Source organism: Bos grunniens, chromosome 3 (genome assembly GCF_055505025.1).
Source record: "Bos grunniens cultivar Pamir isolate PY7600 chromosome 3, Bosgru_T2T1.0, whole genome shotgun sequence".
NCBI classification, from domain to species: domain Eukaryota; kingdom Metazoa; phylum Chordata; class Mammalia; order Artiodactyla; family Bovidae; genus Bos; species Bos grunniens.
This window is the reverse complement of record NC_141167.1, coordinates 64,688,429-64,802,500: the sequence shown is the minus strand read 5'-3', so window position 1 is coordinate 64,802,500 and position 114,072 is coordinate 64,688,429. Positions and strand designations below refer to the sequence as shown.

Genomic DNA, 114,072 nt, shown 5'->3' with positions numbered 1-114,072 from the left:
CTTTGGGTCCTCAGTCCAAGAAGGTCGTTAATATTTCAGCATTTGGGCAATGCAATCAATCACAAACATCAAGAGGTTCCTTATATGGGGAAAAGGGAGAAACTCCACCAAACCTCCACTTTAAAGGTGCTTTGCTCCTAGGAAAAACACCTTGAAGTGCCAGTACTGTTTGCCAGCTCCAGCTCTCCTTGCTGACAGAAAAGAGATGGAGAGCAAGTTGTATTTTTAGTTCAGTAATAATACTTAGCATCTTTCCCTAACTTCAATGACCAATAGGTGGGCCTATTTTCCACTGCATTATTACTTCAAGCAAAATACATGCAATACTAGCGTTACCTGGCTGTTTTCTGAACTGCTTTCAGGCAAGGAGAGGTGCGTTTCTAAGAGTGTGGCTGAAAGGTATACATTTGTACCTGCAAGTAAATATCAGTAACCTATCTAGGAGAAAAATGCACATCCACAGCTACTGATCCAGATGCAATTGGTTTTCCAGCAGGTTCCTATATTTAATCTAAATTCTGCACCAGCTATATTAAATGTAACAAAGAAATGCAACCCAGAAATTATGCCTGGAGCCAAGTCCATTAAAGATACTTCAGAATAACTAGAGACCAAGCACCTTAAAAGCACCAGAAGCTATTGATACTTAAGAGGGGGGCTGTGAATAATCGCAACTGCTGCGTTAGAGAGGGGAGGGAAGGAAAAAAAAAAAATCAGCCAAATTACGCTTGGTTAATTCAGAGTAACAGATCTGCCCCCAAGTGAATTGGAGGCCTTGAATTAATTCTGTTATGACAAATCAAGATAAACGTTCCCCCTAAATTGCATGCGATTTAATTAATTTTTGAGATCCTCGGATTTTTTTTTTCCTAGCTAATAGTTCACATGCTCCTGTGCTGTCATTGTGCTTGAGTGGGCAGACTTCAAAGTGATATTAAATAACCAACTATTAGATTTACCTAGCACGTCCTATTGGAAAAGTGCCATTTAATTACCTAGCCTGTTCAATTAAAGGGACAGCATTCTCTGAATATAGCAGCTTGCTGTTGATTACCAGGGAAATGAACTCGCTGTCTGGCGGCGCCTCCGTTCCTAACGCTACCCCCTCCCCAAACACACCCTCCACCACCCACCAGCACCAGTCCCCCCGCCCCGGGCCCCCACCCACGGCCGCGCGGCGCTCACTGCGGCTGCGGGCGCCACGTGAACCTCCTGAGCAGAGCCCAGAGAGAGAAAGCGCGACCCACTCGTCCAGCTCCCGCCCTGCGCTCGCCCCCTCGCGGACCCGAGGCACCGGCCAAGCGCTTCCACTGCGGCCTTGGGCGCCACCGGCCCCTAGCCTGGCCCCCGCCCGGTCAAGAGAGCGAGAAGACGAGACCCGGCACGCCGAGAACCGCCAACCGGGCTTCCGGCGCGTTTCCTCGCCTCACAGGACCTGAAGCCCCACCCGTCGATCTCCCCGAACTTCCTCCTCTCGCTGCACTTTCCGCGCCAGTCTTCGGGCCGGAGGTGGGGGTAGAGAAGGAGGACTCGAAGAAAGAGAATCAGAGTTTTTGAAGCTACTTGGTGGCGCTGGGATTGAGCTGGGGGTTCCAGAACTGGGGGGTAGTTGGGGGAGGGCGCTGCTAAGGTTCGCCTACTTTTGTAATTTTGTAAGGTGGCCGGACCCGGCCGGCGTTGGCCCCTTTAAGACCCACCCTCCCCTTCCTCTCCCTTCACCCCCTCCTCGACGTTCCCTCTCTCTCTTAGAGGCCAATTTTGTTAATTAAATGTTTTGTTTGCGACGCAGCTCTCATTCATTGCGGACACGTCATTTGGAGCAGATCTAAGCCAGAGACCAGATCTCATTAGATAAAGCCCATCAGAACTAAGAAAATGGAGGAGCCACTAATTAAAGCTTTTAATTGTGCGGATTCGCTGCAGCAAGGTTTTATCTGAAATCTTGGGAGGGAGAAGAGGCAGAAGTTCAGTTCTGCCCAATCGACACTTGGTCGCGCAGGGGTAAGGGACTAGGGAAAAGCGGCACCCTCCTCCCCCAGCCCCCTCCCCTCCCGGGGCCTCTCCCAGCTCTCCCGAAGCTTTTTAGCCAGATCTTGGTTGTTTTCAAAAAAAAAAAACCCACAACCTCAAAGTCAGACAGTTTAAAAGCCCCTTAATAAATCGCTCTGTGGTCCCAGCTAGAGCCATAGAGCCGAAGAGTCGCCTTCACCTGGTGGCCGGCGAGCGGATTAGTCCTGCTCCTCAGCGGCCGTCACTGCAGAATTGAAAGCGCCTTCAACAAGTGGACAGAGGGGAGGCTGGGGAGGGAGTAGCTGAGAGGGAAAGGAACACGCGCCTCCCCACCTTCCCACCCTTTTGACATCTTGGTGGGCAGAAGGAAGGAACACTGAAGGAAGTCTTAGGAGATCCCTTAAAAATGGGGAGTTGGGGAGGGGGCGGGGGGAAGATGCTGCTGCTAAGCTCTAAGCAGTGTGAGGAAAGGATCAATTTGGTACTGAGCTAGAACACATCTCTCCAGGACAAATCTAAGGTTCTCAGGGTATCCTCTGGTTCACCAGCAATGGTTCCAGTTTTCAGTAAGGAAAAAAGAAAGGAGAATATGGACTCAATTAATTGATGTTTGGGGTTGGGCACACATCCTTCCTTTCTCCATTAAGCCACGAGAAAAACACCAAATGGGCATTGATATTTGTTCCCAAGAATAAGGAAAGAAATGGAAGTGATTCCCAGGAAGCCACTTGCCTAAACTTGTCCCGAGGGAATGCAAGTGGACCCATCTTCTTTTTAATTAGTGGTAATCAGAATGTTTTCTGAAGGCACATGGTAAGGAGATGAATCTGTACCATTCAGTGCTTCTGAACAGCACTGTCAATTTTTCCCCTTTAAGCCACCCTCCTTACCACAGTTTTGCTCTCTATTTAATTACAATACTGTCAAAGCTCATGGCATTGCTTGGAATGAGAATAAGAAAGCATTACACCCATGCTCCTGCTGGTTTTCCAACACTTCTAAAAAAACACTTTATGAAATTAATGCTGCCCTCTTAATTTAAAAATAAAAGCCCTCTCCCTTCCTATATACATGTATTTTTAACTTTGCTGATTGAGGAGCCCAGTACTGCATTACTGGAAAACCAAATGTCACCTTATTCCATCATTTTACACTACTGATATCGCTGCGATAAACATAGCCATACTACTCAGCTCCGAATTGCACTGGGGTCTTTTGCAGTTTTAGACCCAGAGTGAGGGAATCACAATAGAGCTAAACTTCAAAAAAAAAACCTCATCTATTGATTAACCCACATAGAAGAAAGAGCAAAAATGTTCTAATCTCTATAAAGAAAACGGTTTAGAGCAGAAATTCAAATAGAACGCAGTTCTTTAAAGTAAGCGGTATTCTAATATCAACCGTGTGGGCGTGGGTTTTTTTTTTTAATTACTGGATGTTGAAACAGAACACCTCCTAGAAGCATTCATGTGCATCAGTCTATCAAACCATTTACTCAAATTAAATGTGTAATCCTTCAAATGCCTCCTTTCAAATTAATGAGTTTAAGTAGCTTGAGTTCACCTGAAAAGATCCTATAGGCACCTGACCTCCTGAATTCTTTCCATTAATTGCACTGAAACTTGTTGGAAAAGGCTGCTTACATGGGCATATGAATGTTCGTATACATTGCTTTAAAATGCAAGATTAGTATAATTCTATAGCCTCTTTTCCTAAATCTCTTGGGGATCAAGGGCAGTGATACAAATAACAAAAAACCCAAAATCTGAACATTCCTCAATTGAAAGCACTGCAAAATTTTACATCACAAACCACAGGCTAACACTGGAGTATTTTGAGCCTCCAAGTAACAGTACAAAAAGAGAAACATTACCATTAAGTTTTTTTTGTTTTTTTTTTTCTTGTTTGGGTTCCTTTGCTACAAGAAAAATGACAAGTCTTTAAACTGATAGGTAACTAGCAGTTTTCACAAGGGGCACAAAGAATGAGTCAATTTTCTACTCAAGAAAGTTTAAGGTGCTTATGTAAATATCATAATCAGCCATCACCATTCGCAAATCATTTCTCACTAACCACACAAAATTTTAAGTCAATCTTTTGTCTCCGAGTTCCTGTGTGGGCCCCTACCTTCCTTTAAGAAAGCAGCTTAACTCCCACTAGAAATGTTTATTCTTAGTGGAGGGTCCAACTGGGGCTGACCACTTGAAACTCTGGTCCTGAGAGTGCGCAACCTTGGCACACCTAGCGGCCCAGTCCCACCAGATGTGCAGTTTTCAGTTAGTATGGCCTTCGCGATTAATCTGCCATTAAAAATTGGAGGACTAACACATGCTTCTTTAACCCTTAAATTTCAGCCAGCCAGGTTTTTGAGGTGTATTCTCAGAGGTGCCCTGTTCCTTTCCTTAAAATCCTTGGTAATCTTTGGCCTTGCTACTGCTCTGCCCGCCAATGTTGGGGAAAAGGCAGCCAAGTCTTACCTAATGTAGTCGTTTCTGCAAAGGATCATGCCGCTCTTGGTGTAACAGGACGTGCCGATGTCGCCCAGCTGCGCCTGGCAGCAGGAGCACTTGAGGCACCGGCTATGCCAGTAGCTGTCCATGGCATACAGCAGAAAGCGGTCCGCAATCTTGCCCCCGCAGCCTGCGCAACGCTTCCAGGAGAGGGAGCCGGCCGTCACTGGGGGCGGCTGGGAGCTGCTGCCCGGATTCACCATGGTCTGCAGAGGGCGGGAAGCAGACAGGGAGAGAGAGACAAAACAGGGGCGATGCAAAAGTTAGTAATCTCCGCGCTAGAGAGCGAACCCGTTCCCCCCCAGAGCTGCTGGAAGGAAGCAGCAGAGCAAGGGCGGGAAGGAGGAAGACGGGGAGAGGGAAGGAGGGAGTCTTGCCGGCAGCGGCCGCCTGTTTACTTTTCTCAAGCTTTGTTCTGGGGCCACGAGCTCCTCTCAACTTTCCAGCGCTCGCCGCCGCTGACAATTTCAGCTCGGGTACTGTCAAAACTCCGAGAGCCAGGCTCCGCCGCGCGCTCCACCCCTCGCGGCGCCTCCTCCCGGCCCCCGCCTCCGCCCACCGCCCCCTCCGCCCACCGCCCCCTCCTCCCCTCCCTCGCAGCCCGCCTCCAGCAAATGAGGGTCAAACCCACCCACCGCCGCGCCCGGCCCCTCCCCGGGCCCCGCCGAGCCTAGAGCGCTAGCCGAGGGGAGTGGGGAGGCGGCGGCCCCCGCCGGAGCCACGTTCCCTCCCGAGCTCTGCCCCGGGAAGTGCAGCTGCAGTTCACAAGTTGGAAATAGTTCGGCTTTCTGAAAGGGAAGGAGGGGAGGAACCAGCAGAGGGGAGATGGAGACCATGATGGTGGGAGGGAAGGCGAGGAGACGGTGTGTGTGTTTGGGGGGGGGCGGGGGTGTAAAGTTGCGAAACTGGTTTTTCGTATTTTAAACAGCACCTTTCACATGCCATTGTGGTGACCGCCATCTCCCATTATTGTTCCAAATCTCATTTCATTTTGAAGATCAATCAGTGTTTTCTCTGGGTTTTCAGGACACAGGCAAGAATAATAGATCATTGAACTTTAGGATGCCTGTTAACTTCCTATACAAACACTCTCCACTTTGGTCTCACTAATCTGCCCTTGATCAGCAATTTAAATGCTAAAGCTTTGTTCCTCCAAAGGGGCGGGGGGAGCCAGGGGTACGTTACAGATAATAAGCGAGAAGGAACTGTTTAAGGATGCACAAGTTATCTCCGAGCCAGTCCTGCCGTCACCAAAAACTGCTTTTAAAAATCCCCCACTCTTTCTAATGAATGTCACGAGAGAAGCAACTGGGGTATAATATAGGAATCAATTTATAAAGCTTAGCCTAAACCGATTAATTTGTTGCCTCCAATCCTGGGTCCAATAAAGTCCTCGTGTTCCTCCAGTCACTTATTCTATAAAAAGATCAAGTTATTTACTGCCAATTAAGCAGCCTGTTTTGTCTTTGTCCTCTGTAAGCCGAGAGTGTGGGCTCCCCTCGAGGCTCCCGGCTATCTGCTCAAGACATTCAGCTGATACCTCAGAAGGGAGAGGGCGAACTTTGCCTGTCCCCAGCCCAACTCGGCTACTGCAGGAGAAAAAAAAAAAAAAAATATGAGGGGAAGGGAACGAAACAAGGACTCGGGTTCCTTAAATAGGCCGATTTTAAACACATTTCCTCCGAAAGAGTCCCGGAACGTGTGTCCAGTGACCGCACAATAAACCAGAATAAGAACTGCACCAATTAAGCTGTAACAAAACCCTGAGACTTTGGAAACAGGACCACTCTAAAACCCATTAGCATTGCATTTATCCGAATGCATCATACCTTTATGTAAATTGATTTATCTGATGCATTTACTCGAGGAATTGCTTTTTGTTACAATTTGCCCTAACCCAAATGAATCTGCATTTCCTGCCCTAGGTCTTTAAACAACCCCCCCCCCACCCCGTTTTAATCGCTCCAAATTCCTTTTTAAAAGAGGAGAGGGAGGGAGGAGATTCCAAGCTCTTCCCCGCCCCCATCTTTGGTGAGAGGTAAATATATATGTATTTTTTTTTTAAAGGAAACACTACACTGAGAAAAGCATCCAGTAACCCCATTAGCTAAAGCTCTTAAGGACAAGCAATACCTTAATGCTGATTAAATCTAAAAGAGATGAATCAAGAGGACTGACCAGAAACTGACTCCCCTGATAACTAAGGACGGGCCCTCATCAAGTTTCATTTAGAGTTGGGGAAAAAAAAAAGAAAGAAAGCTTTTAAGTTAAATAGGCTTATACTCTAGTAATTACATAGCCAAGCAATTTAGGTCCTGGGATAGTCAGTGAAATAGAAAGCAGAACTGGCAGCTAGAGGCAAAATCTGCCCCCCTTTAACAACGTCTCTGGTGTTTTTTAATGGAGACCAAGGGAGGGACAAACGTAGCGCTGGCAATTTGTAGTACAAAAATGGATGCTTAATTCATGTCTTGATTTTAATTAGGTGATTCACCGGATTTCTTCTGGATTGGAACAAAAGACTTATAAGCCAAGAGGAATTTTTTAAAAGAACCAGCAATACCCTATCTTGCTCACTTAGATCCTTTCTGCCACTGTTTCAAAAATAGTGTGTGGGGGGGGGGTGGAGTGGAGGGTCGTGACTATTTCCCCCACACTACTTCTCAGACTTAAACCCTTATAGCACCTCCAGCCTTTCCCTTCGGAACTGAAAATATACCCACCCCTCCTCCAAGGTCTCCAACAGCCCCATCTCCAAGAAGAACCCTTTTGTAAGCAGGAACCGCTACAAAGCTGGCGGCCCGGGGCTGTCCTCCGTGCTAGCTCGCAGGCCGGCCTCGGTAGTTTCAGACTCACGCATTATCTAAGCCGACGTATTGTTTACTTGCAATTTGGGACGGTCAAGGGAAGGAAGCCAAAGAAAACAGCCCCGGCCCAAATCGGCCCTCTCCTCTTTCTCCCCCCTCCCTGCCCGCGGCTCCCCAGCCGTCCCCTTACCTGCTTTTCCCCTATATTGCAATATTGCGAGAGGCGACGGCGGCGAAATGCGAGCGAAGCCGCTCGGCTTCCAAGGAAGGGGCGCCTCGGCTGGCGGAGCTGGAGGGAGGGGGGATGTTCTCGCAGAAGCAGGAAAGGGGAGGAGGGGGCTAAGGGCCGCTTTTTTTTTTTTTTTTTTAACGCGCAGCTCTGAGGTTAGGTTGGGGGGCCCCGCGTAAGTGGCGGGCGGCGGGGAGCAGAAGTGTCAGTCTCGGTCCTCGCCGTTCTCCTCCGCCTCCGGCTCCGCGCGAGCAGCTGCAGGAGCCCTCGGCCCGCGCAGCGCGGCGCAGCGGCAGCAACTGCTGCAATCGCTGCTGCAAGTTTGGCAATGTGGCTTCACTTTGTATATTCCCCCGCCCGGCGGCCCCCGCCCCGCCCGCGCTCCTCCTCCTCCACCTCCGCCTGCCTCCCTCCCGCGCGCCCGCCCGCTCGCTCGGGGCTGCTGGCGGCGGCAGCGGCTCGGCCGAGCTTCCTGCACCTCCAGCCGGGGAGCGGCCGCAGACACAACAGCCCCGGGAGCGGTGGCGGCGGCGGCCGCGGGGCGAGTGCTCCCGGGAGGCGGGGAGCTGTGGCCGGAGGGGCCCGGCGCGCCGGAGCCTGCGCCGCTGCCGGGGCTGCTGCTGCCCGGCTCGGAGGCGGCGGCGGTGGCGGCGGCGCTGGCCTCTAGCCGGCTCGCTCGCTCCCTCCGCGGCTCTTACACATGTGTTACTGACAGAGCAAAATCCCAACTACTCCCCGGCTCTGCCGCCGACGTCAGCGACCCTCAGCCACTGGGCGGCCGGATTGTTCAGGCGGAATAATAAAACCTGCCAATCCGGGCAAGGACAAAGGGATGACTGAAACGAGACTCCGGGGGCGGGGGAGAGAGCCAGGCGGAGGAGCGGGCCGAGGCTGGAGCGGGGAAGGGCCGGAATCAGGTGGGGAGAAGTCACCCGGGCGCGGCAAACCCTGCCGGGGCGGTCCCACGCGGCCCGGGAGGACGAGTCGAGGCACCGGGGACCCACTTGCCCTCCGTGCGCGCGAGGTATCCCCGGGACCCGCCCCAGTAGTCCCTCGGGGACAGCCAGTCCCTCGCGGAGACGAGCCCTTTAGGAAACTTACTTCACATCTGCCTTGGAAATGGGTCTCTGTTGGGGTAGGAAGGCTTTCCCGAGATCTCCGAGCTGTGGAGATCTGTGCTGTGTTTTTTGAGGTGTTTTTGTTTTTTAAATTCACCATGTTAGAGATTTATGAACCTTAGTGGAAGTTTAATTCACAAGGTAGAAACAGTCAGGAACTCAGTAGTTCTAAAACACTGCCTGTTTCCCATCAATCCATGTATAAACTAAGGGCCCATTAGGCATTTCATAGGTATTTATCAACGTTGGTAAAAAGATCACAGTCTACTTTCAAAGTTCAGGAAAACTTTAGGGAAAAAACCCTTGCCCCTTGTATCCACCCCACTGTAGAGGATGAGACGCCAAATTTCTCTTAGCCCTCAGAGTGATGGAAGTTATCGCAGTATTAGAAATCCCACAGCCTCTGGAGAGAAGAAAAGTTATTTCTAGTGTAAATCAAGTTTTGAGGAACGCTTTGAGGGTGGTAGTCTGAGTGTCTCATTCAGTTCAGCCTAGATGCTTAAATACCTAGTCCTTCAACTTTTATCTGCTCTGCCAAATAGGTTTAATAAATCTCCGATCTGAGGCTAATATTAGGTCTGATTATTATTAGTAAGTTCCAGAGAGATTTTTCTGGTGGAAATTATCATGAAAGTGCAAAGCCCTTCTGCTAAGTATCATTAAGTAAAACCAGTCTTGTGGGACAAGTTTTCATATTGTATTACACACAGCACTGCTAGATTGAGAAAAGGGACCTGCAGAAGAATCTAGCTACAGATAATGCAGATGTTCAACATCTATGGTTTTAGCGTCTGTTTGGGGGGATTTCTGTCTTTCAAACCATCAAAACTAAGTCTGCAAAAGAAACTATAGTCGTTGCCTACAACATCGAGCAGAGGACATTTTTAAATACCAGTTAGAACGCGCCTCTCTTTATATGTCTAGCACCTTGAAATGAAATGGCTTACTTGTATTGATTGGAACTTAAAATTTCATTTTTATGGTCAAATCACTTTGTGCATGTATGAAAAATATTTTTTAATCTTTAAAACTATAATAATAATTAAAATGTTCTGGATAGAAAACAGCTGCAGATGGGTGTGATTAAAGAAGGCCAACTTAAAAAAATGTAATGTTCCTTGAAGGTTGGTAAAGAAAACTCAATTAAACCAAACGATGAAAGGAACCCAGTAAACAATAATACATTTTAATCCCCTGGTTCAGCTTCAATTTGTTAATAATTTATAATAAAATGAGATGACACAAGATCTTAGTGGGCTGCAATTAAGTTCTGATTTGACCTGTGGAAGTAAATTTCCTGCTCTGGCCCTTCATTTTCTCATCCCCAAATGAAGGAATCAAGCCAGATCGTCTTTATCTTTCCTCTTTTTAAAAAAACATTATTTTCTACAGAACATTTAATACATAGGTCTGGAAGGAATTGTGGTGCTTTATTTCCCAAAGTACGTACACTAAAATGAAATCTTTATTTTAAAACGAAATGTTAGAAAACTAATCAAACATTAGATATCACGAAGTTATTATCCAAAGGGTCATAGTTTCTATGGAAGGAAAGGAAGAGAAAAGGATGGATAAAACTTTGAATACAGATCTCTAGGCTTGGAGGGGCCTAGGAGATGGTGTTTTCACTCTGACTGTGAGTGGAGTGAAGACTTTACACATGTCCCTGCAGATTGGAGTTAGAGGATGTTACCAAAGACCTTTATTTCCTGATATTGTGGTTATAGAAATACAAAAGCGATGATGGCTAACAGTCTCTATTTAGAGGGGTAGGAAGTAAATACATTCCCTGTAATCAAAAACCAGGTGTACTTTAACCAGAGCGCCACCTCTGGGTAGTCTTTATTTCTGCATTCCTTGCACTTAGCAGTCCTTTCTCATCCGAGTAGTATCAGTAGTAGGATTTTGGTCTGCAAGAGCCTGCTATTAATAGAATGGGGTAGCAATGTTAATCTTTTATTTTCACTGATGCTAAATTTACAAAAACTGTGTAAATACATGTTCATTACAGGTAAGGCAGTTCTTTATTCAAGTATTCTTCAAACTGATATAGAACAGTGCTCAAAATAATCCTGCTACTGCTGCTGCTAAGTTGCTTCTGTCGTGTCCGACTGTGTGCGACCCCATAAACGGCAGCCCACCAGGCCCCTCCGTCCATGGAATTTTCCAAGCAAGAGTACTGTAGTATATAGTAAAATTGCCTGAATTCAAAATAATAATGTTATAATATACCCAGCAGTTCAATAAACCTCTTTTGATGTCATAGACTCATTTAGCTACTCACCTTAAATGACAAATAAGAATACAGTGCTTTGGAAAAGAAAGAGAAACTCAAATTATTTCTTTTCTTACATTCTAATTAAATGTATTGATCTTAGATCAAGCCCACATTCTCCCCACTCACCCCAAAATGCTTTGTCCATACCTTCCCTTCTTGTCCTCTAAGTCTTCCAATCATAATCATTCTTTCGTTCTCCAGGTGACGGTTCTCTGAGAATATCCTGTAGACACCCAGAGGTTCTACACAGACCCACGTCACCTTCTGTGCCCCAAGAAAGGCCAGATTATTTGATGCTGATATGGCAACTTCCACATCAAAGTGCCCCAGCTCTTGCTCAAGAATAAACAAACATTTAAACCTTTTAAAGGCAATGTAAAATTGTTTTTGAAGGCAGTCTTTTTAGAAAGCCCCGCCTTTTTTTTAATCTGCCTACCTTTATTGCTCTCATCATAAAGATCCCTTGAAATCAAAAGATTCAGTCAAAGGGAATCTGAAAAGCTTGAGTCTGGGACGATTTCAAAGTATAAAAGGTGTGGCGAGAAGAAGAGGCAATGATAGTTACCGACAGATGTCATGAGGAAGAAAGAAGACAAATGGCATGTAGGTGGCTGCCAGTTTTCATGGTGGTGGTGTTGGCTAGGGAGTGGGAAGGTATTGCACAGTAGTAGAGACAGAGAGACTGCAGCATTTCAGTATAGGGATTCCTCTACATTGTGACACAAATGAATTTATCTATGAAACAGAAACAGGCTCACAGACATAGAGAACAGTGCTGTGGTTGCCAAGAGAGAGAGGATGGGGGGTTTGAAATTAGCAGATGCAAACTATTCCAGTTGAGCTACTTCAAATCCTGAAAGAGGATGCTGTGAAAGTGCTGCACTCAATATGCCAGCAAATTTGGGAAACTCAACAGTGGCCACAGGATTGGAAAAGGTCAGTTTTCATTCCAATCCCAAAGAAAGGCAATGCCAAAGAATACTCAAAGTACCACACAATTGCACTCATCTCACATGCTAGCAAAGTAATGCTCAAAATTCACCAAGCCAGGCTTCAACAGTACATGAACTGTGAACTTCCAGATGTTCAAGCTGGATTTTAGGAAAGGCAGAAGAACCAGAGATCAGATTGCCAACATCTGTTGGATCATCAAAAAAGCAAGAGAGTTCCAGAAAAACATCTGTTTCTGCTTTATTGACTGTGCCAAAGCCTTTGACTGTGTGGATCACAATAAACTGTGGAAAATTCTTCTAGAGATGGGAATACCAGACCACCTGACCTACTTCATGAAAAATCTGTATGCAGGTCAAGAAGAAACAGTTAGAACTGGACATGGAACAACAGACTGGTTCCAAATCAGGAAAGGAGTACATCAAGGCTGTATATTGTCACCCTGCTTATTTAACTTATATGCAGAGTACATCATGCAAAATGCCGGGCTGGATGAAGCACAAGCTGGAACCAAGATTGCTGGGAGAAATATCAATAACCTCAGATACGCAGATGACACCACCTTTATGGCAGAAAGCAAAGAAGAACTAAAGAGCCTCTTAATGCAAGTGAAAGAGGAGATTGAAAAAGTTGGGTTAAAACTCAACATTCAGAAAACGAAGATCATAGCATCTGGTCCCATCACTTCGTGGCAAATAGATGGGGAAACAATGGAAATAGTGAGAGACTTTATTTTAGGGGCTCCAAAATCACTGGAGATGGTGATTACAGCCAAGAAATTAAAAGACACTTGCTCCTTGGAAGAAACACTATGACCAACCTCAGTTCAGTTCAGTTGCTCAGTTGTGTCCGACTCTTTGCGACCCCATGGACTGCAGCACGCCAGGCTTCCCTGTCCCATCACCAACTCCCGGAGCTTACTCAAACTCATGTCCATCAAGTCAGTGATGCCATCTAAACATCTCATCCTCTGTTGTCCCCTTCTTCTCCTGCCTTCAACCAACCTAGACAGCATATTAAAAAGCAGAGACATTACTTTGCCAACAAAGGTCCACCTAGTCAAAGCTATGATTTTTCCAGTAGTCATGTATGGATGTGAGATTTGGACTACAAAGAAAGCTGAGCACCAAAGAATTGATGCTTTTTAACTGTGGTGCTGGAGAAGACTTGAGAGTCCCTTGGACTGCAAGGAGATCCAGCCCGTCAATCCTAAAGGGAATCAGTCCTGTATTAATTGGAAGGACTGATGCTGAAGCTGAAGTTCCAATACGTAGGCCACTTGATGCAAAGAACTGACTCATTGGAAAAGACCCTGATGCTCGGAAAGATTGAAGGCAGGAGGAGAAGGGGACGACAGAGGATGAGATGGCTGGATGGCATCACCGACTTGATGGGCCTGAGTTTGAGTGAACCCCGGGAGTTGGTGATGGACAGGGAAGCCTGGCGTACAGCAGTCCATGGGGTCACAAAGAGTCGGACACGACTGAGCGACTGAACTGAACTGAAACTATATTATGTATGGAATGGACAAACAAGAAGCTCCTATTGTATAGCATGGGGAACTAATATTCAATAGTGTGTGACAAACCATTATGGAAATGACTATGAGAATGTGTATGTATATGTATGATTGAATCACTTTGCTATACTACAAAAGTTAACACAACATTGTGAATCAACTAAATGTCAATAAAATAACCTTTTTAAAGAGAATAGGGATTCATAATGAATTCATCTAAAAGACTATACTTCAAAGAATTATATCTTGGTTTTAAATACTTTAAATTTACTGTTTTTTGTATTTCTCAAAATCACTTAAAAATATCTCACTAAATGTTTCATGTGGTAAAGTTGTTGCTGTTTTAAAGTCTTTTCTTTTTTAAGCAATCCATATGTCTCTATTTGGTAAATGTGCCACCAAATTTATGTTAATCAGTATTTAGGAAGTTGTCATAACCTCTCTTTTATAGGGTAACTTAAAAGCATAGTGAAAAAGTTAATTTTATTGAAATAAAACAATTGGAAGATCACTTAGGAAAAGGAAACAACATTAATACTGTTGTGACTAGAAATATAATTTATGATATAGATTTTGCTTTTAATTATTCTACTTGATTAGAACATTTAAAACTCCTTGAAACCATGGGAAAGATGGGGAAGGTGATGGGAAAAAAGAAGATACGACTGTGACACATTCTTTTGCCTGACATAACAAGGCCACTTTTATTACAGTGGCAAGAAATGACTCATTTTCTTCATACATGCTTATCAGGGTAGGAACAGGACTTACAAATCTCCCAATTCTGCCCTAGAACCACCATCAGCAAATCTTGAAGTATATTATATTTCATAGTGGTGATATTACAAGAAAATTATCTGGCCTATTCCTGCTAGCTTTCAGGACTGAATTCTGTCAATAATATTCAACTACCAGTGATATTCTGCATATATCACTGCAAATTAATTATCAGACTGTGTATGTGAGTATGTTATATGTTCATTAGGGTCTTCAAAATGGTCTATTGCACCCACAGGCAGTGCTTATTAAAGTTGAGTTCGATCTTACTGCAGATAAATTTAATTTTGTAATAGTTACAAAAGAGGATATGTAGATGGCTGGGCGATTTGTATATATATGTGAGGTAATTATTACTAACAATATATATTAAAATTATAAATCCAGTAGAAAATAGCAATTCTATTTAACATTACTGTTCCTCTCTAAGACGATGGAAATAAGCATTTATTGATAGAGAAACTAAAGCGTTAAAACATAATTCATTCCCCCTATGTCCCCATTAACTGTTCTTGGTACAAGAAAGGCTAGTAGTTCAGAAATTTCATATATACCAATCCACAACTTCCTTAGTTACTGTCACTTTTAATTATAGTATTGAAATAATTAAGCTTTCTCTCTATGTGGATTTGTAATAAAATGTAATATTTTAAAGTGTTATACTGGTCTCTATTTGCTCACTAAAAAAATTGATGAAAATATGATATTTATTCATCTAATTATAATGAATGACTCTGGTGGAATTAGGGGAGTTCAATCCATACCTGTCCATAGACTTGAAAAACACATATTTCTACTCTATACAGTGCCATAAATTTTTTAGAATAAAAAGAACAACCAGGTATGGATTTTTTTTAAATAATAAAATTGGATAACTCAATTGACTAAAATGTGTTCCCTCCATGCAGAGGTACACATTATAACGTCATCATTTATATTTCTCAACATAAATCAAATTTCATAATAAAATTGTTTTTGATGAATCACCACTTCTAGCTTCAAAACATTCTGACAGAGAAAGCAAATTTGTCGATTTCTCTGTATGATAAGAAATCACTGAAAATATATTTAAGACTTTTAGTCTAAGATGATCTTTTGCGGGGGCGGGGAGAGTTTCTTTTAAAAGGAAAATATTCAAGCCTTTTAAAATTTGGGAAAACAACTCAAGAATAAAATAGTCTTTCTTTCTAGCATTTTTTCAGAGCCATCTGTTGTGCTCTCTGACAGTAAGACCAGGAGAAGTCATTACAGAACAATACTCTGGAAACAGTTGGCTTCAAAGAAAGAATGAAAACTTAAACAACACTACCTTTGTACATGTTTGTTCTAATTAGTGGGGTAAAACATCCAAGCATTGTACCCAGATGTCGCTCTCTGTCCTTTTTTATCGCTTTTCTCCACTGAGATAACATTTAGCACTGCACTGAAATTTCTACTTACTGTTTGTGTCCAGTAGTAAATCCTGGCACATTATTAGAATATCTGCCTGTTATCAGCTCAGTCAGGGAATGAATTATTGACTATAACTCATTGCTAGGAAGACTACGTATGACACTCCAGTGAAGTTTTGATAATTTCTAGAAGTCATGGTAATTTATGGAAGGGGGTTTTGATTGATCTCCCACTACCTATTTCGCACCTATCAGTAAATAGGACATATATTGATGGTCTACTTGAACTACATTAACAATATGAGGAATTCACAACTTAAGCATTTTTTTTTACTACAATTTCTACTAAAACAGTAACTCAGTTTCTATGAATTTTCTTTTGTGTGGTTTACCCATGGAGTAGGGAAGCACAGATCTAGACTGTTGAATACGTAATATCACTTTTGTAATAATTATTTAGAAATATCCCTCATTAGCAGTTGTATCAGCCTCTGCCTTTTGGAAAGAAAACCTTGAGACTGTTGGAACAGATGAGAATGAAACAGAATATATACTGAAGGATTTTAAAGAATATCTTCAAGTGTTACAATACAGCTCATAGAATAAAGGATAACTTTTTAATTAACAGTAGGCAACTTATTATTTGAAAAAATATTTGTAATATGTTTTATATAAAATTACAGATACCAATTAATATGATATGACTGTCCCCATAAAGTCTATTTGTCAGAACACTAATAATCACTAACAATCACAACTTTTTTTTTAAATATTTATTTACTTGGCTGCACTGGGGCATGTGGGATCTTAGTTCCAGAATCAGAGCTCAAATCTGTGTCCCCTGCATTGCAAGGTGACCACCAGGGAAGTCCCACAACTTTCTTTTAATATAGGTTTATTTTCATCCTGTTTTATTTTTCCTACGTTCTCCAAATTCAGTTATTTCTCAGAGTCTCAGAGTAAACTCTACTAGACAAATGTTTCCTTTATTTCTTTCCTGAGTTTCCATCATTGCAATTTCATTATTGCTTTATTTACTACAGTTGCTTCCTATAAAAATGACCAGTATTTTCAACTTCTACAATATACCATATAATAGAGCAAACAATATAAATAATAATTAATGGTTATTTCCTAAGTGACATTGAAAGCATATCTAGATTTCTAGAAATTTCAACTTACACCCAAATTGTATTTAGTAATCTGATACAAAAATAATGGTGTCTCTTTTGCCAGCACAGACACGATTGGGGGTGGGTAACTTGACTGAATACTTGGCTTAAAGAAAATAATTCTTTCTTCATTTTATCTTAATTTAGTAGCTTCTAGCAGTCATCTAAACAATCTTAAAATTAAAAGATAATGTTAATGGGAGAGACTGTTGTCACAGGATAATGGTTTCCTGCTGCTAGATTAATGCAGTGGCAATAATACTAGAGCATTTATTGAAAATAAAGGGAAAGACAAAGCCAGGAGATTTATTTTTAAAGCAGGTGTCATGGATCCTATGACACTGTTGCATTATAATTACTTTGTTTCAATGTTGCCAAATGGTTGAGGGAAAAGGATCCCTTTTCCTGAAGGATATGGGGGTGACAGAATGATACTGGCTGGTACCCCCATGACTGGAGAGTGCATTCTTTCTAACTAGAGCAGCAGATTTGTTGTGATTCTTCTAATCAGATGGTCCCTTCTAAAGGCTGTGCCATTTAAAGAAACAAACACCAAAAATGCACAAATTAAGTGTCATTAACAACAACAACGAAAAAAGTAGGCATCAACTTAACACTGTTATCAAACATTCTGGAAGTATTAATAGGCCTTCCCACATTGGTACCCCAAATACTTTGCTCTCCCATAAGCCATAGGGATGGCCTATACGACAAAATCTCTGTCCATGGATTTATCTTCTTTGAATACATATGATAACGTTGGACTAAGTAACAGACTTCTCCAGGTGGCATCTTCACAGGTATGCTGTGCTAGTCAGAATTGAAAGATGGTCCCCAAGATTCCCAGCCCCTGGTATACACAGCCTGTATAATCCCATCTGCTTGAGTGAGGGTGGGCCTGACTTAATAAGGTGAGCCCTTTCAAAAGAAGTCTAAAGGTCAGAGATGGAAGAAGTCAAAAAGATTCAAAGCTGAAAAAGATGTTCTCCCACTAGTCTGGAAGGACAAATTGCCATATGAGAGACATGATAGAGGGGCACATGGCAGGGACCTAAGGGTCACCTCTAGGACCTGAGAAGGGTCCCTAGTCAACTAGCAGAGAGTCAGGGACCTCAGTCCTTGAGCTGTAAGCACCTGAATGCTGCAACACCAGTGAACTTGAAAGAGTTCCTTGGGCCTCAGAGGAGATAGCAATCCTGGCTGACACCTTGATTTCAGCCTGGTAAGACTGAGCAGAGAGCCTGGATATGGCATGCCCATACTTCATACCTACAGAAACTCCAAGGTAATAAATGGATTCTGTTTTAAACAATTAGATTTATAGTAATTTGCTATGCAGCAATGGAAAACAAGTTCAAAAGATGTGTTGATGTTGTTCAGCCACTAAGTCACGTCCCACTCTTTACAACCCCATGGACTGCAGCACACCAGGCTTCTCTGTCCTCCACTGCCTCCTGGAATTTGCTCAAATTCATGTCCAATGAGTTGGTGATGCCATCCAACCATCTCATCCTCTGTTGTCCCCTTCTCCTCCTGCCCTCCAACTTTCCCAGCACCACGGTCTTTTCCAATGAGTCAGCTCTTTGCATCAGGTGGCCAAACTATTGGAGCTTCAGCTTCAGCATCAGTCCTTCCAATGAATATTCAGGGTTGATTTCCTTTAGGATTGACTGGTTTGATATTCTTGCAGTCCAAAGGACTCTCAAGAGTCTTCTCCAGCACCACAGTTCAAAAGCATCAATTCTTGGGCACTTAGCCTTCTTTATGGTCCAGCTCTCACATCCATACGTGACTACTGGAAAAACCATAGCTTTGACTGTACAAACCTTTGTAGGCAAAGTGATGTCTCTGATTTTAAATCTATTTTTAAAGTGCTTTTAAACTGCTTTTAGAGTGATGTCTAGGTTTGTCATAGCTTTTCTTCCAAGAAACAAGAATCCTTTAATTTCATGGCTACAGTTACCTTCTGCAGTGATTTTGGAGCCCAAGAAAATAAAATGTCACTGTTTCCACTTTTTCCCCGTCTATTTGTTGTGAAGTGATGGGACTGGACACCATGATCTTCGTTTTTTGAATGTTGAGTTTTAAGCCAGATTTTTCACTCTCCTCTTTTTCCTTCATCACGAGGCTCTTTAGTTCCTCTTCTCTTTCTGCCTTTAGGATGGTGTCATCTGCATATGTGAGGTTGTTGATATTTCTCCCTACAATCTTGATTTCAGCTTGTGCTTCATCCAGGCCAGCATTTCACATAATGAACTCTGTTTAGTCAAGGCTATGTTAGAATCCCTAAGGGAAGCTTCCTATTTACTGAGCTCTCGAAGGTCATATGCCTGCTTCCTTGAGGGGAGGAAGGAATGGTCTCAAACTTCCATAGTAAGGGTAAGCCCAGGAGGTTCCTTCCCGCCAAGAATCTTTAGAGTGGCAGAGAAGTAATACTCCAGGAGAAGAGACACTATACAGTAAAAAAAAAAAAAAAAGTGACAAATGTCAGTCAAATTTTGGTGATCATAGGGTGAATACTAGAATCATGTACAAGGGAAAAGAGAGAACCTATCAGACAAGTACATCCAAACATGGCATTAAAAAGAAAGTGTGTCAGGCCACCAGGTATGTCATACTGAGCCTGAGGAAGGGAATTCAGCAGCACTTGGAAGGTCATCTGAGCAAATTCTAGACACAATAATCCAACTGACTTTCTACATGCCCCACACTTGGGGAGTCACTCTATGTAGAGCAACCAGAATAAGATGGATATTTACCTCTTTGTCCCTAAAATTCACAGGCTTCCCAGGTGACTCAGTGGGAAAGAATCTACGGACCAATGCAGGAGACGCAGTTTCAACCCCTGGGTCAGGAAGATCTCCTGGAGGAGAAAATGGCAACCCACTCCAGTATTCTTGCCTAGGAAATCCAATGGACAGAGGACCCTGGTGGGCTACAGTCCATGAGGTCGCAAACATACCCTCATATCAATTTCTTACCTGTCATTGTATCAGAAGCACCATGCTTCTCACCTCTTAGGAAGACAGGTGTCCATGATAATTTTGGAAGGAGGGATAAGGCGGTATTAGCTGCAAGTGTCACAGTCATGGTGAACAAATGTTCAGGAGGACACTAGGAGAGTCAGCCTGGTAGAGACAGGACACTGTTGACTTTGTTTTTAATTTTGTCTGTATGAAAATTGTTCTGTCTTCTATTCATTTGTTCATTCAAAATACACTGACCAAGCACCTACTATGTGCCAAGAAGTATTCAGTGTTGTAGACACAGAGAGCATCAAAGAAAGCAAAGTAAATGCTGTCGTGGTATCTACAGATAATTGTACATTAGATGGTAGTATTAATACCTGCTCTGAGGAAGAATCACTTAAGATGGTGACTGCAGCCAAGAAATTAAAAGATACTTGCTCCTTGGAAGAAAAGCTATGACCAACCTAGACAGCATATTAAAAAGCAGAGACATTACTTTGCCAACAAAGGTCCATCTAGTCAAGGCTGTGGTTTTTCCAGTAGTCATGTATGGATGTGAGAGTTGGACTATAAAGAAAGCTGAGCACTGAAGGATTGATGCTTTTGAACTGTGGTGTTGGAGAAGACTCTTGAGAGTCCCTTGGACTGCAAGGAGATCCAACAAGTCCATCCTAAAGGAGATCAGTCCTGAGTGTTCACTGGAAGGACTGATGCTGAAACTGAAGTTCCAATACTTTGGCCACCAGATGTGAAGAATTAACTCATTGGAAAAGACCCTGAAGCTGGGAAAGATTGAAGGTGGGAGGAGAAGGGGACAACAGAGGATAAGATGGTTGGATAGCATCACCAACTCGATGGACATGATTTTGAGTAGGCTCCGGGAGTTGGTGATGGACAGGGAAGCCTGGCGTGCTGCAGTTCATGGGGTCGCAAAGAGTCGGACACAACTGAGCGACTGAACTGAACTGAAGAATGACAGGCAGCCGTCAGGCCCGGGTGGAATGGGTCTGGTGATGAATCACAGTTTCAAGCAGGTGAGTCACAGGAGGTCTCAATGATAATATTTGCACAGAAACCTATAGGAAGCAAAGGAGTCAGGACCCTGAGGGAACGGGAGTCCCAGGGAGAAGCAACTGCAGTGTAAATGCCCCGAGGAGATGTGTGCTGGGTCTGGTTTGGAAGAGGCAGGATGAGGCCAGGTGGCCTGGCTGTAGTAGGAGATGAGATCAGAGTTTAGATTGGGGCAGACTGGAGCTGATTGGGACAGCTCTCAGACTTGGGCTCCTACCTGGACTGGGAAGGGATTAGAGAGTTTTGAGCAGAAAAGAGATATGAGCTCATTTACATTTTAGAAAGTATAAACTACAAAGGTTTTAGGTAATAACAAAGAGGTCACCAGGTTCTTGCAGTAATCACGCAAGGGCTGATGGTGGCTTGAACCACAGTGATAGGAGAGGTGAGCTTAGAAGGAACAGATTTAAGATATATTTTGAGTATCTGAGGCAGATAAGACCATAGTTTCTATTTCAAAATTTACATCGATGAGTTCATGTGCCTTTGACAGCTCTTTTGTGCTTTTATGATTCATGATAGCTATAAATTCCCTTCTGCTTCTGAAAAGTTGGGCAGGACAACCCTCCCCCACCATCTCCCACCCAAAATGATTGCCCTTCCCTCCTGCTGAGTTTATGTCAGAAAAAGCCATAATCTTGTTTTCACTCAAATTTCTATTTTAAATCAGAGGGAGAAATAATAAACACTGAACCTCTCAACCTGTGCCAGACCCTGAGCTAGGTTCTTTCCAGGTAACAGACCATTTAATCCTGTTAACAACCGGATACAAGGTATCATTGCCTCCATTTTAAAACTGAAGAAATGCAAATCATGAAAGTTAAGCGATTGCTCCAGATCATTGTCAAAGTTGAGGTTCAAAACCTGGAATTACGCAGAGCTTAACAAGTTGAAGGAAGCTTCCGCAGTCCACTTGCATCTGCTAATAAATTAATATTTAGTTTTTAAACTGGTGGTTCTCAGCCAGAAATGATTTTGCCCCCTTGTAGACATTTGGCAATATCTGGAGACACTTTGAGTTGTCACAACTGGGAAGTGGGATTGCTATTGGCATGAGTTGGTGGCGGCCAGGGATACTGCTAAACATCCTACAAACCACAAGAAAAGACCCCTATAACAAAGGCTCATTCTGCCCAAAATGTCAATTGTGCCAATGAGGTTGAGAAACCCAGTGCTAAACCACTGCTAAATAATTAGATTGTCAGAGTACAAGTAACATCAGTTGTAAAACTGTTATTAATAATTTTTTCATTAAGATACTTAAAAATGAGGTTTCTGTAGTCAGAACAATTTCAGTGTTCATTGGGGTAAACTTTACAGTTATCCAGGGAAGTTTTACCCAGTATGTTCTACTGGCACAATGTTCAGTGCATGTAAGTTTTTGCGCTTATAAGAAAAAAATGTTAGATACCTGAAGTAAAAAGTTTAGGGGCTCCAAAGTGCAAAAGCAAAACTGCAAAAATAAAATTAAAAAATGTCCAAGTAAATGTCTACAAAGGAAACTGATTAACTTGAAACTTGTAGTAAAAACTTCTTGGGGGTCTGGACGGTTAACATCTGCCTAAGAAGGTGCGCCGGTTTTGCGCCCAGATAACCGAGTGGCGGGGAGGCGATAAGTCGCAGCATTGGCGCTCGCCAAACACCTCATCACTTGAGCTGCTCGGACCTGGGAAGAGCACAATACTCAGGCCCAACTGAGTCTGCGCCTCTGAGGACTATCCGAGTGCCTGAACCTGAGCGGCTTGGACCTGGGAGGTACATGCAACCCAGGGCCAGCCTTGGATTGTTCCCGGCGGAACAACCTAGAGCCCGAGCAGTGTGGGCAGGGAGGCTACACGCGCAATGAGCGGGGGCAGACCCAGTGTGGCTGAGGCAGTGCGAGCGCACGCCAGTGTTATTTGCTTGCAGCATCCCTCCCTCCCTCCCCACAGCGCGACTGAACAAAGAGAAGAAATACAGTTCCACCCATCAGAACACTGACACAAGCTTCCCTAACCAGGAAACCTTGACAAGCCACCTGTACAAACCCACACACAGTGAGGAATAGCCACAATAAAGAGAACTCCACAAACTGCCAGAATACAGAAAGGACACCCCATACTCAGCAATTTAAACAAGATGAAGAGACAGAGGAATAGCCAGCAGATAAAGGAACAGGATAAATGCCCACCAAACCAAACAAAAGAGGAAGAGATAGGGAATCTACCTGATAAAGAATTCCGAATAATGATAGTGAAATTGATCCAAAATCTAGAAATTAAAATGGAATCACAGATAAATAGCTTGGAGACAAGGATTGAGAAGATGCAAGAAAGGTTTAACAAGGACCTAGAAGAAATAAAAAAGAGTCAATATACAATGAATAATGCAATAAATGAAATTAAAAACACTCTGGAGGCAACAAATAGTAGAATAACAGAGGCAGAAGATAGGATTAGTGAATTAGAAGATAGAATGGTAGAAATAAATGAATCAGAGAGAATAAAAGAAAAACGAATTAAAAGAAATGAGGACAATCTCAGAGACCTCCAGGATAATATTAAACGCTACAACATTCGAATCATAGGGGTACCAGAAGAAGAAGACAAAAAGAAAGACCATGAGAAAATACTTGAGGAGATAATAGTTGAAAACTTCCCTAAACTGGGGAAGGAAATAATCACCCAAGTCCAAGAAACCCAGAGAATCCCAAACAGGATAAACCCAAGGCGAAACACCCCAAGACACATATTACTCAAATTAACAAAGATCAAACACAAAGAACAAATATTAAAAGCAGCAAGGGAAAAACAACAAATAACACACAAGGGAATTCCCATAAGGATAACAGCTGATCTTTCAATAGAAACTCTTCAAGCCAGGAGGGAATGGCAAGACATACTTAAAATGATGAAAGAAAATAACCTACAGCCCAGATTATTGTACCCAGCAAGGATCTCATTCAAGTATGAAGGAGAAATCAAAAGCTTCTCAGATAAGCAAAAGCTGAGAGAATTCTGCACCACCAAACCAGCTCTACAACAAATACTAAAGGATATTCTCTAGACAGGAAACACAAAAATGGTGTATAAATTCGAACCCCAAACAATAAAGTAAATGGCAACGGGATCATACTTATCATTAATTACCTTAAACGTAAATGGGTTGAATGCCCCAACCAAAAGACAAAGACTGGCTGAATGGATACAAAAACAAGACCCCTACATATGTTGTCTACAGGAGACCCACCTCAAAACAGGGGACACATACAGACTGAAAGTGAAGGGCTGGAAAAAGATTTTTCATGCAAATAGGGACCAAAAGAAAGCAGGAGTAGCAATACTCATATCAGATAAAATAGACTTTAAAACAAAGGCTGTGAAAAGAGACAAAGAAGGTCACTACATAATGATCAAAGGATCAATCCAAGAAGAAGATATAACAATTATAAATATATATGCACCCAACACGGGAGCACCGCAGTATGTAAGACAAATGCTAACAAGTATGAAAGGAGAAATTAACAATAACACAATAATAGTGGGAGACTTTAATACCCCACTCACACCTATGGATAGATCAACTAAACAGAAAATTAACAAGGAAACACAAACTTTAAACGATACAATAGACCAGTTAGACCTAATTGATATCTATAGGACATTTCATCCCAAAACAATGAATTTCACCTTTTTCTCAAGCGCACATGGAACCTTCTCCAGGATAGATCACATCCTGGGCCATAAAGCTAGCCTTGGTAAATTCAAAAAAATAGAAATCATTCCAAGCATCTTTTCTGACCACAATGCAGTAAGATTAGATCTCAATTACAGGAGAAAAACTATTAAAAATTCCAACATATGGAGGCTGAACAACACCCTGCTGAATAACCAACAAATCACAGAAGAAATCAAAAAAGAAATCAAAATTTGCATAGAAACGAATGAAAATGAAAACACAACAACCCAAAACCTGTGGGACACAGTAAAAGCAGTCCTAAGGGGAAAGTTCATAGCAATACAGGCACACCTCAAGAAACAAGAAAAAAGTCAAATAAATAACCTAACTCTACACCTCAAACAACTAGAAAAGGAAGAAATGAAGAACCCCAGGGTTAGTAGAAGGAAAGAAATCTTAAAAATTAGAGCAGAAATAAATGCAAAAGAAACAAAAGAGACCATAGCAAAAATCAACAAAGCCAAAAGCTGGTTCTTTGAAAGGATAAATAAAATTGACAAACCATTAGCCAGACTCATCAAGAAACAAAGGGAGAAAAATCAAATCAATAAAATTAGAAATGACAGTGGAGAGATCACAACAGACAATATAGAAATACAAAGGATCATAAGAGACTATTATCAACAATTATATGCCAATAAAATGGACAACGAGGAAGAAATGGACAAATTCTTAGAAAAGTACAACTTTCCAAAACTCGACCAGGAAGAAATAGAAAACCTTAACAGACCCATCACAAGCATGGAAATTGAAACTGTAATCAAAAATCTTCCAGCAAACAAAAGCCCAGGTCCAGACGGCTTCACAGCTGAATTCTACCAAAAATTTAGAGAAGAGCTAACACCTATCCTGCTCAAACTCTTCCAGAAAATTGCAGAGGAAGATAAACTTCCAAACTCATTCTATGAGGCCACCATCACCCTAATACCAAAACCTGACAAAGATGCCACAAAAAAAGAAAACTATAGGCCAATATCACTGATGAACATAGATGCAAAAATCCTAAACAAAATTCTAGCAATCAGAATCCAACAACACATTAAAAAGATCATACACCATGACCAAGTGGGCTTTATCCCAGGGATGCAAGGATTCTTCAATATCCGCAAATCAATCAACGTAATACACCACATTAACAAATTGAAAAACAAAAACCATATGATTATCTCAATAGATGCAGAGAAAGCCTTTGACAAAATTCAACACCCATTTATGATAAAAACTCTCCAGAAAGCAGGAATAGAAGGAACATACCTCAACATAATAAAAGCTATATATGACAAACCCACAGCAAACATTATCCTTAATGGTGAAAAATTGAAAGCATTTCCTCTAAAGTCAGGAACAAAACAAGGGTGCCCACTTTCACCATTACTATTCAACATAGTTTTGGAAGTTTTGGCTACAGCAATCAGAGCAGAAAAAGAAATAAAAGGAATCCAAATTGGAAAAGAAGAAGTAAAACTCTCACTATTTGCAGATGACATGATCCTCTACATAGAAAACCCTAAAGACTCCACCAGAAAATTACTAGAACTAATCAATGATTATAGTAAAGTTGCAGGATATAAAATCAACACACAGAAATCCCTTGCATTCCTATACACTAATAATGAGAAAACAGAAAGAGAAATTAAGGAAACAATTCCATTCACCATTGCAACGAAGAGAATAAAATACTTAGGAATATATTTACCTAAAGAAACTAAAGACCTATATATAGAAAACTATAAAACACTGGTGAAAGAAATCAAAGAGGACACTAATAGATGGAGAAATATACCATGTTCATGGATTGGAAGAATCAATATAGTGAAAATGAGTATACTACCCAAAGCAATTTATAGATTCAATGCAATCCCTATCAAGCTACCAACAGTATTCTTCACAGAGCTAGAACAAATAATTTCACAATTTGTATGGAAATACAAAAAACCTCGAATAGCCAAAGCGATCTTGAGAAAGAAGAATGGAACTGGAGGAATCAACCTACCTGACTTCAGGCTCTACTACAAAGCCACAGTTATCAAGACAGTATGGTACTGGCACAAAGACAGAAATATAGATCAATGGAACAAAATAGAAAGCCCAGAGATAAATCCACGCACATATGGACACCTTATCTTTGACAAAGGAGGCAAGAATATACAGTGGATTAAAGACAATCTCTTTAACAAGTGGTGCTGGGAAATCTGGTCAACCACTTGTAAAAGAATGAAACTAGAACACTTTCTAACACCATATACAAAAATAAACTCAAAATGGATTAAAGATCTCAATATAAGACCAGAAACTATAAAACTCCTAGAGGAGAACATAGGCAAAACACTCTCTGACATACATCACAGCAGGATCCTCTATGACCCACCTCCCAGAATATTGGAAATAAAAGCAAAAATAAACAAATGGGACCTAATTAAACTTAAAAGCTTCTGCACATCAAAGGAAACTATTAGCAAGGTGAAAAGACAGCCTTCAGAATGGGAGAAAATAATAGCAAATGAAGCAACCGACAAACAACTAATCTCAAAAATATACAAGCAACTCCTACAGCTCAACTCCAGAAAAATAAATGACCCAATCAAAAAATGGGCCAAAGATCTAAATAGACATTTCTCCAAAGAAGACATACAGATGGCTAACAAACACTTGAAAAGATGTTCAACATCACTCTTTATCAGAGAAATGCAAATCAAAACCACTATGAGGTACCATTTCACACCAGTCAGAATGGCTGCGATCCAAAAGTCTACAAATAATAAATGCTGGAGAGGGTGTGGAGAAAAGGGAACCCTCTTGCACTGTTGGTGGGAATGCAAATTAGTACAGCCACTATGGAGAACAGTGTGGAGATTCCTTAAAAAACTGGAAATAGAACTGCCTTATGATCCAGCAATCCCACTGCTGGGCATACACACTGAGGAAACCAGAAGGGAAAGAGACACGTGTACCCCAATGTTCATCGCAGCACTGTTTATAATAGCTAGGACATGGAAGCAACCTAGATGTCCATCAGCAGATGAATGGATAGGAAAGCTGTGGTACATATACACAATGGAGTATTACTCAGCCATTAAAAAGAATACATTTGAATCAGTTCTAATGAGGTGGATGAAACTGGAGACTATTATACAGAGTGAAGTAAGCCAGAAGGAAAAACATAAATACAGTATACTAACGCATGTATATGGAATTTAGAAAGATGGTAACGTTAACCCTGTGTACGAGACAGCAAAGGAGACACTGATGTATAGAACAGTCTTATGGACTCTGTGGGAGAGGGTGGGAAGATTTGGGAGAATGTCATTGAAACATGTGAAATGTCATGTATGAAACGAGATGCCAGTCCAGGTTCAGTGCACGATGCTGGATGCTTGGGGCTGGTGCGCTGGGAAGGCCCAGGGGGATGGTATGGGGAGGTTGGGAGGGAGGAGGGTTCAGGATGGGGAGCATGTGATATTTTTTTTTAAAATAAAATTAAAAAAAAACAAAAAAAGAAAGGAAAAAAAAAATAAAATAAAAATAAAAATAAAAATAAAAAAAAAAAAAGAAACTTGTAATTTAATTCACTTCTTATATGTTGTTCAGTTGCTAAGTTGTGTCTGACTCTTTGCAAGTCAGACTACAGCACACCAGGCTTCCCTGTCCTTCACTAGGCACAATCAAACTGTATTTATTGTGAGATGTATTTTATGTTTTTCAGGTAGATATTCTAAAAGTAAGGTTTTGTAGGCTCTGCAGTAGTACAATAATACCTCTGAAGCCACCCTTCTAGGGATTACTATCAGGAAAAGAGGCAAGACTGCACCTGAATGAAGTGAAGTGCTGAGTCATGCCAAGATTCAAAGAAACACATTTCAGGCAGCAGAAACACCATGGGAATGGGAATAAGCTTTTTTGTTGTGCAGTTGCTCAGTCACATCCGACTCTTTGTGACCCCACGGAATGCAGCACGCCAGGCTGCCCTGTCCTTCACTATCTCCCGGAGTTTGCTCAAACTCGTGTCCTTTGAGTTGGTGATGCCATCCAACCATCTCATCCTCTGTCATCCCCTTCTCCTCCTGCCTTCAATTTTTCCCAGCATCAGGGTCTTTTCTAGTGAATCAGTTCTTCACATCAGGTAGCCAAAATATTGGAGCTTCAGCTACAGCATCAGTCCTTCCAGTGAAAATTCAGGATTGATTTACTTTAGGATTGACTAGTTTGATCTCCTTGCTGTTCAAGAGACTCTCAAGAGTCTTCTCTAGCAGCACAGTTTAAAGGCATCAATTCTTCAGTGCTCAGCCTTGTTTATGGTCCAGTTCTCACATCCATACATGACTACTAGAAAAACCATAGCTTTGACTATACGGACCTTTGTCGGCAAAGTGACGTCTCTGCTTTTTAATGTGCCATCAAGGTTTGTCATAGCTGTTCTTCCAAGGAGCAAGCATCTTCTAATTTCATGGCTGAATGCTCCATGTAAACAGATGTTGCTAAAATGGAGTAATCGGGACAGACTGTTTAACAGTTAATGTTGGAGGGAAAGACAGAGCCATTCATTTTTTTTTCATTTTTTTTAAAAAGCTTACTATTGTTTTAAACAGTTTTGAAAAGTTACATTGCATATACAGACATTACAAAATAGTGCAGAGCCATTAAATTTTAATCTGAGCACAAAGGGCAGCCATTGGAGAGTGTCAAGCAAGGTAATGTCATAATCAGATTTTTTTACCTTTAATTTTTAAAATTTTATTTATTTATTTATTTTACTTTTTGGCTGCACCAAAAGGCATCTGGGATCCTTATTCCCTGATGAGGGATCAAACCAGTCTGCCCCCTGCAGTGGAAATACAGAGTCTTAACCACTGGACTGCCAGGGAAGTCCCAGATGTTTTTGTGTTTTTTTTTTTTTAACTGGGGAAGAATTGATGAAAGAGATGTGTGGCAGAATTAGCTTCAAGCTTATCCCTTCAATTCTCTCCTTCTTAGAACTAGAACCCCAATTCAAGCTGCCTGTGTTGTTGCCTGGAATAAAAGACTGTATTTTCCAAACTTCCCTTGTAGCTCCTGTGTCTAAGTTGTAGCCAATAAAGAATATGTAAGGGAAAGTTAGGAAATGGTAACCCACTCCAGCATTCTTGCCTGAAAAACCCCATGGACGAGGGAGCCTGGAGGGCTACAATTCATGGGTCACAGTGAGTTGGACACGACTAAGTGTCTGAGCACAAGGGGAAACAGAGATAGGACTTCTAGCAAAGTGCTTAAAGAGCTGATTCATCTGAGAAGGACCCATTTTTTACCCTCCATATTTCTCCTTCCTTAGACCTAAAGTGTGGACCTAATGGCTTAAGCTTCACCATGAGATGACCTTGAGGATGAAATGGTATACCAGGATGAAGCCTCATACTGAGATGATGGAGCAGAGACATAAAAGCCCTGGTAAAAGATGGGTCTCTGGTGACACTGTGAAGTTGCCAAAACAACATTGGAATAGTTACTTCCAAACTTACATTAGAGAGAAATAGAGTTGGAACCAATTCTAACTGACATAGGAGGCAAAAGTGGAAGTCAAAGAATAGTGAAGAGATGACTGCAGAGAAAGAAGAAGTTGATGTGGTGAATGGGGGGAGTGATGAAAAATATAAGATTTCAGATATACTTTGGAGGTAGTGTTGAGAACATACATCATATGCTCAGCCTAGACCAATCATGATTAAATCTCTGAGCTGGAAGAAAGAAACACTTTCCCTGGAGTCAGCATATCTCAGTTCTGAAAAAAATCAGGAATTGATTAGCAGAGGAGTGGGTGAAGGGAAATAGCTGTTAGTTGAGTAATAAACAGTGTCTGCCATAATATTTCTTATTTTTACATAAAAATTCCAAAGCTGATCACAGTTACAGCTGATACTACATTTGGTACATGCAGTAACATGAACTGGTGCTCTTCTTGCTGCTGCCATTGATCTGCAAGGAATTGATTGTTAAGCATTTATGTATTTTTAATTGCAAAATAATCACTCCCATCTTCAAGAAGTTCAACATGACAAAGACTTCTAAAACTAAAGATGCTGCCAAGTGAAAAAACAATCAACTGCATGGGTTTATTTCCCTCTATAATACTAAAGCCACCTGCTTGTCAACCTCAGAAGAGTAAACACAGTTTACACATGTGTAAAAGCTAAAAAGTTATTACTGACCAACTTTTGAGGAAATGTGATGCTGGGGATTTAAAAACATACACAAGGGAATTCTTTATGTGAACCTTAAAATTCTGGGACCCTCAGCTTCTGCTTCTCCATCCTCATGTTTAAGGTCTCTCACTTGCATTTATAAAGTTCCTTAAACATTCTATTGTCATTTGGCTCCAAGAAGAAAGTGTAGTAGTGTTAGTCTCTCAGTCGTGTCCAACCCTTTGCAATCCCATGGACTATAGCCTGCCAGGTTCCTCTGCCCATGGGATTTTCCAGGCAGGAATACTGTAGTGGGTTTCCATTTCCTTCTAAAAGAAGAAAGTGAATTATAGAAATAAGCTTCTCTTACTTCTTCTCATTTTGCTGCCATATATGGCAATCAGTTCAGTTCAGTCGCTCAGTCGTGTCCGACTCTTTTCGACCCCATGAATCACAGCACACCAGGCCTCCTTGTCCACCACCAACTCCCAGAGTTTACCCAAACTCATGTGCATCAAGTCGGTGATGCCATCCAGCCATCTCATTCTCTGCCGTCCCCTTTTCCTCCTGCCCCTAACCCCTCCCAGCATTAGGGTCTTTTCCAATGAGTCAACTCTTCACATGAGGTGGCCAAAGTATTGGAGTTTCAGCCTCAGCATCAGTCCTGCCAATGAACACCCAGGACTGATCTCCTTTAGGATGGACTGGTTGGATCTCCTTGCAGTCCAAGGGACTCTCAAGAGTCTTCTCCAACACCACAGTTCAAAAGCATCAATTCTTCCGTGCTCAGTTTTCTTCACAGTCCAACTTACATCCATACATGACCACTGGAAAAACCATAGCCTTGACTAGACAGACCTTTGTTGGCAAAGTAATGTCTATGCTTTTGAATATGCTATCTAGGTTGGTCATAACATTCCTTCCAAGGAGTAAGCATCTTTTAATTTCATGGCTGCAATCACCATCTGCAGTGATTTTGGAGCCCCAAAACATAAAGTCTGACACTGTTTCCACTGTTTCCCCATCTATTTCCCATGAAGTGATGGGACCAGATGCCATGATCTTAGTTTTCTGAATGTTGAGCTTTAAGCCAACTTTTTGACTCTCCTCTTTCACTTTCCTCAAGAGGCTTTTTAGTTCCTATTCACTTTCTGCCATAAGGGTTGTGTCATCTGCATATCTGAAGTTATTGATATTTCTCCCGGCAATCTTGATTTCAGCTTGTGCTTCTTCCAGTCACTGCTTATTAAATGAGTGGGTGGTTGTTGGCAAGCAGGTTGTTGTTTACTTGCTAAATCGTGTCCAATTCTTTGAGATCCCATGAACTATAGCCCGTCAGGCTCCTCTGTCCATGGGATTTCCCAGGCAAGAACACTGGAGTGAGTTGTTATTTCCTTCCCAGGGGATCTTCCCGATTCAGGGATCAAACCTGTGTCTCCTGTGTTGGCAGACTGATTCTTTACCACTGAGCCACCAGGGACACCCAGTGGGAAGCAGGAGTTCTGCCTTATTCACAAAAATTGTGACCTTGTGGGAGTAGACTGGGCCATATCCTCATAATAACAAATTATACACATAATATATCTATTTTAGAGATGCTACTTAGCATCTCTTAAGAAAGTCTGAAGACACTAAAAGCTGCTGGAGCAAAATCAATAAGGAAATAATGACGGAGCGCCCACTATGTGAGATCCAAGCATGTCCTACTGTGCACAGCACTGAATAGGTTCTTCATAAGCAATAACTCAATGAATACAAAAGACTACAAAACATAGAGGTGTCTTGCCCTTGGGGTCTTTATAATCTACTCTGAGGAGAATGAATTAAGGGATAAGAAATATCTGAAAGTAGACAGAGAATTTCAGTACGCCATTTGTATAAGCTGAAAAATAAAGAAACAAGGAGACCCACCAGATGGCAGTGAATAAAGTGAAAATCCATCAAATTCCAACGTGAGAAGAGATTTTAGGGAACTGCTGGTACCATCCCCACATTTCAGAGTGAAGTCAGTGAGATGCACAGAAATACAGGATGCAATAGACCCCAAATTACTGGCAGAGACTACTCTGGTCCCCAGGTAGCATGCCCCCGTCCATCTACATCCCTTTCGGAGGCCAGAACATGCTGTTCTTTATTGACTTTTGGAAGTCACTGAGAGTGGTGACCTTGGAATAATTATCTCTTTAACTGGGAGACAGATGCTGCTATTTACCTTACCAACAAATCATTCACCATCATCCCCTTTCTCCTCTTTAGTGAAATTTTCAGTTTTGTTCAAACATCCAAGAACCAGGTGCTTTACAGGAGCCTGGGATCCTCCACAACCTCGGAGATAAATCATGGCTGGTCTAAGCCTAAGGCAGTCCATACTAGTGATTGGTTAGGAGTGGGCATGTGTTCCTGTTCTGGCCAATCAGATGGGAGAGGAGGTTAGCTATGGGTATTTCTAGGAAAACTTTTCTAGCTCTCTATTTAACAAGTGGTGGAAGAAATAAAGGCCTTTAGATTTTGTTAGGTAAGAATAAGATTCATGGACTTCAGTCACTTGTGACCATGAAAGGAGACACCAACACAGTGAGGCAGAGTGAATGGAAAGATAGTAAGAACCTGTGCTGAATGATAGTGGTGGTTGCCTGAGTTAAACCAGAAACGCCTATCTCAATTTTTTTTGTTGTGTGAGGAAAAAAGTACCCCTGTTGTTCTAACCACGTTGGTTTTCTGATCACTGCAGCCAAAAGCACCCTAATTATTACAAGAGTGGGACCAATCTTCAGAATTTCCATTAATCCTGAAGAAGTTTATTTTGTTTTCCGAAAACAACAACAAAGAGGGCTGTCTTTAGGATGGTGGTTCTGCAATTAGGCTTTTGCTGTCACAAAGCCTTTCTGGCATTCCACCACATACTATCTCTTAACACTCTTGTTTCCACACTATTATTTTTCATGTGGGATTTTGGACTGAGCCAAACCTTGCTTATACCATTAGGATTTAACATGCCTCAGGACTATTGGGTTTCTCCTATTTCTTACTGCCTGTTTCAGAAGGCTGGGGATACTGTGAAAAGAATTTAGACATTGAAAGAGGAAACAAATTCTCAATATCAGTCTTAAGAGTACTAATATCTATTTCCCACCAGATGGATGGAATTTCAGGGTCTGGTAACTTTGTGATGTATACATTTGAAATTTATAAAATGTTCCCTTTGTTTCATCTGTTTGAATGAGGGCAGTAATGATATTCCTTCACTGTATATAGTTATTAAGAGTCCTTTGCTTATGTTAAGGGGGCTTATGGAAGGTTTCAGCCAAACACAAAACCACTTATTAGGACAAATAGAGCTTTTAAAAGAATACTATACTCTCATGAATAAACTAGTTTCTGATTGGCTAGAGTTGCAGTTTAGCTTTTATCAGTAATTAACGGCAAGCCATGGAGCAAACTCGTTAGTTGACACCAATTACAATTGGTAATGAGTCCAAGAAAAAAGTTATTTATTTCTAAACTTTTGAAGCATAATTGTTGTGTAAATCAGATAGCGAGCAAATCTTTTCCATACGTGTAGGTTGGTAATTGAGAAATAAAATGGTTACCAAATGTACTCTTTGTCCAGTTTTGTTCTGCAGTCGATCTCTCTCGGGACTCTTTAAAGTGTAAGGAAAAGGTGATGTCAACAGCAACGTACTCTGGGCAAACGGAGCCAGGATTAATTAATAGAGATGAAAGGGAAACACTAGGCCTTTCTTAACCATTGCCTTGCAGTCCTTGCAGTTAGATACTTGCTGCTCCACAGATGACCAAACACTGCACTGAGGATGAGGCCAGGGGCTGGAGACTGCCTCTGTTCCAAAGCAAAATAAAATAGGAGAATGGAGAATGAGATTTGTCTCCATCTCATTTCCAGCATGTAGTCTTTAAACTGAGAAACTCTCAAGAGCTTTTCCCTTTGAAGTTTAATATGTAGAGTTTTACATCAATATAACATTTTAAATGTGTTAAACAAATTAGTCTCTGGTTACAAAAGTTTTGAGACATTTGCAAGTTGCTGTTTAACTAAATTTAATATGTGCCGGCAAAGTTGATGGTGCAGTTGTTCATTTAGAAGAATGCACATTTGGAATGATTAATAAATAAACCAGCCTCCCATTGCTTCAACCTCTGTGTTTATTTGAAGGCAATCTACTTTAAAAAGACATTAATATTCTTCAAATTATTATTAGAATAATTGCTTTTACTCCTCTCAGAACACACATTTTTTCTCATTTCCCTTCAGCATAGACAGCTTTTCACTCAGATATAAACTTCCCATTATTATTCCCCACCCCCCAAAAATGAAGAATAGGAATTATACACTTTTCACTAAGGAATAATTAATTTGTCTCAAGTATTAGAACAGAGAATTGTAGAGTGACTTTGAATGGTAGTCTCTGAGGAGTAGCATTGTTTGTTCTCTCCAGTCTTTAATGAGCTTTAGTAAATGGCCAGGAAAAATTACCTTCTTTCTGTAATATGAGAGAGGCAAAGAATGAAGGAAGCTATAGAATCCCTAAGAGAAAAGGGAACACACACACACACACACACACACACCTCCTTCACAATAGTATTCAAGTTGGTGTGGAGGACACAGTTCTCTCCTTTAGACTTATTTGAGGACAAGAGATCTGGTTACTAAGTGCATTAAAACAGAAGCATGTCCCTAATTTGTATTGATTATTTTTATCGCTACCACTGTTGAATCTGCTGAGGAAACCGTCATCCTGTAATTCCATGGGGTTGGATATTTGTTACACCTACCATGTTAAATTTCTTTTCCCTTTAATGACTGGAAGAGAATTAGAACTGGAGCCTTAACAGAAATTAGTGGTAAAGGACCTGCCCCTCCCGCATAGATCACTCAACCCCTTGAAAAGAGCCCTCAGATTGTAATGTTCCTACCCTGAAGGAGACTCCCCCAACCGAATGACTTTTGCAAAGAGCCGAATCGTTTTCCCCGTGTTGCCAGAGAGTCCTGGGCTTGTGCATGGAGCTGCTTGGCCTTGTCTTTGAAAAATGGATCTTTTCAGTCCTAAAGTTTCTCACATCAACGGGAGATATTGCGCATTTAGAGGAGGCCTAGAAAGTGGATTACCCAAAGCCAAAGAGAGTTAAGTTCTTTCTTCCATCCCCTCAGTCTTGCACTAGGGCTTCTAGGGACCATGAGGTAGCATCCTCCGCTTTCTTTGCCTGAGTTCTGAACCGACTGAGAAATAACACACAGGGACAAGGCAGAAAAAGGTCCGAATATCACTCTCAGATTGATGAAGCCAGTATGTGCACATGTGGCTTTTATCTGTGGGCAAGTAAGCGGGTAAATAGCATGACTAACCTCACTTTCCAGTGTGTGTCCAGCAATGCCAGGCTCTGCAACCCCACTGAATGCAGGGCAGGGAGCGGGACAAAGACTGACGTGGGGGGCTTGCTCCCAAGAGCATGTGGCAGGCATGTCAGAGCTCTCCTTCCTCTTTCTTCCTCTTAACATCTCACATTCCCCTTGTCCAGCACTGAAAGGTAGAGGTGGGGCTCCTTCCAGCCCTGTCCTTCCCTGAGCTCCCTGGATCATGTTTGTTTTCCATTCTTCATCAATAGTTCCAGAGCCTAAGCTTTTTCTAGCAGGACCCTAACTCTCATGTTGACGAGATGGTTCCCACTAAAGCTGAAATGCCTGATAGAAGCTTAATATATTACATGCTGTCAACGAGGGAGAGAAAAATGACCATGGGTTTTGGAGCCAAAGAAACCTGTGTGAATTTCAGTTGTACTTTTTGCTAATTTTGCATCCTTGAGCAATTCCCTTAACCTCTTAGCCCCTCAAGGTCCTCCTCTATAAAATGAGGGCATGCCAAAAGACTCTGCAGGTCACAGTGTGGACACAAGTTTGTCCAGTTTGGTACTGGCACATTTAAAGTGTTGTAGGAGAAGGCAGTGGCACCCCGCTCCAGTATTCTTGCCTGGGAAATCCCATGGACGGAGGAGCCTGGTGGGCTGCAGTCCATGGGGTTGCAAAGAGTTGGACACGACTGAGCGACTTCACTTTCACTTTTCACTTTCATGCACTGGAGAAGGAAATGGCAACCCACTCCAGCGTTCTTGCCTGGAGAATCCCAGAGACGGGAGCCTGGTGGGCTGCCATCTATGGGGTCGCACAGAGTTGGACACGACTGAAGTGACTTAGCAGCAGCAGCAGCAGCAGTACTCCAGTACTATACACTTTAGCAGTGGTGGGAACAAACACTGCTCCTCCTCAGAGACTACCATACTTAACCTTCAGTAAATGTGCCCATCCTTCTGCTTATATTCAGATGTAAGGAGGTAGTACCATAGTAACAATAGTTTCTGATTATATAATGCTTAGAGTTTACAGTTGTTTTATTTAAAATATTGCAAGAGGCCTATAAAGCTTGCATAATTCTCATAAAACGTCTCCTAAGACAGCAATTATCTGTTTTGCAGGTGAGGAAACTGAAACTCATAGAATACCAGTGACTTGCACAAGGTCATTTAGCTGGAAATGGATAGAATTCCAGTGTGAATGAGAGTTCTGTCTCCAAATCCTATGTTCTCTCTATTTATCTGCTTAGTTACTAAGAGTCGGTTTTCTGACTGTGAAAAACTAGAGACAGGATCACTTAAATCAGAGGAGGCACACTGGCAGGAACTGAATCCCACTACCAGATGTCTTTTGTTTAGCTGACAGTTTCTTAAAAATTTGAATTTTTTGCTAACATTTAAAAACCAAGTTATTACTTGTAAATATCTGGCTTTACATTTTCTCTTACAAACCGCAAGGACTATAGCCTACAGACCAGCAAGGCGCCCCACCTACTGATTCCGGGTGACCTTGAGAAAGAGACTTCTTTGCCCACCGGTGTGTAAAATGAGTATAGTGACAATACCTACCTCAGAGGGTGGTAGAGAATTAAATAGAACATTTAAAATGTTTAGAACAGTCCCTGGCAGGCAGGTAGATCCCAATCAACTTTAGAGTTGATTTTTCTTCTATTTCCTACTGTCTGTCAGCAAAATGGAGGCTGGGGATTTTCTTGGAAACCTGCAAACTGCTCTTCTATTTGAAGAAGTACAAGATGGAAGTGTTGTTTTAGTCTGACATACAAAGCCAAAGTTGGTTCTTACGCAGAAAGTACAGCTTAACCCGGCATTAATGCCTGAGCCATTCCAGCTGAGGTTCTGAAGAAAAGATTCGTCATGTCTCACATTTATGATATTTAAAGCAAACAAGGGGAAAAGCTAACTCTTGAGCTGGCATTTTATGTAGCTTTACTAGAAGCAAGGAACAAAGAAAGAAATGAAGGGAAGGTGGAAGAACTGTGCACGATTTTGTTTAACCTGAAGAAAGAAGGAAGGGAGGAAGGAAAGAAGAGACAGGAGAGAAGGGGAGGGGATGGGGGGGAGGGGAGGAGAAGAGAAGAGAAAAGGCAAGGGACAGGCAGAGAAGGTTGCCCTGAATATCAGGGAAGGTGACTTCGCATGCTGCCAGAACACTGTAAATGTGCCAGTGTCCTCTGGTAGCAACTTCTATTTTGCTTTGTTTTGTTTTCAGAAACTTCAAAGTTTCTCCAGGCTTCATCCTCAATTAAAACAAATGTCAGTAACATGCTTGAAGAAAATTTGTTTAGAGATGTGTATACGGTTGAAAATTGCACATTACACATGCCCCATGCATGATTTTCCACTAAATTTTTAACGATGAGCGGAGGTACATGGTTCCAGATAGACGAGTGAATCTGAATGTATATATCTGGTGCTTTGCACGCTGACATAAACACAGCTGCTTTTATACATTTGAGAACATTTGTGTTTATTTGAATGTGTGATGGGGAGGTCATCAAAATGAACGCACTCATTGTGTTTATTTGAATCTCACATCGCTCATAAGAATACATGCCGTGTTTGAACATGCAGTCAAACACCAGCTTCTCTAAAAGGCAAATCAAACCCCAAAAGGCAATTCAGTGCAAAACCCCATTAATGCCGCATTAGAGTTGAAATTCCATTCACATGAAAGCAGGAGAATTTGCAGTTAAAGGTTTTCAACAGCAAACTGAGTTCTACTTGCTGGCGAGGAAGATAAAAAGTATTTTCATTACTTTATCACAGTACATATAATTTGTATTTAGTAATACCAAAAAAGGAAGTAAGGAAGGGAAGAAGGGAGGAAGGGAGGAAGAAAGAAAAGAGACCAAACCCTAGCACTGAAGAATCAGAAATGTTGCAGATCACTAAGTACCAATATGCTATTATAACATCATTACATAGAACACAGAAGCCTTGTTGCTTTGTATTTGGGGACTGGCTGGGTGAGTGAACTTAGGCTCCTCTCTCAGCAGGACTTGAGGTTGAGGATTTGGGTGATAGTGATGGTGATGCTTTGAATGCACACTTCAGTCTCTCCTTGTAGACACAAGGATGTTCTACTGCCCTTAAAAAAAAATAAAAGGCAGATAGCTACAGATGTGGTCCATGAACACAGGCACACTTGCTTCAGACCTTAAACAGAGGAGATTGTCAAACACCACCATTCACGACACAGTGTTGGCACACTTCCAGAGGAAGAACAGCAGTCAAATTCAGCCCTGATACTTTGAAGCAATGCAGCCTGTAACCTGTGCCCTACACTCAACTGTTAACTCTAGTTACAGGTAAAGCCCCCTCTGTCATGGCACGCTAGCTTTTTAAATCCTTCATCCTCCATATGCCACAATTTAGAGTATTCAGCTTGTCATAAACCGAGGCATCTGCCGTCAGAACCTTCAGTTTTAACTTCACATGGCTCGTTACCTGTGGTCTTCTTTGGAAAAAAAAAATATGAAAAGCAAATAAATAAACAGAAGGGAGGAAAGGAGCGCGCAAAGCAGCAAGATGAGGTTCCTCTGGAAATTAAATAGCAGATGCAGGCAATTGAACAACAACAAGAAAAAGTGTGTGTTTCTGTTTGGCTTATGAGAGCTGACAAGATTACAGCCGATGGTGGTTTGGCTGGGGAGTAGGAATTTTATTGTACGGTATTAATTAAAGCTGGAGAGAGTGGGGTACCCAGAGGAGGAGGTGAGCTCGTGTTTCCATAGAGCCACAGAACACTAGGGTTTGGCCACCAGGCAAGACTTCAAATATGGGAAAAACTTTCAAAATAAAAGACATTTTTAAAAAATCCTTAAAGGCCCATGTTGTTGTCACAACAGAACATGCTTAGACTAACATAATGTCTCTGCTGATTCTCCTTAGAACAATTACGAAATTCCAAACGGATTAACTCTTTAAATTAGATAAGATCAGATTGATTGAGACCAGAAGCAACATCTCTTTCTCTTTTCCATGGTCACTGACTATAGCTGTGTCTTTATTTTTCTAGCAGGATGCATTTTTGTCTACCTAAAATATTATTACTACCTCACAGTTTGTTACACCATTACTTTTAACACTTTCTGAGAAATGTTTCAGAAATGACAGATGGAAGAGAGGAGAGGAGTTGTTTTAAATCAAGCAATTTTCTGAGTTTTATGTGGAAAACAAGAGAGACCATCTCAAACCTCCCCTTTGATGAGGCCCCAAATATGCAAAGGGCTCAAACCCCATATAGACAAAAGGATTTTTTTCCTGACTTTGGAATGATATCTTGTTACACTAATGACTCTTGACAGCTATCATAAGACCCTTCATTTACAATCTTCAGAACTAAAGAACTAGACTCTGCCATTTTAAACCTCAGTATCTCCCAATCAGAAACACCTAAAAGTTTGCTTCTCAGGAAGAGACATGGACCAAGACAAGAGAAAACAGAACCTGCTTACGTGAAAAGGGAAGTTTAAAAACTGTATATTTGGTATGATCTCATTTTCATTTTGAAAAATTTAGCATCACTGTGTGTGGTTATCAGAAAGGACATACACCAAAGTGTTAATGGGGGATTCTTCTTTTCATTAGCTATATTTAGTACTTTATAACATGAAGAATATTTTAAAAATACTTTTAAATTGTGGAGATTTTCAAAGTCAGCGACACAATACTATTCAGTTCTACTTCTGAAAATAATTCAACCAAGGATACAGTTCACTGATCCTAAAGGTTCTTTAACAGCATATAGAATAAATCTCTTTGAGATCCATACCGTTTTAATTCCTATTTCACAGACAGGACAAATGAGACTCTCAGTGGGAACCCCCTCAGGGCCTCATGATAGGAAATGAAGGAGGCTGTGTTTGAGCCGGGTCCTCTGTCTGCAGACATCACGCCCTCTCCTCTATTTAGAGCAGGACAGACCTGACATTCTATCATTTGTTTAAGCTGCATTCGTCTTTCCAACAGCCCAGCAAGGAAGATGTTACTACTAGCCTTCATGTTAAGCACAAGGAAACAGAAGCTCAGAGAGAGGGATTGACCAAGGTCTTGTGGCTGGAATTTGGCCAACTGGACTTGTCCAGAGCTCTGATTTGGGGGATAGAGTTCATCCTTATGCCCAAATGAGGTGACACATGCAACTTACCCAGAATGTGTCCCATTTGGCCACTGACTGGAGGATCAAGACAATATGGGACTAGCCTCTACCCTACACCTATACTCTTGAATGGGAATGCCTAGATGAGAATTCTGCTTTCACCAGTTATGAACAGGGTGAACTTGGGCAAGCAATTTATACATTCTTTGCCTCAGTTTCTGCATTTATAAAATGGGAATAATAATAGGTCTGTGATCCAGGATTCTTTTGAGGATTAAATGGGTTCAGTTCAGTTCAGTTCAGTGACTCAGTCGTGTCCAACTCTTTGTGACCCCATGAATCACAGCACGCCAGGCCTCCCTGTCCATCACCATCTCCGGGAGTTCACTCAGACTCACATCCATCGAGTCAGTGATGCCATCCAGCCATCTCATCCTCTGTTTACCCCTTCTCCTCCTGCCCCCAACCCCTCCCAGCGTCAGAGTCTTTTCCAATGAGTCAACTCTTCACATGAGGTGGCCAAAGTACTGGAGTTTCAGCTTTAGCATCATTCCCTCCAAAGAAATCCCAGGGCTGATCTCCTTTAGAATGGACTGGTTGGATCTCCTTGCAGTCCAAGGGACTCTCAAGAGTCTTCTCCAACACCACAGTTCAAAAGCATCAATTCTTCAGCACTCAGCCTTCTTCACAGTCCAACTCTCACATCCATACATGACCACAGGAAAAACCATAGCCTTGACTAGATGGACCTTTGTTGGCAAAGTAATGTCTCTGCTTTTAAATATGCTATGTAGTTGGACATAACTTTCCTTCCAAGGAGTAAGCGTCTTTTAATTTCATGGCTGCAGTCACCATCTGCAGTGATTTTGGAGCCCAAGAAAATAAAGTCTGACACTGTTTCCACTGTTTCCCCATCTATTTCCCATGAAGTGATGGGACCAAATGCCATGATCTTCGTTTTCTGAATGTTGAGCTTTAAGCCAACTTTTTCACTCTCCACTTTCACTTTCATCAAGAGGCTTTTGAGTTCCTCTTCACTTTCTGCTATAAGGGTGGTGTCATCTGCATATCTGAGGTTATTGATATTTCTCCCGGGAATCTTGATTCCAGCTTGTGCTTCTTCCAGCCCAGCGTTTCTCATGATGTACTCTGCATATAAGTTAAACAAGCAGGGTGATAATATACAGCCTTGATGTACTCCTTTTCCTATTTGGAACCAGTCTGTTGTTCCATGTCCAGTTCTAACTGTTGCTTCCTGACCTGCATACAGATTTCTCAAGAAGCAGATCAGATGTTCTGGTATTCCCATCTCTTTCAGAATTTCCCACAGTTTATTGTGATCCACACAGTCAAAGGCTTTGGCATAGTCAATAAAGCAGAAATAGATGTTTTTCTGGAACTGTCTTGCTTTTTCAATGATCCAGCGGATGTTGGCAATTTGATCTCTGGTTCCTCTGCCTTTTATAAAACCAGCTTGAACATCTGGAAGTTCACAGTTCACGTACTGCTGAAGCCTGGCTTGGAGAATTTTGAGCATTACTTTACTAGCATGTGAGATGAGTACAATTGTGTGGCAGTTTTTGAGCATTCTTTGGCATTGCCTTTCTTTGGGATTGGAATGAAAACTGACCTTTTCCAGTGCTGTGGCCACTGCTGAGTTTTCCAAATTTGCTGGCATATTGAGTGTAGCACTTTCACAGCATCATCTTTCAGGATTTGAAAGAGCTCAACTGGAATTCCATCACCTCCACTAGCTTTGTTTGTAGTGATGCTTTCTAAGGCCCACTTGACTTCACATTTGAGGATGTCTAGCTCTAGATGAGTGGGTTAATATACATTAAACACTTAAAATAGTTCCTGACCCCTGGTAAATATTGCATGATGTGACTATTATAAGAAGGCAACCTGTGTCACTCACCTTACATAAAAAGAGTTTGTTAATAAATAAAAATACAAACGTTATTAAATTATTGCTTTTTACTGTGGTCAATCAAAGGTTCTGAAGTTGAGGTTCACTCTCTGTTAGAGAGACTACGTTATTAAACAGGTGTTAAAAACAGAGTCATTGGAGACAGTCCGCTGAGTTAATTAGAAGGATTCAAAGAGAATTTTAAAGGGAATAATTTTCTCACTAAATGAAGCAATCTACCTTGATTCCTGTCTCCAAGAACTGCCCCAACTCTCCCTAAATATACCCTCCCAACCTTAAGACACACTGATAAACTGTACTGGGTAATATGAAAGCTGGACTAACAGAACAATGTGTGGCCTGTCCAAGAATGGGGATACAAAGTCCGCTAGCCAAATATAGGATACTGGGTCTCATCCTTCTGGTTTCAAAAGGTTAAAAAATTCAGGAGTTTGGCTAAAATCATGTGCTCCCCAGCAGTGTGGCAACCCTCTCTCTCTCCCTCACTTTCTCCTTCTCCTTAAATGCTCTCTCTGCTTCCCACAGGGCTTCCAGGCCCAGGGCTAATGCCCAAGACAAGGTGAGCTGGCTCCCTGCCCCACGCTGGGAACAAGCTCACTTTGTCTCTCTGGTCCCCCTGGTTTTGCCCCCTGTGCAATGGATCGACCTGGTAGCATTCAAATAGTAGTTTCCCAAGCAGGACCCCGGGTGCTGAGGGGGGAAGGGGAAGACCCCTGGCCCTCTATAGTTGGAGGGCAGACTCCTAGCCCTCTATAGTCTGGGGGCAGGTAGGAGGGCCCAGTCTTCCATGTGGTCCAGGCCAGCATTCCAGATTCCTCAGACTGCTTTAGAGGCCGTAATGCTGGCTCCTAATAAAGTATAAGTTCCCATTCCATTTGCTCTTTTCCCTCAGTCTCCCTCTCTCCTTGGAGTGAGACTGAATGGCAGACCAGGAAGAATTCCTGGGTCCTTGAATTTAACATCATATTATACCATCCCACTTTCATCCCAACTTTAGACTATGACCTACTGGCACTTTCTGGAGGCCATGGCTAGCCCAAAGACTTGTTTCTGACCATGGGCACACCAGGCTGGCCACAGGGTGCTGGAGGAGACCCTGGTGGCGGCCATGATCTGGGGGTGGCTGTGTTACAGAGTATGAGGTTGGTGGAAGGCTTCCTGAGGAAGCACTTCTGGTAGATTTTCTGTGTCTGTCACCCACCCTGTGACACAACTGGGAGGTTAATGAAAGCTGGGACAGGGCACAGTCTGGAAGATGAATCCTGGGCCCAGGCATGGGCCCCGCTGGTATCTGTCAGCATTAGAGTTGCCTCTTTGAATGTCTGTGTCAGCGATGGGAAACCCAGTTCCTTTTTTTTTTTTTAAGTTTACAGAATTATCTTTTCTATTCAAAATGAATACAGCTTTATTGAGTTCCACGGAAACGACAGCTTTACAATCCAGATTATGTGCTAAGAATGTCAATAAAAGTATTGGCAGTGCGTTTAGTGCACACATCTGCATGTGTTTGAGGACAATGTGTCTCTGTTGATATAAAACATGTTCATACCTTCCCATTGTCCTTGGGCTGAGCCCTGAGCCCGTGTCCTGTCTTCCTCTCCAGCCTCTTCTCCACTCTGCTCCTCTCCCCTAGATCAGCATCAGGGCTGAATCCAAGATCAGTTCATTCCCTTTGGAGCAGCAGCCAGGGGCCCCCTCTCCATTTCCTGGTGTGCACAGGGCCAGGTTCTCCAACTTAGGCCTCCTGTCCCAAGGTGGACACTCCCCCTTTGCTTGATTGGGCAGGCGAGGGAGTCCTACAGCCGAAAGAGGCCCAGCTGTGGCTGGTTTTCTAGAAGAATGTGCAGCCAGGGGGACATACCTTCTGAGGGCCTTTCTACCACCCCTGTCAGTGGTGATTCAGCAAAGGGCCCTGCTCTGTGTGTTCCCTCAAGTCTCTTTGATCCCTCAAGGCAGCAGTGAGCCCCAGGCTCTGGAAAGACAGGATGGCTGAGCTGCTTGAGAGAAGCCTTTGCACCCGGGGGATCTGCTGGCTGCTCACACCTGGCGCTGTGCCCTGGGCTGTCCTCTTTCACTCCCAGGCCGGCAGGAAGGCAAGAGCTGTCACCTGACAGACTGCCCGAGTTTACAATCCCAGAGACCTCTCTCCAAGATAAGACACCCCAAACCCTCCCTCCCAGGAAGTACAGCCCAGTCAGCGACCCCAGGTTGCCATCTAGGTTCTATTAAAAAAAACAGGCAGGTCCTGGCCCAAAGTCTGTCCCCCACCCCCACCCCCACAACCTTTTCTTTATCCAAACTGGACTTGGGTACCATGAGAAACTCATCTCTGAAAGTCTGAAAATCTAATTTGTGTTCCTCTTGTTAAATGATGGTAACTTAGAACCACTGAATTGGAACTCATTAATGGGGCAGCATTAAGGAGTCACTGCCGCATTCGAAATCCATTTCTAGGGGGAGTCTAAGGACTCTCTCATGGGGTCATTGAAGTCACTACCTTTAGAAAACAAAGTCTTCTATACAATACCTCCAGGTTCCTGCCTGCTTTCTTTCAGGTGTTTAACAGAGGATTATATAAGCTCCAATAACTCAATTAATTAAGAGTAAAATGAAGATGGTAATTCATATTTCTTTGGTCAGTAAAAATTTTAACATTCTCCTAACCCTTTTCAATCTCTTTGTGAATGCTAATAGAAAAATCCTTTGAAAATGGTATTTTGTTAGCAGGGGATATGCCGACCACTCTACAGTGTCTTCCCACAGATCACTGCTCACATCATTCAGATGTTGAAAATTTTAAATGAAATCAATATCAGCCTATTCACGTCAACAGCACTATCCCCCTCCATGTAAAACTATATAGAGAAATTGCAACCCAAGCGACTTACCCAGCTCTCTTTTCATTACAAGTCGCCAATTAAATTATTTCTACAATATTATGTCTGTCCACAGAATGTTATGCAATAATCGGGCACATTACTTCAGTACGAAGAATCCTGGGAAATAAATGAGGGTGGGCAGGAGAGCTTAAGAGATCTAGTAAATTGGGAAGGCATTTACAATAAGTCCAGTCATAATTACACCCAACGTGATGCTTTTATTATCTCTTAAGAAACAGCAACATCTTCATCCTTGTGTTTCCGAATTATTCCCTACTCTAGGAGGGAACATTCCCAGAGAGGTTTCTTGTGAAAGTAGACAATGAAGATTTGGAGGAACTTTGGAGCTAGAGCTTGAGGATCAAGACTGTCTCTTTATTTATTTATTTTACTTACTTCCTTTTAGTTGCACTGGGTCTTCATTGCTGCACACAGCCTTTCTCTAGCTGCAGCGACCAGAGGTGTGGGCATCTCATTGTAGTGGCTTCTCTCGTGGAGCATGGCCTCTATGTGCACAGGCTTCAGGTGTTGCAGCATGTGGGCTCAGTAGTTGCAAGTCACAAGCTCTAGAACACAATAAAATGTGGAAAACTCAGCAGTGGCCACAGCACTGGAAAAGGTCAGTTTTCATTCCAATCCCAAAGAAAGGCAATGCCAAAGAATGCTCAAGCTACTGCACAAGTGCACTCATCTCACACGCTAGTAAACTAATGCTCAAAATTCTCCAAGCCAGGCTTCAGCAATATGTGAACTGTGAACTTCCAGATGTTCAAGCTGGTTTTAGAAAAGGCAGAGGAACCAGAGATCAAATTGCCAACATCCGCTGGATCATCGAAAAAGCAAGAGAATTCCAGAAAAACATCTATTTCTGCTTTATTGACTATGCCAAAGCCTTTGACTGTGTGGATCACAATAAACTGTGGAAAATTCTGAAAGAGATTGGAATACCAGACCACCTGACCTGCCTTTTGAGAAATCTGTATGCAGGTCAGGAAGCAACAGTTAGAACTGGACATGGAACAACAGACTGGTTCCAAATAGGAAAAGGAGTACATCAAGGCTGTATATTGTCACCCTGCTTATTTAACTTATATGCAGAGTACATCATGAGAAATGCTGGGCTGGAAGAAGCACAAGCTGGAATCAAGATTGCTGGGAGAAATATCAATAACCTCAGATATGCAGATGACACCACCCTTATAGCAGAAAGTGAAGAACTAAAGGGCCTCTTGATGAAAGTGAAAGAGGAGAGTGAGAAAGTTGGCTTAAAGCTCAACATTCAGAAAACTAAGATCATGGCATCTGGTCCCATCACTTCATGGCAAATAGATGTCAACCTAGACAGCATATTAAAAAGCAGAGACATTACTTTGCCAACAAAAGTCCATCTTGTCAAAGCTATGGTTTTTCCAGTAGTCATGTATGGATGTGAGAGCTGAACTATAAAGAAAGCTGAGTGCCGAAGAATTGATGCTTTTGAACTGTGGTGTTGGAGAAGACTCTTGAGAGTCCCTTGGACTGCAAGGAGATCCATCCGGTCCATCCTAAAGGAGATTAGTCCTGGGTGTTCATTGGAAGGACTGATGCTGGAGCTGAAACTCCAATACTTTGGCCTCCTGATGTGAACAGCTGACTCATTTGAGAAAACCCTGATGCTGGGAAAGATTGAAGGCAGGAGGAGAAGGGGATGACTGAGGATGAGATGGTTGGATGGTATCACCGACTCGATGGACATGGGTTTGGGTGAACTCCAGGAGTTGGTGATGGACAGGGAGGCCTGGCATGCTGCAGTCCATGGGATAGCAAAGAGTCAGACACGACTGAGCAACTGAACTGAACTGAAATGAGAGCACAGATTCAGTAGCTCAGGCCTAGCCACTCCAAGGAATGTGGAATCCTCCCAGACTAGGGATCGAACTCTGCATTGGCAGGCAGATTCTCTTCCACTGAGCCACCAGGGAAGTCCCAAGACTATCTCTTTTATTGTGAACCAAGTGGATGGGCCTGCCTTTAGAGAAACTGGCCATGTTTCACTGTTTCTCTGGATTCAGGAACAGCAGCAGGATTGGGAAGCCGAGTTCACTCCCAACCAAGTGCTCTGTCTTCCCTGATGACATTCCCAGGAGACCCTGTGGTTCCTAAGCAGAGAAAACCAGCATGCTGTGATGAACCTCGGCCCTGAGGTTGGGATCCAGTCAGGATGCAGCGCAGTAGGAAGATGAACGAATGCAATCGATAATTTCAGTCACTGCTTGTCCCTGACAGGAACCAGGGAGGGCAGAGGAGCAGGGTGGGCAGAAAAATCTGCAAGTCCAGCGCAGCGGGGCAGGAGCTCCACCCAACATGGGAAGAAAACAAGGCAGACGCAGGTCAGAAAGAGGCATCTAAATACCTAGAGACTGTCCTCACTTGAGAGAGTCAACTGCAAACTGCAAACAATCTACCATCCTAGGATCTTCTCCTTCTGCAGGGTGTGGAATTGTCAGCCTTTGGTCTGAGGATGGTGATGGGTATGGGTTGGAAGATGCCCCACACTTCCTCACAGAACCTGTGACTCTTGGGAGCCTGTGCTCCCAAGCCTCTGACTTAAAGGCACAATGCACTTGTTGGAAGCCCAATTCAGGTACATCCTCTCCTGTGTGGACACAGCTATATGGGGGCTAAGTTATACGATCTCTTTAGGTATTTTTCTTCCCCTTTTAGAGGCAGGGCTGAATAAGATAACCACTTTGGATGGGATCCTCCCAGAACTGACATTGGAGGGTTCTTTGGGCCACAGTCAGAGCCTGCCTGGTCTTGACCTCTGCTCTTCTGACTGGTCTGGCACTTTGATGGTGAAACTCAGGCACAGATGTTGAGAGTGGCAAAGGCTGCCTCCTTCCACAGGACTGGCTGTCTTTACTGAGTGCGTACCCTGCTGCATCTCCTTTAATCCTTCTGGGAACCTCAGGGAGTGTTACTGTTTATGTCCCCATTTTATAGACAAGGGAAGGGCAGTACAGAGGAGTTAAAGACCTGTCCAGGTCACCAAGCTAGTCCCCAGCAAAGCCAGATCGAAATCTGTGTCTCCATGGCCCTAGAGTCAGAGATTTTAGCAGCCGGAGTACACTGCCTCTCTCCCCCTCTGTCCTTTAAGTTACACGAGGATTGAATTTCTTCTTTTGCAGGGTAACCATCAACAACTAGCTGGAAATCCAGCAGGGCCTTCCCCACATTTTCTCCAAGCTCAATCAGGAAGCAGAGGGTTTTTGGGGTCCCCCTCATCACTACCCATCTTCTTCTTATGCTTCATCTAGGACTCTCAGCTTCACCCAAATCATTCGCATCCCAGCCTTCCTGGCTAACACAATCCTCTCCCTACACCCCACTCACATCTGCACCCCGGTCAAAGATGCTACTTCCAGGTTCCAGTCCTTCTTGGTCTGTTCTCTGCTATAAAGCTGCCAAACAAGGCATGCCAAGGGGTGCGGGGAATAATGCATAGCACTGTGGACGGTGTGTCTTATGCCATTGTCAGCTTAGAACATTCTGCAAGACAGTGGTTTTGATCTACAATTATAGGTCAGAATTTCCGGGCCTGGGAAGGACATTTGAGGGAGACTTGGGAGAGAAGCAGGTGTGGTACACCTGCCACCATTCCAGTCAATAACGGAGGGCTACTCCATCACCCATGGGACTCACAGGGCCCAGCCTGGAGACGCCAGGGCCTCCTGATCAATGCAAGAATATGGAGGAAGGAGGGCTTCCTTCAGGAAAGCTGCTGGTGGTTTGAGAAGTGGAGGGTAGAGCATAGGAACAGATGAAGCGGGAGGTGGCCTGATTTCTTTCTAGTGCCCATGGTGGGAGTGACCCCAGCCTTCCTGAAAGAGACACTTGGCACATGTAGCATGTAGTGATTGTAGCCCATGTTTCTGCCACATTGTTTTTCAATGAATTCACCAAAAATTTTGAAAGTATTTGTATGCACAAGGTCCCAGTGTTGCATTTGGAGACATGGAGATGAATAAGACACAGTCGCTGACCCTGAGAACCTCGAAGTCTAGTGGGAAAGCCAGACACACACAGAAGTTGCCACAATACTAAGCAAGCAGTGATTACTGCTAAATAGAGACAGAGGGCTGTGGGGTTCGGAGGCCAGCTGATTACACTGCGCGCGCAGAGTTTGCAGAGGAGAGGACCTGAGCTGAGCTCAGGGAATAAGAAATGCAAAAGCCTTGTCTCTCTTTGAACACTTAATGCATATCAATTTTGACAGGCATCACCCAGAAATTCACCACACGGCTGTGGAGGGGGACTGACCTCCATCACCCAGGAGGAAGCTAGGCCTCACGGGATGAGAGCAGCTCAGCTGAGGAGCAGCACAGGCAGGAGGCAAACCCAAGCCTGTGAGTCTCGGAGCAGAGAGAGCCTCACAGGTCAAGAGAAAGGGGTGGCCAAGGGCCGGGGCTGGAAAGCGTGGAATGGATTTGGAGAGGGGAAGGGGAGCAGGTTGGCTAAGGTTGAGGTCCTGTGGGAGGGGCTTGGGGTGGGATTGGGAGGTGGGAGACATGGAGAGGGCAAGACGGTGTCACCTGGGGGCCACAGCAGGTTCTCCGCAGTCCCCTGCCTGGGCTTATGCTCTGTTTCTGCCACCTACAAGCTATGGAACTGCAAGTAAGTTGCTTAGCTTTTCTGTGCCTCAGTTTCACCGTTTATTAAAGGGGGATAAGGGCACCCCCTCATAGACTTGCTGTGAGAATAAATGAGCTAACACATGTATTATCACAGAACAGTGCTGGGGGCTTATGGATGCTCTATGCCCTTCTCCTCCTCTTCCCCAGGTCCTCCTTCTTATTGAAAGAGGCAGTGCATAGACTTAGTTTAGAGCATGCATTTTGGAGCCAGGTGGCCTAGTTCAAGCCATGGCTCTGCCACTCAGTCGCTGTGTGACCTTGGTCAATTTACATCACATTCCTGTGCCTCAGTTTACTCATCTATAAAACAGGGCAAACAGGGCCTGTCTTACAGGGTTGTCACCAATGCTCAAGGAGACTCTGTTTCCCAAAACAGGAAGTCTGGCTCCACATACAAAGCTATTTCCTAAGTCATATTCTCACTCTACTGTTGCTGGTTATGGGCTAAAAAGTTTCTTTACAATCAGTTGTACAAGTGTCCTCCTGGGAAATTCAATAAAAAAAGTTCAGCAAAAGAACTGTAAATTCTTAATTGTAGGGGGTTAATAGGGCTTTATTATGGTAAATTTACCTCACACATGATTTAATAGGTCAAAACTACAGTTTGTAATTAAAAACCTAAGAAATCATGCATGCTGAGGCTTATAACACACAAATTTTAGCCTGAGACGACTAACTCAGGAAACCATAAAAGACAAAGCAGTGTATATAAATCACGGAAGGGGGTGAGGTTTCAGGAGACAGGTAGATCTATTTGGGGACTTTTTTCAGGCCCCTCAGTATAGGTTCTCAAATCCTTGACACTTGAACTGTTAATCAACTCCAAACAGAAAATCAGCACACAGACCAGAGGCCCTGCTGCCGTTGACGCCCAGCCTCAGCTTTCGTATCGTCTCCCGCTGTCCCGCTGAGAGTCACTCAAGCAAAGTTTTCAGAACGGAAGCCAACCCTCTATGCTTTCGTTTGAACCTGCAGACCTGCCATGAATGTGATGGATCCTTTCCAGTTAAGTGGGAAGGAAAAACCGTGGTGAAGTTCTGGAAGTTTCTCAAGGTTAACAGCATAGTTCTATCAGAGGACAGCATTGTTTAGTGGTTAGGTGGACAGATAGACTCCACTGGAGGCTGACCCACCACTCAGTGGGACCTGGAGCAGATGCTATCAGCTGGCATGCACAAGTTTCCTCTTTTATAAAATGAAAGCAATGATAGTCTCGACCTCTTAGAGTTGTTTTGAGGACTACGTAACACCGTAAGGGGCTTTCCTGGTGACTCAGATGGCAAGGAATCTGTCTGCAATGCAGGGGACCTGGGTTCGATCCCCAGGTTGGGAAGATCCCCTGGAGAAAGGAATGGCTACCTACTCCAGTATTCTTGCCTGGAGAATCCCAGGGATGGCGGAGCCTGGTGGGCTGCCATCTATGGGGTCGCACAAAGTCAGACACGACTGATGTGACTTAGCAGCAGCAGCAGTACCGTGCCTGGCACACAGTAGGCACTTAGTATTTATTATTATTATCACTTTACTTAAGCCAAAGGGTTAGGAAGAAGGAGGGATGGAGAAAGGGAAACATTAAAACCTGTATCATTTTGCCTTATCCTGAATCAAGAGGTGTTTCCTTTTCTGAAAAGAGATGCCTTCCTGAGTTAGAAAGCAATAATTACAAAATTCAACACGTTTTCTAATAGGTTTTGCTCTTTGGCAGGAAGGTTTAAATTTCACTTAATATCATGCCTGACATTTCCCTTCAAAGGGAAGGAAAATTGGAAAAAGTTGGTGCCGAAGTTATTTTTGGAAAGAAAAACCAAACAAAGAGTTAATTTATTTGAAAGCTTTGGTTGTAAAACACCTACAAGTTGAAGTTCTGTTTGTTTTAATTTTAAGTCACATTTAGAAGCAGATATTTATATGTGTATGTGTATTTACATTTTACGTATGTATACATATCTGGTTTGATGTCATAGAGTTTACAGTTCTTTATTCTTATGTGAACAAGAGAACACCCCTCACAATATAACTGCCTTGGGGTCTAGGACATGAAAGGGCCCCCCAGGTGGCGCAAGTGGTAAAGAACCAGCCTGCCAATGGAGACATAAGAAACACAGGTTCGATCTCTGGGTTGGGAAGATCTCCTGGAGGAGGGCATGGCAAGCCACTCCAGTATTCCTGCCTGGAGAAGCCCATGGACAGACAGAGCCTGGCAGGCTATAGTCCATGAGGTTGCAAAGAGCTGGACACAACTGAAGCTACTTGGCATGTGCTAGGATGTGAAGCCCCCGTGCAGCCCTGGGAAAGCCTTCTCTACTGTGGCGGGGGGCGGGGAACGCTGAGGGTAAATAGGTCTCCATTTGTTTGACAAGGCTTCCAGCTTGGGTGTCGCTTACTGGAGCATTGCTATCCCTCCTTCCCAAACCCTACCCCTGCTCCCCACTTCCTTCTGGCCCCCAGAAGAAGAGGCTGAAGCCAGGCCCCTCACAGTGACCTTTCATCCACGGCTCTCATCTCCTGAGCTGGGCTCCTGCCTGCCCTCAGGAGGGTAGCTGTTCTGCTGCCTCTGTTTCCTGTGGGAAGGTATCTAGGGGTGTCCTCCTTTCTCTTCCGCTTCCTGGTTGGTGAGGAGCAGAATGTCCAGGTCTTGGTTGGGAAGATAGCTCTTCTCTGTGTTGCCAGCAGCACACGTTGTAACAGTTAGTATCTTCCACTTCAAATTCAAACAGATGGGGTGTGTGTGTGTGTGTGTGTGTGTGTGTGTGTGTATTTTAACCTCCTGGCCAATCTGTAAGTAGTTATGTGAGACTGGCCAAATGGGCTCTAATCATGGCCCGGGTTTTGGGGTCTCCCACTCAGGACTTAAGAAAATCAGATTCACTAATAAGTCAGGAGACTCAGAAGGCTAAAACTTAGAAGAAGAAAAAAAAGAATTTGAAGCTGAATGGGCTTCCTGCAGCAAGCAGTGTCCTTGCTGAATAAATGCGAGCACTCCTTTTTCCTCATGAAGGGTGGGAAAACGTTTACAAGAAAAGAGTGAGAGGAGAGTCATTGTCCTTAGATCCTTCCATGAGGAATTCTGTGCGCAGTGAAAGCTTCTATTTAAAATTCAGGCCCGAGCCCCATACAGGTGTTTCTCTCAGAACTGAGTCTCTCGTGGCTCCACTTCCCCAACCCCCACCCCCATCCCCACCCCTGCCCGAAACATGCTCCCCTCCCGGCCTTGAACATTCTCTGGGGCTTGGATTGGAATCTGGCTACTCTTTGGCATTGCCTAATTACATTGGTCAAGGCCTGTGTTCTTGACAAAGAAAACATTCCTCTAACTCAACCTGAGTAATCCTTAATGAGTCCTTGTATCTTGTGATAAATTTCATAATTATTCAGCCCCTACCACTAACACCGAAATTCATCAGTCAAAGCAAATTAGCCGAGATTCATTAGAATAAGACATCTAGTAGGCACATGTACTTTATTAGCCTCTTACACCAATAGTTTTAATTAGGTACATATTTCACAGCTCTCGAGCTACTCCAGTGAAGGGCTGCCTTTATCTCTTTTATTTACAGTAACAAGCTATCAAACAAACACCACCATAATTAAACTTGGATATAAAAAAACTTGGTTTATTAATGGCAGCCTATTCGAGCCTTGGATTTCTGAAACCTGTACAAAACAGATATTTTTATTAATTAAATAAATACTACTCAAACTGAAAAGATGAAGCGGTGCAAGAGAGGCCTTGAGCTCGAGTCAAGAGTGAAATTCTCTTCTTCCTTCCCCGCTGATGGTTTCCTCTAGCTCACCTTCAGCAGGGGGAAAAAAATCTCTTCATCAGATATTTTAGTGATGAGAAAAGTGATTAAAATCCAGAACATTTTTAAATTATTAATAAGGAATTTAAATGATGTTATAAAAAAGGGAAATACAGGAGAAAATGTTACACATTCATAGAATTTTGGCTCATGCATAATAAACAGTTGAAAACATTTTACTTATAATACCACTCAAATTAAAGAGGCAAGAAGCCATGCCACACGCTTTTATACGCGGTGTCAATAAATGACAAATGGCGCCATCTGCTGGTCTTCCAGTTAAACACTTTATATTCAGAGCCCGGTTGTCAGAGCCATCAGTTTTGAAAGTGAAAAGTCTCTAAGTCCTGCCCGACTCTTTGCGACTCCATGGACTATACAGCCCATGGAATTCTCCAGGCCAGAATACTGGAGTGGGGTAGCCGTTCCCTTCTCCGAGGGATCTTCCCAACCCAGGGATCGAACCCGGGTCTCCCTTATCAGTTCTGAGGTTATCAAAAATAAAGGAAGGCTAAAACTCCCTGCCTACAGATACTTCCCATACGGGTAGACAAGGTATAACCCTACGAGAGAGGCAAAGTTTGAGCTTAATTCTGAAAGTTTCATACAGAGGCTACAGGCAAGACAACAGGAGAGACTGCTAACCTTTCTGGTCTCTTAAGAGTCAACGTGAGTTGAGCTCTAACTGAGGTGAACACAAAAGAATCACAGCGAGATCCTCAAAAGGCACAGAGGGCGAAGAAAAACGGCAAAGTGCTCTCTCAGTTAGGGACTAATTACGCCTACTGCCTGGGAACCCTGTGTTCCTGGATCACGATACGGGGGAGAAGCACAGAATTCTGGAAAGGGACAACTGAGCTCTCTGGCTGACTCTGACTCCATCTCCATCCATCCTCAAGTCCTGCTCTGGAATATTTGTTTCTTTGTTTCCATTTCCACCTCGCTCTTAGTTGTTTCTGGCTCTGTGCATGAATATGAAATTTCCTCACTCTTCCGACTTCCCAGGGGCTGGTGTGAAACCAATAGAATAACATCATTTTAATATAAATAAGCTGGATCGATTAACTAAACTAGTTTATACAAACCATTGAACAAAAATATATGTGGGACAACCTTTGAATAACTTCTTTTAAAATTCAAACTCTCCAAAAGAGAAGACCTACCCATAATCCCAATTTCTGCAACAAGTCTCCCTCTCTTTAAGCTTGACCAACTAAATCAGTCCTTCGGAGGCCATCAATATTTGCAAATTGAAAATCTACATTTCCAGACACCACAGTCACGAGGACCTTTCTCCCTGGCTACATTTTGGAGTAAAATGTGAAATCAGATCATTTTTAAGGCTCTTTTATTGTTGTTATAATATTGCTCATAATAACAGCAGAGAAAATAATTTACATTTTTATAGGAAATCATTTAAAAGGTTATTGTGAATAAAAGTGTTATTAACAAAATTTGAGTAACTTTGTATTGCTGCTGTCCTTTCTGTGAGGTAGAACTCAGAAAGTTTCTTCCAATGGGACTGCTTAAGAAGAGATTACCCCTGGTTCAGACTCTTGAGAGTCCCTTGGACTGCAAGGAGATCCAACCAGTCCATTCTGAAGGAGATCAGCCCTGGGATTTCTTTGGAAGGAATGATGCTAAAGCTGAAACTCCAGTACTTTGGCCACCTCATGCGAAGAGTTGACTCATTGGAAAAGACTCTGATGCTGGGAGGGATTGGGGGCAGGAGGAGAAGGGGTCAACAGAGGATGAGATGGCTGGATGGCATCACTGACTCGATGGACGTGAGTCTGAGTGAACTCCGGGAGTTGGTGATGGACAGGGAGGCCTGGCGTGCTGCGATTCATGGGATCGCAAAGAGTCGGACACGACTGAGCGACTGATCTGATCTGATCTGATCTGACCCCTGGTTCAGGCTGCCAGTTTATAAGGCAGGTTACTCACAGTGTAGGGCTGATTGTGTGGGTGTAGGTGTGAATGAATTTCTCCAAGTCCATCTTCTTTGGGGCTTAAACGCCTGGGAAAATAGGAAGCAGCATGGGAAAACTTCCTGCTTGGGAGAATCAGCTACCCTGGAAATGTTCCTTACTGTGAGTAAACAGTTCATTTTAATTCCATGAGCTCCTTGCCAGGGTTCTGTCTTCCTTAGTGGCCCTATACCTTAGATAGGAGTCTGTATCAATAGCCTCTGTTTTGTGGCCCTGGCCCTCTCTTCTTTTCTCAGCTCACCCTTTGGAGTCACAGATCTTTCACAGCCCTGGGGACTCCAAAGAACTAGTGTCTTTTCTCTTCAATAAACAAGATCCCTGCATCCCTTGCTGGTACAGAATTTTAGCTTGGGGTCATGAAAAAGTTCTGAAGATGGCTATGGTGATGGTTATACAACAATGTGCTGTCCTTAATGCCACTGAATTGCATGCTTATAAAGGATTAAAATGGTGAATTTTATATAAATTTTATCTCAGTTAAGAAACAAATACTCTTTCAGTAGCTGCCCATTGCTTTCTGGATCAAGTCTGAGTTTTTAAGTGTGCTATAAAAGATTCTTTGGACCTTTCAACCCCAACCTATTTCTTCAACTTGTGCTGCCCTCTCTATGTCACCCTGGAAGGACACTGTCCCACAGAAATTCCTATAGTGAAGGAAATGTTCTATACCTGTCCATATGGTAGCCATCAGCTACTATCTGTGGCTACTAGGCACTTGAAATGCGGTTAGCATATCTAATGGGCTGTATTTTACATTTAATTTAGTTTTAAATAGCCATGTATTAGTGGCTACTCTATTGGATGGCACAGTTCAAAAACACAGAGTTCCATCAGGTTGTTTCATAGCTCTGTGCCTTTGCTCATTCTCTTCCTTCATCTCAATGGCCTTTCTTCCCTTTCATTCTCAAACCCTGAGCTAAACATAAATGCCTCCAGGAAGGTGGGGTTGGAAGAACTCCCAGGCACTTGGTATCATGATACCGCTTCTCACGCAAGGATTCTTTTATGCATTCATCCAGTCTTTTTCACAACTCCTTGTTTGACACTAGAGATGCAAAGAAAAATCCAGTTCTTGATATAAAGCTCACAATCAGTATCTCTTCCAACAACCCTTCCTACCCTATTCTGCCCATTAACCACGTCATTCAATCACCTCCACTGATCTCAGCCTTGCAATCCCTAAGTGCCTGACTTCACTCTTCCTCCCACCAGCTCTTCTTTCTTCAATTCTTGATCTACAGAGAAAAAAAAGAATCAACTTTATCTCCTACACCTGGCACATGGACAAATCTAAGAGGCTGTAAAAGTCAGTCACTACAGAGAAGGGGACTGCATATAGAGGAGAGGCCCCTGAACCAGGGATGTCCTATATCTGCCCTCAACACCTTTAGGCTACCTCTCTATTAAAAATTGGTCATACACATCCCCAGAAGTCTCCCCTAAATGAGGGGTTTCAGTCTCTTTGAGAATAAAGAGCAGAGGAACGTTGGCCATCCCATCTCAGGGCACAGCCAGTCAGGCCTTTTAAGACAGAAGATGAGAGCACTGGCTCTCAATTCTGGGGGCCTCAGAATCACCTAGGACAATTTTCTAAAAATAAGGATTGTTGGGCCCTGCTGAGACCTACTAAACTGCCATCTTTGGGAGTGAGATCTAGGTATTTGTATTTGAGGACTCTCCACAGGTGATTGTGTCATGACAAAAGCCTGAGAAACCTCAGCCTAGAGTGTAAGGAAATACAAACCTGGGCCAGGGAACAAAGAAAGCATGAGGGTGCTGGGAAGGTATCACCACGAGTGCCTGGCAGCAGCATCCCTTGTAGAAAACTCTGAAACCAATGGTTATCAGCAGGTTAAGTCTGGATAACCACCTGTATTAGTCTGCTAGGGCTACCCTAACAAGATACCACAGGCTGGGTAACTTAAACATCAAAAATCCACTTTGTTGGCAGTTCTGGAAGCTTGAAGTCAGAGATCAAGTTGTCAGCAAGGTTGGTTTCTTCTAAGGTATTTCTTCTTGGCTTATAAATGGCCATCTTCTCCTATGTCTTCACATGGTCTTCTCTCTGTACATATCTGTGACCTAATTTCCTCTTCATATAAGCATACCAGATATATTGAATTAGGGCCTACCCTGATGATCTCATTTTAATTTAACTACCTCTTTTTATTTAATTAAAGTATAGTTGATTTACAATATTATATTAGTTTCAGGTGTACCACATAGTGATTCAATATTTTTATAGATTATATTCAATTTAAGTTATTATAAAATAATGGCTCTATTCTCTGTGCTATGCAATATATCCTTGCTGCTTATTTATTTTATACATAGTAGTTTGTATCTCTTAATCCCATATCCCTATCTTGCCCCTCTCCACTTTCCTCTTCCCATTGGTAACCACTAATTTAACTACCTCTTTAAAGATCCAATCTGCAAAAACACATTCTGCATATTGGGGGTTAGGACTTCAACATATGAATTTTGGAAAGGACACAATGCAGCCCATAGCAATCCTAGAAATTCAGTCCATAGAAATCCTACAAGCAAAAGCTTTTCCTGAGTTGGAAAAATCTGACTCTTTATCTTGTCAACATTTGTTGTGAGCGTCCCACATTAGGCAGAAGAAAATGACCCATGATAGCATATGTGTGTCTGTTAAATTGCTTCTGGCTTCTCTGATAGTTCAGTTGGTAAAGAATCCGCCTGCAATGCAGGAGATCCCGGTTCGATTCTTGGGTTGGGAAGATCCACTGGAGAATGGATAGGCTACCTGCTCCAGTATTCTAGGGCTTCCCTTGTGGCCCAGCTGGTAAAGAATCCACCTGCAATGTGGGAGACCTAGGTTCAATCCCTGGCTTGGGAAGATCCCCTGGGGAAGGGAAAGGCTACTGACCCCAATATTCTGGCCTGGAGAATTCCATGGACTATATATTCATGGGGTCACAAAGAGCTGAACACAACTGAGTGACATCATTTCAGTTGTGTCTGACTCTTTGCTACCCTATGGACTGTAGCCCGCCAGGGCCCTCTGTCCATGGGATTTTCCAGGCAAGAATACTGGAGTAGGTTGCCATGCCCTCCTCCAGGGGATCTTTCTGACCCAGGGATCGAACCCATGTCTCTTACGTCTCCTGCATTAGCAAGTGGGTTCTTTACCACTAGCATCACCACCTGGGAAGCCCATAATAGCCTATATATGATTTGAAACAGAAATTGTCATTATGAGAATATTTATAGTTTTTCTGCTTCTTCCCTTAGTTATGATCAAGTCAGACTGCAAGTTACAGAAAACCTGACTAACAGTAGCTTCAATTAAAAAAAAGGCTCATTTTCTCATGTAACAAGAGGTCTAGAGATAGGCTGCTTCTGGTGTTGGCTCTGTAATTTGTAGATATTAACATCAGTGGCTTTGTGCTTCTAATGGATTTTCTCTTGTGCCTGTGATTTCCTGGTCAGAGGTGGCTGCTGTAGATCCAGACATCACACTCTCATTCAAGACAGGAAGAAAAATGAAGGAGCCATGCCAGCTATATTAGAAGATTAACCAGGGAAATAAAAATATCCTTAGCAACTCATATCAGACTTCCTCTTATGTCATTGGCCAGAACTGGCGCATGGCCACTCCTAGCTACAAGGAAATCTGGAAAAGCATAGTCTGGGTACATTTATTCAAAAAATATTGACTGTGTGCCTTGTTTATGTCAGATATTATTCTAGGCACTTGGGATAGAACAGTGAATAGAAGACAAAAATCCTTGCCGTCATGGAGCTTTTAATTTGAAAAGAGTTTACACCCTAGTGTTCACATTGTCTCTTCCCCTAATAAAATCGGGTGGATAGACAGCAATCTGCCACATCATACAGCTTCAACAACAGAGCCCTGTGACTTCCACCCTAATTTTTCATCTGCATCACCTTCTTGAAAAGAGTCTCGCTCTACATAGGTTAGGTCAACTTAATATAGTATAGGAAGAGATGAGGGGAGGGAGAAAGGAAGAGAAAATTGAATGTGGGTCTGAGATGTAGAGAGCTTTCCAGGACCTATGGAGAAGGGCTTCTGGAACAGCCATGGGCTATAATGGAAATAAGCAAGAGAGGAAGGGATGTTACATTCTTCTCTGAGTCTTATTCATGGTTTTTGTTGTTGTTGTTGCTGTTGTTCAGTTGCTCAGTCATGTCCAGCTCTTTGGGACCCCATGGACCTGCTTCCCTATCCTTCTCTATCTCCCGGAGTTTGCGCAAACTCATGTCTGTTGAGTCGGTGATGCCATCCAACCATCTCATCCTTCTCCTCTTGCCCTCAATCCTTCCCAGTATTGGGGTCTTTTCCAATGAGCTGGCTGTTCCCATCAGGTGGCCAAAGGATTGGAGCTTCAGTTCCAGCACCAGTCCTTCCAATGAATATTCAGGGTTGATTTCCTTTAGGATTGACTGGTTTGACCTCCTTGCTGTCCAAGGGACTCTCAAGATTCTTCTCCAGCACCACACTTCAAATGCATCAATTCTTGGGCACTCAGCCTTTTTTATGATCCACCTCTAACATCCGTACAAGACTACTAGAAAAACCATAGCTTTGACTATAAGGACCTTTGTCGGCAAAGTGATGTCTCTGCTTTTTAATATGCTGTCTATGGTTGTCATGGCTTTTCTTCCAAGGAGCAAGCATAATTTCAGTGGCTGCAGTCACTGCCCTCGGTGATTTTGTAGCCCACGAAAGTAAAGATTTGACATTTAAAATCAAACCTTTTGATTTTTGAGCTTTGAGTAAAGAAGTTGGGCTAATCAGATAATCCTCCTTTTCTTGATGGGTTGAATTTCTTTTTGACACTGTTCTAACTGAACCCCATGGACCCAAGTTCATAAGGGGAACATTTTATTTGCAGCTGATGTTTGTCATCATCATTTCTTGACTTTGTGTTGCACGACCACATAGATTTTCTAAACTTGATGTTAAGCTATGGCAGCCTCACTCTCCCTGCCCTAAAACCAATGGCCCTCAGTCTCAAGTTACTCTCACACAACTTCTTCCCCAGCTTCCAAGCTATGTACTCCACATAGCCTCCTGCACAGCCCATTCAACCTCCTCCAGCAGTGCCACCCAAGCAGGGGCACTGTCTGTCCCCTCAACCTGCCAACATACAGCAAGGAGAAAACTCATGGCCAGGCAGGACAAAAGGAAAAATCCACAGTCAATTTCTCAGAGTCTTAACTTTTCAATCTCAACCCCATGTCAGGAAACACCTGACATTTCTCTAAATAAATTTTTTTGGAAAATCTTTCCTTTTTTTTAAAGCTAGCAAAAGACTCATCCAATTTAAATTACTAAACAGAACCCTCTGCATCCTCTGCAGACATTCCACACATCCTCATAGTTTACTCCAAAAAGAATGGGTGGAACTGGCCTTTATTTGTGACTCAAGAGTCAATCTTAGTGAATTTCCTAAAACAAAGAAAGTCAGAGAATCAAACAGCTAGCAGACACACCCTACTAGCCATGGTAGTAGGTACCTATCCTTACTAAAATTAAGAATGATAATAATATAATAAAAGTCCTCCTCTTTAGTAAACTAAATAGAGGATTCTGGCATTTTTTAAATTCAATTTTATATCCTTGAGCCACCCCTTACATATATATATATATATATATACACACACACACACACACACACACACATTTATAAAGTACACATGTTCATGTATTCTGTGTAAGTCAGGGTTATGTTCTTCTGGGAGCAGCAGAAAACCTAAAACTGTGAGGCTTAAAGAAGATAGAAATGCTTTTCTACCCCAGGTAACATTCAAGAAGTCACATCAGACTGTGAGAAATTCACTGTGGATTTTTCTATGGAGCTCCACAGTGTCAGGGACCAAGGCCCCTATCTTATTGCACCACCATGTATGGTCTCCATTGCCAAAGTCACCTTCTTGGCCAGAATGGCTACTCCAGCTTTAGCCTTAATGTCACATTCCAGCAAACACAGAAAAAAAAAAAGAAAAAGTTGTACTTATCACTCCTGCTTACATCTCATTAGTTAAAATTTAATTGGTTTGGTTTTAGTCACTAAGTCATGTATGTTTCTTGTGACCCCAATGGACTATAGTTCACCAAGTTCCTTTGTCCTTGGAATTTCTCAAACAAGAATACTAGTGTGGGTTGCCATTTCCTTCTCCTAGAATTTAATTATATAATCATAACTAGCTGCAAGGGACTTTGGGAAATACAGTCTTATTTATTTATTTATTTACAGTAGCTCCTTGTTGGTTATCTATTTTAAAGATAGATACATGTGTCTATCTAGCAGCATGTACCTGTCAATCCCTAACTCCCAATCTATCCCTCCCATGAATAAGAAATGTAGTCTTCTTCATGATGGCCTTTTACCAGCAAAAAACTGGGGGTGGGGTAGGGGTTATTACAATAAAACAAAGAAGAAAAAAAAAATAATGAAGTAGTGTTAAATGGTAACACAAAATATAAAACAAATATCCATGAATCCATAATGATATAAGTAGATAGTTGAATAAATAAATAGGGGAGAGTAGACAAAACATACAAATATTTCCAAACAATTCACTTAGATACTCTGTTATTGAGAGGTAGAATATAATTCTCTACTCCTGGAGTGTGGGTTACTCTTGCACAGTATGCTATGAAAAAGGAGAAAAGAAAGAGTAACTCTGCAGTGGAGAAACCTGACAAATCCTACCTTAAGCCAGGTAATCAAGGTTAACATCAACAGTGATAAATCATGTTGATAGTATGTACCCTTGATGTGATGTGATAAGAACAGCACTTTACCTCTGTGGTCTTCCCCAAAACATATTACTTCAATCTAATCATGAGAAAACATCAGGCAAATCCCAATTGAGAGACATTCTACAAAATACCTGACCAGTACGCCTAAAAACTGTCAAGGTCATCAAAATAAGGAAAGTCTGAGAAACCATTACAGACAAGAAGAGTTTAAGGAGACATAAGGACTAAATGTAATGTGGTATCCTGGATGGGATTCTATTGAATAAAATCAAAAGGAAAGGGTGGGGGGATTGGGATTTGGGAAAAACTGAGAAGATCTGAATGAATTATGGACTTCAGTTAATAATAATGTATCAGTATTGGTTTATTAACTGCTACAAATGCACTATACTAAAGTGGAGTGTTAATAATAGAAGAAACTGGCCGTGAGACATATGGGAACTATCTGTACTATCTTGGCAAAATTCTGTAAAACTACTGCAAAATTAAAAGTTTATTGGAAAAAAAATGAAGGAGAGCAAGACATTGGAGAATACCAGAGGTCTTCCCCTCAACCCCACACAGGGGCTGGCTCTTCTCTTTGTACCCCAAATCCAAGAGATGGTCACACTAGAAGGGCCTTTGAGGCAACTGTCTCATCCTCCCAAATAAGGGGAGAAAAGCCCAGAGAAACCCTTAAGGAGGTTTGCCCAGTGGTACCCAGCTCCCTGGTGGAGGAGCTGGAACCTGAAGCCAGGTCTCTTGACAAGGACCAGCTCTGGCTCCACTCCTCCACCTACACATGGTGAAGGAGATGTATGGAGAGGAGAGGGAAGAACGCAGCCAAGAACCGTCCTTTTAACAATGGTGAGTCACTCCATCTCTCTGAGCAGTAGTTTCCTTATCTTTACAGCAGAGATAGTGCTCACAGTCCTGTTCATCCTCACAGGACTGTCATGAGGAGTAAAACTCACATAAACATGTAGTAACCCAGCGGGGACCTTCTGACACATTGAAATTTTGTAATACAGCCCAAGAGAGTTGACCCAAATATCATGTGTGTTTATTCAGCATGTAGGCAGTATCGTCTGCCTTTCAAAACTGGGACATAATATCTGGTGAGGGTACTGTTATGTTTTCTGATTAATTGTTGGAGGTTCTCAATCAGCTGGCCTTTCCAGATTTTCTCTCTCCACTCCGCTCCCTGACACGCTCTCCAGCAATCCTAGATTTCCACATAGCCTAACCTGAAGGATGCAGAAGCCTGCTCAGGCCACCACTCCTCGGCTTCTCCCAGCAATACAGAGTCAGTCCTGTTTAGTCTGGCAGATGGTTCTGGTCCCCAGGGAACGCTGCCTCGCAGATCCAGATTTCTGCAGGCTTCTCTGAGGGAGGACGGTGCATTCCTCAGTGCTGACCACAGCATCTCCCACGTCCATGTGCCCACTTGCATCGACCCCCACCCAGCCCTTCCCACGTGTCCCTTAGCACTCATTAGCCTAAGAGGCCTGGAGCTGGTCTTGTTTCCAGTGTCTATAACCTCAGAGACCAAGTCACCTTCCTCCTTCCCTCTAGGGCTCTACCTTTGGAGTTCAGTTGCTTTGTCTTTTCTCTTAAACCCTCAACAGCCAAAATATTCTACCCCCTTACCTAGATGTTGGAGCTATTCACTCTTCCTTATAATCTGAGTTGGGTACCTTCCACTTACCCTTTGGAGAGAAACAACTTTCTCAAAGATATTTCAAAGGCTTTTCAGGGGTCTAAGGGAGACTCCCAAGGGATCCCCTCACCCCTTGGGAAAGGCAATTCTACTCTCAGTGACTGTAAGGAGATATTCTAGCCTCAGTGATCAAAAGTACAAACCCCTCAAAGAAGAAAAGCGAGAGGAAAAAGTAAAATCTGACTATACTATTGACAAGGCATATATATTGCTGTAAACAAATGAAAAGTGAAATTGAGTGCCCCCAGGTGTTGTTCTCGGCATTGGGAATGGAGAAAATGACTGGACCCTGTGCCTGCCCTCAAGGAGGTTAGATCCTAAGAGAATGACAGATGATGACTGACCATACAGTTTCCTAAGAACCACCAGCAGCTACTAGAGCACAGCATGCTGATCCAAAGGAAAGGCGTCAACCAGTCCCGCAGGAAACAGCTACCCATAACCAGCCCAGTCCACGAGGACCTCCTCTAGAGATGGCAGCCTGGGCACGGAGGATGATCAGGCTGAGCTCTGGGTTTCAAGCAGAGGCACAGAGGGAGAGGATGTGGGATCTCCTTAACATATAACATCTTGAAAAACAAACTTAATATGAAAGGAAAGGTGCTGGTATTAGGATTTTCTTGGTTGAAAGTAACAGAGTTGAACAAAGATATTGGACCATAATCAAATACAAGGGCAGAGATGCAGAAACAACTTGAAGTTGGGATTGAATGCCACGTGGCTTTGTGATTCCCTGACAAGGGAGGCTCATTCTCTTTCACAGACTGACCACCTTCACATGATGCAGAGCACAGCTCAAAAAGCTCCTGAGTCCAGCACCCAAAGGTTGCCTCCATCAGATGGAGGTACACTATCTTCCCTTGAATCCAACTTAGAAAACCCCAGATGAAGATTCTGATTGTCCTGGGTTGGGTCAGTGTCCACCCCCAGGCCAATAAACCATAGTGAGAACTGGGGAAGGAGATAAGATCATACTGCCCAAGAAAAGCCACAGGAACCCTTGTTGGTGCAGTCCTGGAGAAGAGAAAGCTGGGAGCCAAGAACCATCCCAACAGACATCTCTGACCCATTTAAATGCTCCAAATACCCAGGATTGAAAGGTGGAGTGTGATTAAGAAATTGCACCACTGTTTTTATCATTTCCTAGTTAGGACCCTAGACCAGCTCTGAGATACTATGAGCACACAGCAATACCTTTCTAACTATGTTCTAGTATGGAATGAATAAATACAAACTGGAGTAAATAAACACAAACTGCTTACATATGTCTAGCATCTTACTGAGCATTAAGGGGAAGATGTGAGAGTAGAAATTTGAAGAAATAAGACTCACTGCCTGCCCTCAGGAGCTTACCACTATTGGAGTGACTTGGGATCGGAGGTGGATCTGAGAGACCATCTACCCACAGACTTTCTAGTAAGTTCCTAGAAGACCACAACCAGGCTGGGGGAGGGAGATGGAGAATAGGGCAGGAGGAGGCATGAGAGACTGAGCAGGCAGGCATGGACCTCCTGGTCTCCACAAAGCTTCTATAGCATCTCCTGCTTTATCTGTTCTGCATACTGCCATTCCACATAAAATCATATTTGTAAAAAGTTTCTTACTCCTTTAGGAATGTTTGAATACTCCAGCTCCCTTGAGCAGCCCCTGGAGGTTCCAATGCCCAGAAAATCTGCTTATGATATGTGTGTAATCCTCACAGCCATGCGGAGATCCAGCCGGTGAAGACAAACATGGATCTGGAACCCCCTCCTCCTGCTCCCCAGGTTGCCCCCAGCCCTCATTTCCCTTGTATGAAAAGCCAAACAAAACCATAGTCAAGAGGCCTCCTGTGGAAACTCAGAGAGTGCAGCTCAACCTCTGGAATGTTCAGTAACAGGATGGAGGAGCACCCCTTGTGGACGGAAGAAGGTAGAAAAGGAAGGGAGCAGAGATCTAGCTCGGGGAGGACCACACACCAAAAATGGTGCCAGATGTTTGACGTGTGCAGATGGGCACAAGCATGAGATGCGAAAGGAGAAGCAGAAGAAAGATGCAAAGAGGAATGGAGGAAAGAAGACAGGGGAGATGCTGAGGCCAGACCAGCCAAGGAGTCCCAAGAGTCACTTCCAACAGCTCAACCTCTTCCCTTGTCTTGCATCACAGTCTAAAGTCCTGAAGGCACTGACTCAACATTTTCTCAGGAATTCATAATCAGATACTTTTAAAAAAGCCATGGCAAATGTTATGTGAGGGTTTCTGTGTTCTGGGCACTGTGCTCAGGACAGACGGAACACGGGAAGCCTGCGTAGACTCAATTTGGTGACCCTACAAGCCAGTGTCCTATTGACCAGGAGTCATTTGCTGAGGATGAGAAAAAGTGATTTTCCACTAATATAATTCATACACGTCTCTCTTGCTGTTAAAAACAAGAGAATTATCTCATGCAGTGAAACATTTTAACTTAATTAGAATTGCCTTCCATTTCAGTTATTTTACTTTCATAACTGAATAGTGCTCCTTTCAAAGCATAGAGATAACTTATATTGATAGAGTTGTAAAATCTTATTCAAATTTTGCTTTAAAATCTAATTTCTCTGACTTGCGTGTTGATAGAACGTGTTCCATATTTTTGTTCTTGTTTTCTCTTATAATTCTCTAAGTCAAACAACTGCTTGAGAAACCTGGTATCAGGATTCTAATTTAGATAATAGCCTAGTTTTCCAGTATACAACCACAGGCCTGCAATATTTGATTTCAGATTTTCAGGCGGCTACCATTGCTGGTCCCAGGGTGATTGGTGGCAGCGTGAAACCCACATCCAGCCAAAGGAAACTGGCCAAAAGGAATATATTTTTTTTTTCCTTTGAAGGGGACTGTCTATTCTGGAAGGACAGAACCAGTTCCATCTTGTGGGTATGTCAGGAACATGGGTAGAAAGCGGAGTTCCTGGCATCATGTTCATCATTTATTCTGCAGGTGTTTGGCATTCCCTTAAACACTGATTCCCCACCCAGCCTAGGAAGCTGCCTTCAAGCCCCAGCTCTTAATCTGGCTTTGTCTGTGCCAACTGTTCATGTGCATTTAATCCTCACAACAATGCTAAGAAATATTATCATTCCCATTTTACAGATGAAGAAATTGAGATCTAGAGGCTTCTATGGTGGTCCAGTGGTTAAGACTTCATCTTCTAATGCAGGGGGTGTGCGTTTGATCGCTGGTCAGGAAGCTAAGATTCCCACATGCTTTGAGGCCAAATGACCAAACAAACAAACAAACAAAAAGAAGCTATTATAACAAATTATATACAAACTATTATAACAAATTCAATAAAGACTTCAAAAAATGATCTACATCCAAAAAAAAAAAAAAAAGACAGAAAGAAAGAAAACTTAAAAAAAAAGAAAATGAGATTTTGAGAAATTAAGTAGCTTGCCTTTGGGCAAACTAACTGGAAAGGAATGGAATGGGGCCATGGTTATGCCAGAACTCCAAAGCCCCTGTTCCTACAGTAGACACGACTCCATAGCAATGCCTCTAGAAAAAATAAGCACGTTTTTCGTTTATATTTATATCTTAGAGTTTCTGCTAAAATGACTGTTTTTGATTTGAGACCTGCAAAATCAGGAGTTCCTGACTTCAGGTCACCAACTCTTTCAGTCACACCAAGGAAGCAGTATGTGCTGGAGTAAGAAGAACACTGCCCTAGGAGAGCCCTAGGTAGTCTGTGAGTCACCACACCTGACACACAGTAGGTGCTCAGTAAACACATGTGGAGCTGAGAACCATAGGTCATGTATGTACGTTTGGTTATGCCTTTCTTTCTGGGTGTTCAAGAGGGCGCTTTAAATAAAGATCCTACAGTTCATGCCAGCATCACAGGGACTGTAGTGTGGCATCAAAAACCAGCATTTACTGAATACCCATTAAACTGCCTTTGTGGTGTAAAATTTGGGGGTTAAAGAAAATGTAGGAGACTTTTGCTCAAAGTAACCTCTGCCTCTAACTGCTTTGTTCAGCTTCTCTTCCTTTCTAACTTTGTCCCATAAAAATCTCAAGGGAATTGAAATTAAGCTGTTTCCCAGATTTGCTTTTCAAAATTAGTCCTGGCCTGGCCTTCAGCACGGCAAACACATTCTGTGTGGTCACAAGGGAGGACTGCCTTGAATTCTTGGAGCAACTACGGAGTTTTGGGGGCCAGACAAGCTAAACAAGCACCAGAAAAAAAGACACAGGTGGGTGTTTTATATTAATTACTGCCTGCCATGCTGATCTGTCCAGGGGCATAGACCTCTTTGGCTTACCCTTTGATCCTCATCCTTTCCTCTTACTGGAAATAACATCTACTTGCTGGACCAGGGACTGGGGAAAGTTATCCACAAGAGTGAAATCAGGTCAAAGTTTTGCACAATGCCCGGGGACCATCAGCAGAGTCATAGCAGTCCCCAATCCAAATGGTCCTCCTCCGCGGTGTGGGAGGTGATGAGGTCGTACTTGACACACTGGCCATTAACTGTGCAATGACTCATCCCATCAGAGGGCCCATCTGTAAACGCTAGACATTGTCAAGAACTTGGCTCCATCGTTCTCTTGGGAACAAAGAAATTCAATTTTAAATCTGCATATTCATCATTCCAGAGAAATAAATACAGTATGAAATGAAAATATTTAACAGTCAACATTTGATAATTCCCCAGTCTTGTTCAGGACAAGATTCTGTCCTAAGGAACTGTAACACCCTTAGATATGGGATTTTACAGGCAACATTCAAGAAAGCTATCTTTCTTTCCCATAATAGATTTTCTTTCATTCTATGTGGGTTTTCAACAGATTGCTCCCAAGGGGAAAATCCTGCCCCACTCTGTCTTTTCCTTACAGTGCTGTGGTTGTGGTGTTTTAAGCGTTTCTGGGAATTTCCTTTGTATCTGAGTCGTTTGTATCTTTTCAACCTTAAAGTCATCTTTTCACTGACATTCCCTCTTTAAAGAAAAAAAAAAGTTGTTTTTGTTTTGTTTTGTTTTTTACTGTAAAATATAAGAGCTACACCAGATGTAAATCATCCTCTCCAGCCAGTCCTGTTTTGCTGTTTTGTTTTGTCTTTCCTTGGCCACACATAGGTTGTTTGTGCCCTGGGAAAAAATGTAATCTACAGGTTCTAATAGGGAAACTGAGGATGCAATTTTAAGGGTGAAATATCAATGAAACTTCTTGCCCATAAAAATGTAGATTTCAGCAAGCCTTCTTTTAAAAAATGTTAAAAATTAGGAGAGGGACTGTTTGTGGTCAACTTATGGAGATTCTATTTACAAATGCCCTTTATTTTCTATCACACAAGAAATTAACAGAATCTAAACCAATTTCTCTTGCATAGACATTATTCAGTGGTAACAACTCCCAGTATGAAGAATCCAGGTTTCCTTCTGTCTAATCATATGGCCATTTTCCCAACTGTTTCACACATGCTAATGGACTGTGACAAGTAAAACATATTTGGCTCAGGGTACGGTCCGACGTGAAATGGATTCACAACCACGAAGCTTCTAATCATTTTTCTCCTAATCTACCACTGCTTTGGGGGTTTGGTGTCTTCCCTGTCATGAGCGATTTCAGTGCACTGATCAGGGTAGACTTGACAGATTCTTTATCAATGTCAAGTGTCTTTTGTGGTTAAGTCCAGTAACGCTAAAACAAAACGCTTCATAGATACTAGATATATGGTGGCATTACAGAATTCTCTTGCAGGCAATATTTTTTGGTCAACCTATGAAAAGAAAAAAGAAGTGAAGGTGAAAACCAAAGAAGATGCAGCAGAAGTCTTGGCAGTTATTTCTGTGGAAGTCAGACAATGTGACTGACATGGGGCCTATGACTCTCCCCTCCTCCATTCAGGTTAGAATAGAGCAAAGAGAAATTGCCAACAAAGAAAATCATGATCTAGGGGGAGGGGATAGAATTTCAATAGGTTTTTAATTTCAAGAAACAGAGCAGTATTTTAGGAAAACACAGGACCCCTGCCTAGGCACACATTTACATCTACAAGTGTATGCACCCACCTGTACCAATTAAAATCATACATTTTTCCCTGTGAGTTTTTCTCATGCCTTGGGAAATTAATCTCTTAGACTTCGTTGACATTATCAGCTCTCACAATATCTAACATTAGTGTGAACTGGCTTAGAAAAAATACAATCCAAGCATCTCTGAATAAAATAGAGACTCTGTTAAGTTTGCTTTTAGTAAAAAGAGTCTGTAGTGCCATCAATATTAGGCCTTTCCCAGCAGTTCTAGCCGTGACAGCTTCATTATGGAGGATGTTCGCTTTCGTGGTTCATAACAATGGCTATTTTAAAAGACTCACCAATGTGTACCACATGAGGCCTGCCAATCCCCTCTACCCACAAATAAAGAAGATGCCCCAACCACTTGATAAATCCATGGTGCTTAGTTGGCTCATCAGAGGTTTCAGAATATCACTTTTCAGAGTAACAGTGGATGTAAGAAGCCTCATTGTCTTTTTATTAACCCAAAAGCCAAGGCTAACAAAATTCTCATCAAAGCTGTGAACAGACAGTGGAAAGAAGTGCTCTAAGTGCTGGGAGCTAACCTGGAATTATTTGTTATACTACCAAACCGGTAAATTAGTAGGAACAAATAAGTCCTCAGCTATCAGATATTTTTCTGTATTACACAGTTAATGACTAAATCTATTTCAATATTTTATCTGATTTTTTTCTTTTTTGTACTAATTTAGAAAGTTGGTACTTCAGTGTAATTGAACTCATTGAAGGTAAAAATGTCCAGAGCTTTTTAATAAGGTACCTTTCAATATTAAACTTTGGGGTCTGTTTTCCTCCCAATAGGCACTTAGCACTAATGGCAATTGTGTCCAAACACTGGGTAGGAAATACATGTCTCTGTACTGAGCTCCATGGAGGGGAAAAAAAGGAAGAAAGGGGAAAACAACGTTGAGACTGAATAAAAGAGGTAGAGTTGATTCATTAACAAGATGAAATTAATATCTGGCACCCCCAAATTTCAGAGCACACACACCTTTAATAAGTAAGATGAGGAAAAAATTTCTAAATCATTTTGAATAATACCCAAACCATGCTTTTCCTGAGCAATCTGTTTTCCCTCCATCCCCAGCATATACATTAGACTCATTTTATACTTGTTATGTACATAATGATTCTAGACAACATAAGATGATTTCATGATTTTTTTTCCTTATTATTTTTACTTATCTACCAGTGAGCCAATTTATGCAGCTTAAACCATTGCTAAAGATGCATCAAAAATTGTCTGTAATCATTACAAATAATAGCACTGAATGTTCACAAGAAGCTGTTTTCTTATCATATTTTCATTAAAACATCTTTTCAACCTGCTTTGCTTTTCCCACATCTGAAACCTGTGTTGTAATCAGTCTTATTAACTGAGAACATAAATATGATTTATTATGGTCTGATAATGGAAGCTACGTGGACCCAGAGAAGGGCTATATTGTCCTTTGATAAAATGGCTCTTTTCTCTCAAATGGAGAGCTCTATCATGAGAACATGCAGAATGTAGTGAGTGATTATTTCCTCGGGGTGAGTGATGGCAAAGCCCGACAGAAAATCTTCTTGTTGACCATGACAGCCTCAGAGGGTCCCCAAACCTCCCTGAGTTTGACAACCTGCAGACACTTTTGATGAAGTGTATTCTTCTGCCAGAGACAGCCTGTCTGGGAGGAGAAAAGAGACCTTTATCGTCTGATCGGCTATTATTGTCTTGATCTTTTATAAGCAATCTCTAATGCACATGAATATAATATCCTTTCACACAAGTGCCAAGCATAATAGAAATGTGGTTATAGGACCCTCCCCCTGGTTATGTAAATATCCTTACACTATAATTAAGAGAGATGGTTTGTGACTGATAGGGTAAGGAAAGAGTAATCAAACTGTTTTAGGATTATCTCCCTATTTTAAAGACAAACCCACGGTAAACAGCATTTATGGTAGATATAGGGAACTAGGTTATCTTGAAGTCTTAGTCTAAAAGGAAAAATAGTTTTGAATATGGTATTGGTGTTATATTTTTATTAAACATGCAAATGGCAGCTGGTTTTCAGCCAAGTGATTACTATGCTGATATGACTTAGAAGAAAATGAGAATGCCTCTCAAAATACCTGGCTGAGGGTTACAGCAAGAACAAAGACCTATTAATAAGGAATGCACTTGCACAAATGGGTCCTCCAGTCCAAATAAAGTTCTCCAATAAATTTCCCTCTTATTCATTTCCAGGATCCTAAATATGGAAAAAAAAATTTAATTAACAAATATATTTGCAGACAAAACTCTTGCAATTATTGGGCAATTAAATTTACTTTTTATGTGACCCATGGGAGCCATCTCCATTTCTAAACAGTGAAGGATAGTTCTAGATGGTGTTTGTTTGTATTTGGTGACAAAAATTTTCTGATCTTCCAGATAACCCAATCAGACTTACCGCCAGCTCCTGGAGGCCAATAGCTTAATGTTCAATCTTAGTTGCTGGCAAAAAGGAGAAAAAGATACCACCCACCTGAAAAACTTTAATCCCCCCAGCAAAATACAGTGCAGTCATTCCTTTACATCTACATATTTCGTATCAGCAAACTCAACCAACCTCAGATCAAAAAAATTCTGAAAAAAGAATTTCAGAAAGTTCCAAAAAGCAAAACTTGAATTTGCCTCCTGCAGGCAACAATTCACATAGCATTTACATTGCATTAGATGTTACAAATAATCTAGAGATGATTTAATGTATACTCGAGTATGTATAGGTTATAAGCAAATATTATAACATTTTATATAAGGAACTTGAGCATCGTGGGTTTTCATATCCTCTGGATTAATCCCGGGAGGGTACTGGGCCATTACTGTACTCAATTTTTCATTAACCTTCTGACATCTGGACTCCGAGGTGTCCCTACACTAATCACTAATGGGTTTTGCATTACCAATTAGTGGAGAAAACTCGCAAGCGCTGATGCCGAAGAGTTAATATCATTAGTTCCACACCACTGGGTGGTCAGTTGGAAGAGCAGCCCCTGAACTCAAGAGGGGAGAGTCAGGGACCCTGACTTGGAGACAGCTCTCGCTCTGAAGGAGAAAGCTGCAGCTCACAGACATTGACCTCCATGTCTCTGTCCTGGCATCCAGCCTCGAGGTAGATTCAAATATTACACAAGAGTGCAAGCATATGCGCACACATTATGCACAGGTTTAGGCCAGGACCAATCACCAGCCTAGTCAGGCTTTATTGCATCTGTCTCATCAGAGGGTGGATGAGACCAGAGGAATGCTCTCTCTCTCAGCACCTCTGTCCATTTGCTTCTCTAGGCAATGACTTTCCAATGAGAATGAAAAAACTTGCCATTTCAGAGGGAGTTGGATTTTGAGAAGTGTTTGATCTCCTTCAAGAGATACTTCTCTGAAGTTCTGCCAGCCCTCGATTATCTGTACAAATGAGGCCTAAAGAAAGAATGGAAAGATTCAATGCACAGATAATCTTCAAACTCCAGTTCAGTCTGTGTTTTAGTTTCTTTCCGAACAAATTGTACCAGAGCAATTAACAAACAAAACTGACTGGATGTTTCCCTTCTCCTTTTATGGTCAATTTTGTGGATATCAGCAGAGTGAGGAAATTGTCAAAACAGAGGCAATAGGAGAGAGGAAAGGGAAGAAACAAAACTCCCAGATAGTCTGCAAATGGGATAATGTAATCTTGAATAACTAAGAAGAATCTAATTTTAAAGATAATAAAAGAAGGCCCAGAATGCAAATCCATCTACAAAATGCACAGCCTCTTCCCCCAATCCTAAAACAGCTCGTAGGAAAACCAATAAGTAAACAAAAAACCACAAGAAAAACTCCAATCTACTGTCCCCATCCACATTTTCCCTGATCTAATCTACACATGTTCTAAGTTAAATTATATTCTAAAGAGGATCTGGGCAGAGAGGAGAAGAACGCACAGAAGACATTTCTTATTTATGTTCCATCTGGCTTTGCTGTCAGGTATTGATAAAAACAGCCTTGCTTTCAAAACTGTACTAGCCTAAAACTTCAGAAATTGATCAACTTTAATTTGTTTTTCTTAGAAAAACCAACATCCAAGGAAAGGACAATGACTCAGCACTTCATTTTTTTTTTCCCCAGTCTCAGACTTTTCAGATCATTATACCAAAAATGTTTGAATACTTCTGAGACTGAAACTAGAACTTTCATTCAAGGCCAGTGTTTGGAACCCCTCAGTTAAGGGAAGTGACACTCTTTAGTGACCTAATCATGCACATTTTTTTGGCCAGAGTCATTGACTGACTGCACATACTTTGTTCTGCTTTAGAAATGAAAATCTAATAAAGTAATTGGCAGTTTCATTGTCGCAGAAATTTTCTCCAATATCCCAACTGGAATTGTGAAAACAGGTTCAAATTCCTATAAGCTCTCTCCCCTTTCACCCTCAAATGCCACGCTTCAAAACCAAACGATTTCCTAAGAAATTGCAGGACTTGGTTGGGTTCAGAGGTCGAGGCATAGGGTAGGGAGGAGGAAGACTCTTTCTTCAAGTTGGAGGGGATTTGCTTTTTTCCGGAATCTTGAGGCTGGGAATGTTCTGCCTCTTGCAAAGGAATTCAAAGGAGCCATTGTGTTTGAAACTTCGCTTCCCAATTGGCCTAAGACAGCAACATCAGAAGCAACAGATACTTCAGCCCTGCCTCTGGAAAGAGACATTTTCTAAAAGAAAAAAAAAAAAACAAAAAACACTCCTGAAGACACTGAAGCCTAATTACTCTACAGCCCATAGTCTTAAAGATTGAGACCTCTGATACTCTGTGATAACCCCTTGAGGAAGGGGAGCAGCTCCATCAGGACTTGAACAGATAGCATGTCTATGTTTTACCCAGAGTAAAACTGATATTCAAAACAAGTAGACTGACAATTGCTTTCATTCCCCCAGCTTTTGAATTGTGGTGATCATTATTCAGGATACAACAATACCATTTATTAAGCTACCAAATGGAAAATAAACTTTTCACTAAAATGTAAAAGGGATTTAGGATATCTAAGAGTAAATGATTAAGGAATCAGTTTATCACTGCCCCCCTTGCTTTTCTAAAAGACGTATGTATCAAATCCTCATATTTATGATGGTATCTTTAAAGTTCTGAATGGTTTGGATCTTAGCCTTATAAATCCATGCTAAGAAAACAAATTTTTTTAAGCAGCATGGCCATACACTTACAGAGGCTGAAACTGGTACACAATACCCTTGGGAGAAATTCCCCCAGTTTCTAGTGCTACTGTGACCCAAACAGAGATGAACTAAGGGCAGGAAAGAAAAAATGAAGGAAGTAGTCATCTGGGAAACACTGGAGGTGGAGGATGGGGAGAGATGGCATTGGTTGACAAAGGGGGCTGATGAAACCATTATCAAGCAGGCTAAGGGAGTGGAAAGCCATGGAGACAGTACCATTTCCCAAATTTTAGACACAAATGAGGAGTCCTGAGTAATTTGAATTGTTCTGCCAGCCAAGTCAAATCCTGGGCCTCTCAGAAACCACTGGAAATGTCTCAGGTTTTCTCATTCTGCTATTTTGATGGAAATTAAACTTGTAAATCAATAAGAACAGAATCAACTCTGTTGAACAGCTCTGTTCCTTTATCCTCTATTCTCCAACGTACTACGTATCTGATTTCCTGCCCAAATGATTTAAGATTCCCAAATGCAAGTGAAAAAAATTTGTTTGAGATTTGCTTGTAAAATCACCTAAATCTCAGCTCAAGTCCCCTATTCAGAGAACATTTTAAAGTAGACGTGAAGCACAAAATTGTACAGCCCTCTTTTGAAAAAAAAGGCATATGGATGCATACCCATGAAAGGATTATGGAATAGTCCTCAAAAATGCTTGAAGTGATTGACATGTACATACCAGGGGAATCAGATGAGTCATTTATTTTTTTTTCTAATTTTATTTTATTTTTAAACTTTACATAATTGTATTAGTTTTGCCAAATATCAAAATGAATCCGCCACAGGTATACATGTGTTCCCCATCCTGAACCCTCCTCCCTCCTCCCTCCCCATACCATCCCTCTGGGTTGTCCCAGTACACTAGCCCCAAGCATCCAGTATCGTGCATCGAACCTGGGCTGGCAACTTGTTTCTTACATGATATTTTACATGTTTCAATGCCATTCTCCCAAATCTTCCCACCCTCTCCCTCTCCCACAGAGTCCATAAGACTGTTCTATACATCAGTGTCTCTTTTGCTGTTTCGTACACTGGGTTATTGTTACCATCTTTCTAAATTCCATATATATGCGTTAGTATACTGTATTTATGTTTTTCCTTCTGGCTTACTTCACTCTGTATAATAGGCTCCAGTTTCATCCACCTCATTAGAAATGATTCAAATGTATTCTTTTTAATGGCTGAGTAATACTCCATTGTGTATATGTACCACTGCTTTCTTATCCATTCATCTGCTGATGGACATCTAGGTTGCTTCCATGTCCTGGCTATTATAAACAGTGCTGCGATGAACATTGGGGTACACGTGTCTCTTTCCCCTCTGGTTTCCTCAGTGTGTATGCCCAGCAGTGGGATTGCTGGATCATAAGGCAGTTCTATTTCCAGTTTTTTAAGGAATCTCCACACTGTTCTCCATAGTGGCTGTACTAATTTGCATTCCCACCAACAGTGTAAGAGGGTTCCCTTTTCTCCACACCCTCTCCAGCATTTATTATTTGTAGACTTTTGGATCGCAGCCATTCTGACTGGTGTGAAATGGTACCTCATAGTGGTTTTGATTTGCATTTCTCTGATAATGAGTGATGTTGAGCATCTTTTCATGTGTTTGTTAGCCATTTGTATGTCTTCTCTGGAGAAATGTCTATTTAGTTCTTTGGCCCATTTTTTGATTGGGTCATTTATTTTTCTGGAATTGAGCTGTAGGAGTTGCTTGTATATTTTTGAGATTAGTTGTTTATCAGTTGCTTCATTTGCTATTATTTTCTCCCATTCTGAAGGCTGTCTTTTCACCTTGCTAATAGTTTCCTTTGATGTGCAGAAGCTTTTAAGGTTAATTAGGTCCCATTTGTTTATTTTTGCTTTTATTTCCAATATTCTGGGAGGTGGGTCATAGAGGATCCTGCTGTGATGTATGTCGGAAAGTGTTTTGCCTATGTTCTCCTCTAGGAGTTTTATAGTTTCTGGTCTTACGTTTAGATCTTTAATCCATTTTGAGTTTATTTTTGTGTATGGTGTTAGAAAGTGGTCTAGTTTCATTCTTTTACAAGTGGTTGACAAGATTTCCCAGCACCACTTGTTAAAGAGATTGTCTTTAATCCACTGTATATTCTTGCCTCCTTTGTCAAAGATAAGGTGTCCATATGTGCGTGGATTTATCTCTGGGCTTTCTATTTTGTTCCATTGATCAATATTTCTGTCTTTGTAGATGAGTCATTTAGACATGAACAACGTCTTCAAGCTTCTTCAACTTGCCCTTGTGTACCCTTTGCTGGTTCCCCTCCCGCTCTGCCCCTCCTCTGGGCATCTTTTCTTTTTCTTTTTTTAACCTGTGTCATCTATTCTTTCCTCTAGATTTATCATCCATTATTCAACTTTATTTTTTCTATTGTATATTTCTGTCACAACTCCTTTATTATCCGATGATAACTATCTCATTCCTTTAGACCACAGACACATTCAAGAAGTCCTACAACTAAAGATATCGATTCTCATTATAGAAACAGGCACTCTCCCCTACTCTCAGCTGCCTTTCTCACTCCACCAATTAAGGTTTTCCAAATCTGGAGCAAGATTAAGAGATATGTGCCCATTGCTAGCCGTTGCTGGTGGTTGCTGAGAAACTCCAAAACAGAGATCATGCAAAACGAAAGTATGACAATCCAAGAGAAGCCTAGAACCAATACTTGGGACAAGTGTCATTCAATTCCTGATTCTTGAACCCTGACCCCAAGGTTCCCCTGGGCAGCCAGTGCAACCACATTTCCAAAAAGCTCCACCCTGGTTCTTGAATTCTTAACTCTCTGCATCTGGCTACTGAATCATCAGGTTGTGGCCTCACTGGGGCACTCTCAACTCCTAGTGACTTTGTGATCCCTAACTTACCCTGCTGAACACCTTTCAGGGGCTTTGCCAAAGTCTCGCATTTTCATTCACTCTGTTATAAAGCCTCCTTTTCAACTATAAATATTTAGACAATTAAAACTACATTTTGTCATCCTCTTGGAGGCTTCATGGAGAGGACAGACTATGCGGTGAGTGGTCTCTCTCAGCCATAACCAGGGCTGTGGGAGTACAGCTCCCCAGAACTGCTGTATTTTTCTTACAAGTGTGAAAATACTAAATATTTAAGCAAAATGTTTTGTAACAGAACATCTCCTTGAGCTAATCATCTGGTTTAAAGTTAAAAAGGGAGAAACTTCAACCACTTGACAAAGATTGACAGAAAGAATGAAAGGAAAAATACGGGAAGGGGTATCATGTCCTAGGATTGTCAACCAAGGGCAGACTCCAACTCTTGCTCATTTCTGCTAATGGAGGAGTCATTGCCCAAATAAAGTCAGATCTTCAGTTTCAACTTCTTCCATAATTGGTGCTGGGACTGTTGATAGCAGAAGTCTACCAGTGGGCTCATGTGTCCCAGTATGCAAATGTACATCTTCTGATACACACACAAGGAATTTTAAATCACAAATAGGGTACTTCATACCAGGTAGCGCAACAGTGATGGCGATATGAAACCCGACTCAAACCACATAAGCATGAAACAAGAAATCCACCCCTCATGTAACTGGTAAGTTCAAGGTATGGTCTAGCTTCAGACCCAGCTCACCGGAGACCAGGTGTTGAAACAAGATGGTCAGAAATCGATGTCTTTTTCACCATCTCTTACTTCAACCTTATTCTGTGTTGGCTTTACTTTCCTTTCGACCAGATTTTAATATCTGTAAGAAAGACACCAGTTGCTCTAAGTTTATACTTGTCTTTACCAAGACATCCTGAAAAAACATGTCTATTTCTCAGAAATCATGTCAAATCCCCAAAGGACTCTTTAGAGTGCTGCTTCAATCGCTTGGTGGTGGGGAAATCCTGGCCACTTGATTGACAGCCCTACCAGAGTCACACAGAATGTGGGAGGGGAAGATTCCGAGGGGATGAGCCTTTTATCAGAAGAAAGGAGGGTGGAGACTAGGTAGTGGAAGCAGATGTCCTCCAGGCAGTGCCAGTCCAAGCACTTTGAACCTAAATCACTTGCAGGGGCCTTTGGAACTCATTAGTGTCCCCTGGCTTGATAGAAAGATATCACCTTCCCTTCCCTCCAAGTTGCTGCGATGCTTTTCATGTCTGAGTAGAAAACAGACCTCAGCACTTTATGAGTTCCAACTCAGATCTGAATAAGTTCTGCTCAGCAGCTTGTGATGGTTCTTTTATTGCCATTACCGATCATCATGTAAATAAGTAGTTACTGACTTAAGAACTCACTATTTACACAATAACCCTTGATGGGAACCATGATCCCTTTACACACTATTATAGAAGTGTATAATTATAGACTTTCCAAATGGGTATTTCTTTTAGACATTCGCTTGTAATAGCTCCTTCAAAGTTGTTAAGCTTTTATCATGTGAAGACCCAAGTAGAATAAAACACTTAGTTCACTCCTCATTGACCTAATAGAGAGCAAACTTATCTTTAAGATGGCAGGAGCTTCCTGCCAAGAACTCATGGACAGCTTCATTAAAAAAAAAAAAAAAAAAGTCTGGCTGGGGCTATTTGGGCAGGATATCAAGTTGCTATTAGACCATGTTCATCTCATTTAGGAATTAAATATTGACACTAACTGATCATCGGTTATTGTTTCTTTAGTCCCTCCTGAAGGAAATCTTGTCGCACGCACTTGTCCTGTCTTTATTACTATCTAGCAAGAGTTCTATAAAAGTAAAATGTTGGGTGGGTCTTTAACTGTCTTTAACATTTCTCATTACTTAAGCACAGAACATAACTTTAACAGAGAATAAGTTTTTGTTGTGTATTGAATACATTGGTCCCATCGAGGAAGCCACAGCCAGGATCAAGAGGTTGAGAGATACCTGCTGAGGTCATAAGCTTAAGAAAATGGGGTGATGTGGCTGATTGATGTCAATGTATGGCAAAAACCACCACAATATTGTAAAGCAATTATACTCCAATTAAAATAAATTACTCAATTTAAATAAAAAAGAAAATGGGTTGATGTATGATGCAGTGTAATGTATATTTGACACAATCAGGACATGTGATGTGTATTGCACTACAAAAATTACTGGCATACCACATTCAAATGAGTCTCAGGATATATAGTGAAATTTAACTTGCTTAGTTCAAATTAAGGAAACAGAGAAGGCGATGGCACCCCCTCCAGTACTCTTGCCTGGAAACTCCCATGGACGGAGGAGCCTGGTAGGCTGCAGTCTATAGGGTCGCGAAGAGTCGGACACGACTGAGAGACTTCACTTTCACTTTTCAGTTTCCTGCATTGGTGAAGGAAATGGCAACCCACTCCAGTGTTCTTGCCTGGAGAATCCCAGGGACGGCAGAGCCTGGTGGGCTGCCGTCTATGGGGTCGCGCAGAGTCAGACACGACTGAAGCGACTTAGCACCAAGTGTTCACAGCTCTATCAAAGGCACCAGACTTAGTGAGGGAGATACAAAGATAAAAATAATGTTTATTTTCATGCTTGCCCACCTCCATTAGGACTTTATGAGCCCTACATCCTTCCTACCACTCCCATTGACTCTCACTCTCTCCTGGCTTCACCACTTAGAACTTCTCCTCAAGCCTTCACTAAGCACAGCTCCTTTTCAGTTTCAGCACAAGTTCCTCCTGAACAGCATTCCCCTTCCTTTCTTCTGCTTGTTGCTGCTGCTGCTGAGTCACTTCAGTCATGTCCAACTCTTTGCAACCCTATGGATCATAGCCCCCCAGCCTCCTCTGTCCATGGGATTCTCCAGGCAAGAATACTGGAGTGGGTTGTCATGCCCTCCTCCAGGGGATCTTCCCATCCCAGGGATTGAACCAACGTCTCTTACATCTCTTCCATTGGCAGGCAGTTTCTTTACCACTAGTACCACCTGGGAAGCCCCTTCTTCTGCCTAGACCTTCCTAAAATGTCACCTCCTCAAGGAAGCTTCCCTGATTCCTCCAGGCAGAGCCAGTCACACTCTCTCTGCTTCTGGAGAACTTTCTTCAAACATCTATCTTGTACCATACACATTTGTATCTGTATTTTTCTCCCCCATTACCCTATAAGCCAAGTTTATATCTGATTCACAACCATATTATCCAGGTGCTTGCAGAGTACCAAGTACAAACAAGTTACTGGTAAGTCACTTATGCAAAGAAAAACTATGTTATTCCCACTGCACTTCTGCTTTCTGGGCCTCCAAGGCTGTTGGAATAGAGACAGATGCATAAACCAAGATGAGACGAGCACCCTCAGCTCGGTCATGAGATTCAAACAGCAAACAGTGAGTGGGAGGGAGATACTTAGATGTATGGGGAAAGAAGGAGGAAGAGGGGGAGAGAAGTGGAGAGAGAGAGAGCAAGAAAAGTGGAGGTGAGGCATTGCCAGAGGACAGCGTGAGCCAGAGGATGGTAAGTGAGGTGAGGGAAGGGGCAATGTAGGACCCTGGTGTGACGGCCACGTGAGGATAGTGTGAGAGGGGACCTGCAGTGGGGAGACACTATGAAAGCATGTCAGAAAGGTAGACTGGAGTAAGGATTGACCTCTGAGGGTTTGGGGGCTTCCCTGGTGGCTCAGACGGTTAAGTGTCTTCCTGCAATGTGGGAGACCCGGGTTCGATTCCTGGGTCTGGAAGATCCCCTGGAGAAGGAAATGGCAATCCACTCCAGCACTCTTGCCTGGAAAATCCCATGGACGGAGGAGCCTGATAGGCTACAGTCCATGGGGTCGCAAAGAATCAGACACGACTGAGCGACTTCACAGCGACTTCACTTTCTGAGGGTTTGGATTGCCTGGCTGAGGCATTTGCATGTGGACTCTGCAATGGTAGAAATTCAAGGAAAAGAGAGTAACATGGAATCATTTGATCCCATCTGGCTTTGGGAGACTCATAAGGAAGCTATGATGACTTGGAGTCCAGTGTTTCAGAATCATAATGCTTTTCAAGAAGCTAATCTCTTAACCAGTTTCAGTGAGACACAAACCATCCTGGATGTGCCAGAGGAGAGAAAAATTTGCAGGTGATCAGCCCTGGTATTCCTCAGTCTCTAGATCCTCAAGAATGCCAGGCACTCGCTATGCCTTCTGCCTGGGACACTCTTCCCCAGAGTATCCCCTTGGCTGTCCCTTCCTTCCCTAAGATCCCTGCTCAGATGTCATCCCTACAGAGAGACCTTCCCTAAAATCCCTGCTCAGATGTCATCCCTACAGAGAGACCATCCCTCATCATCAGGTCAAAAATAGCACATATATCACTCCACCCCTTTGTCCTGCTTGATTCTGCTTCAAATCATTCATTGACTACCTGACATCACATTTGATGTCTATTTCCTTGTAATCTATACCCTACAGTACAGGGATTGTCCAACTTTCTATAGAAAGCTAGGCAGTAAATATGTTAGAACCTGTAGCCCATATGGTCTCTGTCTTAACTGTCTTAACTTCTTAACTCTGCCACTGTAGCCATAAACAAGCATAAATAAGTGAACATGGTTGTGTTCCAGTAAATCTTCACTTACAAACAGGCTGTGGGCCAGATTTGGCCGTGGGTCATAATTTGCTAATCCCTGCTTCACTAAAAATCTCCATGAGGTCAGCAACTGGTCTATCTTGCTCACATTGGGATTTCCAGGGCCTGGCACATTGTGAGCACTCAGTAATTTTCAAAGAATGCATAGGGCTTCTCTGGTGGCTCAGATGGTAAAGAGTCTGCCTGAAAGGCAGGAGACCTGAGTTTGATCCCTGGGTCGGGAAGATCCCCTGGAGAAGGAAATGGCAACCCACTCCAGTATTCTTGCCTGGGAAATCCCATGGACAGAGGAGCCTGTTGGGCTACAGTCCATGGGATTGCAAAGAGTCGGACACAACTGAGTGACTAAGCACACACAGAGAAAGCATACATGAATGGAGGTCTATGAAAAATAGATAAGGGTATAGGAATATTATACCCATGTGAATACACACACTCCCTTTGTGATGTGTGTCAAATTGGTTGATCCATGGTGGTCAGAAATATGGTCAAACATTATTCTGCATGTTTTCATAAGAATGTTTTGGAATGACATTAATATTAAAATCAGTGGACTTTGAGCAAAGTAGCTTGCCCTCTATAATGTGCGCAGGCCTTATCCAATCAGTTGAAGGCCTGAAGAAAACAAAAGACTGACTTCTGACCAAGAGGGAATTCTATGAACAGATGGCCCTTAAGTTGCTGAATTGACTCTTCCCTGGTTTCCAGCCTGCTGGCTGACCCTGCAGATTTTGAACTTTCCAGCCTCCATAATAACAAATCATATAAGCCAGTTCCTTAAAATACACACACACACACACACACACACACACACCACACACACGCACACACTATTGGTTCTGTTCTTCTGACCCATAAACACATAAATATACACAGATTTACTCCATCAGTAAAGTAGGAAACCAATTGTATAACCAATTGGCATAAAGCAGCTTTCTGAGTCTGGCTTCCACCCTTCTCCACCTGCATAGCCAGTAGACAACTTGGGTGAGGGTGAGCAGCCTATATGAGAGCCACATTTTACTGCTCGCTCCACACTGTGCCCTGCAGGCCAAGCTCTCTCAATCCCCACACCTTTGCACACCCTAGCTGCCTTCTGTGTGAAATAGCATCTCACTGCCTTTTCTCCTGGCTAATTTACATCCATTCTTCAAAACTCCTCCTAAGATCCCCCACAGGACAACATTAGATGTCCATTCTATCTGTCAGTGCCTCATGACAGTATATCCCCTGTGTGACAGTTGGTTTGCTTCTGTCTACCATCCCCCACCCACCATGAGCCCCCATCTTCTGGAGGGGAGAGTCCACCAGTCTTTTCTCTGCTCACCCTTTGTCACCTCTTCTGTCTGTGCCTGACAGGCAATGAAGGCATTAACAGGCAATTCGATTAATAAACAAAATATTTTCAGAAACTAAACCAAATGGAAGATATGTCACTTATTTGCAGTCTGTGAGAATACAGCTTGGGGTCACCCCAGGGAGATGCAAAGCCAGATTCCAAGGGTATTAAGAATCCACACTAGGGACCCCTGGCTGGGCAGAGCTCCCAGTGACCTGAAGAAAGATTGCTCAGAGTGAGCACCAGAGGTGGGAAGGACTACAGATGTCCTCTCAGCTCTGTACTATTTTTCTTCTCAACTTCTCAAAACACTAATAAGATGGGAACAAGGTGGAAATAGTAAAGATTAAAAACAGCCAGAGCCTGGGCAACCACTTTCAGCTCTCCCATGTCAAAAATGTTCAGCTCTACTTAAGGGAGCAATTTGGGGGCCCATTGGTCCAATTTTTCAACAAACATTGATAGGAAAATGAAATTTACTTTATAGCCATAAACAGACACCTTAGCTGAAACACATCCAAGCCATCAAGGTAGGCTCACCTGGCTGACAAGAGCTCTCATTAACATCTGTGTCCTCAGTACGTGTGTTCGTGATAAGTTGACTCTTTGCAACCCCATGGACTGTAGTCCACTGGGTTCCTCTATCCATGGGATTCTTCAGGCAAGAATACTGGAGTGGGTGGCCGTGCCCTCATCCAAGGGATCTTGCTGACCCAGGGATCAAACCCACGTCTCCTGAGTCTTTTGTATTGCAGGCAGATTCTTTACCACTGAGTCATCAGGGAAGCAGATGGCTCCTAACTCGATTGAATTCAGTCCAGTCAGATTTTAAGACTGTAGGCTTCCCGGTTCTATCAGTGACTTGCTCTAGAATGTTTATGCTCCTGCTTTCAGGTCTCAGTGCCTCAGTTTCAGCATCTGTAAAATAGGGAGAGTCATTCCTACCACCCACAACAGAGAAAGGTCATGGAAATACACAAGCTGGCATCTCCAAAGCACTTTGCCTTCCTATTACTTCCTCTCTATGGACCTGAGGTAGGATTATTATTACTGAAAATGTCAGCTATCCTCTGAAAGGATTATTCCATCAGAAAGCTTTGTTCAGGAACATTTCATAAAGGAAAAGTGAAAGCGTGCACAGTCTCTTTGGAACTAATCATAATTAGTCCCAGTAACAGTTGGGCCATTTTTTTTTTTTAGTTCATTTATAGTCAGATTCTACAAAATTGAAAACATCCAACATCTGGGCTGAAAACCTTGTACAAAGCCAGAAAGCCCCCCAAATGGGCATGTGTGGGCTTTGGTGACAGAAGAGCCAGATGTAATTTTTGCCTCAACTACTCTTTTCAACCTTTAGGAAAAAAAAAATTATAATTGAATTTTCATGATTACAAAACCCCTTGATTTTCTTCTCTAATTTTTTAAAACCATCTTTTCTGATTAGTTGTAAATTTCAGACTCTCCCAAAACAATCAGAAATTTCTAGAAAAGGAATCTCTTAACAAATGTATAAAAGCATTTGGGGGTCCAGTTGTAACCATGTAAATACTTTTACAGGGACAAATAATAGTTAACATTTATTGTCCCTACATTATGGACAGGCCCTGTTTTAAGCACTTAAGGGGCATTATCTCATTTAATCTTTGCATGCACTCTGTGAAGTAGGTACTATTATCTTCTCCATTTTACAGCTAAGGAATCCAAGGAACAGATAGGTTAAGTAATTTGCCCAAAGCACTATTAGTACAGAAAGAAAGCAAAGTGTTTTGGTTACATCTTTATGCTTGAAGGAAATTTTCACTTAATTCAACCTTATTACAGAAAGACTCTAAGACTATCTTTGATATCGTAAACTTATTCCAACCAGATTAAATGCTCTCTGTTCTGGGAAGAATTGCACAGAGCCTTTAATACAGCTCCCAGAGATAAATTTGGGCCCAAGGAAACAATCCTGACTTTAGAATTTGCCCCAGTTTCTACCATCTTTTTTGGTATTCTGGGGGAAGAAAACACAAATACACACACACAGACACACATACACACACACACACACATCCATAGGAATTTATTTCAGCTATTTGCTAAAGAAAAGCTGTCTTCAGTTGCTGTTGTTTTCAGCATGCCACCTGACAGCATCTAGAAGCTTCCTTGGGGAAGCAGGGGAATTTGCTGGATTGCTAAACAGCCTTAGAAAATCTGCTGGGGACTCCATGGAAGGGCTTTATGAAGAAGGATAAAGAGAGTGCATTAGCGTTGCCTTGTTTCATGAAAAAGGGAACACACACAACAAAACTTGATTACAAAATCTCATTTTACAAACTCAAGGTGAGATGTACCACCTTGAGGCAATGGCCCACCCAGGGGACCTCCACCAGGTTCTAGAGCCTTCTGCTTCCTGTGTAAAAGCCTGATTCAACTCCAAGGGCCAGGTTAGATAAAACCAGAAGGGTTTATATGCACAGCATTTAACTTTAAACATTTCTTTATGGAAATTTACAATGCACATCATTTACATATTCAATACCAGTGACAATTTACTTCTCCCATCTGAACAGGGCTTTCAACTATGCCACTTGAACTAAATTAATAAACAGTAATTACAGAATGTTGTGTGAGCTAGCTGTTGATGTTGAGCAGATTCTAATCAACACCTTCTTTTAAGGGCCAATTAAAGCTGAATGTATGCAATATAAACATCTTCGAGTATTTAGACATGAACCGCAGAACAAGGTAAAAAAAAAAAAGAAAAATTAAAATCTGAACAATTAGACTGGGGATGAGCCAGTCAAACCTGGAGAGATGGACCCTTTTCAGCTGGTCTCTAAGGTCATGTTAATTTCTTGAAATGATGAGGTTTTTGTGAAAAGAGGAGGGGCTCCAAGGACTAGTTAGGCCAAACCCCATCCGTTTTGAGATTTCTCCAACATCTTGTATTATTTTCCATATGCTTTAAGTTTTGTGGCATTTCTTTTTCAATTGCCTCAAACAGTTTTCTCCTTAATTCATGTGCATCTCAGCGAAAATTTAATCTCCATATTTCTGACTCATTTGTGTATAAATCCTCCAAGTGTTGCTTGGTATTTAAGAAACCTTTCCCTCAGCCCCATCTTTGGCCATCCAGGAGCTACACAAGGCACAGAGTAGGCCCCAGGCCCCTCTATGGGACTTTACATCCCCAGTAAACAGAACATACACAAAGCACTAGTGAGAGGAATCAGAAGCTGTGGGGAGAAAAAGTCAGCCTCTCAACATCAATTGTCCTCAGAACCACTTGCCTCTGCTTCCTAACAAGGCAGCACCCTGAGCAGGCTTCATGCCTTTAGGAAAGGGAGTGAAAGGGAGACATTCCAATAATGGTAAAAAGTACATTTCTGGATAATATACAAAACTGCAAAGACCCGTGTATGTGGCAGTAAATGGGTTTCTTCAGTAGTTGGGAGAAACTGGTAACTATGTTTCTTCCAAAATAGGCATCTCTAAAGGTTGGAATGAGAACAAGGTGCCATAAATAATACTTTCTACAGAGGAGAAGATGGCACCCATATGAAAGGATGAACCTAGTCCAAGTGGGCAGCTGAGGACACATTTGCCCCCAAGGCTGCACCTCTACAGTGCCCTGCTTCCCTAGGGCCACCTCGCTCTTGCTTTCATAGGCACACACTTCAACTGTCTTTCCTTCCTCTTTTCTACCAAGATCTCCCTTTTCTCCCTCCTGGACTTGCCTCGACTCTGACTAGCCAAATCCTAACCAATCTCAAGGCCAGCTTCATGCTTGTTTCTGCAGTGTCTGTCTCTCTGCCTCTGTCTCTGTCTCTCTTTCTCTCTCTCTCTTTCCCCTCCCTCCTTCTGTAATTTGTATTGTCTACAATTTAACCATAAATAGCTTTGCTGACTTTGGTTAGTTACCCACTCCATTTGCAGGTATGTTCATCCTTTCCCTTACCCAGATTACAAACTGCCCAAGGACAGAGATTTTGTATTTACAGGGCTTTACCATAGCACTTATCATAGGATTGTTTATATGAGCAAGTGCTAAACGAATATTTGTTGGGTGAATATGAATGAAGCTTTCTTTAAAGTCAACAAAATGAAAGTCTCTGTTTGGATTCAAATATTTCCTCAATAAAATTTGGAAGTATAATGATAGCTTCTGTGCCAGGCATCAAATTTCAAGATAGTTCTTATTCACTAGTCAATAGTAGAGAGAATTATGGAGCCCTGGACTCAGGAGGGACAGGAAATTATTTTATCCCATAGTCCTGCCTCTGAAGAGGACTGTATGAAGTACACTCTTGAAAAATAGTTGCTGAGTTTTGCTCTGTGTATAATCGTAACCAAAGTAATAACAACAACAGTAATAATAATGCTCATTTATTGAGTGCTCATTGCAGGAAAGAAAGGGCCCCTCACTGCTGTCTTTCAAGCCTCTCTGAGGCCTGGAAGCCACATTTCTGTGGGTACAAGCCAGGTGTGCCCAAGGACTCATGCCACCAAGGAACATGCCCAGGCTCCGTCATCTCTCATCTTTGATACGCTAGACCATTTCCTCCCTTGTCTTTCTTCTCTTCACACTCCTACTGGTTCCTTGGACAATCTCAGCTGCTTCCCATAGCATCACCCAAAATTTCAGAAGTAGGAAGTGAGTCCTAGGATGGGCTCTTAAGCCCGGTGCCTCTCCTGAGCTTTGGTTTCATATGTCTAATCACATGTAGGTCATCTTTGCCTGTGCCACCCTGGTGTCACACAGCAACCTCAAACATCATGTGTCCCCAAATGAATCTCTGCTCTTTGCTATTAAAGCCATCTCTTTTCTCTCTTTTTATTTATAGATGGTCTCAGTACTCATCCTCCCACCTCTTCCAAAAATCTGAACTTTTATCCTTGACAGTGTGGTGAGGAGGAAAGACGGGATTCGGGAGTCAAAAAGGACTGAATTTGAAACCCATCTCAGCCACTGACCAGCAGATCTGGGACTGAACAATTTTTAAAATTTCTCTGAATATATTTTCTCACCTGAAAATGGAAATAGATTAACAAGGCTTAGACCTTCAAAAATCTTTGCTTCTTTTCTTTCTTTTTCTCTTCTCTTCCCTCTCCTCTCATTTCTATCTCTTCTTTTCCTTTCCCTTCTTCCCTCACTCCTCTCCCCCACTCCAAATCAATCACTGGTCCTGTCAATCAAGCATCCTAGATAACTTCCCTCTTCTCTCCATCCCTGCTCTTATCATCGTCTCACTCACAAGAACTCTAAATCTGGTTTTTCTGCCTCTATTTCCTCCTACTCTAATCCATCCTGCTCTGAGCTGCCAGTTACATAAATACCTAACTCCCCTATATAAAACCTACCATTATTTCCCAGTTGCTTCCAAGAGAAAACCCAAACTCCTTGGCAATGCAGCCAAGACCCTTCATGATCTACCCTCAACTTACTTTTCCAGTCTATTTTGTTGTTGTTGTTGTTATTTAGTTGCTAAGTCGTGTCCAACTCTTTTGTGACGCCATGTGCTATAGCCTATCCCTTTTCCAAGGGATCGTCTCAGTAAAGAAACTGCCTGCAATGCAGGAGACATGGGTTCGATCCCTAGTTTGGGAAGGTCCCCTGCAGGAGGGCACGACAAATCACTCCAGTATTCTTGACTGGAGAATCCCATGGACAGAGGAGCCTGGAGGGATGCAGTCCACGGGTCTCAAAGAGTCAGACACAACTGAGCAACTAGTATGCACACACGTACTATAGCCTGCCAGGCTCCTCTGTCCATGGGAGTTTCCAGGCAAGAATACTCTAGTGGGTTGCCATTTTCTCCTCCAGGGGATCTTCCCAACCCAGGGATCGAACCCTGCATTGGCAGGTGGTTTCTTTACCACTGAGCCACCAGGGAAAGCCAGTCTTTGATTTGCGGCATATTAATTACAAAATATTGAAGAAAGCAAAGTGCTCAGAGTCTGAGGCTTTAGTACTACCTTTCTCATATAGCTGTTATAAAGATTAAATGACTGACATAAGACATATAGGTCAATGGAATTGAACTGCGAGTCCAGAAATAAATCCTTACATTTTTTATGGTCAATTGATTTTCTACAAGGATGCCAAGACTATTCAACAGCAAAAAATAGCCTTTCAACAAATGGTCCTGAAACAACTGAATATCTACTTGCAAAAAAATGAAGTTGAACCCTTACCTCACATCGTATATAAAAATTAACTCAAAATGGAATTTAGACCTCAGTATAAGAGGTAAACTATAAAACTCTTAGAAGAAAACATAGGACGAAATCTTCATGGACTTGCATTAGGAAATGATTTCTCAATGACATCAAAAGCATGAGATAAAAGAAGAAGTATATAAATTGGATGACATCAAAATTAAAGAATTTTCAGCTAGCTTCAAAGGACACTGTCAAAGGGAGAACACAACCACAGAATAGGAGAAAATACTTGCAGATCATATACCTCATAAGGAATTTGTAAAGAATATATAAAGAACTCATAAAACTGAACAGTAAAAGGATAATAAAAAATAACCCAATTTAAAGATAGAGGATTTAAATATGTTTCTTTCTCCAAAGAAACACACAGATGGCCATTAAGCATATGATGCTTAACATCATTAATTATGAAGGAAATACAAGTAAAAACCACAATGAGATGCACCTTCACATCCACCAGGATGGCTAAAATAAAAGACAGGCAGTTATAGTTGGGCAGTTCTTTAAAAAATTAAGCATAGTTACCACATGACTCAACAATTTAACTTTTATATAAATATCCATTAGAATAAAAAATATATTTCCATACAATAACCTGTGCCAATGGTCATAGCAGCATTATTCATAATAGTCAACAAGTGAGAGCAGCATACATGTCCATCAGCTGATGAAGAAGCCAAATATGGCATATCCGTACAATGGAGTATCATTTGGCAATAGAAAGAAATGCTACAACATGGATGAATCTTGAAAAGATGTTAAATGAAATAATACAGACACAAAAGGCCACATACTGAATTATTTGTTTGACATGTTCCAGACGGGCAAATCCACAAAGTTCAGTAAAGTAGTGGTTACTAGGGTGAGAGGGGTAAGAGGAATAGGGAGTCATTGCTGATAGGTAGGTGCTTCTATTTGGGGTGATCAAAATATTCTGGAATTAGATAGTGATGATGAGTATATAATTATATAAGTATATTAAAAGCACTGAATTATGCACTTTAAAGGAATTGATATGTGATATATGAATTAATCTTAAAGCTGTTATAAAAAATTAAAATTAATTTAAAAAATTTTAGAAGATTATATGAGATACAGTGGTACACAGTGCTTACTCTTCTAACAGGAGCCTCTATTGTGGTTATATTGTTCTTATTCTGTTGTAATGTCCAGATTGCTTTAACATGAGCTCCTTGAAGATAGGGGCCACGACTTAAAACTTATATCTTGTTTACTTCTTTGCAGTCCCTGCAAAGATATTTGGCATAGAGAAAAAGATACATACCATAAAACTGTAGACAAATTAAAATGAATTAGTGAGTGAGCAAGTGAGGTTTGTACATTTTCAGCACCTCCGTATTACACTGGACTTTGGCCAGTACAATCTGCAAGAATGCTAACCGTTCCAAGGACCCTCCATCCTATTTACATCCCTGACCTTAGAGGGAGAGATAATAGGTAGCAAAGAGAGAAGAGTGAATCCTGGTGATAATCCTTCAGGCCTTACAAGGCATGACCCTTTCACTGAGTTTCTGTCTGTTGTCCTGCTTTAAAGTTCTTCAGAAATTAGCAAAGCCAAATTTCAGAATACAGAAAATCTCAGAGCTAATGAAAAGCCAAGTTTTTATTTATTTTTATTCTAAGTCACAACTTTCTCACAAAAAGTTGCCAAGTGTTCCTTCTGAGCTCTACGGAGATAATATAAGTTGCAATTTTATAATTCCAGTCTCTTTTTTTACACAGGATTCCACACTCTCTTCCTGCTGCAATGAGAAATTGGCAATCAGTCATGGAATCTCTCCAACCAAGTCTGGATATGACCTAAAAATACATCTTAACACAGTATTCTGAGAATAGCAACCTGTCTGACTTACCTTAACTGTATAATGCATGTGTGCGTGTGTGTTAAGTCGCTTCAGTTGTGTCCAGCTCTTTGTGACCCATGAACCATAGCCCACCAGGCTCCTCTGTCCGTGGGATTCTCCAGGCAAGAATACAGGAGTGGGTTGCCATGCCCTCTTCCAAGGGATCTTCCCAACCCAGGCATCGAATCTGCATTTCTTACATCTCCTGAATTGGCAGGCAGCCACCCGGGAAGCCCAGCTGAATAACAAATCACCTAAAAGCTAAGTGACTTAAAATAACAACTATTTCTTTTGTTTCTTACTGTTCTGGGGGCTGACTAGGCCCAGCTAGATGTTTCTTCTACCCTATGTAACGATGCTTGGGTTGCGTTATCTGAAAGCTTAACTAGCTAGAGTGTTTATGATGACTCATGCTGACAGCTGGTGCTGGCTTTCTGGGGGCAGTTCAGCTGGGCCATCAGCTGGAAAACCTCAGTTCTTCTCTTCCTGGTTCCTCTGTATCTGGTTAAAGCATATCAGAGGAGCAGCCTTGATTCAAGGGAAGATTTCACAATGGTATGACTATTCAGAGGAGTGATTCACTGAGGGACTCCATGTAACCAGCTCACACATAGTCTATAGGAACTGGAAAGGAAGATGAATTCTGTTTGCCATTCCTGAGCCTTTGCTATACTTACCTGTTCTAGTCTGAAGCACATCACAGCTCGAAACCAGATGTGTGACAGGACACAGTAGCAGTGCTCTGTGCATGTCCTCCTTCCCGCCCCTTCACCACTAATCTCCACATATCCCTTGACAGACTCCTGTAACCCAATAGTGTTTGGAGTGCTTCTTCCACTCGTCGCCCACAGAGCTTTGAGAGAAAACCATTTCAGGTTGCCTCAGCCAAACCTTTGTTATTAATAGCAGTTCCTATTTCTGGAAGGCCAGGTGTTCTGCACCAAAAATACAGAGCAGAGACGCCAGATAACCCCCTACTCAGAGACCGGGACCACTTGGGTCTCATTTGCTCTGGGGTAAATGGCAACTGAAAGCTGGAACCTTGAATAAGATGTAAGGGACACTGAGACTATATTGGCCAGAAGGCACCTTGCCACAGAGTTAGTGAATGGACTGCAGGAGTCTGTGAACCTCCAAAATTGCAGGTAAAATTGTGGATGTCTGTGTTTTTTTCTGGAAAAAAGATCTATATTTCATCAGATGTTTTTTAATTGAGCTATAATGGACATAGCATTATATTAGTTCCAAGTGTATAACAAAATGATTGATATTTGTATATATTGAAAATGGTCACCACAATAAGTCCTGTTAACATCCATCACCATACACACTTTTTTTCTTTTACAACTTTTTTCTTTTAATGAGAACTTTCAAGATCCAGATTATTAAAGGGGACTCTATATTTTGAAAAAGGCTAAGAACTTGATCTCGCATAGAATTATGTGATTACACTTTCCCCATCACTCAAAAGACCAACTTGCAACTTACCTGAAACCACATCTTCCCACCTTAGATGCAGAAGTGTAGGGTTAATCTGTCACATACATCACAGTTAGGAGCAATGCAGCTCAATTATTCTCCACTGCCTGGTCTTTTTCATGCCTCTGTTTCTGTCCTCTTGTCCTGCTTTTCTTTCCTTCTCCATATCCTTCCACTCATCTCCTAGTGATTCTGTTTTTAAAATATTTTAACCATATCCCTGGGCGTGACATTACCTGTTTCTAACATTAAATGGGCTATAATAGACAGGACTTTACAACTAGAAGACATTGGATTACCTTCTATCCATAGGGTAACTCAGTCTGAGATAAGAACTAGTAGATTATGGACAAAAACTAGTGCACACTCCTGAGTGCCCTTTGTCTCACTCAGAGGTATGTTTTCCCTTTAACAACCATAAGAGCAGAGGCGACATGCTATAGTATCTTGTTTTGATTAAATTACTCCAGTGGTGTCTTTCATCACTGTGGAAGTGCAAAAATTTCCCCCTTTAGTTTATAGTTTTCCTTTCCTTATATCCCAAATGCAACCAGGGGAGGGGAAAGGGTTGACTGACCCATTATACTGAATAATGGAGTTTCCTTATATGGATGCACCCACTCACAGCTATCATCAACTATTCTTGCCAACTCAATTCATCAAGCAATAAATGAGCCAGGCACTCCCCAGGTGAGCACAGAGAGGAAGAAAAACATTTTCTGCCTTCAAGTTGCTTGTAGTCTAGTGAGAGAGACAAAGGGGAACATAGATAAATAGGAAGAGGAGGAGGCAGTGGAGAATTAGACTCAAGTGTTAATATCATCAGAGTGAAAGTAGAACAGGGAATTTATTTTTATCTCCCACTTCCGCCTTCAACTCCTTCTAGGATCTTCTGCTCTTGATAGTTCTCCCTTGTTGCTTTTCTTAAATAAAGAAACCAAAAGAGTAAGAAGTAAAAGGAGAATAGCCTCTCACTCCAACGTCTTGTCTTTTTTTCTTCCAAGCATCTGTCTTCCTCCTTCTGTTCCTTGGCCCAGGCAGTAGACACTGGCCCATTGTGGTCTCTCCTGCTCTAGCTTTAAGTCTAATCCTCCATCACTTCACCCCTCAGACCCCCTTTGGCTCAAGAATCTGTGCTGATCAGCTCACATGTCTACTCTCTGTGCCAGGCCTTAATGATACAAGGATGAATCCAATCATCATTCAGAGAGAGCTTGTTTACAAAACTCTCCTTCTCCTGGGGATCTATCTCGCCTCCATCTTATGTTCCTTTTTTATTTCTCCCACTCTCTCTCCTTGGACTATTTTTATTTCTATCTCAAGTGCTGTTAGAGGCCTCCTATGAGAAGGAAATTATCTATAATGGAACAGGAACATTAAAAGCCTCAGTTTCCTTGGAAATTATTGAACTCATGAGGGGTTCACATTAGGTTTTGAATTTTGAGAACTAAGTTATAGGAAATTTTGTTTTTCTAACAAAATTATTTTAACATTTGTTCTCTCTAGCTCTTCTTTGGATTTTGTTCTTAAACCTCAAGCTGTTATAATTTTCTGTAAGCTCCAGTCAACGCCAGATTCTGAAGGAAAGGCTCTTCAGATTTCTGAATGTGAACTAAATCTGTCCCAGGTAGGAAGCCTGGAAGTAGCTGGTGCCCACATCTGCGTGTGTGTATGGGACAGGGTGTGGCTGAGAGGACTCAGCTGATCTATGTGGTCAGCTGGGGTATGGCACAAGCTCAAGAGACCACTAACAAGAGTTATCAGTTCTCACTCATTCATTTATTCATGTAAATACATTCTGAGTACCTACTATGTATTAAGCACTAAGATGGATGTTGGGATTATAATGATGAACAAGACAGACACAGTTCCTTCTTTGATGGACTCTTTAGTCCAGCTGGGAATATGAACAATCAAATATGCACTGGAATTCTGATAAGGTGTTCCGCACCTATGACAGTGCTGACCATATGCCGGGCCCTGTGTCAGGTGTGCTGTAGTTCTTATCTTCACTTAATGTTCCTAACATTTCTATTCCGCTATAGCTCAGTGATAAAGAAAAGTGAAAGTGTTAGTCACCCAGTCGTGGTGTCTGACTCTGAGACCCCATGGAATGTAGCCCGCCAGGCTCCTCTGCCCATGGAATTCTCCAGGCAAGAATACTGAATCTGTCTGCAATGCAGGAGACACAGGAGACTCGGGTTCCATCCCCGGGTCGGGAAGATCCCCTGGAGGAGGAAATGGCACTCCAGTATTCTTGTCTGGAAAATTCCATGGGCAGAGGAGCCTGGTGGGTTACGGTCCATGGGGTCGCAAAACAGTGGGACACGACTGAAGCAGCTGAGCACACACACATGAGCTAAGCATTATTATTCCTCCTTCACTTTACACTGGAGTAGCAAAATAAGTCACCTCAGTTCCCAGAGCTCTGAACCCTGGTCTGTCTGACTCCACAACCAGAGGTCTTATGCCCACACCACACCATCTCACATAAAACCAGAAAGTGGCACCACGCTGATGTCATAAACCCACTGTTGTTAGGACCCGGAAAGGATAAAACAAAGCAGCCTTTGCAATGTCTCAAGCTACTCGTCTGCAGGGTGGTCTCTTAGGAGAATTAAGAATAAAATAACAACATGCTTTCAAAAGGTTATTCTCTATGACCCAAACTGTTTTCTAGTTCTATGAGTGAAAAGAATCTCTGCAAAATGAATAAAAATGATAAAAGAATTGTTTTAAAAGAAGATTCTCACTCATTTTCACAAAGGCTGTATTCATATTTCCAGGGCTTTGTCAGAAACTCAAGGCTAAAAAGAAAAAATAAAGTCTAGCTCCCCTTCTTAAGAGGAAAAAAGAGAGAGAAAGAAGAGACTCTACATAAAAGCACAGTTTAAAAATTCTATCTCCGGCCAAGGTTAGCAGACTGCCCAGGTCTAGACAACCCCACTGGAACCCAAAATTTGTAAATGCCCCATGGCTCACTCCCTGGAGTGTGAGGGGACGAATTCCTACAGCTGTTATCACCATTTAGCGGCTCAGAGGAAAGCAGCTATTCTTTGACTTTTCCTGGGAAGATTTCTTTTACTAACAAAAAAGGATAAAAACTTAATTCTTGCAAAAAGAAGAGGTCTTGAGAAAGTGGACCTAAAAAAATAATCCACTCTGACAAAAGTTGCTTCATAAAGAATTTCCCACCGCACATGTATTTGTAGTTGTACATGATATCTTAACTGGTGCATAGACTGCTTATAGGAATGCTCATATTCTGATTCCAGCTTTGGAATAACCAACATGATGGGGTTTTGCAAGTCATTTCACTTTCCTGGGCCTCAGTTTCCTTTTTCTATAAAATGAGAATGTTTGGACTTTATAGTTCTTCAGCTCTAATACCCCGTGACTGTGGCCCATGAACCCAAGCTAGATAGTTGCTTATCCTGATGATCTTTCCAACAGATGCATTCCCATGGGAAGCCAGACTCTCTGAGCATTTATAGCAAGCCATATTTATATCAGTGGGTGGTCACCCAGCTTTGACAGCCTCTTTCATGCCAAGAGAAGTTTGAGATAGGGAAAAACTCAAGAGAAAATTAGGGTGAAAGATGGTTTGAGTAACTTTCTGACCTGGAAAACAACGAGGTTCATATCAACTGCGTCTAAAGATGAGAAAACTATATATAATGATCTATGTCACGAGGATAATATTTTTAAGATATCAATCCTCTGTATACCTTTTACCTCTTCTTCTAAACTATGTTTCATAGCAGCCACTCTGTATCTTGATCACAAAGGATGCAGAGAAAAATGAATGTCACTTCAGGCAGGAGGAAGCAATGCTGTGTGTTGGGGAGAGGGGGAGAAGGAGGGGTCCTCCCACCAGAGTGAAAAGGAAAATTAAAATCTGTCCTTCTATCCCCCTGTGGGTTGTGGGAAGCAGAAGGGGACAAAGGGAGAGGATAAATGATGAGTCACGCATGCTGTGAACAGTTTCTCTGAGCCAAAGTTCTTCACAGTTAGTCACTGCTGCACAAGTTACTACAAACTTAGCAGCTTAAATCACGTGCATTTATTATCCCACAGGGTCTTTCCTTAAGCATCTCACAGGGCTGTAATCAAGATGTCACAAAGCTGTGTTCTCATCTGAAGACTTTCTAAGGAGGAATTCACTCAGGATTCTTGCTTCTTATTGACCCTTATAGTCCCTCCAGCCCATCAGATTCTAGAATTCACCCACAATTCCTAGAGTTCATCTATAATTCCCTGCCATTATCAACATGGCCATGGCCATTTCATCAAGTCAACAAGAAAAGCCTGTAGAATGATCTACCAGCAAGATGAAGTTTTATATAATGAAATACAGTCACAGGGCTGCCCACCCACATGCAAGAAGAGGAGGTTATACAAGGGCATGAAAACCAGGAAGAGGGAGTCATAGGAGGTCACCCTAGAGTCTGTCAGTCACAAATACCAAAAGCAAAGAGGCCCTTGTCTGAATCTCCCGGGAGGGATTGTCTTGCAGAGTATGGCCCCCACCCCATGCCAGCATATGATGGCCATAGCAGGGCAAAATCATGGTTAAGCTTTGAGAGGGACTGAGTTATGTTTCCTGGAGTTTCCCTCCTTATATAGAAAGTGTTCAAAAGTTCCTGGATGCTCTAGAGAAGGAACTGAAAGTGACTGACCTATGGGGCAGTTAGTTCACCAGAGGAGTCCTCAAGGTAGAGCAAAACGGCCCTGCAGACAAGGGTAACCAGGCCAGTAAGCAAGGGGGGATCACAGCCAGACCTTGGCGGGCTACAGCACCAGCTGGGTCAAAAGAGAGGCCCTAGGGCCAATACCAAGCTAAAAGAAGAATCTCAGGTTTCTTTTTTTTTTTTAATGATATACAGTTTATTTTTTCAGTAATAAAAAAGTTCTAGAATTAGACAAATGATGATGGTCATACATTTTCAGTATACTAACTACCAGTGAATTGTATGCTTTAAAATGATGAATTTTATGGTATGTGAATTATATTTTCTTTTTTTTTTTTTTCAGGATGGGGAACACGTGTGCACCCGTGGTGGATGCATGTTGATGTATGGCAAAACCAATACAATATTGTAAAGAAAAAAAAAAAAAAAAGAATCTCAGGGTTCTAACAGCTGATGCCAGCCTAGCAAGCACTAACAATACAGGCTAAAGACAAGATCCAATGAGGCCGGTGAAGACTCAAAGAGCAGCCAAGGGCCTGCATGAAGACTGCCGGGACCACACCCCATTGCTATGGCAACAGAGGAGACTCCCCCATCTCCCAGCTTGAGGAGGAAGATTTGAAAACCTGAGCATTTACCTGAAAGAGATCATTTTAAACCAAAGGAGATTGACATATTGTTAATTGGCTCATTTAAAGTTCACATTTGTTTCTCTGCTTACCCCAGGGCTGAAGGTTCTTGAAAAAAATTCAGTCAGTTATAGAGAAATAAAGAAATTACACTTTCTTTGTACAATTGGATTGTGTGAGTAAATTTGTAATCCTGCTACACCTGCTATGTAACAGACACTATACACATATGTTTTCATAGCATTCTCCCACAATCCTATGAGGTAAGTGTTATTATATTCCCATTTTACAAATGAAGTTGAAACTCTGAGAGGTTAAGTAATTTACGCAAGGTCACACAGCTGGTAAGTGGAAAAGTTTGTGCGGAACCCAGAGTTCTCTAATTCTTATGCTCTATTCACTGTACCTCTGTGTTAGTTGGAGTAAACCAAGTCCTGTAACAGGCATTCCCCAAATCTCAGAGGCTTTGCACAATAAAACTGTGGTTCTCACTCACTTCACAGGCCAGTGCAGGTTGGTGAGGGAGGGTTTGCTCCGCATAATCTTTGGGAGACTCAGACTTTTTCCATCCTCTGGTTCCACCCTCTTCTAAACTCTCAGCATCCTTTCCACTCAGCCAGAAAATGAGAAACCACTGAGGGTGTGTAGGGTGATTTTACGGGTCAGCCTAGAAACAGCACACGTCACTTCTGCCAACATCGATGGCCAGAACTCGGTGACATGACGCCACCTGACTGTCTTCCCAGGTGACTCTGCAGAGTCCACCTGCCAGTGCAGAGACTCGGCTTCCATTCCTGGGTCAGGAAGATCCCCTGGAGAAGGAAATGGCAACCCACTCCAGTATTCTTGGCTGGGAAATCCCATGAGCGAGGAGCCTGACAAGCTGCAGTTCATGGGCTTGCAAAGAACTGGACATAACTGAGTGACTGAGAATGCATGCACACCACAACTGCACAGCAGGCTTGGAATGCATAGGTGTGTGGCTGAAAGATGAAGATGTGGGATTTGTGAACACATAGGATACTTTGCCACAATCCCATAAACTCATAACCTAAAAGATGTATATGAAACCTTTCCTACCTCCTTCACTTCAGAAGAGCCGGATTTTCCCATCATTATCTCTCAATGTCAAATTCAGAAAATTAATTTGATAATAAAATGTTAAAGATAGTAGATGCAGCCAGAAAACTTCACATGTGTCTTCATGATACTCTAAATTTTGCAAGAGAACTTTGCAGTGAGTTATCTATGATCTCTTTTGGTTTTATATAAAGGAATCCAGAAGCTGAGGTCCATGAGTGACATGTCCTCTGAGTTGTCTGTAGGAAGAAAGCGAGCAGAGGACTGGAGTGGGGTGCCATTGCCTTCTCCGGATAACTTTGAGCGAGTTAGTTAACTTCAGATCCTCCATCTTCTTATTTATAAAATAGATTTAATAATAGTACTTATAAGCTTGTTATAAAGATTAAATGAAGTCTGTAAAGCACTTAGCACAGGACCTGACATAGAATAAGTTCAGTGATGACAATTCTTACAAATAATTTTTCATGTAAAGTCCCAAGCATAGATCCAGATACACAGAAGACAATAAATCATAGCTACAACACTTTTAACACAATACTTCCCCTTAGAAAATGTAAAAACAAAGTGAAAAAAAAAATAAGGGACATAGGTTGCTAATAAAGAGTGGAGTGATTTTTTTTTTTTACAAAGCTGAGGATAGGTAGAAAAACTGAATGAGTAAATAAACAAAAGAATGGGGTTATTCATGGGCCTAGAGACCATGGATTGGAGAAGGCAATGGCACCCCACTCCAGTACTTTTGCCTAGAAAATCCCATGAACGGAGGAGCCTGGTAGGCTGCAGTCCATGGGGTCGCTAGAGTCGGACACGACTGAGCAACTTCACTTTGACTTTTCAATTTCATGCATTGGAGAAGGAAACGGCAACCCACTCCAGTGTTCTTGCCTGGAGAATCCCAGGGACGGGAAGCCTGGTGGGCTGCCATCTATGGGGTCGCACAGAGTCGGACACGACTGAAGCGACGCAGCAGCAGCAGCAGCAGAGACCATGGATAGACACACCTGGGACCAATTCCATGCTCAGATATAGGTATTACCATATAAGAGGAAAAGCTGAGAGCTCTGGTATGACTCAGTGGGCCTCATTCTAGAAGCAGGGCACTGCTTTCAGACAGGAGCAATAAAATGCACATGACACTCGGAAGCCAGAAAACACATCATCATGTTACCAGCTTTACTAACCCAGTCCACCCATATCCGTGTCCTTTGGGAATGACCATCCAGCCCAGGACCAGATGTAGGCAGACAGCCAACACAAAGGCCCAGGAGGAGGGCAATGCTCTAGCTGGGGCTTTTGCTTTTTAAACCAACTCCCACATATCATCTAACAGGAAACTGTATGGTGTCCAGTTGTGCAAGGTTCTGCATTAAACAGAAAAAGAGAATAGCATATATGTTAGCATATAGCTCCTGCCCTCAAACACCTTGGGATCTAAGATTTATCAGACAACCCTTTTTCTAACAGCTCTTCCATTGGGCAGTAAGATCATATGGCAATTTTGTCAACTCATGTTTTATCTTCTTAATATAAAAGCCAATTCCTTCAAATTATCCTTTAGAGGCAAAAGAGAAAGAAAAAAAAAAAAACCTACAATAACTTCTGCAATCTAAACTGGTTAATTTCTCAAATGAATAATTTGGATCTTAGACATGAAATCACTTGGAAAAGAACTTCTATTTTAAGTAATTTCATTCTATACCTTTCAACCCCAATGGATGCCAATGTCACAAAACCTCATGCTTGTCCCATCTGCAAGATGTCGTCTAATACAACCATTCAAACTGAGGAGAAGTCTGGGACTAATAGCAGGACAGGTTTTCCTTCCAGTTCTGAAAAGAAAGGGGCAGGACAAGGGTGAACTGTAGCTGGGTCAATCCTTTTAACCTAAGCAAATAGATCCTTGTGGGTGAATGCTCAGGATTTTAGATATTAATACAGAAATGTTATCTGGAGGCTAGATGAACCACCCATCTCCAAAACACTTGAGAACAAAGACTGCATCTTCCAACAAAGATGTGATTATATTTTAATCTGTCTTTAATGATCATCATAATAAACATAAATCGCCATGATATGGTATTTTTGTGGAAGCAAATATCAATAGCAGACGTGTCAGACATATGCCGGAGAAGGCACTGGCAACCCACTCCAGTACTCTTACCTGGAAAATCCCATGGGCGGAGGAGCCTGGTAGGCTGCAGTCCACGAGGTTGCTAGGAGTTGGATACGACTGAGCAACTTTACTTTCACTTTTCACTTCCATGCATTGGAGAAGGAAATGGCAACCCACTCCAGTGTTCTTGCCTAGAGAATCCCAGGGACGGCAGAGCCTGGTGGGCTGCCGTCTATGGGGTCGCACAGAGTCGGACACGACTGAAGCGACTTAGCAGCAGCAGCAGACATATGCACTCACAGAGGTTAGGACTGTGCTTCAAATTCTGACTCTCTCATTTACTACCTCGGTGACCTTGACTCAACTCTGCACCTCAGGTTACTAATCCACAAAATAGCAATAATAACATCACCTATCTCAGAGGGGTGAGATTCAATGATTGGTGTAATTCCGGTAAACAACTTAATATAGTATCCAACACATAATCAGCACTTTTCCTCAGTTATCATTATTGTCAGACAAAGCAGCATAAGTTGTTTAAAAAAGCACCATTATCTCTCTTCCATCTCACCTTTCTGACCCTCTCCAGACTCTTGAGATATGAAAAAGAAACGTTTTCTACATAAGCAGCTATGAAATACTTTTCTAAGATCTTGGAATCTAGAATCCACTAGACTTGATCTTAAGCCCACTGCTAGCCATATGATCCTGACAAGGTGCTCAACCTCTGTAAGTCTCAGTTTAGGGATTCCCTGATGGCTCAGACGGTAAAGCATCTGCCCAAAATGCAGGAGACCTGGGTTCAATCCCTGGGTTGGGAAGATCCCCTGGAGAAGGAAATGGCAACCCACTTCAGTACTCTTGCCTAGAAAATTCCATGGATGGAGGAGCCTGGTGGGCTATAGTCCATGGGGTAGCAAAGAGTCTCAGTTTACTTATCTGTAATGTAGGGATAGTACCAGTAACTTTTCAGGAAGAATTTGTATTGATAAATGAATTTCTACACTAGGGCATTCAGCACAGTCAATACTATTAATGTTATTAATATTAATGTTATTACAGTAATAAGCTTCACCTTTCTGGCTTCAGGATCCTTTTCTCTAAAATAAAGGACTTGGAGTAGATTAACCCTAAGATCCCCATCAGCATTAATGTTTTTGAAATTTCTAAATCTATTGCCACTTGACAGATGCAAACACTGAGTCACAATTCACGGATGACAAACGCAATGGTTTCCCAGACCATTACCCTCATAACTAGACTCTAAATACTTTATCCTATTTTAATTTATTGGCCTACCAGAGGCCTGGGCCTTTTGAATGTTCAGCTGGAATGTTAATTATGGGAAATTCCAGAATTCGTGGCCTAGAGACAAGTTCTCATTTACTCTGTTCCCTGGCACTGGGTACCTTCTTGCCTTGCCTTCAGAACACCAGCTTACTTTCCAAAGCACATGAAACCCCAGCCAGATGGCAATGCCGCCTGGTCCTCGCTGCCCCGGGCCCTTCCAGCCCTGCCAGTCCTCAGAACCCCATCCCCAAGCTTGTGTATCTGCTTCCCACCCCTTCCTTACTCCAACCCTAACTCTCAAAGGTGGCTCTAAAGAAAGCCTTCTTTTATACAACTTCCAGAAACACACTCTAAACCTTTTTCTGGACCTGAGCCAGTACTAACCAGGAAGAACTATAGGTTCGCTTGTTCCTTATCAGATTTAAACACCATCTATTTGTTGGAAAGAAATCATTTTTTGTTTGCCCAAGTTTTGCTTTGCTCATCTCAAAGGCAGTGGCATTTCGCACACTGTAACAGTGCGTTGCATCAGCTAACTCACTCGGCAGCTTGTTTGAGGTCTCTCCCCGCTCCAGGGGATGGATCACAAAGCCTGGGCTCCTGGAGACACCGGCTGAGCTGGGTTCCTGTTTTGCCTGCCCTGCCGCCTGCCTGACTTCAGACATGAACATGATCAGAGAAAGGCTGTGGTGCTCTGTAGTGAGAGGCTCTACACCTCTGCTTAACAATAGGAGGCTCGAGCAGACTGAGGTGCTGGGTGTTTAAAGAAGGGTGAGGGAGCAGTAGGAGTAGTCAGAAGATGAAAAAACAAACAAACAAAAAAGCCTCAGCCTTCCAGCTCCCTGACTCACCATATTCTTCTAGGCAGTGATCTTCAGGCCCCAAGGGTAATCTCAAGGGGCAGGATCATTTTCAAGGGCAGAGGCACTAATTAACCCCGTGTGGGTGGATCAATGGGGAGACAGGGATCAGGCATCTCACACTCAGTTCCTTCAAGTGAAGAGAGGATGGGAAGGCAGATGGCGTGCACCAAGCTTGCCCCAGAATGAACTGAGTGACTGATGCCTTAAGAAACCCATGGACTGTAGTGTCATAAACTGTATGACTTTCACAGATCCTTTCAGTTTACCTTCATTTTACAGGGGGAAAAAATGAGCAGGCATTCAGGGATCAAAGGATTTTTTTTTTAGGTTATATGGTCAGTTCAGCCTAAGAAAGGATAGGATGGCTAGCTCCTGAACCCCACCACACACCTCTCCTTAGGAGGTCACTGTGGGTCTGTTCCGAGTGGGTCAAGAATCATCAGGGTTTGAGGCATTGGCCTGGCATGAGCAAGTGGGCCTGCTTACCTTCCTTCCTGCAGGGAACCCATGCCCTCAACAAGTGAAAGAGAATTTTGCTAGGACACCAGCCAGAGTCTTGGAAGCCTTCACTTTTCTCCTCCAACAACTCAACTCCCAGAGAGTCAAGCAATCTGCCTAGTGTAGCAGAAAGCCATGTCCGTTTTTATTTGGAGCTATTTAATACGTATTAGCAACATGCCAAGCACTGTTCCATGATCCCCAAGAGCCTTCCTCCCCACTTTGGACTGATTTATGCTAAAACAATTACATACCCCGGAGTTTCACTCCAACACCAGCTGTGAGGTTCACCCCATGGGACCCTGTGATAAGTCAAAGTGGGAGATTTGCCTCTCCTTGGCATTTGTCAGATTAGGCACCCTGGGTGACCTCCAAGGCAGATCAGCTCGTTGTCGAGTTTGCAAGACACGCATCAGGCGTGCCTGAGGTTTCAGTGCTCTGTAGTAAGAAGCGAGAACGCAACCCTCAAAGTTTACCCAGTTCAAGAGAAACCAGCTCCCCAACTCAAAGGCACTCTCTGGTGCCAGTGGAGGACACTGATGGAGGCCCTGGGCCCTCGGACTCTATTAAGGCAGAGGCCACGCCAGTCCACCTGTGCATTTCTACTCCTACAGCGTGAACCAGGTGCATCTCAAGAATCAGTGGTGCTATTTCTTAGACTCCTCACTTCAAATTTCCTTGTTGATATAATTATGTAATTGTGGTCATTATTATGTAACCTGATGAAATATGAACCCAGGGGGAAAAAAAAAAAGGTTGTTTCTATGAAAATGAAGTAGAATTATCTGGAAAGAAGTGGTAAGGGCAGTTACTAAAAAGAATTACTGCCTAATGAGGTATAGGCAAGACAAATGTAAAGGACTAGGGCAAAAGAGTAAAAATCCACAACAGCTCTGATTCAGACAGCTTCACAGGGGTCTTTCAATCAGTGTCACACTTTGAAGGAACCTCAGCTGGAATTCACAGCTACTGGGTTGTGGGCGTGACCCATAGAAAATGGTGGGAGAACTCCAGTCAGCGGACTTCTATTCAAAGGAAGAGCCTTGGCCCTAGATATTGTTAAAAAAAAAAAAATGGTACTTAAAAGTACATTTATCATGTTAAGATAAAATTAAAACATTCAAGGTATAAATGTATGTTTGTCTATAATTCTAACTGATTTTTTCAGGTAGCCAACTACTGGTCTGAAAAGAGAGCTTCTATTGTACTAGGAGATAAATATACCAACTTACAAATGGTTTAGAGGATGAATCAGACAAAAGAATGTGCCAACACAAACCGGAAAGACTTTCACCTCCTTAATAAAGGGGTCTCCTTTCTTTCATTCCTCCCTTTGCCCCATTGTTGAGTTTACCAATATCCTGACGCACCTCTGTGAAGACCCCATAGCAGGTGCTGGGAATGTGGCAAAAAGCAAAGGGAATGAGACATCCCCACGGGGCTCATTTTCCAAGCAGTCCCTCCTCCAGCTTGAGCTCCCACTTTCCCCTCCACCTACCACCTTAGCCAGTCACCTCCTTTGCCAACTGGGACCCCTTAACTTTGCTTCTTCTGTGTCCTTTACCTGGAACCCTCTACCTCCAACCTCATTCTTCCCAGCCTTCCCATCCCATATGCCACCTCTTCTTCAGAGTCTGCTCTGGTCTCCCCAGGCAGATGTGACCTCTTCCCACTGCGGTTCCCACAGCATTTTGTTTGTTGCTCCTGTATCAATTTACAAATTTCTACCGTCGACTTAATCCCTTTCCTGATTTTTAAGACCACTTAGGTCAATGACTGAGACTCCTTCATTTTGGCATCTCCACAGTGTCTGGCCCAGGATTTTTTTTTTTTCTTATAAATGTTAATTTCTGCTTTGGTTACCTAAGTCTTACATATAAAGATTAACTAAGCATAGGAGATGATCAAGGAAAAAAATACCTATTAACAGGTTATGAATGTGTTTTCTTATCCCTCAGATACACATTTAATTGACTATGCAAACTTCAAAGCATCTTTTATTCACCAGCTAGTTTGCAAGTAATACAATGAGATCTGCTAAAACGAAAATTCTTTTGGAAGTTTTATTTGTTTGGGAAACTTGCATTCTATGGAGATTTTCCTTCCTGCTGGAAAACATCTGGATATAAAATGAAGAAATTAACTTTTTCCTCATATTTCTAGAAATATTATTCTTCCAGGGGTTTTGTTTATTCTCACATGCCCAGATGGAGAGGTAAGGGACTAGCAAGTATGTGATACATCTTTGGAAAGTTGACAATTCTAGAAGCATCATTATAAGGGCTGTGAATCTGTCTTGTCATAACCCAAGCAACTGTAAATAAGATTGACCTAAGGAATTACTCAAGATAGCCATTTCAAATCACTATAACCTTTAGCCCTACAAACCAAACACACCTATAGGTGCCCAGAATTGCATGTCTATAAAATATAATCATTTCAAAAGATAATAATCACAACTCAATACTGTTCTTTATGTTGTTAATGAGAGTTGGTCAGTTACCATGCTGATCCAAGCTGTGTCTGCACAGCTTTGGCTAATGTTCTTGCTTTGTGTGCTATGCAAGTAAATTATGCCAAGGCAGATGTTAGTTGACCTGCCTTTATAAAGGACTTGGAGGGAAGCAGGGTCACACAATAGAAAGATCATGGGCCAGGGGGCCAGGCAGCCCAGGCTAACATCTGGCCCTGCTCCTTGTGAGCTATGTAACAAACTGGCAGAGAGAGTTTTCTCATCTGCTACATGAGGAAAGAATATTTATTTATCAGGTGTGTGGTGAGAAATAAACCAGATACTGTAGGCAATGCCTATACCTAGAAGATAGCTATGGATTCTGAGTGAATTCCTTACTTTGACTGACACTTGTTGCTCATAAAGTATTTGCACACTCAACTCATTTGAGTCTCCTAAACTCTTCGTGAGAGAGGCAAGATAAGGTCTACAGGTTGAATTGTCTGACATGGCTAATAATTGACTATTTTGGCCCACTAAAATGGGATTATGGATCCACCTAACATTAGTCCCTCGGAGAAGACAATGGCCCCCACTCCAGTACTCTTGCCTGGAAAATGCCATGGATGGAGGAGCCTCGTGGGCTGCAGTCCATGGGGTCGCTAAGAGTCAGACACGACTGAACGGCTTCACTTTCACTTTTCACTTTCATGCATTGGAGGAGGAAATGGCAACCCACTCCAGTGTTCTTGCCTGGAGAATCCCAGGGAAGGGGGAGCCTGGTGGGCTGCCGTCTACCGGGTTGCACAGAGTCAGACACGACTGAAGTGACTTAGCAGCAATGTTAATCCCATCTTGAAAGTGAAAGTCGCAAAAAGTGTCCCACTCTTTATGACCCCATGGACTATACAGTCTCTGGAATTCTCCGGGCCATAATACTGGAGTGGGTAGCCTTTCCCTTCTCCAGGGGATCTTCCCAACCCAGGGATCAAACTCAGGTCTCCCACATTGCAGGTGGATTCTTTATCAGCTGAGCCACAAGGGAAGTCCAAGAATACTGGAGTGGGTAGCCTATCCCTTCTCCAGGGGATCTTCCAGACCCAGGAATTGAACCAGGGTCTCCTGCATTGCAGGTGGATTCTTGACCAGCTGAAGCACCAGGGAAGCCTAATTCCATAGTTAGGGAAATTGCAAAACCCAGTAGTTCTGTCTCCCAGACAAATGTCTAGTTCTACCAAGTGATTTGTCACCAAAGGTTGTTGTTCAAAATGGAAAAGACAAACACACCAAATATAGACAAAGACTACAAGCAGACATTCCACAGAAAGAACACAAATGGCCAATAAACACACACCAAAAGAGTGGGCAAATTCACCAGGAATCAAGGTATAGAAATGAAAACAAAAGAGAGAGAACAAAAGCAAAAACAAACTAATGGGACCTAATTAAACTTAAAATCTTTTGCACAGCAAAGGAAACCATTCACGAAAGGAGAAGACAACCTACTTAATGGGAGAAAATATTTGCAAAGGATATGACCAATAAGGGTCAATATCCAAAACATATAAACAGCTCACACAACTCAACATCAAAAATCCTGATTTAAAAATTGGCAAAATACCTGAATAGACATTTTTCCAGAGAAGATATAGAGATGGCCAATAGGAACATGCAAAGATACTCAACACCATTACTCATCAGAGAAATGCAAATCAAAACCACAAGGAGATATCTCCTCATATCTGCCAGAATGCTTATCATCAAAAAGACCATAAATAACAAATGTTGGTGAGGATGTGTAGAAAAGGGAATTCTGTGTACTGTTGATGGGAATGTAAACTGGTGCAGCCACTGTGGAAATAGTATGGAATTGCCTCAAAAAGCTAAAAACAACTATCATTGATCCAACAATTCCACTCTTGAGTTTATATCTGAAGAAAATGAAAACACTAGTTAAAAAACATATATGCACCCCAATGTTCATAGCAGTATTTTTCACAGTAGCCAAGACATGGAAACAATCTATATCCTTCATTGCTAGATGAATGGATAAAGAAAATGTGATATATATGTTTATACATATACATACATACATAATGGAATATTGTTCAGCCATTACAATGAAACTTTCCATTTGCAACAAAATGGATGGACTTGGAGGGTATTATGATTAGTAAAATAAATAAGACAAAGACAAATACTGTATGCTGCTGCTGCTGCTAAGTCGCTTCAGTCGTGTCCAACTCTGTGCGACCCCATAGATGGTAGCCCACCAGGCTCCTCTGTCCCTGGGATCCTCCAGGCAAGAATACTGGGGTGGGTTGCCATTTCCTTCTGCAATACTGTATGATATCACTCATCTGTAGAATCTAAAAAATAAAACAAACTAGTGAATATAAGGAAAAATAGACTCACAGAGAACAAACTAGCAGTTACAGTGAAGGGAGGGAAAGGGGGAGGGACAAGATAGAGGTGGGGGATTAAGAGCTACAAACTAAACTATTAAGCATGTATAATACCATGTGTGAAACGAGTCGCCAGCCCAGGTTCGAAGCACAATACTGGATGCTTGGGGCTGGTGCACTGGGACGACCCAGAGGGAGGGAATGGGGAGGGAGGAGGGAGGAGGGTTCAGGATGGAGAACACATGTATACCTGTGGCGGATTCATTTCGATATTTGGCAAAACTAACACAATATTGTAAAGTTTAAAAATAAAATAAAATTAAAAAAAAAAGATTAAAAAAAAAAACTAAACTACTATGTATAAAATAAATAAGCCACAAGTATATATTGTACAACACAGGTAATATAGCCAATATTTTATAATAAATACAACCAGGTGTCCTGTGTTAGTCATTTAGTCATTTCCAACTCTTAGCAACCCCATGGACTATAGCCTGCCAGGCTCCTCTGTCCATGGAATTCTCCAGGCAAGAACACAAAAGTAGGTAGCCATTCTCTTCTCCAGGGCATCTTCCTGACCCAGGGATTGAACCTGGGTCTCCCTCATTGCAGGCAGATTCTACAACTGTAGTATTACCTTTAAAAATTGTGAACCACTATGTTTTATACCTAAAACTTATATAATATTATAAATCAACTATACCTCAATTTTACAAAATGGAAAAACAAACTAAAACAAAGTAAAAATGAGATACGTTTTCCTCCTACCCCCTTTCAAATTAGCAAGCTTTAAATGTTGCCATTCAGCTTTGGAGAAGCTATAGGGAAATATACGTGCTTATACATACTCGGCCAGACTTCAGCAATACGTGAACCGTGAACTTACAGATGTTCCAGCTGGTTTTAGAAAAGGCAGAGGAACCAGAGATCAAATTGCCAACATTCGCTGGATCATCGAAAAAGCAAGACAGTTCCAGAAAAACATCTATTTCTGCTTTATTGACTATGCCAAAGCCTTTGACTGTGTGGATCACAATAAACTGTGGAAAATTCTGAAGGAGATGGGAATACCAGACCACCGGACCTGCCTCTTGAGAAACCTATACGCAGGTCAGGAAGCAACAGTTAGAACTGGACATGGAACAACAGACTGGTTTCAAATAGGAAAAGGAGGACGTCAAGGCTGTATATTGTCACCCTGCTTATTTAACTTCTATGCAGAGTACATCATGAGAAACACTGGGCTGGAAGAAGCACAAGCTGGAATCAAGATTGCCGTGAGAAATATCAATAACCTCAGATATGCAGATGACACCACCCTTATGGCAGAAAGTGAAGAGGAACTAAAAATTTCTTGATGAAAGTGAAAGTGGAGAGTGGAAAAGTTGGCTTAAAGCTCAACGTTCAGAAAACTAAGATCATGGCATCTGGTCCCATCACTTCATGGGAAATAGATGGGGAAACAGTGGAAACAGTGTCAGACTTTATTTTTTGGGGCTCCAAAATCACTGCAGATGGCGACTGCAGCCATGAAATTAAAAGACGCTTACTCCTTGGAAGAAAAGTTATGACCAACCTAGATAGCATATTCAAAAGCAGAGACATTACTTTGCCAACAAAGATCCATCTAATCAAGGCTATGGTTTTCCCAGTGGTCATGTATGGATGTGAGAGTTGGACTGTGAAGAAAGCTGAGTGCCGAAGAATTGATGGCTTTTGAACAGTGGTGTTGGAGAAGACGCTTGAGAGTCCTTTGGACTGCAAGGAGATCCAACCAGTCCATTCTGAAGGAGAACAGCCCTGGGATTTCTTTGGAAGGAATGATGTTAAGGCTGAAACTCCAGTACTTTGGCCACCTCATGCGAAGAGTTGACTCATTGGAAAAGACTCTGATGCTGGGAGGGATTGGGGGCAGGAGGAGAAGGGGATGACAGAGGATGAGATGGCTGGATGGCATCACTGACTCGATGGATGTGAGTCTGAGTGAACTCCGGGAGATGGTGATGGACAGGGAGGCCTGGTGTGCTGAGATTCACGGGGTTGCAAAGAGTCGGACATGACTGAGCGACTGAACTGAACTGATACATACTCAGTAGGAGTGCAAAGCAATATAACTTTTCTGCTACTAGCTTAAATATGTATAAAAATCCTAAAACAATTAGGGAGTCAATGTCCAGGGCTTTATCTAAAAACACACCCAAAGATTTGAAAAATCAAAGATGCATAGTGTTATTTACTAGACAACATTGTAAGCAACCTAAACATCCAAAATAGAGAATTAATTAAATACATTTAGTAGCACCCATATATTTTTTAGGCAAGAATACTGGACTGGGTTGCTGTTTATTCCTCCAGGGAATCTTCCCAACCCAGGGATCAAACTCACATTTCCTCTGTCTCCTGCATTGAAGGCAGATTCTTTACCTGCTGAGCCATCAGGGAAGCCCCATATATTGTATGAACTCTAAAGTCACTAAAATCATCTTTTAGAAGAATATTTAATGATATAGAAATATTACCTGTTATATTAAGCAGATGAATAGATTTGAACAATATATAGAGAGAGAATATTGGAGAAGGCAATGGCAACCCACTCCAGTACTCTTGCCTGGAAAATCCCATGGATGGAGGAGCCTGGTGGGCTGCAGTCCATGGGGTCACTAAGAGTCGGACACGACTGAGCGACTTCACTTTCACTTTCATGCATTGGAGAAGGAAATGGCAACCCACTCCAGTGTTCTTGGCTGGAGGATCCCAGGGACAGGGGAGCCTGTTGGGCTGCCATCTATGGGGTTGCACAGAGTCGGACACAACTGAAGCGACTTAGCAGCAGCAGCAGCAGCATATACATTCTTGCGCCTATTTAAAAATCCAGAAAGAAATATGTAATCATTTTAACATTTATTCTCACTATATGCTTGGTCACATCCAACTCAACATTTATTATCACTAGGATGAGGAAATAGGAAATGTAGATTTTTTTCTTTTTCATACTCTTATATTTTCTAGATTTTTCTTAATGAATACATATTAATTATTAGAAAAGAATCTGAAAATATCAATATTTTTAAACTGAAAGGTTACTTTAAGAAAAAAGAATGTTTAAGAGAACAAAAAAGAAACAGTATTCCTCATGCATCATCTTACCAATTGAAATACTATTTTAATGTACTAACATATCCAAGAATTAGTCCAAGCATTACACCAAAAACAGAGGTGCTAAATATGCAGAGTACATCATGAGAAACGCTGGGCTGGAAGAAGCACAAGCTGGAATCAAGATTGCTGTGAGAAATATCAATAACCTCAGATATGCAGATGACACCAACCTTATGGCAGAAAGTGAAGAGGAACTAAAAAGCCTCTTGATGAAAGTGAAAGAGGAGAGTGAAAAAGTTGGTTTAAAGCTCAACATTCAGAAAATGAAGATCATGGCATCCGGTCCCATCACTTGATGGGAAATAGATGGGGAA

General features: G+C 42.2%; 1 protein-coding gene and 4 long non-coding RNA genes across 7 annotated transcripts in view; 1 reads left to right on the top strand and 4 right to left on the bottom strand.

The window, feature by feature from the left end:
* The window catches only part of LOC147375737 (uncharacterized), a 6,700-nt gene extending 2,219 nt beyond the window's left edge, over positions 1-4,481 (bottom strand). Inside the window, exons 1-2 of the long non-coding RNA XR_015160405.1 lie at positions 1,286-4,481; positions 1-413 (exon numbers count right to left, since the gene is read on the bottom strand). The exon at positions 1-413 is cut by the window's left edge and continues 2,219 nt beyond it. This is a non-coding gene — a long non-coding RNA (uncharacterized LOC147375737). The remainder of the gene's footprint in view (positions 414-1,285) is intronic.
* The window catches only part of LMO4 (LIM domain only 4), a 16,690-nt gene extending 8,816 nt beyond the window's left edge, over positions 1-7,874 (bottom strand). Inside the window, exons 1-2 of one of the 3 annotated variants that reach the window (XM_086390972.1) lie at positions 7,518-7,874; positions 4,488-4,726 (exon numbers count right to left, since the gene is read on the bottom strand). In XM_086390972.1, the coding sequence (XP_086247098.1) occupies positions 4,488-4,723 (236 nt within the window). In that variant the 5' untranslated portion in view covers positions 4,724-4,726; positions 7,518-7,874. The other 2 variants (XM_086390974.1, XM_086390973.1) reach the window with 2 other exon arrangements.
* Positions 7,875-46,164: 38,290 nt separating this feature from the next.
* LOC147375734 (uncharacterized) lies at positions 46,165-93,487 on the bottom strand. Its single transcript, XR_015160403.1, has 2 exons — positions 93,106-93,487; positions 46,165-46,532 (listed from the first exon to the last, which is right to left on the bottom strand). It is a non-coding gene; the product is annotated as an uncharacterized LOC147375734 (long non-coding RNA).
* On the top strand, positions 68,974-100,061 carry LOC147375733 (uncharacterized). Its single transcript, XR_015160401.1, has 4 exons — positions 68,974-69,106; positions 92,975-94,241; positions 96,082-96,202; positions 99,610-100,061. It is a non-coding gene; the product is annotated as an uncharacterized LOC147375733 (long non-coding RNA).
* On the bottom strand, positions 72,089-73,166 carry LOC147375735 (uncharacterized). Its single transcript, XR_015160402.1, has 2 exons — positions 73,046-73,166; positions 72,089-72,597 (listed from the first exon to the last, which is right to left on the bottom strand). It is a non-coding gene; the product is annotated as an uncharacterized LOC147375735 (long non-coding RNA).
* Positions 100,062-114,072: the final 14,011 nt, after the last annotated feature.